The sequence below is a fragment of the Cryptomeria japonica genome, chromosome 4 (genome assembly GCF_030272615.1).
Source record: "Cryptomeria japonica chromosome 4, Sugi_1.0, whole genome shotgun sequence".
Lineage (NCBI taxonomy): Eukaryota > Viridiplantae > Streptophyta > Pinopsida > Cupressales > Cupressaceae > Cryptomeria > Cryptomeria japonica.
The window spans coordinates 628795622-628939800 of record NC_081408.1 but is presented as its reverse complement, the minus strand read 5'-3'; the positions used below and the strand labels follow the sequence as shown (position 1 = coordinate 628939800).

At 35.7% G+C, this 144179-nt stretch overlaps 1 protein-coding gene across 2 annotated transcripts; it reads right to left on the bottom strand.

Annotated features, from left to right (window-relative positions):
* Nucleotides 1–34551: 34551 nt before the first annotated feature.
* LOC131079035 (probable 2-oxoglutarate-dependent dioxygenase SLC1) lies at nt 34552–115198 on the bottom strand. 2 transcript variants are annotated; one of them, XM_058016912.2, is made up of 4 exons: nt 46912–47300; nt 46308–46555; nt 35495–35816; nt 34552–34986 (listed from the first exon to the last, which is right to left on the bottom strand). In XM_058016912.2, the coding sequence occupies exons 1-4, from the start codon at nt 47206–47208 to the stop codon at nt 34735–34737; spliced, it is 1119 nt and encodes a 372-aa protein (XP_057872895.2). In that variant the 5' UTR covers nt 47209–47300; the 3' UTR covers nt 34552–34734. The 2 variants fall into 2 exon arrangements, with proteins under 2 accessions (XP_057872895.2, XP_057872894.2); XM_058016911.2 differs by lacking the exon at nt 46912–47300 and adding an exon at nt 114745–115198 and having other exon boundaries at nt 34557–34986.
* Between the last annotated feature and the right edge of the window lie 28981 nt (nt 115199–144179).

Sequence of the window (144179 nt, the reverse complement as noted above, 5' to 3'; positions counted from 1 at the left end):
AATGCTTTAGCTACAAGGATAAAACTAGTAGTGTAAGAGATAGTTAGAACATAACAAACAAATATCCTTGATGGAAGATTCAATCTTGATAACCTTATGTTGGCTTGAGAAGCTAGTGATTGGGCCCAATAATCAAGTCAAAATGCTTTGCTTATCAAGCTTGATTTTGATAAGACTTATGATAGAATGGGATGAAGGTTCATCCTTAAACTGATGTAGTGGTTGTGTTATGGTCCCAAATTGTGTAAGCATATGCAAATGTTATTCTACGATACCAATTTTAATTTAGTAACTGATAAATCACTATATAATTATTTCCTTCTTTAGCACTTAATCAAACAGGCTTATGGGCTTTAACTCCATTCCTCTATATTCTTGTTGTGGATGTGCTTGGTTATCTACTCCAAACTTATAGACAAATGAACTTGATAAATGGTATTTCCATTCCCAACAATATGGTTGTTCTTCGTTCTCATTTTGCTAATGATATCATGCTCTTTCTTCAAAATTATAAGTAGGAAATCAATAATGTTCTCAAGGTATTTAATAAGTATATTACTTAGTTTTGGGTTCTAAGATTTCTCATCATAAGACTGATTTTTTCTTGATTTAGAATGATCATGTGCTGCATTGGATTGATAAAGAATAGAAATATATTGAGCATGGACAAATCTCTCAGTGCTTGGGTATTCCCTTTGGTTTAGGTGTCCCCCTTTCTGATATATGGAGTTGGTTTAGTTTCTGATATGTGGAGCTAGCTTATTACTAAGTTGAAAAACGGACTTTGGAATTAGGGAAATAGTTTTTTGTCATTAGCTAGAAAAGTTCAAGTTGTGAACCATATATTCCTTTGTTCTCATGTTTTTTTGTAATCTTGTTGGATGCCTTCTAAAAAGGGATATGAGGAGCTAAATAAAATCATCTATCAATTTTTGTGGTCTAATTGAGATGGAAAAGTCAATTTTAAGTCTACATCCTAGCTACATTATGTTCAACCCAAAGACAAATGTGGTTTGGACATATTAGATCCTAGGAAACAAGGTGTTTGTCTTGCTTCTAGATGGATAGCTAGGGTTGTTTCAGGAGAAGAACCTTGGAAATGTTTAGTCCAAGTTGCAATAATTGTGTTTCTATCGAAAAGAAATGGTATGTTGTTAGATGGGTTGATAAAATCCTTTGTGCTCTATACTTCTATTTGAGAGAATATTTTCATCTTCAATCCATTTAGAAAGCATGGCAATAAGTTTGCAATTTTTTAAATTTGAAAGACTCTTCCTTCTAACATGGCTTCAACTTTTCTTCTTCTTCCATTTGGTGGAATAGGCTAATACAATACCATGGTCAACCCCTTGCTATTGTGTTTCCTAGACAAGCTTATTACTTTTTCAAAAATGAGTTAAACACTTTGATGATATATGAGATTTTAATTCTTTAGATTGATTCTATTGGGCAAGGCCTAAGAATACATTTGCATTAAAAATTAGGTTTGAAGGGTTTTTATTCTTGTGATATCTTTAGTGTTAGTGGATCTTGTTACGAAGCTTTGCACTCCTTTAATGCAATATTCACAAAGAATGGTTGTCTTTCCAAGTTCCGTTTCCATTGTTTCCCTCTTCAAGCATGACATTAAATCCAAGATTAAATTAGAAATAGAGATGAAGGATTCATGAAAAGACATGGATGAGGTTAGGTGAACAAATATGGAGTCCCGAAGCTTAATATAATGTACAAATGTTGGATTGGAAAATCTTACATTTCAAACTACCTATTGGAGATAGGTTGAAATGTATGATAGTTCAACCAATCAAATGTTCATTTTGTCAACATAATGAGAGTATAATTTTTTTTTTTGGATTATTCATTTGCTAAAATGTAAAGAAAGGATATCCTTAATTACTTTGTCACTACCCTAAGCATGGTTTAGGCTAGAAAGGTACTATTTTGGATCTTAGAATTCATAATAATGTGATAGAAAATACTATAATACGTTCTACTTAATATTTGGAAATGTGGGTGTTTGGTTGTTTTCTCAAATCAGTTGGCTCATTAGGAGATAAAAATGCTAAATTTCTACTCTAACATCTTCTTTCAAATTGTCTTGCTTTGTTTTCAAATGCAAGGGGTCTCTAAGGAGCAATCTAAGACCAGTATACTATTGGACAACTTCAAGTTCAAAGGCTACACAAAGAAGATATTTTTTGTTCAAACTAGTTGCAAAGATATTTTAAATTTAGGATGTAATCTTTTGTTATGTCAAGTTATTTTTTATGTTAGAAGTCTCTTTTAAGCTACAAACTCGAATTATTTTGCTTCTATTCAGTTTTGTTATAAACTATACCTTAATCTTTGGGATAGTTGTTAAGTTTGCCACTATTTAAGGGCTATTTTGTATGACAACTACAATTGTTATTGTTTGATTGTTGGTTGTCTCTTAACTGCCTCTTTTTTTAATTTAAAAAAAAAACTTTCAATGTTTCAATAAAAAAATCACACTTAACGTGTTATATTTGTAGTAGTACTTATTATTAAATATCTTCATTTATTTAAAAGTTATTTTATTTCAGTTATTATTTATTTTATTTGAAGAATTTTTTAATTCAATTAAAATTTAAGTCTATTTACTTTAAGAGCTATTTATTTTATTTTACAATTATCTAAGAATTTTTTTTATTCATTTACATTGTTTATTATTTAATTGTGTGATTTTTTTATTAAATTGGTCTAGGGTTGGTAATAAACACTCTTCCTTTACATTATGTAGAGATATTATTCTATCTAATATTTTATTAGTAAGAAAGTTATTTGCCTTTTCTACTTGCTCTTATTTGGCTTGAACACTACTCATATCTCACTTGTAAGTCATCCTCCTTATAGCTCCATTTATGCTATTCGTACTCCTCTAACTTTCAAATGTAATGGCCTTCTTATCTCCTCCTACAAGGCATCGTCCTTAGTGATCTATTAGCTCATTCCCCTTCCATCACCTATAATCCTATCACATACTCTATCAATTGGACCAATATTTTATCACTCAGATAGTTATGTTGCATGCAATTATCTAGCTTTAATGGGCCACACTCCCTATCTTTTGTTATAATCCACCCACCTCCATATCAATGCACTAGTTCATTTTCTTATGTTCCCTATGACCCTAGTGCATACTCTATTAATTAAAGTGGGACTACCACTTCAACACATCATATTAGTGCTAATATGTTCTCAAGGAGATTTCAACCTCAAGATCTCCAACATGACATTTCAAATAAATGTAAAAATCGTATCTTAATTTGGTAATGTAAATTATTATATAGATTGTAGATAGTGAGGAGTTGGAGTATATTCTTGATTGAAATGCTCAGCAATAAAAGGTTATTATTGTGTGTAGACAATCTTCCTCCCTTTTCCTAAGGATGATGTATATACATTATCTTGCATACATACACATTACTAATATCTAATGGTTAGGAAGATACAAAGGCCCAACAAGTGTTAGACCTCAAGTGAACATTGAACCTTAATGATCACTCTCTTTGATGCATACTAATGCTCCTTCAAATGTCATTCTTTGGGACTTCTAAATTGTCAAATTCCACACCATTTTGACTAAGAGTTAGCAAAAACTATCATGACTAATTGAAACAATAATTACAAGGTGTGGATCATCAAAATTATAAGGTAGACACATAGAATATTCAAACTAGACTATAATAATGATTAACAAACCAAATGGCATAAGTTATCATATTTTTATCTATAATTTTTCATTACTGCAAAGTTTTTTCCCTCCAAGATTTACTTCGTGTATACATTATGTAAACATCATATCACTCATAAGGTACATCATTTTGTGTTTACATAAATGAATTTAAAGTAAAATGACTAACTCCCATTAGATATTAGCTTGTAATGGTCCCTTTCAATGTTCTACATGTTCCTTCACATATAAATATAATATATTGATACAAAACATATATAAATATGAAATATGTACCATTAACTAGAATTAAAAATATGAATGAGGATCTCCATGTTGTATTATACTATTCCTCCTATCAAGTATTGGTTCTCAATTGAAAATTATTATGAACTTGGAATGGTATAAATAATTTTAAGGGGAGGAAGTCCTTGTATCTAAACAAGAAATTTTAGAAGATTTTCATTGATGGATAAAGTGACCCCAAAATATTCTTTCGATAACAACATGAAAAATGTTGAAGAAGAACTTTTCATAAGGTCTTACTACCCTTGACTATATTTATGGGCAAGATGGTGATATAATGGTATGTAAAAAATAGTTGTTGGTCTTCTATGTAATATAATGTTCCCACATTATCAACCACTTCAATGTAGAACAATGTGTTATTTTTGCTATAAGGTGTGTGTACAAAGATGGGGGACCAAAAAGTGGCCACAACCACTTTTTGGTCCATCTAGAGCATAAAACAAGTGCATTATGATATAATCACATTATAACATGCTTGTGTTAGAGCTTGATAGTGATTGATCCATAATGTGATCACATTATAATGCAAGCATGTTTTAAAATGCTAGTGTTATTAATTTCATTAAAAAATATATAACTATTATTGTATCACACTCTCTAGATACCTCTCTTTATCTCTTGATCCCCCTCTTTCTCTATATCTCTCTATCTTTTCATCCCTATCTTCTTATTATTAGGAATTAGGTTTTGTACACCTTGCATAGTGTTTATAATGTCTATTTTATGATTATGTGTGTGGTGCACCTAGGGGGATCCTAGAAGTACACATGCATCACTAGGCGTTGACATTCTTGGGGCCACTTTGTATGTTGAATGTAAGTTGTAATTGTATTTATTTTATATCAAGGAAAATCATTTAATAAAGTACCCAATCTTAAATTTGGGGTTAGTGTCTTTGTAATCTAATGGTTTTATTCACATGGTTTTATGCAATACCACATGGTGGTTTTGTGGGAGCTTGCTTATATAAAAAAAACACAAGGGTAGTTGTCTAAGGTAGTGTAAAGCGGAAAATCGAACCCTAGATGTTCCCCCACTCCATGGAGAGAGAAAGAAGGTCACTAGGATTGACGGTTTTCACTTAGGAGAGACTTTACGTTCAAAAGAGGGGTTGAAACTCACAAGATCCAATCCCACACAATGCAAGATTGAATTATAGATGAGTTTCAAGGGTTGAGACATCAAGGATACCCTCTTTTGTAAAGAATGTAGATAGAATGATTGAACTAGGAATGCATGTAAAGTAGGAAAGATTCGCTTATAAACAGAGATAGGGATATAGAATGAAGCTGCAGACCTGAAATTAGCAATAAAATGTCGAGACGATGTTGTTCTGCAAATTTGAGCGAAAGTTGACAGGACGATGGTGCCCGGAGTGCACACGGTCCTCCGAAAAATCCGTGAAACGAAGGGGGATATGTTCGTCTTTGCACAAGGATTCCAGATCTTCAATTACAGCCACGTACCTACAACCTACACACAGAAAAGAGAGGATGATTGGGGGGTTAGGGATTAGGGGTTTGCCTTTAGGTCAAACCCCGGTTTTGGAATTAACCAAGAAATGAGAATGTTGTAAATGTAAATGTTTGTAATGTAAACAAGTACTGATACCTTGTTGTAAGAATGTTTGTATTCTTACATGTGAAGGTGTAATGATGTTGTATGTTGTATGTTGTATGTTGTAAGTGATCTCCTCTTCAATGGTTGAATCCTTGTCTTTGAATGCAACACCTAGCCTTGAATGGAGACTTAGAATGCTCAATTGCTTGAAGGAATACTTGAATGCTTGAATGTTTAAATGTTTGAATATCGCTTTCGCCTCTTGCCCTTGCTTATTTTCTTCCTCCCTTTCTAGGAGAGGAAAAGTAGTTTATATACTTGTCAATTAGGGTTAGGAGACTGATTTTTCCGACCTTAGGCCGACCTAGGAACATTATTTTCCGAATTGCAAACTTAAAGACCCGATGCCCACAAGAGACCGGGCCCAAAATAGGGCCAGGGACCAGGGCGCTGGGCGCCATGGTCCCACCTCCGGGGACAGTAGGGTGCAAGGAGGGATCAGGCCAAGGTGCAGAAATATGCAGTTTTTGATGTCGTAAACAGGTTTCGAGGTCTCCATTCAGGTTCAAAGTTGCGCCGCCGTCGTGAAGACCCAAATGCAGTCGAAATTGCAAGTGTCGCAATGTTAGGACGCTACATTTAGCCCCCACTTTAGCGGGAGTATAAGCGTACGCCCATAATTCCGGTAAAGTACAAGGAAACAACATTGAAAAACTTTCACCACGTCAAGGAGGCAAGATACACCAAGCCCCTAGTGGACTAAGGATCTTACGACTTCGATTGACAAAGTAAAAGGGAAGATCACGAGGGAGAACCATGACTGTCAGTAGTACGGTTCCCTCACTATGAGTCATGCAAGAAAAAATACCAAAAATTTTCAAGGCAAAGCTAAGTTCGCCAAGAAATTTTTAAGTATCTTGAAGAGATATGAACGGGGATATGAACGGGGTGTATGCCCCCTACGTTAAAGCAATTGCACACGCCTCATCGGGGGTGATTGCTTTAAGGTAGTGATACATATAGGAAATGAGAAGGGAAAGGAGCACGTTATCACAATGATTTAGCCCCCAAGTGTGAGATAAGCCCAAGGATAATAGACACAAAACACAAAGCACAAGGTGACTTTGCTTTCCTTGGGGTCAGTATGTTGTATGATAATTCATGTATATCATATGTATGTATGCATAATTGTTCTTCATTCCCCAATCAAGGAAGGTCACCTAGAAGAAGGGAACACATGTGTCTTTTGAGTCAACATGAGAGAGACCAAGAGAGATCTCAATGCTTTGCATCGTCCTCAAGTAGACAACACTAAGGACAACAAATAGAAGAATGAGAATAACACATAGAAGAAGTAACAAAAGAGATCAAGAGAGGAGGAGAGAGTCTGCTATGCTAATGAAACTAGTCCAACATGTCATCCACCCCCCGATCTTGCTGATCAATATTTCGGGAAGACAGGAAACACGCTAAAGGAGGAACATCCAACACAGCAGATGGAGCTATCACAAGATCCAAACAAGGGCTATGTTTATGTTCCGAGCCACGTTGTTCTTGTCTAGGAGCTAGGATAAGTGCTTTAGAAAATTCATTAGATAAATGGTTATCAACATCAACATATTCATATTCACTATCAGAAGAAAGAGGAGTAGCATTTTCATCATGAATAACATTTTCATCTATATCATCATCAAGATTTATAAAAATAGGATCTTTAACTCGCACAGGATCAAAACCATCATGCATCTTATGTTTAGGAGATTTTGGATCAATTTTCAGCTGAGGAGAAAATGGAATAATACTAGCTGAAGGTGTTTTTGGGGATTGCAAAGTTTGAGAAGCAACTGCCTGAGCTCTAAGACGACGCTTTCATCGGCGTTCACGTGCAGATCGATTTCGTCTAGTCTTAGCAGGAAGTTGAGAAGATTGAGAAGGAGGAATGTTCTCATCCTTATCACTTGGGTGTTTAGGTTGTGGTCTCTTAGGTTGGATAATAGGAGAAGAGGAAGGTCTCTTCTCTCTATAAGAGGAAGGAGGAGGAATTGCTCCATATAAAGGAGGAATATCTGGTTTAGGAAGGAGACCAAGTCCATCATGACGAGGAGGTATAGGTCTACCTTTAGAAAGTTTATTAGACATAGACATAGTCACATCCATAGGGATGGGTTGGGAATCTTCTTGAGGAAAGACATTAGTTTTATCTTTCAAAGGAAGAACTTCCTTCTCAAGAATGATAGGAATATCAAGTTTGGGTGTTCTAGGTTCACTTAGAGATAGGATCATATCTTTTTTCCACTTTTGATAAGATTTGAAAAGATGACCACTTCGCGGTGGAAGAGATGGAATTGTTTAGGCCAAAAATAATCAATAGGAACGCTAGAAGTTCTTTCAGCTGGTTTAAAGAGACTATGATTGACAGTAACAACTTCACCATTATGGGGAAATTTCAAACACTTGTGAATAGGAGAAGCAATAGCTTTCATGGAAGATAGCCAAGGATAGCCTAACTTTACACGAAATTGTTCAGATGATGGAATAATAGCAAAGTCTACATCAAGGGGTTTGTTATGGACCTCAATAGGTAATGTAATAGAACCAATTGTAGGAGAAGAAAATGCATCAAATAATTTCACAACCACATTTGTTTTGTCATAGATCACTTGATTCAATTGCAAAGTAAAAAGAAATTCTTCAGTAATGATATTAACCATACAAGAAGGATCAATAAGCACTCCACGGCAAGGTGTATTCTTGACTTTTGCAACTATATATAAAGGACCATCAGGTTCCCTGATAGTTTCACTGGAATCAAATGTGATGGAAGGTTCTTTAGGGATTTTTTGCTGCTCTACAAAGTTAATCACATTCGGAGTCATAGACACAAGACTATCAGGTGAGAAAGAGGAATCATTAGTCTCAATCACATTAGAGGTATGAGAAGGTAATGGATCAGTAAAAATCTTAAGATTTTGGTTAGGAGGAGCTACAGATGTGTTGCCTTTATCATTCATACTTGAAACAGAGATAGTATTATTATCAATCAAATCTTGAATTTTACCCTTTAAAGCAAAACATTTTTTAGTATCATGCCCAGGTTGACGATGAAATTGACAAAAAGATTTGTTATCAAAATAGGGTGAATTAATCTTTGCAAGATCTATTTGCCTTATAGGAGGAAGAGTAAGCACATTTTTTTCCAATAACTTATTCATAATACTATGCAATGATTCATTCAAAGGAGTAAACTTTCTTTCTTTCTTGAAAAACTTAGAAATAGGAGGCACACCTGATGCTGCATTCACATTGTTGTTGATGATGTTTTCATTGAATTTAATGACCTCTCTGTTCGGTTTAAACTTCCCAAATGGTTGTTGACTACTATCACCCTTATCACTCGGAGCCATAGGATTTGCTTGTTCCATTTGACTCACAGTCAATTGATAATTGTGAAGAGTTGCGCACAACTGTTGGAAAGAAGTAAACTCAAAAAATAGAAGTTTTTCTCTAATATCTTTTTGTAAATTAGAAATAAAGATTCTTTGAATATCATTGTCAGGTACTGGAAAAGAAATTTGAGCATACAAATGCTTATATCTACCAATGAAATCAGTCACTTTTTCTTTAACACCTTGTTTACAATGCATTAAATCAATCAAAGTAACTTTAGGACTTATATTGTTTTGAAATTGTTGAATAAAAGCATTTGCAAGTTGTTTGAAAGAAGTAATAGAATAAGAAGGCAGCGAGCAATACCATTGTAGGGCTTTATCTCTTAATGTTCTAGTAAACAGTTTTGCAAGCAACCTTTGGTCATAAGCAAAATCGGTACATATTGTTTGAAAGGTCTTAACATGTGTTAGAGGATCACCCTTACCATTATAAAGCTCCAATTGCGGGATTTCAACATGTTTAGGGGGAATAGCTCGAACAATGTCAAGAGAAAGTGGGCTCGCAACATCAAATGTGGGCACGCTAAACTTAGATTGATTCATAGAGGCAATTTGTTGCTGTAAAGAAGAGACAGTTTGTGCAAGATTGTTAATGGTCGCTTCAGTCGAAGAGTTCATATTAGACGTATTAGATTGTGATGGAGGTATTATGTTATTGAAAGAAGGTATTGATTGAGAGTAAGGTGGCGGGACACTATGATAGTTAGTCATAGGAGATGATTGGAAAGAAGGAACACTACAAGGAGGAATGGAAGGGTTAAATGAATTGCCCCCTTGCGTCATGTTCATTTGTGGAGATGTAATAGGAACACTCATTGAAGGAATGAATGAGGAAGTCGGATTGAATGAAGGAAGAGGGTTGATTGAAGAAGAAGGACTGCCCCCATGACTGGTGATCATAGGTAGAATGTCTTGTATTGAAGTAGTCATTATGTTTGATGTAAAAGTAGGTATACTAGCAATAGAAGTTGTCAAAGGAATAGAATGATTGACTTGAGTAGGAGGTTGTGTATAACCCAAAGTTTCGGCACAACTTTTCATAGGCATCACATTTGAATCCACAATGTGTGCAATACTACGCAAAATATCACTTCCATTCTTATCACTTTGAACCATACGTTTTAGACCCTCAATTAATGAAAGAGCTTGACTATCAGGGTATTCTTGAGACATCCATTGTCGAAAATCATCAAATTGGTTATCCAATTTCGAAAGTTGTTCTACAGAAACCTCATGGAGAGCTTCTTCATCAGTAAGAGGATTAGAGGAATTACCCATGTCCTCATTAAAAAGGCCATTCAAATTAGGTTCCATCTCCTCAGTAATTAAACCTTGGAAAGACTTAATTCTAAGGCTTCGTCTAACGGGAATAGTGTAAGTAGGGCTTATTGTTGTAAAACTCATGCACTAAAAGAGAGAGAGAAGATTTTGAATTTTTCTCCTAGATTTAAGCTGTTAAATACAATCAGGACAATCTCCCGAAATTTCGGAAAAAATGTCAGAGACCGTGGTGAACGGAGTGCACACGGTCCTCGCAACTTTTTTCGAAATTTTCAGGGATGAAAGTTATGATGATTTTAAAGCTAATCTGAAAAAATTGAGTGATTTTAAGATCTGTAGGTAGGCCAAATTAAAGTTGCAATCTCAAAATTGAACCCTACCAAGATTGTTGAAAAATGCAAAATTTGAATTTTGAAAAAGAGAGGGAAACTAAAATTTTGAATTTTATGATAGAGGGAATACTAAAAGCAATGTAGGCTTTGAAATTTAAAAGTTGACTCGATTTCATGCAAAATTCAATTTTGAAAGTGGAAATCAAGGTTGTTGCAATTAAAACATTTAATTTTAAAAGTCACAAACTGCAAAAATTTGAATAAAGTACTAAAATTTCGAATGAATGCCAACACACTTTTCAGATTTAAGACAGTAAGAAACACAATTTTAACACAAATTTCAATTTCAACAATTTTTGAATGATTATAAGCCTTTATCCAAGCAATCACTAGACCAACTTTGACTTTAATTTTGAAAGTGTTAGAATTAATGAAATCAGCCAAGATTCTGGATTCTAGCAGAAAAATACAGTAAGATCTAGCTCCCGAAATTTCAGAAAAAATGTCGGGGACAATGGCGCTCGGGGTGCACACGGTCCTCGCAACTTTTTTCAAAATTTTCAAGGATGAGAGATATTGTGATTTTGTTGCGGAATCCAAAGTTACAGTTGATTTGGAGGTGTTTTGAATAGTGAAATCATCAATCAAAGGTTGAATCAAGAGGGTTTTTAAAAATTAGGGTTTTGACACTTAACCACTTAATTTTCAAAATTAAAGCATAGATATGAATTGACAATTTGCAATAGAAGGGTAGATCTGAAACAAGCATTAACAATTAAACATTTCACAAGCTCAATTACTAAAAAGAAAATTTTAGGGTTTTTTTATGCAATTAACCTCTAAAATTTGCAAAAGATCAAACATGGAAATGTAATTAAGGAAGCAAATTTTTCAGATCTAACCATGAATAATCAGAATTAGGATGTTCACGTCGGGTTCACCAAAATGTAAAGCGGAAAATCAAACCCTAGATGTTCCCCCACTCCATGGAGAGAGAAAGGAGGTCACTAGGATTGACGGTTTTCACTTAGGAGAGACTTTACATTCAAAAGAGGGGTTGAAACTCACAAGATCCAATCCCACACAATGCAAGATTGAATTCTAGATGAGTTTCAAGGGTTAAGACATCAAGGATACCCTCTTTTGTAAAGAATGTAGATAGAATGATTGAACTAGGAATGCATGTAAAGTAGGAAAGATTCGTTTATAAACAGAGATAGCGATACGGGATGAAGCTGCAGACCTGAAATTAGCAGTAAAATGTCAAGATGATGCTATTCTGCAAATTTGAGCAAAAGTTGATGGGACGATGGCACCCGGAGTGCACACGGTCCTCCGAAAAATCCGCGAAACAAAGGGGGATTTGTTCATCTTTGCACAAGGATTCTAGATCTTCAATTACAGCCGCGTACCTACAACCTACACACAAAAAAGAGAGGACGATTGGGGGGTTAGGGATTAGGGGTTTGCCTTTAGGTCAAACCCCGGTTTTGGAATTAACCAAGAAATGAGAATGTTGTAAATGTAAATGTTTGTAATGTAAACAAGTACTGATACCTTGTTGTAAGAATGTTTGTATTCTTACATGCGAAGGTGTAATGATGTTGTATGTTTTATGTTGTAAGTGATCTCCTCTTCAATGGTTGAATCCTTGTCTTTGAATGCAACACCTAGCCTTGAATGGAGACTTAGAATGCTCAATTGCTTGAAGGAATACTTGAATGCTTGAATGTTTGAATGTTTGAATATTGCTTTTGCCTCTTGCCCTTGCTTATTTTCTTCCTCCCTTTCTAGGAGAGGAAAAGTAGTTTATATACTTGTCAATTAGGGTTAGGAGACTGATTTTTCCGACCTTAGGCCGACCTAGGAACATTATTTTCCGAATTGCAAACTTAAAGACCCGATGCCCACAAGAGACCGGGCCCAAAATAGGGCCAGGGACCAGGGCGCTGGGCGCCATGGTCCTGAGGGACCAGGGCACTAGGCGCCATGGTCCTGAAGGACCAGGGCACTGGGCGCCATGGTCCCACCTCCCGGGACAGCAGGGTGTAAGGAGGGATCAGGCCAAGGTGCAGAAATATGCAGTTTTTGATGTCGTAAACAAGTTTCGGGGTCTCCATTCAGGTTCAACGTTGCGCCGCCGTCGTGAAGACCCAAATGCAGTCGAAATTGCAAGTGTCGCAATTTTAGGACGCTACAGGTAGGCTAATTGGTCATTTTGGATAAGGGGTTGAGAGAATCTCTTGTTTAGAATTTGTGAGGGTTTGAAGCATGAATGGGATGTGTCATTACATGCTTGTTCACATGGAGTTCTTGCAGAGATCTTGTATTTCAAAAGTGTCATGAAGGACTTTGAAGATGTATTGTAATGGCTTCATTGTTGAATAATATATGGAGTGTGGGTGCTTTTCAAGATTGTGTTTTTCCCTCTTGAAAATTTTCCCTATTGTGTCAAATTTTGGTATGTTGTCTATTCATTTTTATATAGATTTTGAGTACTTGTTTGCATAGGTTTCTCTTTTGGGTTATGTGGAAATTGTCATTAGATGGCTAGAAGATTCCATTTATTTCGTATTAGAGTCACAATTGTGGTTTTATAACCTTTGGTTGAGAAAGGGCTTACATGAAAGAGTAGAGACATGGCAAGATATAAGGATTTTGTGCAGGTTGTTCTTTATAGATTTGGGGTAGTAGATTTGTGGTCAATCTTTAAAGATATAGGATTACGTATATTTGTTTGAAGAAGGGTTTTAATGGGTGTTCATTATGAGGGTTTTGAGGGGGAGGTTTCACAAATGACCCCCTTGGCATAAAAAACCCTCACTATTGGATCCAAGAGGCTCAAGAAATAAATATTGGCATAAAATTCATCCTATTTGGGAAAAGTTTTAAAAAATACCCTTTGCTCTTGTCGTATGGTCATACAAGTTGCAAAATAAGTGATGTTAAAAAAATATTTATTGATTGTTCATTGAACTCTATGGGTTTGATTTTTAAATTCTTTTTTTTTTTAAATTGAAAAATAAAAAATACGGGGGCGGGGGAAGAAGGCACAAGTTTGTGAACCCACTGCACCCACAATACCTGCTAGTACCTATAGTAGCAGGTATTTTAAGCCCTTGGGCTAGTGGTTGTAGGCCCCAATTCCCACACCATCCGTAGACACCCACCCAAACCTTCATGACCCATAATAAGACCATAAATTTAAGATATTTTATATTTCTACAAATTTAAAATTCTACCATATGCAAGATTGAAATTGATTTTATTATTTCATCAAGTCCAACATGGAAGGGAGGTGCACCACTTAGGGCAATGCCGCTACCTGTGAGCCACTTGGGGGCCAGCGACCAACCACCCAATTTTACTTGTATATGACTTAATTAGTAAATAATTTCAACAAAGCATTACTTCACAACATGATGTTAATTTTTCAACTTCTTATAATCAATTTGTTGTTGTTCTAGCATGACAAAAACTTGATATTTATTTTCCATCTCTTCACTTTGATCCCTAATATATGGTCTAACCATGATATATATGGTCTAACCATGATACTTGGATTCATTTGAATTGTAGGTCTCTCCTATTCTGCTACCATCATTTTTTTTGCAATGGCTAACATCTTCTATAATCTGACAATCTTGTTTTCTTCACCTACAAATTAGCCTGGGGACTTAGGGTCATTTTGCATCTTCAACTTCTCACTCCTAACAATCCCAAACCACTTCCTTCTTCTATCATTAACCTCCTCATTTGAGACGTGATTCCTTAGGACATCTTCATCAAAATAGACTTCATGTGGAAATGAATGTCTCTTCACATTAGCCTGAATTGCATTTATGAATCCTTCTAGATAAAAATGTATTACTGGGCATGCAAATGACATCCTATACATTCGCATTATTGAATATATTTGATCTAACCCATCTTTTCTTTCAATTTGAAAGTCAGAAAACTTTAATAAGGTTGGAAAGAATGAGCCTTTCTCTTGACCTCCCTAATATTTTTTATCAAACTCATTCAGTTTCTAGATAATTTTAATGTATGTTATCCTTTTAGGCACACATACTAGTAAGAGATGGGGCTTAATGAGGCACCTATATATCCTAAATGAGGTGGAGTATTGATTGAGATACCAATCACCCCAATTGTGCCTTATTTCCAACTATGGAGTTCTCTCAGTTGGCCTCAGAAAGTCCATGATCTCCCTTGGAATCCTTTCAAAGTACCCAAGTAACTTCTTCACAAATAACTCTTAAAAAATGATGAAACTCAAATTTTTATAGTCCATATCCCATATATATGTCCAACATTGAATAGGAGGGGCATTCCTTTTCTCATCTAATTATGTAACCTACAGAGTATTATCCCACAAACCTCTACTAACATGTAGAAATATATTGCACATTAAAGACTACCATTTGAAATCAAATGTTGCATCATTAGCCTTGATGGCTGCTATCTATTTATGCATCCTATCTATCAGAAAAGTTTCAAAGTTAAATTTTGTATTTACCATGTTATCTTGAATATTGGATGGCATGTACATAAGAAGAACTAGAATCTTCAATTTAGCATTTTCACCCACAATTTAACACAAGAAATGATAAATCTTGATGAAGTAATCTTTAAATGTTTCTAGAAAGAAGACATCCTTCTCCATCTAAACCCTTGATCATTTGATTAGGTATATGAATAGACCTATACATGCCTTGAAGAATCTTGTATGTCTATTTGAAGGAATCATAGTTTATGACTTTATTTGTGGCTCTATTCAACCAAAACACATCAGAAATGGATGCCTTTGTGAATAAAATCACTGGAGATCTAGTAATTTCCAAAACACTCCTTGTCTTAGCATCATAACTTCTCAACATAGCTTTGAAAAATTCAACATTGATAAAGATATTGGGAATAACCAATTTTCTCATGTCTAGGACCTATCCATTCCTCAAAGGAAAGTGTGTCAATGGTGCAGGAGCACCCATGGTGTAAGGCAAATATATGGTCAAAGTCATCATTTGAAATATAACTGATATTTGAAGGTAATTTATAATGTATTTCAATCCATTTGGAATTATTTGTAAGGCTTGGAAGCCTAAAAATGTAAGCAAGTCCTAGTTATATCCAAGTTGTCCACTAGAGGCCTAGATTGGTCAAAAGGTCAAAATCGTATCAAAGGCCATGAGAAGGATAACAAGTATGTAAAAGGAATTAAATAGGTCATTTGGACATGTATTGAATGTTTTTATAAATCCACAAAGTTATTTGTGCAAAAGTGTAAAAGTTGTCAACTTGGCAACAAAATATTGTCAAACAAAGTTGCAAAAATGCAACAAAAGTTGAAAAAGGGGTTAAAAGTTGGTTATGAGAGGTAGTTGTAAGGTCAAAAATAAACAAGAGTCTATAAAAATATATTGTATGGTCATTAAAAAGAAAAAAAAAAAGAAAGGGAAGAAAGGAGAACATTTTGGATACATTTTGGTACATTCTACTATTATTATTTTGATTGGCTTTCCAGTTTTTGTGTTGGTTCCAAGCCTTGTACGACCATGTATGGCCTGGAAACCTTTGTATATGTATAATTTATATTTATATATGTTAATTAAATTTATTTTCCTTTTGGTTTGGAGTGATTATGTTTAGAAATGAAGAAAATATGGAAGTTTTGGTGGAAGTTGTTAATTGCAGATTTGATACTTCCTAAGAACAGTCACATTGCAGCGTATGGTATGAACTCATATGAGATTATTAAGACCTATAAATAGAATTATTGGAAATATATGTGAATCCTCTTTCTTTTCCCTTTGGTATGAGGCGTTTTTGTTTATATTTGTGGAAGTTATGAAGATTTTGGTGAAAACTGGTTTTAAACTGTCTTAAATGGAGTTGCTGGAAAGGGTTTGTACTTATCTTGTGATTTCACCATTGAAAAAAATTAATGAATTGAATATTATGAAATTAGAATCAGAGGGATTTCATTTGAGTATGGTATTTTTTTCTTTTGGTTAAGTATTTGTTGTGAAATATGATGCCCTAGCAGGCAGCAAGCATACATTTTCCAGATTTATGACAGTCAAAATTGGTCTTGGTGCAGAGATGATAAATTTTTATTGCACCGTTGGATCTTTATGAATTTTGGATATGTTGTTTATAATAAAGTTATTTAGAGTCTGACTAAAGGGATTGAGATTTTTACATCTTGTTATAAATTTATAGACCTTTGTGTATAGGTCTATCCAAAGGGGCAGCAAGTTGGCAAGTTTGATACCTAGATTAAGTTTATGTTTTCTTGATTGATTGATTGTTGAAGAATGATGAAATATGGATGGATCAACATGATCCTAGAGTTGTGATTGGTTTTTCATGATGCTCTGCATCAAATTGGTATCAAAGCTAGAAGAGCTTGAGTGTGTGGGTAGAGCGTTGAAGGAGGCAATCCACACCAAGACCTAGCCCATGAGATTGTTTATTTGATTCTTGTGATTAAAGTTTCTTGGTTGTAGGTTTGGCACAGGTTCACTTAGCTGAAAGTGGGTGGATAGGAAGGTCTACCAGAGGGGGCCATAGGAGATGGTCCAAAGGGCCTGAGAAGGAGGTCCAGTCTGTCGCCAAGAGTTTTGGGGAGAGAGGCAAGAGAGGACTCCTAGGCAAGGGACAAAAGTTGTTGGGTGTTTGTAGCAGCTTGGAGGAGTGGACTTCAAATGAGAGATGCACCATTAGAAGCAGTAAGTATAAACTCCATTAATAGGAGTCTTGATTGAAGCAGAATGTAGCAGAGGCATCATGTTACTCATTTCCAAGAGACTTGGAAATCTTTCAAGGCCGATAGTATGGTGCAGGAGCACCCATGGTGTAAGGCAAATATATGGTCAAAGTCATCATTTGAAATATAACTGATATTTGAAGGTCATTTATAATGTATTTGAATCCATTTGGAATTATTTGTAAGGCTTGGAAACCTAAAAATGTAAGCAAGTCCTGGTTATGTCCAAGTTGTCCACTAGAGGCCTAGATTGGTCAAAAGGTCAAAATCGTATTAAAGGTCATGAGAAGGCTAAAAAGTATGTAAAAGGAATTAAATAGTTCATTTGTACATGTATTTAATGTTTTTATAAAGCCACAAAGTCATTTGTGCAAAAGTGTAAAAGTTGTCAACTTGGCAACAAAATATTGTCAAACAAAGTTGCAAAAATGCAACAAAAGTTGAAAAAGGGGTTAAAAGTTGGTTATGAGAGGTAGTTGTAAGGTAAAAACTAACCAAGAGTCTATAAAAAGATATTTTATGGTTGTTCCAAAGAAGAAAAAAAAGAAAGGGAAGAAAGGAGAACATTTTGGATACATTTTGGTACATTCTACTATTATTATTTTGATTGGCTTTCTAGTTTTTGTGTTGGTTCCAAGCCTTTTACAACCATGTATGGCCTGGAAAATTTTGTATATGTATAATGGATAGTTATATATGTTAATTACCTTTCTTTTCCTTTTGGTTTGGAGTGATTATGTTTAGAAATGAAGAAGATATGGAAGTTTTGGTGGAAGTTGTTAATTGCAGATTTGATACTTCTTGAGAACAGTCACATTGCAGTGTATGGTATGAACTCATATGAGATTATTAAGACCTATAAATAGACTTATTGGAAAGATATGTGAATCCTCTTTCTTTTCTTTTTTGGTCTGAGGTGTTTTTATTTATATTTGTGAAAGTTATGAAGATTTTGGTGAAAACTGGTTTTAAACTGTCTTAAATGGAGTTGCTAGAAAGGGTTTGTACTTATCTTGTGATTTCACCATTGAAAAAAATTAATGAATTGAATATTATGAAAGTATAATCAGAGGGATTTCATTTGAGTATGGTATTTTTTTCTTTTGGTTAAGTATTTGTTGTGAAATATGATGCCCTAGCAGGCAGCAAGCATACATTTTCCAGATTTATGACAGTCAAAATTGGTCTCGGTGAAGAGATGATAACTTTTTATTTCACCGTTGGATCTTTATGAGTTTTGGATATGTTGTTTATAATAAAGTTATTCAGAGTCGGACTGAAGGGATTGATATTGTTACATCTTGTTAGAAAGTTATAGACCTCTGTGTATAGGTCTATCCAAAGGGGCAGCAAGTTGGCAAGTTTGATACCTAGATTAAGTTTATGTTTTCTTGATTGATTGATTGTTGAAGAATGATGAAATATGGATGGATCAACATGATCCTAGAGTTGTGATTGGTTTTTCATGATGCTTTGCATCAGTCAACCTCTTTTTGTATTAGTTATCAAAGAGTGACCATACCGAGACTAGTAATTTTGCATCCCTACTCCCTTACAGATCATCAACCAACTTCTCATATAGACCACTGGGACCGTGCAATTTTGCAGACCTTCTAGCAGATTCAAGTTATTGAAATACTAAAGCATCTTCACACCACTTATTTGTTATAGATGTTTGAACTATTATTTTAGACTTACGATTTGCAAAGGATTTAGGGTTTTACAATATCTATAGAAATGCACAAGAACTCGCCTGGAATCCCAACTCAAATTAAATTGTAGTAGTGACTACAAGCTCAAAATTTTGAAATTGAATAAAATTGAGTGGAATTTGGATCATAACTTTCACTCAAGTAGATCATTGTGGGGGAAATCCTAATTTGATAAGTTGCATTGCAAAGAGCACAAATCACCAAGGAAATTGGATTGCAAATAAATGTACTCTTCTAAACGATCTTGATGATGTATTTATTATGAGAAAATGAGCAAAAATATGGCCAAAATTAATCTTTTGGCCATTGTTGTATGTTCGTTCAATCAATGAAGCTAGAACTAGCTATTCTAAAGTTTGAACATGTACTATTGATTTGGAAAGATCATAACAAGATATATGACAATGATTATAAGATTATATTTCAAAATAATCTTACATAGTTGAGATGACTTGAACCAACTAGGGCACAATAAATGAGACCACACCTTACATTTCATGTGCCAAATGTCAAGCTATCATGCACTCGCAAAAGGAACAAGGACCACCTCTCCAATAGAGTACTACCATGCTAAACCTTTTCTAACACCTATAGACCACTGGGCCCACCTCCACATGACACCATATTGTAGTATCACACATCCTACTCAACACTGGCAGTTATGATAGTGCACTACCATAATTGAATGAAAATAAGGTTGACTAGGAAAAAATTCATAGTCCTCTTGAAAAAAAAAATGGACCCACCAGTACACATAGAATAATCATGCACTTGCATAACTCTGAAGAATTTGGCATATCTAGTGCTCATCAATGCATAATGGCCATCAATCTATCTTGAGAAAATTATGCCTCAAACTTAGGAAAAATTAATAGAATAGGACAAGCCAGTGACTAGGACTTAGGGTTCAGTTCCAAGTGACACACATTAAGTCATGACCTAAAAGTACTCGATTGGATATAGCAAGTCAATGCAAAATTATATTGCAAGACAACGAGTTTAGGGTTTAAGATAAGAACTTTGTAGATTTAACCAAATTTTACAAGGTTTATTAGACAAAGAGCTCAAAAGAATTTGTAGAGATAGAAGTAGTGACAAACTTTTGAAAACCCATAAAAATATTAATTCAATAAAAAAATAAAAAATGATATACAACTTCTAATACTTAATCTTAACTATATTTCTTCTAGTGGGATTTTCAAAATACTAAATGCAGCTAACAAAAATAAGGGGTGAGCACCAAACACTATGTTATGCTTTACAAAAAATGTAGGAACCCTTTTTTGTATGAAAAACATTTTATCATCTTAATCTTATCTATTTTGAAAAAAAAAAATAGTAGTTTGGAAACTAGATTTAGAGTACTATGTTTATTGTTCTTTTAACATCTTAAAATTTTGAGTGTATGAGTCTCGAATTACCCCTCTAAATTTAGGTTTAGCTAATTTTAGAAAAAAAAAAAAAAAAAGGTGGCCACATTTGACCCCCTTTTTGTGCACCATCTTGGTGCACATACCAAAATAGTTCATTTATGTTTTCTTGTGTTTTGAGTGTTGCAACAATAGTGTGTCCCACTTTTGGGGATTCTGATTTTTACCCAAAATCACAAATATTTTAGAAAATATTATGATATAAGCCTTAAGAGGTTCCATTTAAATGATTTTAGAAAAGGGTTAGATCATATCCCCTTAGATAAAACTAACTTAAATAGAATGCCTCTAGTCTTGAACCATAACTCAAATGGAGTCTCATGTACAACTACCAAAATGTTGACAAAAATCCACTTTTTCCTTACCTTTTGGTTATTAAATGAATTCATTTAGAAATTATGTTTTGTAATCATGAAGTCCTTATTATAAGCTTTTAGAAAGTATAATTTTGAATACATTTAATTTGATTATTATTTTTTATTTTTTATTTCTTATGAATTTAGGTTTTTCACTGAACATCAAGTTCTTTGTTTCTCACATGTGGAAAAATAAGAAAATAGAAATTCTAAAAAAAATTCTATTCCCTAGGTATTTATGTTTTTATTTCAACAAAAAAGAGAAACAAATAATTCAAATGCATACAAAACAAACTATGCAATATAACATACACCTATGTCAAAATTATAATTACCCTAACATCAAAAATTAATTTAAAAAAATAAGCAAAAAATATTAAAACATATCAATACACTAGATATTGTTATTAGAAATCGATATTTAAAAATTATAATGTATCCTTTCTATAAAACAATTTATTTCTTATGACATAAAAGTCACCTTTTAACAATGTAGCTTACTATAAAAACAAGCTATTGAAATATATGTAAGAAAAATCACAATTATTATTTAATGGATTCACTCTCAAATACCTTTTGCCCCCTCCCATGCAGACAAGATTTAAATGTTAGACCCTCTTTTGGGTGGATCTCCTTTTTGGGTATGCTTCCTCATATGTTACCTATGTCATCCAAGGCACTTTCATTGTCGGGAATTGTTGTTGGCATTCCTACTTGTTCCTTGATGTCTTGCAAAGGGTATAGAGCTAGAAGGTACAAGTCTGTGAACCCCCTACACCCACAATACATGCTAGTACCTATAGTAGCAGGTATTGTAAGCCCTTGGGCTAGTGGTTGTAGGCCCCAATTCCCACACCATCCGTAGAAACCCACCAAAGCCTTAATGACCCATAATAAGACCATAAATTTAAGATATTTTATATTTCTACAAATTTAAAATTCTACCATATGCAAGATTCAAATTGATGTTATTATTTCATCGAGTCCAACATTGTAGGGAAGTGCACCGCTTAGGGCAATGCCACTACCTACGAGCCACTCGGGGGCCAACGACCAACCACCCAATTTTACTTGTATATGACTTAATTAGTAAATAATTTCAACAAAGCGTAGCTTCACAATATGATGTTAATTTTTCAACTTCTTATAATCAATTTGTTGTTGTTTTGGCATGACAACAACTTGATATTTATTTTCCATTGCTTCACATTAATCCCTAATATATGGTCTAACCATGATATATATGGTCTAACCATGATACTTGGATTCTTTTGAATTGTATGTCTCTCTTATTCTGCTACCATCAATGTTTCTGCAATGGCTAACATTTTCTATAATCTTAAAATCTTGTTTTCTTCACCTACAAATTATCCTAGGGACTTAGGGTCCTTTTGCATCTTCAACTTCTCACTCCTAACAATCCCAAACCACTTCCTTCTTCTATCATTAACCTCCTCATTTGAGAGTTGATTCCTTGTGACATATTCATCAAAATAGACTTCATGTGGAAATGGATATCTCTTCACATTAGCCTGAATTGCATTTAGGAATCCTTCTAGATAAAAATGTATTCTTGGGAATGCAAATGACATCCTATACATTTGCATCGTTGAATATATTTGATCTAACCCATCTTTTCTTTCAATTTGAAAGTCAAAAAACTTTAATAAGGTTGGAAAGAATGAGCCTTTTAATTTCAATTTCAATTTAATGTATGCTATCCTTTTAGGCACATATACTGGTAAGAGATGGGGCTTAACGAGGCACCTATAGATCCTAAATGAGGTGGAGTATTGATGGAGATACCAATCACCCCAATTGTGCCTTATTTCCAACTATGGAATTCTCTCAGTTGGCCTTAGAAAGTCAGCGATCTCCCTTAGAATCCTTTCAAAGTACCCAAGTAACATCTTCACAAATAACTCTTAAAAAATGATGAAGCTCAAATTGTTATAGTCCATATCGCATATATATGTCCAACATTGAATAGGAGGGGCATTCATTTTCTCATCTAATTATGTAACCTACAGAGTATTTGTTGGCATTTTGAGTTTGTTGGTATTTTGCATAAAGATTGCATTAATGATATGCTGTCATTGATGTCAATTGAACTGATAATGGTATTCATGTTATTGTTGATATTGTTGTTTTTGATATTGGCTAGTAACCGGTTCGAAGAGCTTTGTGGAAGATGTTGTAAACCAGTATGTAAAGTTTGTGAGTTGAACCGGTGAACCAGTGTAAAGGGTTAAACCTTTCTATGTAATGTAACCGGTAAACCCTATCAGTTGTTAAACCCTAACTGATCAAGTTTGATGGTTTATTATCTGATAAGCAGTAATGATGGAGACACATGTGATCATTGAATGAGGATATGTTCAAATTGTTTTGGCACGTTTTTTTATTGTCTAGGGAAGGAGCAAAGTGGATTGCATCTAATGCACAACGTGTGATGAGTTACAAAGTCCGATGAAGCAGTGATCATGGAGCAGTTAGAATTTTCTTGAAGAATGTGAAGAGATTGTCATGAATTCTAACGGTCAAGATTGTACCGACTTGTTTGTAATCTCGATGATGAGAATTAGGTTTTTGATGTGTTATCGACCTAATTGATTTCTATTTAAGGTCGATGAAATTGTTTACAAAGGTTGTTGGCAAGATTGTTGAAAACCTGTTGAGTGTGTAGTTGCCTAACCAATGAATGGATCTGCACTTTGAGTGAAGGTAGATTGAAGCTTAGAAGGATCTGATCAAGCAAATTTAGTGCTACTCAGACAGATCAAGAAAACCTATTGTTTTCTAACAATTACAACAAAAGTGAAATCCCTTAACCGGGTAAGCTCTAACAAGCTTGGTTACTCATTAAATCCTCTAACAAGGTGGTCCATTAGCTTGGATTCTTAAATCCTCCAGTGAGGTTACTCCTAACAGGGTATTGAGTTTTTCATCAAGGCATATTTGTAAATCCCTTAACCGGGTGATTCCTAACCGGAATTAGTTCTTAACAAGACTTATTGTAAAGATTTAACAAGCTTGGCTCCTAATAGGGTGAACTTCAGAAGAGTTCAGATAGCTATCCTTGTGAGTCTCATCTCACCATGGTTTTTACCTATTTGGGTTTTCCACGTATAAACATTTGTGTCAAGTGGTGAATGGGTAAGTTCACAATAATGGTTCCCACTTTCACCCACAAAGGAAAAATGAGGTGGGAGGAAAAAAAATTTGGAGGGGGTTCGAGCGAAGTGGGGGTGTTCGAACGAACTACCCTTTGGGGTTCGAGCGAAGCCCCCACTTTGCTCAAACCCCCCCTTTCGAGCGAATCACCTTTAATGCTTGTTTATGCCATTTTTCAATTATATTGGGGGGGTTCGATTGAACCCCCCTTCATTCGAACCCCCCTAAAAATGGGGGGTTCGCTCGAACCCCCCTTCGTTCGAATACCTTTTTTAACACTTCTCTAAAGATTTCTACAATTTTTTGCAGATTTTTGGCCTTCAAACCTCTAGTTGAAGGCTCAAATGGAATGATCTTGACAACCCAAAATGTAGTATTGTAGTACTCGAAGCAAGCTTTCCAATGACTATAATTTTATTACATATTGAGTTTATTATGAACTTGTTTTTTTAATTTTACCAAACATAAGTTTTTTACCGAACAAGAATTTCTCTATTCAATGCACTAGGAAAAATAGTAAACTAATTCAAAAAAATTCTGAAAAATATCTATATCCTAGGTATTGATGTCTTCTTTCTAACAAAAAAAAACAAAATTGAATTTCGATATATATATATAGAACAAGTTATGTTTTCAAACGTAAACCTATGTGTAAAATATAATTAGTCAGACTTCAAAACTTAATAAAATGAAAAATATTCAACATATCACTATCAAACCGACTACAAGCCCTGGATATTTATGTTACAAACCAAAATTCAAAGAATTGTGTTTTTATCATATATTAAAAAAAAAATTATGCGTTTCAAGAGGCACATCACTCTTAAAAAATGTAGTTTGTTGTAAAAAACTACTTTTTGAGGGAGATGAAAAAATTTAAAAAAATCCTTCAAAAAAATTTGAAAAAAATATATATATAATCTACAGACAAAATGCTACAAATCACTAATTTACATCATCTTCAAATTCTTAATAGTTTAAAAGTTATAGTTATCGGAAGTTGAAGATTATTTTAAAATTGTTCATCTCAGTGTCAAAAGTGGCAAAAAAGTGGGAACCATTATTGTGAGTTCACCCGAATGCTTGTGTGGTTGTGATCTTATTTGTTGATGTGGTTAATTTTTGATAAGGCATGTTATGTAGAAGCATTGAGAGATGAATATGTTGAGTTATGATTAAGAATTGTTGATGTTTACAAGATTGAAGTTGTTTACTATTAAAGTTGTCATAACAGTCAAACCGGTTGATGTCAAGTATTCTTATGAATATTGATCTTGACTAAGATATGTTTACTTTGTTGACTGAGTTTTAGTTTGGGAACTTTGTATCATTTTTTCAATATACTGATTCACCCCCCCTCTCAGTATTCTACCGGATACTTATTATTTCATCATACCATAAGTATTATCCCACAAACCTCTACTAACATGTAGAAATATATCGCACATTAAAGACTACCATTTGAAATCAAACGTTGCATCATTAGCCTCGATGACTACTATCTATTTATGCATCCTATCCATCAAAAAAGTTTCAAAGTTAAATTTTGTATTCACCATGTTATCTTGAATATTGGATGGCATGTACATAAGAAGAACTAGAATCTTCAATTTAGCATTTTCACCCACAATTTAACACAAGAAATGATAAATCTTGATGAAGTAATCTTTGAATTTTTCTAGAACGAAGACATCCTTATCCATATAAACCCTTGATCATGTGATTAGGTATATGAATAGACCTATACACGCCTTGAAGAATCTTGTATGTCTATTTGAAGGAATCATAGTTTATGACTTTATTTGTGGCTCTATTCAACCAAAACACATCAGAAATGGATGCATTTGTGATAAAAATCACTGCAGATCTAGTACTTTCCAGAACACTCCTTGTCTTAGCATCATAACTTCTAGATGTAGCTTTGAGAAGTTCAACATTGATAAAGATATTGTGAATAACCAATTTTCTCATGTCTAGGACATATCCATTCCTCAAAGGAAAGTGTGTCAACCTCTTTTTGTACCATTTATCAAAGAGTGACCATACTGAGACTAGTAATTTTGCATCCCTACTCCCTTACATATCATCAACCAACTTGTCATATAGACCACTGAGACCATGCAATTTTGCAAACCTTCTAGGAGATTCAAGTTATTGAAAGAATAAAGCATCTTCACGCCCCTTATTTGTTATAGATATTTGAACTATTATTTTAGACTTGCGATTTGCAAAGGATTTAGGGTTTTACAATATCTATAGCAATGCACAAGAACTCGCCTGGAATCCCAACTCAAATTAAATTATAGTAGTGACTACAAGCTCAAAAATTTGAAATTGAATAAAATTGAGTGGAATTTGGATCATAACTTCCGCTCAAGTACATCATTGTGCAGGAAATCCTAATTTGATAAGTTGCATAGCAAAGAGCACAAATCACCAAGTAAATTGGATTGCAAATAAATGTACTCTTCTAAACGATCTTGATGATGTATTTATTATGAGAAAACGAGCAAAAATATGGCCAAAATTAATCTTTTAGCCATTGTTGTATGTTCGTTAAATCAATGAAGCTAGAACTAGCTATTCTAAAGTTTGAACATGTACTATTGATTTGGAAAGATCGTAACAAGATATATGAGAATTATTATAAGATTATATTTGAAAATAATCTTACATAGTTGAGATGACTTGAACCAACTAGGGCGCAATAAATGAGACCACACTTTACATTTCATGTGCCAAATATCAAGCTATCATGCACTCACAAAAGGAAAAAGGACCACCTCTCCAATAGAGTGATACCATGCTAAACCTTTTATAATCCCTATAGACAATTGGGCCCACCTCCACATGACACCATATTGTATTATCACACATCCTACTCAGCACTGTCACTTATGATAGTGCACTACCATGATCGAATGAAAATAAGGTTGACTAGGAAAAAATTCATAGTCCTCTTGAAAAACAAGAAATGGACACACCAGTTGACATAGAGTGATCATGCACTTGCATAACTCTGAAGAATTTGGCATATCTGGTGCTCATCAATGCATAATGGCCATCAATATATCTTTAGAAAATTATGCCTCAAACTTAGGAAAAATTAATAGAATAGGACGAGCCAGTGACTAGGACTTAGGGTTCAGTTCCAAATTACACACATTAAGTCATGACCTAAAAGTACTCGATTGGGTATAGCAAGTCAATGCAAAATTATATTGCAAGACAAAAGGTTTAGGGTTTAAGATAAGGACTTCGTAGATTTAGCCAAATTTTACAAGGTTTATTAGACAAAGAGCTCAAAAGAATTTGTAGAGATAGAAGTAGTGACAAACTTTTGAAAACCCATAAAAATATTTATTCAATAAAAAATTACAAAATGATATAAAACTTCTAATACTTACTCTTAACTATATTTATTCCAGTGGGATTTTCAAGCTAACAAAAATAAGGGGTGAACACCAAACGCTATGTTATGCTTTAGTAAAAAAGTAGGAACCCTTTTTTGTATGAAAAAACATTTTATCCTCTTAATCTTATCTATTTTGGAAAACAAATAGTAGTTTAGAAACTAGATTTAGAGTACTATGATTATTGTTCTTTTGACATCTTCAAATTTTGAGTGTATGAGTCTCAAATTACCCCTCTAAGTTTAGGTTTAGCTAATTTTAGAAAAAAAAAAAAGGTGGCCACATTTGACACCCTTTTTGTGCACCATCTCGGTGCACATACCCAAATAGTTCATTTATGTTTTCCTGTGTTTTGAGTGTTACAACAATAGTGTGTCCCACTTTTGGGGATTCTAATTTTTACCCAAAATCACAAATATTTTAGAAAATATTGTGATATAAACCTTGAGAGGTTCCATTTAAATGATTTTATTTGAAAAGGGTTAGATCATATCCCCTTAGATAAAACTAACTTAAATAGAATGCCTCTAGTCTTGAACCATAACTCAAATGGAGTCTCTTGTACAACTACCAAAATGTTGACAAAAATCCACTTTTTCCTTACCTTTTGGTTATTAAGTGAATTCATTTAGAAATTATGTTTTGTAATCATGAAGTCCTTATTATAAGCTTTTAGAAAGTATAATTTTGAATACATTTAATTTGATTATTATTTTTTATTTTTTATTTCTTATGAATTTAGGTTTTTCACTAAACATCAAGTTCTTTGTTTCTCACATGTGGAAAAATAAGAAAATAGAAATTCTAAAAAAAATTCTATTCCCTAGGTATTTATGTTTTTATTTCAACAAAAAAAGAGAAACAAATAATTCAAATGCATACAAAAAAAACTATGCGATATAACATACACCTATGTCAAAATTATAATTAATCTAACATCAAAAATTAATTTTAAAAATACGCAAAAAATATTAAAACATATCAATACACTAGATATTGTTATTAGAAATTGATATTTAAAAATTATAATGTATCCTTTCTATAAAAAAAAATTATTTGTTATGACATAAAAATCACCTTTTAACAATGTAGTTTACTATAAAAACAAGCTATTGAAAGATATGTAAGAAAAATCACAATTATTATTTAATGGATTCGTTCTCAAATACCTTCTACCCCCTCCCATGCAAACGGGATTTAAATGTTAGAACCTCTTTTGGGTGGATCTCCTTTTTGGGCATGCTTCGTCATATACTACCTATGTCATCCAAGGCCCTTTCATTGTCGGGAATGGTTGTTGGAATTCCTACTTGTTCCTTGATGTCTTGCAAAGGGTATAGAGCTAGAGTGTCAATTTTTGTGGAGGTTGTTGGTTTCCCCCTCATGCCACCTTTGTATGTGCTTGTTTCGCTATTGAGGTATTTCATGGATATTGATGGGACTCTTATGCTTTTAATTGGAGAATTTATTTCTATTTCCCCTTCTTCTTCAAGGGTTGGAGCCTAGGGTTAAGGGATTTTTGCTTCTATGGTTATTTCTAGAGTCACTAGAACTCAAATTTTTGTTTATGTTGTTAGGCCAACCACTATTCCTCCTCCTAGGAGGAAATCTTGTTAAATTATTTATGTGAAACCCTCCCCTATGGTTTTTTGTGCCCAAGATATTGTGGAAAATGGATATTTCTACCATTGTAGTATTTTTAGTTCACTAATTTTCCAATCTCTTGCCTTCTCTTCCTAATCTTCATTACTAGGTTTTGGGTTCTTAGTAACCCCTCATGGTTGGTAATATCAAACTTAACCCCCATGCTAATTTTTTTTGTTCATTTCTTCCTCTGATTATTTGGAGTATATAAACTTGGTTCTAGGTCAATTATAGCCTTGGGGAGAGCACTCTCTCTATTAAACCCTAGACAAATACCTTCAACCCCCTTACCATACCACAAACTATGAATTCGGTGTGGATTAGAATTACTAATATTCCACTCCTTTTTTAGGAGGAGTCTTGTTATGAAGCTATTGAAAACTATATTGGTCGATTCTTGAACATTGATGATTTCACTTCCTACATGTGGCACTTTACCTTCACATGTTTTGTTTTTTTTTCTGGATGTTGGCATCTCCAAGCCTCTTCATGGAGATGTGGTTATAATGGTTGTGAATATTCCTTGGACTTAACTATTGGATTATGAGGAAATCCCTTTTAGATTTCATCATTGCTTCATTACTAGTGACTTGGCTTTAGATTTGTCTCTAAGGCACTGAAAAAGGTCCTACTACCTGGTAGAAGAATGCTAATGGTGATCACTTGATTGTCAAGGATCTTTTCTCTTTATTGGATGGCTCCTCTTATAATTATAATGAGTGTCTAGCTTCTAATGTGGGGCCATGTCTATTCATGAGGTCGCAATGGGGTTCCTCTTACTATGTGATCTCTTCATGTTTCATCGACTACTTCTAAGCACTCAAGTTCAAACTTCTCTTGTGGGCAAATATTGCCTTTTGCATAGTCATCTTGTTGTTCCCCATTCATGTGGTGTTGGCCCTCCCATGAAAAGTTCTCCTATTTTATCCCCTTCTTGTGGGATATTGAATGATAATATCACTTAGAATGTAGATCATAGAAGGAGGAAAGTTCCTTCTACCTCTTCTCAGACTCTTTCTTGTGATGTAAAACTAAAGTTATTATATAGGTTTTGGTTCTTTGTTTTTCACCAATTATAAGATTTGGTAAAAATATTTGCTAGTCTTTGTTTGATTTTTCTAGTCTCATTGCTAGTGATATTCACCCTTCTTTCCTCTATGAGTATTATTGTAATAGATTCATGCCTTTCTCACTTTATCTTATCAAAATAAATTAATAAATATTTTCTATAAAAAAAATCAAATTTTTTTCTATTTTTTCAAAAATATATTTATAACCCACACCCAAAATATCACAAAATACTACCTCACATCATCTTTGAATTCTTAATAGTTTAGTTGTTATAGGTGTCAAAAAGTGAAGATTTGGTTTAAAATTTTGATTTTTATGTCCCACTGGCCAAAAAGTTGGACATAGTATTGTGTGATCGCCCTTTCTTGTGCACACAAAATATGTACTAATCTTGTACACCTAGTCACTACATGTTTTATTATGTGCTCAATCCACCACAATAATCTTCTTGTTTAGGTATTGAATTCACTAAAGACCAAAGGGGTATGTGCACAAAGATGGGGGACCAAAAAGTGGTGAAAACCTTTTCCTATCCTTTATTCCAATAATATGATCATATTATAATCTACTTGTGCTACAATGTGTTCATGTTATGGATCAATATAGGACCAACCAGTACAAAGCCATAACACAAGCACATTATAACACACTTAACCAGTACAAAGCCATAACACAAGCACATTATAACACACTTACATTTTAACATACTTTAGAAACTACCAACTCTTAGGGTTGAATTTTCCTTAGGCATCCAATCCAAATGATTTACATGTTAATGTTAAAAAATGTGCTTTCTAAAAAATATGAAAAAAATAACTAAATGTCAAGAATGCTTATGTTTGCACTTTTTTTTTATGTTGATATATAAAAATGTCACAATAATGTCAATCTCTCTTACCTTCCTAACCATATCTTTTTATTTTACATTTTGAATAACTTCTTTTTCTAATGCCTTTTTTTTTCCAAATACCTATATATATTATTTTTGGTGTCATTTTTTATATGCTCATCGAAATTTGAAACAAATTATATTTTTATATTCTAGATTCTATTATATACACATTTAAAAGGGGAAAATGGCTTTTGATCATTTTCTTTAATTAGAGGGTCGTGCTCAATCTTTTTTTAAGATGTATACACTTTGAACATTAGTAAAAATTCATAAATTTATTAAAAACTAGAAAAAAAAAAAAAAAAAAAAAAGACATAATCTATGTGATGTTAGCTAATTTTCAACTAATTAAGTGATTTGTGACATACTTTTAAAAAGAACATTTTAGAGAGAGCACACTAGATGCTATGTTACAATTTTCTGACATTATTTTGTGTGCTCCCCCCTATTTGAACCTCTTAATAACCACCATTTTTTTTAAAATCAATAATTTAGAAACTAGATTTTGAGCACTATAGGTATTTTTCTTGTCACGCCTTCAAATTTTGAAAATAATTATCATCAATTTCACATTCAAGATCAAATTTGATTGATTTTAGGAAGAAAAAAGTGTCACTTTTAACCCCCCTTGGTTGGTCATTTCCATCTACATACCCAATGATCCACTCAATTAGATTAGGTGAAATTATCATTAGCATAATTCTAGCATCAAGCTAGTGATGCAAAGACATTCGCATAATTATAGGTCGTAAACCATATATAACCTAATCCTTAATTAATCTATAACTAATAGACTAATTTCATGTGGACTTTACATCTATTACCAAGAACACCAAACATTAACCACTAGACCATTTGGCATATTATCATTGATTCTTCACAAAGTGTGCCACATGGATGTAGCTAGAAAATATTGAATGTACCTTCTAACTTTTTTTATTTCCCCAGCATTTAACCTCACACAAATGAATTATTACTTGGAAGAAGTGGTATGTCGTAAAGAAAGGTGAGAATTAACTTCCTACAAATTACAAACTACTTACAATCAATCAAGAACCACCATTTAGCCACCCTGATCTACCTTATTTGAAAAACATTAAATATTTGTCTTTATACATAGATAAGAAAAAAACACACCATTGTAACCATTAGAAATAAAGCTTTATTGAGAATATTCATGGTGTGTCCAATTACCATTTTGTAGGTAGTGATAGCTTAACTAAGTAATTTGAAAATCATAGATATATGATTTTCACAGTTCATATTGTTAACATGTATAGCTTCAGGAATCAACTGTGTGAATTTTTTTGCTCGATGTTTCGGATCAAACTCCATGATCCATCATCAGGAATAAGAAAGCAAAACAAGAGAGACAAGAATATCTTGTCTCTCTTGTTCTGCTTTCTTATTCCTGATGATGGATCATGGAGTTTGATCTGTTATCTTGTCTCTCTTGTTTTGCTTTCTCTCTTGTTTTGCTTTCTCTCTTGTTATGCTTTCTTATTCCTGATGATGGATCATGGAGTTTGATCCGAAACGTCAAGCAAAAAAGTTCACACAATTGATTCCTGAAGCTATACACATTAATTTGAAAATAATCATATATTTGCCAAGAGATGAGAATAAATCTAACCCCCACATATTTTGCAAAGGTCTTGGTGGTATCAAATAGAATGTGTGTGTGTGTGTGTGTGTGTGTGTGTGGGTGTGTGTGGGTGTATTTTTTAAAGATATCACATTGTATGCATAAATGAGTTTGAATTCAAGAATACAAAATCTTCATATTAGAATTCAAAAAAATGAGGCTAGACTCTCTCTCTCTCTCTCTCTCTCTCTCTCTCTCTCTCTCTCTCTCTCTCTCTCTCTCTCTCTCTCTCTCTCTCTCTCTCTCTCTCTCTCTCTCAAAAAAAAAAAAAAAAAAAAAAAAAAAATCTTTGAAAAATTTATGAGTTTATATATTATAATTCTTAAGTGAGTGCTATTATCATGATCATGTATGTGTATCGCCTTAACATTCTTTTAATCTATGACATGAAAAATTTATGAGTTTATATATTATAATTCTTAAGTGAGTGCTATTATCATGATCATGTATGTGTATCGCCTTAACATTCTTTTAATCTATGACATGAAAAATTTATGAGTTTATATATTATAATTCTAAAGTGAGTGCTATTATCATGATTATTTTTAGTTTCTTTCATTTTTATCTTATTTATAGATATTAATTTATTTATATGTATAGATTTTATTTCTTATGTACGCATTGTTAGAGTCTTGAGTTATTTGGTTTTCTATATTGGTAATATGATAGTAAAAATTTTACAAAACCATGGCTAGATTGAAATTTATAATTATAGGAATTTTGTTGTCAATTGTATCATTGATAATTGCTTTATTTTTTGTGTTGTTCTCATGGTGGTGATGATAATGAGTTTAGTATTTTGTAGATGGTTCAAAATAGAAATTTTGTTGATAAATAACAATGTGAAAATGTTCAAATTGGGAAATTGTAGATAATTCATGTAACAAATATTTTGTTGGTAAATATTAATTTAACAATGTTCAACCAAAGAATCACAACTATGCTTGTTTCAATGCCACCCCACACATAACTATAAATCCCCCCTGACTTAATAAACATTTGTATGTATGGTTAAAAAAATGTTGCATACAAGAGAGGTAGAAATAGAAGCGGTACAAAATAGCATGAAGATGGGTAGCTTTGACACTAGGGAAAATAAGGGATATTCAAAATTAGAATGGTGTATTGGGACTTGGGGTGTTAATAATAAAATATAGGAAGGTAGAAATATAAATAGAGGTATTATATAATATCTTATGAAAAAATGAGATTGATCATAAATATGCATAATGAATCCTCAATTATTTTTTGCTAATTGATGCATAGATCAACATGGTTACAATTAATTTAAATTTTAGATAAAACAAAAAATTTGAATTTGATCGATTATATTGTACAACATGGTCTATTATATATAATAAAAAGCTATAAAATGTATAGTTTTGAAGGTTAAGGTGGTTGGAAGTGGAAATTGGTTTATGGATGTTGGGTAGGAGTCAGCTCATGTGTTGAATAAATCAAATCAAGTGTTACAATTGTACATTAAGAAAATTGTGCAAGTAACATAAACCGAAGGTTAAAAGTGTAAGGCATAAGCTTCTATCCCTTCACTTATAAATGTAAATAGTACATATTTAAAAAAAAAAAATAATAATGTTTCTTCTAATAATCTTGAAGGTTAAAAGTGTAAGACATAAGCTTCTATCCCTTCCCTTATAAATGTATTTTTTTAAAACAAATAGAACATATTTAAAAAAAAAAATTAATAATGTTTCTTGTAGTAATCTTAACCTTTTGTCTGGATATTCTTATGGTGAACAACAAACGTGAAGATTATGTTGAAATGATACACATCAATTGAAGACAAATAGATTGAAAATTTTAGATTAAGGTACAGAGAATGTATGTGGGATTCTTTCTACCATCACTGTAAAAACAGTTGAGAAAAAAGATGGCAGAGAGAATTCTATAAACCCACGATGTTTTATGTAATTTGGAAAAGATCATGCAAGAGGTAAAATATGAGAAATAATTAAACATGGAAGATAGCGTTATAATAAGCTTCAAGTAGTGTATAATTTGATAGAGTCCAGAAAGCGTATGCCATTGAATCGACTGCAGGTGAGTGAGTTCAAGAAGTCATTGAAATTTGTATCCCTATACATCTTAGGGTGGTGCTCATCAATGAGCTCAGGACAGGGACTTATCTTCACATGGAAAGGCAAGCTGTGCACTGTTGCTACTGATACACGCGACCTCTCAGAATTCACTACAACACGATGGATTGCACTCTTGAATCTTCCATTGCTCAACACCTGTGACAGAAAAGCATTCAAGCCAAAAATAAGTTAAAAAATATTAAAGTAATATGGAATACAATTCAATTTTAAGTTTTGATTTGTTTAAGTGGTTTATTTGCCATCATATTAATAGGTGGGTTCTATTGGAGAAGCGAGTTTTATTGGAGAAACAAGTGCAAATCACACTAATAGGTGAACTCTTCTGGAGGGGCAGACTCTATTAGATAAGTTGGTGCAAATCACACTAATAAGTGGACTTGAGTGGAGGAGAAGGCCCTATTGGAGAAGTTACTGCAAATCACAATAATAGGTGGGTCCTGTTGGAGAAGCAAACCCTATTACAGAAGCTAGTGCAAATCACACTAATAGGTGAGCCCTACTAGAGAAGCTTGTGAAAATTACATCAATGAATGGGCCCTACTAGAGAAGCTAATGTGAATCGCACTAATAGGTGATTTAGATGAGTTGTTTAAACAAGTCAAAGCTTAGTGTGTGTTGTTTAATAATTCCCATCTCTCTTTACCTCTAAATGGTCTCCAATGTTGATTAAGAAAGAACCAGGTAAAGGGCGCACGGATTTCCAAAGTCCTTCGTCTTGTACTTGTAGGCCTTCTACTTCATCCTGCAAGAGTATTGTGATGCAACCATAGTCTGAATGTGGTAACATGCCCAAAGTGAGATTTGGTTGTGGACAAGGAGGGTAACAATTGAGCACCATCATTTGACTTCCATTCTTGAATGTTTTTTGTATGCTTGTGGACTTTATTTCAAGGTGCTCCATCATAGCTGCCATTAGCTCTGTCGCTAGTAATTTCACTTGTTCAGAATAGCATGCAACTACACACCTGCAAAGCCAATCAAACAATACATGTTATTATGCCTTTTTTAATTATTTTGCATGATAATTCAAAAACTAACCATAACAGTGTAGGAAAATGCTTTCCTCTATTTGAAAACATTAATGAATGAAGGGGGATTTTATAGTCTAAAATTCAATCACCTCAATTTTTAGGGAGAAACACCTATATAAATCCTTCTAATATATAAAATAGATAACAACCCCTCTAGGGAATGATAAGCCTCCTCAATAGGTACTCATTGCAAAGCTAATATTATGGTATATTGCTCATACACATATGAACTTAATATAGAGAAAGTTATGAATAATAGCATATTCATCTGAACCAACTCTTTTTTTTTTAAATTAAAATATTTCATTTCAACATCTCTAAATTAAACTTAGCAATATCGTTGAAAATATCTAATAAAATTTCGATTGAAATTTTTTATTACATCATTTTCCATTTGAGAGATGCTCCTAAAGAACTACTAGCATCATGTTATGCAAAATTCCATCTTTAGATATATTCTATGTATTGTTTGGTAGACCATAGATTGAGCAATGTGAAGTAATCCTCTTAATTTTGCATCAAGGTGTTAAATTTATATATAAAGACAAACAAGTCAAAATTGATAGATCTCATTACAAACTAGTATTGTATTTGAGTCACTTTCATTGAACACATCCTTAAAAACACTTAGGGGAGCACGTCATATGAACACAAATATGTTATACATGATTTGTACAAATCCCACTAAGAAGAACAACAAAGAGACAATTTAAGAAATAGTCAAGTAGCTACTATACACCATATTATTCTACAAATTATAAGGATTACATACTAATAGAACCTCTCGAGCTGCATATCTTCTTATATGTAAGCACAAAGGTCCTCATATATATAGTCTTGCAATATTCCTTCTAAGGGATAAATTACTCATTGACCAAGGAAACAATAAAAGATTAAAGGTAACATGTTTCGAAAACTTACAAATCATGCTCAAGGCACCAATTATTCAAAGATACAAAAAAATATTACTGTCCATGGAACAAATGCAAAGTGTATCTATGAAGCTACCACCAAGAAAACAAGAAAAATGGGAATTAAAGGATATTTCCATGCTTCTACCAAGATCAATATTGTTTTCTTTAACTAAATTAACAATTCTTATCTAGAGAAAATTCATATGATTGAAGATGGGGAACTTAGTGCTACTTGTTAGAATGTAGACAAATTTTTGGAGAAGATCACAATAATTTTTTTGTTTGATATAACTCTAACATCGTTACCATGTTATATCTATTTGTTATATTTATTTTGTACTTTTTATATATTCTTATTCGTCAATCTTTTTTTATCATGTTTGTTGTGTTCAACTCATTGTCATTTCACCTTTCATATCATGCTATACTTAGATTTCCCCTCCTTGAGGTATGTATCATATAGTTGATATGTACTTCTTTTAGCTCCTAAATTATGTTCTCATATAATTTAGTTCTTATGTAACTTATATTAAATGTTTTTTATATTTAAACTCTCTAAGTTGTTCTCATGTTCCATGTTTATCTCCCATGTTTTGCTAGATTACATGTCTAATTGTTATGATTTTTCTATGTTCCTTGTTTGGTTTCTACATATGTATATATGTTTCATAATTACCACTTATGTTTTTGCATGTTTCAAGTTATGTTCCTATGTTATATGACCCTTGATGTTACATTGGTTTCCCATGTCCCATGATTATGATATGTGATTATGATTTATTCCCTCCCAAGTAGATTAAGTTGCAAAATAATTGATAATTTACTGTTTGTTTGAATTTCTTATACAAAATTCTCATTCTACATCAAACCTTTGATTACTTTGAAGAATTTAGTCAATACTTCTATGATTGATCATTTTTGAATTACTCATTTTGATCATTCTTTTTTTTAATTTAAAATTCTTTGGATTGTTGTGGATCTCTCTCGTGTCTGACATAACTTCAACAAGGGTTTTGCTTTGAGGGGTTGACCCCTCGATCGTGGAGGAGGTAGCAATCATCCTCCGCGTTTGTTTGATTCTTTCTATTTCATTCCTTTTCTTGCATTTATTGTTCTTTGTTGTCGTGTTGTTTCTTGTTTGTTTTTCGGATGTCCTTTGTTGTGCATGCTTATGTGGTGGTTAATGCGCCCTAATGGAGACTGACTCCAAAGGAGGGGCTTCGAAACCCGATAATACGGATGTGGTGGGGAGTGCACAAGCAAGGGAAAAGCCAAAGACATTCAAAGATGTCATTTCGCAGTCGCTCCCAGCTATCTCAGAAGGTGCTAGGTTTGTATCTCTAGGCGATTATGGCATTGCTAGTGAACCAGGTAAGGACCCTAGTTTTTCTTTGGGATCTCTATCTATCACTCCTAATGATTCCATGATTAATGAAATTTCTCTTGAGAAAAGTAGGTTAAGAAACGTTGCAATATTATTTGTTGCGGTTGACATTGATAAGTGTCCCGCTCATAAATTCCTTGTGGATGGTTCAAAAATGTTTAGAATGTTTTTGATTAAGGAAAAACAAGTTTTTAAGGGACCAAAAACCCTATACAAGACAGGTTTTAGAAGGACCTGCAACTCGAACCGAAAGATAAACTTGAAAGTCCACTCAAAGAAACAGAACACAAAAGAGACTAGGCACAAACAATCAAAAGAAGGGGAACAGCATTACCCCCACCAAAAACCAACAGGCTCCAAAACCAGCAGCCCTAACCCAACCAGGAAGGATCAAGAATTTGTCCTACCCTTGTGGGATCGAAGGGTCATATCAAAAGAGGACTGGGACAATTTAGATTTTTTACTTTTAACAGTAATCCATCCCTCCTCAACCCTAGCAGCAGACTTTTGCCAAGAGGATGGGTCCAGAATAGGGGACCTCCCATCATCAGGAGGAACAGAGCCAGCATCCAAAGAGGCAAGGACAGCAGAAGATCCAACAGCAATCTGGGATGCAGGAGGGTCATCCATCGAAGAAGAAGATCCAACATTTTTCAAACGATCAGTCGGGATGCCACCGCAAGCATCCAAACATTCCTGAGGCAAGGCAACACCAGAAATAGAGGCAACAACCAAAAGCGCATTACCATCGGCCTGAGGAACCTGTGCCACCACCTGGGAGAAGCTTTTCTTTTTAACAAAATAGTGTTTAGAGGATGCACCCTTCCACCAAGAAGCAGATCTTTTTTTCTTTTTATCTGTTTCACACCGTGCAGCAACATGTCCAGTCTGGAAGCACTTTCGGCATCTAAAGGGGATACCTTCAAAGTCGAGCAGTTGGACCCAAGATCCCAAGGAAGATTCAATCTCTAACTCAGCTGGAAGCCCTTTAGAGACATCAATGTTAACCAAAATCCGAGCATAAGTAGAATGATAAATTTGGAAAGAATCCTTATCAATCATTAGGAATTCACCTAAAGCCTCCCCCACTTCCTCTAGCAGAGAGTCCATCTATAGATGAAGGGGAAGGTTAGGGAGCCTAACCCAAATAGGAATCTCATTAAATGAATCAGTAGATGGGTTAAAACCCGAGAACCAGGGTTTAACCATCAAAACAAATTTGTCCTCCCAGCTGAAAGGATTAATACCTAAGATTTTCGATCTATCCTCTGCATATTCAAATTTAGCAATGAAAAACCCTTGGCTGAAGGAAAAATGTTAACTGAACCTTTTATGATCGGTTCCCAGCTTTGGGAAATCCAAGTGTGCAGCTGAGGAAGGCTTGGCCAAAAACCCCGAAACTTGCAAATCAGACCATGAGCTTCAAACATCGAGGAAGTGTGGATGATCTCCATATCAGTATTAGCAGACACCTTGAAAACCAAAGGTTTGTACACAGTAACAACCACAAGCCCCAAGCCACGGGCATCTCGATCAGCAGCAGAGGGTGCTGAATGCACCCTATCACCATCCTTAGAGGAAACCCCCGCAGAGCCCCCATTCACAACACCAGACAAAGCAGTCTCACAAGTCGCACCAGGGGGAACAGGGGGTTGGACGGCATCACCAACCGACCTTAGGGAAGACGGCTTCACAGCAATAGACGGCCTTAGGGCAGTGGCGGCGGCAAATGCAAACAGCCTTAGGGAAACGACTGCGGCAGACGCAAACGGCATCGCGGATGTTGATCTACATGTAAAAATGTTTAGAATGTTAAATTGGGGTTTCATGTTTCGTTTTGTAGATTGATTCAAAAAGGTTTGTTTGTAATTTTTTTCAATGATCATAAATCTCAATTTGAATTTATTAAAAAACAATATTGCACTATTGGTAGATGTACATTCCATGCCCTAGGTTGCACACTAAGGCCATTAACGAAGAAATATTGGCACTTTTGTGCCCTAGGTCGCTCCTAATGAAGAATATCCCTCTGTTATTTTGGAGATTTGTTCCCCAACTGATTGAACCGATTAGCAAAGTTATACACATGGATAATTCGACCAATCTTATCCCGCACTTAGATGCTAGGGTTTTAGTATCAATTAACCCTGGTATTGATGTACCTAACTCTCTCAACATTAATGTGGGGGATGATTACTTTTCCTGCCCTATTGAGATTTTAGGGGGAGTCAATGCGGCTTCTTTTGTACAAAAGAGGGACACATTCGAAAGAATTGTCCCATCATTAACCAGAAGAAAGGTGTGGAAAAACCCCGTAAGGGAGCACATGAATTGTAAATTGTCACCAAAGATCCTTTGCCCTTAAAGGCTTATGCTCCTCTCATGGAAAAACTTGACTCCCTGAGTAAGTCGGTTAAAAATGCCATGGCTGAAACTAATAAGGCTTTACCCGCCTTTGATAAGAATGCAGATTTTGGTAAATTTAATGAGGGACCCCCACCTCATTCTGTGATTGCAGAAGCCCTTGATCAGATGGATAAAGATCAACAAGAGGGCTTTCAAATGGTGGGTAGAAACACGAGGAAGAGGAGAAGGAAAAATGCCCAACAGTTGGCACTCGAGAAAATTAAGGCAGTTAACCCTAAAAACATTGAGCAAGATAATGGTAGAATTGTTGTAGAGAGAAATGTTATATCACCTATGGAAGATGATGTGCATGAATTATCTCCAGACAAAAGATTCTCAGGTATGAATTCCAATACCTCTCTGGTCAATTCTATGGTTATAAATTTTGAAGGATTGGACCAAAATATTAGTGAATTAGGTAAGGGAGGAGACCTTGTTGGGACTCCCAACAAACATGAACCTCATAGGGATTCGGCTGAAATGAATGTGCCTCATGAGTCTTCTATTTCCAATGACCCTGGAGTGGTGGAGGGAGGTCCCCCTCTTACCCAATTCACTACTAAGTCTACCATGGCCCTTCCCCCTAAGAAGTTTGTTGAGATTGCAAATAACTACATTATTGAGGTCATTATTATTGACTCTAGTAGTGGTGTCCCTAACCCAAGTGAGTCGTCAGCAGATGTTTTTGACGGTCCTGGTTGCAATAGAGATATATTAACCACACACAGACCTGATAGTGGGGGTGAGGTGGCCATCAATCAACCTGATCCCAATAAGGATTCAAACTATGGAGATGACTCCCAATTTGAGCAGGATTTTGTGGAGGGAGAAGAGATTGTTGACAGTGAGAACACTAGCCCTAAGTCTGGGAGGAGAAGAGGTAGGCCACTAGGGTCCAAAAACAAAGGCTCATCTAACAGAAGGAAGGCAGAAGATAAGAAGGAACTCCCTAAATGCTTCAGCAGTTTCAAGATTGCCAAGGAGACATAATCAATCCCCCTTGACATGATGAAGTGTATCTCATGGAATATCAGAGGTCTGGAATCACCAAATAGGAAGCAGATAGTTAGGAGATTTATTAATCAACATAGAGATGCAGACATGGTTATGTTGCAAGAGCTTAAAGAAGTTAAGTTTACTCTCGAGGTCAATCTTGATTTCATATGGAGAGATTCTATCAAAATTTTCACGGATCATGATAAAGGGAGAGGGGGAGTGGGGCTCCTTATCAACCCTAAATGGAAGGAGCACATCATTAGTCAAGGGAACTCGCCATGTAATAGAGCGGTTTGGGCCACAATCAACATTAACAACTCAGTTATTGGTATTTGTTCAGTATATGTTGCTAATGACTATAGGGACAGGTTGAGCTGTGGGATTGGATTGCTTCTCTTCCTAACATCCCTTGGATCATAGGGGGGACTTTAACATGATTGAAAGCCATGAGGATAAATCTGGTGGTGCATCTATGGAGTGGAAGGGGTTTGAAAAGTTACATTGGGATAGGATGAAGAATTGTAAGAATCTCTTTGACCCCTTAGTAGGTAACAAGCAAGCTGCAAAGGGGATCTGGTATACCTAGTGCAATTACTAGAGAGGAAAACACAGAATATACTATAGACTGGATAAATTTTATGCAGACAAGGATCTTTTTTCTTTCACACCGGATGAGCAGGGCAACGCAGTGGTAGTTTGGTCGGTTTCCCTATTTGATCACCATCTGGTCATCTCTCACATAAGGATGGGTGACACACCAACTAAGCAAGGGAGGGGTGGAGACAAATTTATACTCGATACTCAGCTTCTTAAGGATCAGGATGTGCTTGTTGCTATTAATATTAGTAGGATTATTAACAAAGGGAACAAGAACTTGCACTCCCAAATCAGTAGATGGAATTAGAATGTTAAAAGTTGGCAAAACCTACTGCAAACCATTGGACCAAAAAAAAGCTAAAGATAATAGATTTCAGGAGAGATCCCTAACTGATGAGCTCCATCGGGTGGAAGAAGAAATTCAGAGCAACCCAAACAATATTGAGTTGTCCAATAGAGTTGCCCAGGTTAGAGACACTCTTAGGAGACACCAACAACTTAAAATTAAAGGAGCTATGGTTAGGGCCCATAGCAATTGGATGCAATTTGGAGACAAAAGGACTAATTTCTTCTTCAATCTACCTAGACAGAAGAAAAACAGAGAGAAGATTGACAGACTATAGGTTAACAATAAGGAATTTTTGGAGGTAGAAGACATCAAAGAAGCCTTTGCCTTATTCTACAAGAATCTCTTCTCTTATGAAGATTTTGTCGCATCTCAAAGAGGTAGAGAGAAATGCAGAGCTCTTATCCCCAATAGAATTTTAGAGGAAGATTCCCAAGCTCTGAAGCAAGCAATATCTGTGGAGGAAGTGGAGAAAGTCATACGGGCTCTGAACAACGATAAAGCCTCGGGCCTGGATGGATTGCCTATTGAATTTTATAAAGCCAATATGCGTTGGATTAGCAAAGACCTTCATGAACTGTATGTTAAGGCTCTGGAAAAAGGGTCCCTAGGAGACTCCATAAATATTGGGGTTACTAAATTGTTACCTAAGGAAGGAGACAAGACACGTATTAAAAATTGGAGAGCTATTACTCTCCTCAATGTGTCTTATAAGATATTGGCCAGAATTCTAGCCCTCAAATTGGAAAATGTGTTTCCTAAATTCATCTGTCCTATGCAAATAGGTTTCATCAAGGGGAGATTCATGCTTGAGAACTTAATCACCAGCTGAGAAGAAATGGACGGGGCCAAAGTTTCTGGGAAAAATGTTGCAATGTTTCTTTTAGATTTTGAGAAAGCCTACAATAGAGTTGAATGGGATTTTATTATGATGATGTTAGAAGCATTCGGTTTTCCCACTGAGTTATATCACTATGTGAAAGTGTTACTCAAAGATGCATCCGAAGAGGTTGAGGTAAATGGCTCTCTTACTCAGGTTATTAAACTGGAAAGGTCCATCAAGCAAGAATGCCCCCTTTCCCTGGCTTTGTTTGTCATTGCCTTTGATGCATTGTACTACTTATTAAGAGATTGCACTATTTCCCCTAACATCAGAGGTGTTGTGCTTCTTGACGGTTCAAATCTACTAAACATCCAATTTGCAGATGATACCGCTCTATTTGTGGAGCTATCTTTAAACAAAACTTGGAAGCCCTTGACAGTAAAATCAAATTCCTTGGTGAAATCTCAGGGGACAGAATCTCTCAAGCTAAGTCCATCCTTCTTGGGTGGAAGGTGGATCTTCCGGATTGGCTGGGTCAATTTGGTTTTTAGTGGGGAGGACCCAATAAGATAGTAAGGTACTTGGGAATACCCTTCTCCATCTCCCCTTCCCTTAAAGAAATGTGGATATGGATTAGAGGGAAGATAGAAAAGAAGTTGAATAAGTGGAACAATAAATATCTTTCCCTAGCAGGCAGAGAGTATAGGTCTGCCAGAAGGCTCTCTCATCCTACAGTATCTATTACTCCTTTGTCTGGATGTTTTGCAACTATCAAATTTTGGAAATCCAAAAAATCATAAGGAAGTTTTTATGGTCTAATGGAAAAGGGGACAATAAAATACATGTAGTTAAATGGAATTGGTGTCATACTAAGAAGAGGTTAGGAGGGCTCGGATTGAAAAATCTGAGACTTCGAGGGATTGCACTTGCTGCTAAGTGGATATTTCAGGCGTCGGAAGGTAATGAACCATGGAAGGTCCTTGTCAAAAACAACATTCAGAAGGCAGTTCCTAAAGGGGCCAAATCATGGAAGTCTCTACCCTTTTGTGACCTGGTGGGTGGAGGTTTCCCAGTCTTAGTACAGAGGACATGTGTGTTTAAATCTATCTGGAGGGCCTGGGAAATTGTGAGACCTTACATCACCAATAGGGCCAGCAGCAATGACCTCATTCATAGAGAAATATCTATTTTGTGGAATCTATATCACACCTAAAATCCACTTGCCCTTACTCAAGGCTGCTCTGCCAGAGCATGGACTGATAAAGGTATATGTTGCTTTAAAGATATTATTGATAATGATAAGATTATGAGCTGGGAGGTACTTAGTAACAAATATGACCTTCACGCTTAAAAGAACTTATAATATGGTTAGAAGTGATTGTAGTGTTCTTCAATTGCCTAAATTGTGTAATGTGGATAATAATAGATTTATATCTTACAAATGGAAGGACGATATTCTTCTCTCTGATGTTAAGTCTATCATTGTTTATAACACTCTTTCTTATGATGAATCGGTAATCAATCATGCTAACAAGTTGTGGTATGCAGATTTAACAGTAACACGGTGGCAAAAAATATTTGCAGATTTATGCAGCAGCCCCATTGCTCCTAAAAAGAAATATTTTAAATGGCTTATGTTAATTAACGGACTTCCTTTCAGAAAAGATTAGTCAAGTACTGGTGTGTGTAATGTATGTAGAATACCTGAATCTACAAGACATATTTTCTTTGAGTGCAGTATTGATAAAGAGATCTAGTTAATGTTTGGCATTTATATTCCTAATCAGGTTAACATTATGGAAATTCTTACTGGTCGCATTCATGTTTTGAAAAAAGACACTAATTTGTTTTGGCATATTCTTTCTATTGATATTTTATGGTACATCTAGAAGATTAGAAATGAGGATAAGTTCCAAGGTAGGACTAGGGCCCTTACTGAGTCATTTTGTGGACTCACTCTTCATCATATTAGTTTGCAGATCACTGTCACTATGAAGATTGAGAGGAACAAATTTATGAGGTTTCTGAAGGATGGCCATGTGGCAATGTTTATCTATGAGCTGAAGAACGGCTATGAGTGGAGACATATTGCAAGAGACCATAACTCTTTTGTCAAAACTCTTGAGACTCTTAATGCAGAAATCCGGAGAGCCAGGGATCCCTCAGTTGAGAACAATATGGATGGAAGGCCCCATGGGCTGGACGTCGTGGATGGAACTCTGTCATGGTCACCTCCATGATTGACTTCATACTTTGTTGCCTTTTTTTACTAGTCAATTTGGTCATTTGGACAATATCTATATGTATAATTTGTATTTTTTGCGTAAGCAGAACTGATAACATCTCATCTTAGGTATGGACATGAGTATATAGCTATTGGTTGTTGATCTAGAGGCATAGCCTCAATGGACTATTGAAGATGTATTATCTATTTACTCTCTATAATCAATATTAAAAAAAAAATACTTCTATGATTATTTTTCATAAATTATATTTATATCATTATTTTCTCATTGTATTTGTCCATTAATAATGATAAGACATTATTTAAAATAATAATATAAAAATCATATACTCAATAATTAGGTATTTCTTATCTAACACTCTCTATGCACATTTGATAGCCTTTATTGATAATTAAAATACAAAATATAACACATTTCTAAATTCAATTAATAAATAAACACCGTCAAATATGTTTCACATTGTTCAATTATAAGAAGTGAACATGATTTAAGGGTTTGGCTTAAAAACACGCTCTAAGCTTTGACTTGTTTAGGTGATTTGTCTGAAATCAAACTAATAGATCGACTCTATTAAAGAACCTAGTGTAATTTCAGATGAACCGCCTAAACAAATCAGAACGTAAAATACACTATTTAAACCTGACTTAATCTAACAATAACTAAAACTGAATTGCTTCTTCAATTAAAGGATGTGATAAGAAGTCAAGAATCACCTGTATTGAGGGGGATTAGATGGCCACATATGAACCATTTCATCAAGTGGATGACAGTAATGCTTCAAAAAATCACGCCAACAAAAACATGTATCATTGAGTTGATTCCAACTAGTTCCATATCGTATTGGCTTCCTAACATCTGTTGACATGAATTTCTGCCTCTCCTCCAGTGGCACCTCAAAATATTCAGATGACACCTTCAACATCTCCTCCACAACCATCTCAGGGATCCCATGGTTAACAACCTGCAAAATTAGCCAAATGATATCTCAAAAAAAAATACTCTTATGCTTAAGCAATCATTTTTACTTAATAAAATCAATATATATATCTTTCAAAAATCTATATAAAATACGTCGAGAAATATTCTTGAAAGCGCATTTCTCTAAATCAATTTATACAATAGACACCCCTAAAAAGATTGAAGCCCCTACTCAATCATATAAATTGACAGAAATATATAAATAAAGAAACGCATAGAAAGATGTATATTTTTTATATCTGACTATTTATATGACTGCATAGCCTCTTCCAAGATTGAAAAGATATCGATAAGATACCTCTGACCTAAAAATAAGTAAATAAATGTCTTCTGCAATACCTGAAAGAATCCCTTCTGTGCAGCTGCATTTCCTATGGCCTTAACAACCTCTGATCTCCGGTCACCTTGCAGACCTGATAAATCTATCACCGGCAAATCATAAGTTTGCTGAGCAAAAATCTCATTCAACTTTGGACGTTGTGATGGAGGAAGAATATATTTGGTGGGCAGCCTTTCAATCTTCTGCTCTGACAGAGATTTCACACTCTGCCAGAAATTCTTATCAATTTCTTCTTCTCCAACACTAATCTTCTGACAATTTACAGAACCCATATGACTGCGTTGAAGTTTCGTCATTCAAGACTCTTGAAATAAATTGGGTACAGCCCAAATGATTCAGTTTAACCAGGATTAGCCCAAATCAATGTAATATATTTTCAGATAGATCTATCTAAATCCTCAATTATTTTGCTTCAACGGCACTCGAGCTCTAAATAAAACATTTTGCACATGGAATGTATGATATGCTAGTTTTGGATAATAAAATTTAGGGTTTAAAGTCATCTTACACGGCGATCTAATCTGCTTTACTAATAGAAGTTTGAAAACTATTGCTCTGCTTAAAATGGAAGATAAACAAACTAATTTGGTTTACATTTTTCTACAAATACGACTACTGACATTCATGCATAACAAGATTTTGTGCGTTGGCAAACCCCACAGTTTTAATCAGAGTGGTTCAAATTTACACGTAAGTTAGGTAAAGCTTACATTTCCACTAAAATCCCACGATCTATCCCGAATTCCAGAAGGAGGTGTGAGGATCTTTTAGTTCCTGAAGTAATTGTCAAACAAAGAGATTTTTATTCTTTATTAAATGTTTAAAATTTCAATTCAAGATTTGGTTTTAGGAATGTCTATCATTTCATTCACACATAGAAAGTGGTAGAGAGTCTTTTCTTTCTTAATATACCTTTAATTATTGAATCAGTGGACCCTTCAATTATGATATCTTTCAAATATTTTCTTTTATTTAAACATAATCCAAACATCCATTTCTTAATATAATGGTGAAATTTTCGTATCTATGTTATTTCTCTTTTAATTTTGTGTCTATTTGAAAAAAAAGGTGTTGATACATGTAGTTTTAAACATGTGGTGCAATCTTGTGCAAAGTTGGACTCATTTTCTTGGTCTTTAAGTCATGCATATACACAAACATCTCCGTCCACTTGACTTCTATATGTGAGAGACTAGAAATGGGTGTAAAAGGGATTACCATGTTTGATCTCTATGTGATGTATGAATCTATAGTTATATTCACCAGCGAGTTGAAACCCAATCTTTGTGTGGCCTACAAGTACGTGGACTCTTGCCTAATTTATGGAGAATTGTGACATCAGACTTGCATGGCATATATAAAAATTTCAAGCAGATCAATGTGATAGGTGCAACATTGCATCAACATAGTGATAGCCAAATAGGAGTCCTAACATATGTTAAACTTGTGAGAAATCAATATTAGATTAGCATAGTGATTGCCAAATAGGAGTGAAAGTTAAAATAACTAATTAGAGTGGTATTCATCTTTAATTAGATGGGGCTTAGCTCTTATCTTTTTAAATTCCTGTCTAATTTATCCTTTTATTTTTCTTTCAATATTTTGTGAAGTCATTTTTAAAAAATAATTTCTTGTATGCTAAGTTTACAAAGACTTAAAAATTTAAAGCATTGTAATTTTTAATTGGTAGCTCAAAATTAATTGTCATTTTTTACAAAAAGTTCTTTCTTTTTTTACTTTCATCTATTGGGAATGATTTCACGTTATTTTTATAAAGTGTCATTTTTCCTATCAAATTGGTTAAAATCTATGCACTAAAAACATAAAGTGCCACAATTCAAGAGAGATCTAAACTTGAATCAAAGGGGAGTGCTCTCATGTTGTGCCTTATGCACTTCCACATTTCCCCAGGCATTTTCTTTTTGCACATATAATTTTTGCAGCAATGTCTACCTAAGTATGGAGTCATTTAAATCAACCTATTAAGCTCTTGCAAGCTTTAATTATCATGAGTGGAAACTTGTTATTCAACTTATGTTAAAGAATGAATGGTTGTATAGGGTAACTATGGGTACTGAAAAAGAACCTAATGTTGCTAAACGTTAAAAAAAAATAGTTTAACAAAAGTGATAAATCCTTCAATTTTTTGTGTCTCAAACTATCTTTTGATGTAGTATTTTATGTAGAAACCTTGAAAATACCTAATGAAGTTTGGCTAGCCTTATAAAATGTTTTGGGAGGTAGATAAACTAAGAAGTCCTATGTTAGAAAATAGAATCAAAAGATTGACTCCAAGTACTTTTGATACATTGGATAATTACTTCACTGGGATGGGGAAAAAATGTAGGATGGAGAAAAAGGAGGATCAACTCATACTTTCTATACTTTCCAAATAAGCCTTGATTCAAATTATAAGGTTGTAGCTAAAAAAATGTAGGATGGGGAAAAAGGAGGATCAACTCATACTTTTTATACTTTCCAAATAAGCCTTGATTACTCAATGTTTGTCTCCCCCTTCTATTCCATCAAAAGGGTGTGGGAGTAGATAGGTGACTCCTCGAGACCCCTAAGAACCTCAAATGACCAAAATAACTTTCATAAGATAGAATGGAAAGAATAGCTTGCTTCAACAATGCAAGATTGATTAATGGTATTATAACAAAAAAGTGAGAGGTGGGATTAGATGAGATTGTGACATGTGTAATAATCCTATACAATTATACAGTTAAAGTATTAACCTAGGTGAATAAAAATTATTGATAAGATCATTTGATAACTAATCAATCTTTTAGGACACCTACCTAGGACCTAAGTAAACTTAAGTCATGTGAATAAGTCCCCTACTAGGAACTAGCAAAAAATTAGGTATCAGACCTTTACTAGGTTAAAAACATTATTCACACCAACACCAAGTAGATTATTATGCAAGTATGCAAGATTATTGTGATGGCTTCTAGCTACTAGACCATGTTAGGTACCCATGTACAATGTAAATGAAATATCTCACAAATGTAGAAAAGGATAATTTACCAAATGGGAAAAAACTCCTCTCCAAAGAGACAAAAGATACAAACAAATGATGATGCATGGAGGACTCGATACTACCCCCTAAGGACTACATCCATTATGAAAACTTGAAATCAATTTCCCCCACCCCCATAGGAAGGAGAGAGAGAGACTACATAGCCCCCCCACATAATATACATTGTTATATAGAAATTGTGAGTTCTTGAAGACAAAACATAGTCCAATGCCTACAAAGAACATTTCTCCCCATGGGAAGAAGATATAACAAGTGCAAATGTAGGAATGCTTCCTATTCCAAATAGGAATTGGTAGGGAGAAGAATCGAAATGTATGATGATCTCTTTAAAAATTGCTCATGTGTTGCCAAGTCCTTGAATGATGAAGATGCCACAAATCAATTAGGTACATGTCCAATTACAATAGAATATGACAAACAATGAACAAATGGGAATTGATTTTGAACAAACTCCAAAGATAAATATTAAGTAATAAAGTTGTGTCATGATATTCATCAAATGGGAGAGATAAACCCACAAATTGGTCTTTCAAATTTAAAATGTGAGAATCCACAAATAGTGAAGCAATGTTTGAAAGATAGGAGTCCAAATCAAGAAGATAATTAGATGCTTGTTGTAATGAATCATTGGCAATACTCAATGAATAAACAAAAAAAACATGAATGTGTCATCTCAATTGAAGTAGGAGCTATAGGAGGTCTTTCGATCATCAACACGCTCAAGTTTTGCATCATATTCGAGCTCCTCTAAGGTATCATCGTCAAAGAAAAGATTTCCAATATCAAGTAGAATGAGGCAATATAAAGCAGGATCATTTGGGAATTGAGGAATATGTAGATCTCCAAAAATAACCCAAATCTCGGTCCAAACTACATGCATGGGCACTTAATTATCTAAAAATAGGTCGCTTTGAAGATGCTTGCACTAAAACTACACCCAATTAATCCTATAGTATGATATTTTTATTACCCCATACTAATTTCTTCTATTGTGTCTTTGGCTCAAGAATGAGTCCATAAAGATACGGCAAACATTAAGCCACCTACAATGTATTAATGTTTTTTTTCCATGAATCATAATTATCCTTTGATAAAGTCATTACAAAAGGATGAGTTGAATAATAAATAATTAAAATAATGATACACTTCTTAAAATATAAATCATATATCAATTACATTAAATATATATTTAAAATGAAATGATAAGATCAAGACTACACCTCCTCAACTGTCAAAATTTCCAAGTAATCCACTAGGATGCAAAAATAGAAAAACTAAATCAAATAGATACCTAATATAAAATCTAGAAATATTGCACAGATGGCTTTGTAAATCTCCTCAATACCTTTCCAACATCGCAAGAATCATGAAAATAGAAAATTGTGGCAAAAACTTATGAGCCTAAGAGCCAAAAATTGACACATTATTTATTGGTACAAAGAAATGATTATTTTTAAAATAAAAATCACAACTTGAGACTAAATTTAAAATAGGAGATCTTAGTGTCGCTAAACACATTCTTGAGATGGAAATCATAAGAGATAAAGATAATAGAAAGTTGTGGATTGGCCAAAGTAAGTATGTCAATTCAATTTTACAAAGATTTAGCATGAAAGATTTAAAACCAGTTGTTGTGTTTTCTTTGTATAATTTGAATGAAGTTATTTTATAGTGTCCTACATTCATGCTAGAGATGGAAGACATGAGAAAAATGTTTTATCAATATGTAGTCAGAAGTTATTGTTTATACTAGACTAAATATTGCCTAAATAATGGAATTTCTTTCCAAATATATGTTTAATCCTGGTAAAGTTCATTGAGGCATTGTTAAAAGAGTTCAAATATAAGTCTAGGATAACTTAGAGTATTCCTTGTGTTTTGATTAAGTAAAAACAGGTTTTTGAAAGGAACCCGAACCTTTTACATAACAGGAGAAAGAAGAAGCATTAAAGCAGAAAAGATTTGTGCCTGATCACCCCAACAAAAAATTAAATCCCATCCAAGCCAAAAAGGGATCTCAAACCACATAGGACCGCACTAAGACAGCAAAACAGAAAAAGACAGCAAAAAGATAACAAAAGAATAGCACAAAGACAAAGACAAAGACCGAGACATCTAGAGTATTCCTTGTGTTATCATGATAATTTAATATGAAATAGCCATTCTCTTAAAATATTCATGGTTATGTGGATTCAAGCTAGGTAAGTGATGTTGATAGCAAAAGATCCATCGATGCTTATGTGTTTACTTTATTGGTAATACAATTATTGGATGACTAAGGAATAAACTATGATTTCTTTGTCCACTATTGGGACTAAATATGGGGCATCTATTTATGCCTATAAACAAGTCATTTATCTTAAGATATTATATTCTAATATTGGATAAAATTAACATGCTATGACTATCAAAATGTTATTTTTCTAACTAAGAACTTGACATTTTATGTCAAGACCAAGCATATTAATGTGTCATATCATTTTGTGAGAGATATAATCAAAGATGGTATGGTGAAACTTGTTAAGGTAAAGACTTTCATGAATGTTGTAGATTAATTAATTAAGCCTATGATCACAAAGAAGTTTAGATAGTGTTTGGAACTTATAGGTCTCTCGGCCACTAATAGTTTATTTCATGATGGCATTGTTCCCTTGACTCTTGTAAAGTGTATAACAATTGAGAGGAAGTTGAGAACTTAGGTGTTTTGACCTTGTTAACCTTTTTAATTTTATCTATTTATTATTTACCTTTTTTGCAATTATTTGGTATTTTTATAATGTATATTATTAAGCAGTTATGCTCTACCATATTAAGGTATAAGATTTTGAGTTGGGACTTCCCTCACATGTTTGTGCCATGAAAAATAACTTATTAATTATCAAATCATGTCCACTTAGTGGTATATTATGGAAGACCTATTTTTAAGGGTGTTATGGTAGATTCTATTGTAAGAGTCAAGAATAGGGGAGGTTACTTTGGATGTGATTAACAACATCTATGATAAAGTATGATAGATTTCTTACAAGATGGGAGTTACATACTATTCCTAGAGGTTCCACATCTATGAGGGACATGAGATTTAGTACTTCAACTTTTATGAGTTGTTTTTGGGTTTGTATGACCATTTTCAAGACCTAGGTTTGACCCATAGTATCAACACCTGGCTTACAATACCATATGTCGTATCTTGTATTGTATGTGTCTATATATTGAGGATTTAAAATAGTAGTTTGTTTGTTGAGAGCTTGTAGATACACAAGTGTTGTCAAAAAATTTATTATAACTCCTTGTTATATGTTGGTGAAACTCTTAAGGCTTCTTATCCAAATATATTATTATCTTGGAGATTATTAGTAGTATGTTGAACTTCGTTAAAGTTTGAGATTTTTCTCCAAAAAAAAATTCCACGTAAATCACTAGGGAAAGTTTCATCACTTATTGTTTTGATTAGATTACCACAAGAAGGGATCGAACCCATTACAAAACAACCATCAAGGTAAAAAGATCACATCTCATGAGTGGTGAGATTGAGAAGAAGAGGAGAAAGAGAGAAGGAGCTTTTGACTAGAGCTAGGAACCAGCAAGAGACAAGGGTCCTGACCTTGTACAACAAAATTCTCTTTCACCAACCCTGAAATAGTAAGGAGAGAAGGAGGAGAAACTTTCCTCCTTCGACGAACAACCATCCAAGCAATACTATCATCTATCCTCCCATACTAGGGTAAATGAGAGATGGTACCCCAACTGGCGGATCAACCAATGAAGGGGGGGCAACATGAGCACATGGCAAATCAACAACCATTGGAGAAACGATAGCTATGAGGGAGCATCTTGTGCAACAAGAGACAGACAAGGAATACAAAGGGACACCGAGAATCGTTGAAGGAACAACTAGGCTCAACAGGGTCACACCTAGTTCATGGTGCTCAATAGTAACCTAGTCAAATTCCACCAATTGATGGGTTCGAAGAAACATCAATTATTGTTTTTTATTAAAAAAGCAGTGATAACTAGGGCGCCAACCCTTTACATAGTCAGATACTATCAATAATACATTTTCAACAACAAAACCTTACAATTCCACAACAACACAGACCCAGCTCAAGGAGAGGTAGGGACACCCGAACCAGAAGGGGTTTGTGGGGGCGGGAAAAATTTCCCCCTTCACCTGCGACTAACAACAATTCAGGAAATACTATCATTGGGACCATCAAGAGAGTGATCAAACGGTAAGGTCCCTGCTTGGATACCATCAGAAGGTTCGAGGGAGTGCAGCAGCGAGGCAGCACCTGGCTGTTGCAAAACAGTAGAGGATTTTTGCAAAACAATAGTAGGCTGCTGCAAAGGAGTGGCTTCAGGAGAAGAAGCAAAAGATGTGGAGAGGAGCTGCAAGTCGAACGCGATAGGAGTTGAATCCAAGATTGGAGCCATAGTAGTTAGGACGTCACAGACATTAGCAATATTGTCCTCCTGAGAGGATTCGATCGAAATAGAGTCAGAAGCATTGATTGTCAGATGATCTTCAGTAGCGTCCTTCTACCAAGTAGCAGAACCTCTACGGCGAGAGAGAGAACAGTCTGAAGCTAAGTGACCCATTGAGAAGGACCTTTGACAACGAAAGGCAATGAAAGGGGAGGCCCTCATAATCTAGCAGTTGAGTCCAGGGCATATCCCCAACCATAAGAACAACATCCATGGGAAGGGGCAGAGATATGTCGACATCAATTAATAGATGGGCAAAGGTAGAATGACCCATTAAATACGTGGTGTCATCAACCTTCAAGAAGTTTCCAATGGAGTTACTGATGGCCTCGAAACAAGAAGGCTCCTAGAAATGGAGGGGAAGATTGGGCAGGCGGACCCAAACCGGATGAACAGTCAAAGATTCAATAAGGGGGTTGAAGGAAGGAGTCCAGGGCTTAATAGAGAGAGAGACTCATCCCCACAAGACCACAACTTTCTCATAACCAAATCACGATCATGAGTAGAGGTAAAAGAAGCAATTAAAAAGCCTTTAGCACAAGGAAAAAGCTCAATACCATGAGCAACTAAAGGCTTTCAAGAATCACACACATTAACTTCATTTATTGTTGTTCTCAAATGTGTTTCTGAATTATTTGTATAATAGTTAGGTCAAATTAAAATGATTTCACATATTCTCTCTCAAAATTTAATGCAAAAAGATGTTTTCACAACATTAACTTCCTCACAAACCTATGAGAAAAGTTTTGTTGTCCTCTATATCTAATAATTTTCATAAACACCTCTTTGACAGAACGATGACGTGCATGCAAGAGATCGCGAGCGGCAGAGCTAGGGTTTTGAGGCCCTAGCTCGTGGGAGGTGATTGTGCAGGTGCAGCGGGGGGTGGGTAGTGCAGGGTGTTGAGGAAGTGCAGAGGGTAGGGTTCGGTCGAGGGTGAGCGGGTCGTTGCGGTGGTCGTCGGGTGGCGTTTGGGCGATGCGGGAGAAGGGCTCCGGTCTACTATGATTTGTGGGCATCATGTGGGTCTCACGTGGCTTTGGGGGTTTCGGTGGGCCTCCCCCTTTGGAGGTGCTTGGGAGGGGTGGCATCTTGGTGGCTGCGCTCTCGTTAGGGGCCCTTCAGGTTGGGATCCTTGGATCTCCTCTTTTTGCCTTTTCATTATTTATGCGGTCTGATGTCAAGCTCTGGTGGCGAGGCTTCGCGGGTGGCTCCTACCATGGACTTCCGTGTTGTGGTGGGCTCAAAACCCCCACCTCAGAGTATGAAGACATTTACCAATAATATTTTTTCATCAGAACCGGGGGTTGTGAGTGCTGGTATCTCTCGCCTTATGAAGGTTAATGGGTGTCTGGAGTGATGCAGTGAAAGGCCGAAGCTAGTTATTCTTGTTGAGATGATAGCAGAGAACGTTGAGTACTACTCAAAACACTCGCTATATTGCAATTTTTTGGGAATGAGGGTTTCCTCGCAGTTCCTGGAAAACTGGGCACAGAGGACTTGGGCACCGGATGGGGAGATGGAGATAATGTTGTTGGCAAACAACTATTTCATGGTTACTTTCAACTGCATGGAGGATCGCAATAGGGTTTTTGAAGGAGGCTCGTATTTTTATAACCAGGTGGGGTTGTTCGTCAAACCTTGGCATGCGGAGTTTAACCCTTCAGAGGAACTCCCAAATAGAGTTCCTGTGTGGGTTCGGTTACCACGTTTTCTAGTGGAGTTTTGTCCGAAGGATGTGTTACGGATGCTGGCAGCTCTACTTGGGAAGCCAGTGGGATCTTCAACGCAAACCCTAGGGAGAAAGGTAATGACCTTTGTGCGCATCTGTGTTGAAATTGATCTCAGTAAACCTTTGCCAGATGCTATAGATATGTGTGCGGGCTCTTACTCATGGGTGCAGAAGTTAGACTATGAGACCTTACCCTTCCGTTGCCATCTGTGTCATGAGTATGGTCATTTACAGCATAAGTGCCCTAGATATAAACCAGTGGTGCGCCAACCTCAACAACCGGCCCAGAGTCAAGATAAGGCTGATAAAGGAAAAGCTACTATGTCGGCCGAGGTGGTGGGTGTTGATGGGTTTGTTTCAGTTAAGACAAGGAACGAAAATTGGGGCCAGAAGAGGTCCCTTCATGAGAGACAGGAGGAGGACACCTTTAACAGATTTGAAGTATTGGATGACCTCAACCAACAGGAAATGAATTCGGGGTTAACTTCTTTGGACCAAGGTGCTTCAGGGAGGGGTCTGGAAGGAGTTATGGAGGATTTTACCTAGGCCTTGCAAGGGGCTGGAAGTCAACAAATGGAGATGGAGCAGTCAGTAGGGGTCGAGGTGGGACTTACTCCTGTTGCGGAGGTGAATTTGGTTGGGGGGGAGGGATCCCCAATTGCTCTAAAATTGGAACCGACCGGAGCTAAATCTAATAAATCTTCTGTTCACCTGGGTCTTCATCAGAAAGATTAAGAAAAGTGCTTCGGAGAAAAATTCAAAGGTTGGCAGAAAGAAGGACTTGGATAAAATCAAATTGATGGGAGAGAACTTGGTTGAGTCAGGGTCTGTAAAGACTTTGGATTCTCACTTTTCCAACCCTCCTAAATGATTGTGCTTTCATGGAATGTGAGGGGCTTGAACAGCGGCCCTAGACAAAAAGTTGTTCAAGAATTGATTAGGAATCATTCACCTGATGTCTTGTTCTTGCAAGAAACTAAACTCTCAGTGGAGAGTATGATGGGGTTGGTGTCGAAGCTCTGGGGGCGAGGCGAGTGTCAGTGTATTGGGGCAGCTGGCTCCTTCAGAGGGGTGGCTTGTCTTTGGAATCCTTCAAAGATCCACCCTCTCTGGTGGGTGGCTTCCAAATCTTCGTTATACGGGGTTGCCTCTAGTCTTGAGACCGGAGATCTTATCTTGTTTTCTAATATCTATGACCCCACTGATTTTTAGGGTAAGCAAAACTTATGGTCTCATATTTCTTATATGCGAAGGCTGGTCCCCTTTCATCCTTGGATTATTGCGGGAGACTTCAATGCTATCACTGAGTTGAGTGAGAAGAAGGGGGGTGTCATGCGGTTGGAGCCTTCTTCTTTTCTCTTTCGGGATAGTATATCTTTGTTGCATCTGGTTGACATTAAGCCTGGCAATGGTTTGTTCACTTGGAACAATAGGAGAATGGGAGAATATTGGATTGCTAAGAGGCTGGATAGATTCTTGGTTTCTAGTTCTTGGGTCGGTGGGGGGTGGTCCACAAGTTCTGAGATTCTTGACTGGAGAGGGTCTGACCACTGGCCTATCAAGCTAGTCTCCTCTTCTGCCCAGGTTGCCCACTCTCCTTCCTTCAGATTTCAGCTTATGTGGCTTCAGGATCCCGATCTGCATGCTCTTGTTGAGCAGTGGTGGAGGAAGGGGAGGTCGGCCTTTGGCACTGCTATGTATACTTTTGCCAAGCAGCTGCAGTTTGTCAAGTTTCAGCTAAAACAGTGGAACAGGTAGGGTTTTGGGAACATTTTTCATGCTAAGAAAGTTGCCCAAACAGTGTTAAACAGCATCACCAATGAAATCAGAGAGCAGGGTTTGTCTGAAGCCCTGCTTAGGAAGGAGGACAGGGCTCTCAAGGTTTTAGAGGAATGGGAACTCAGAGAAGAAATTTACTGAAAACAGAGAGCTCGCAATGATTGGCTTCAAGCGGGCAATAAGAACACTGCTTTCTTTTTCAATTCTGTGAAAGCGAGACGCCATGGAAATTCCATTTCTGCTCTGGTCAATGATGGAGGTGAGATGTTATTATCCTTGAAGGAGATTTCTAGGGAGGCTCTTTAGTATTTTCGATCCCTCTTCAATGAGGATTCTCAGGGGAAATTGGTGGAGGAGAACCAGGTTCTTCCTTGCATTCCTCCTCTCGTTACTAGGGAAATGAATGAGCAGCTCATGGGCCCCATTTTGTTGGAAGAACTCGAGAGGACTGTTTTTCGCATGAGGAAAGGAAAATCTCCTGGACCTAATGGGTTCCCTGTTGAATTCTTCCAAGAGTTCTGGGAAATCATCAAATTGGACTTACTAGAGGTAGTCCAAGAGTCCCAGAGGAACAAACAGATGTTGCGAGCCTTGAATGCGACCTTCATTGCGCTAATCCCTAAGTGTGATGGGGCCAATAGGTTAGGCCAATTCCGCCCTATATCTCTCTGTAATGTGATTTACAAGACCATCTCTAAGCTGGTTACAGAGAGGATGAAGAAGTGTATGGGGGCAGTTATCTCAGAGGAACAAAGCAGGTTTGTGGAAGGGCGTCAAATTTTGGATGGTGTGGTCATTGCTACGAAGACCATTCATTATATGGCTTCCTCCAAGGAAAAAGCTATGTTTATCAAGTTGGATATGGCTAAGGCTTACGATAGAGTTCGTTGGTCCTTCCTCCAGAGGATCCTTAGGGCTTTTGACTTTGTTGAGGAATGGATCCAATGGGTTATGAGTTGTGTTTCATCCACCTCTTTCTTAGTGCTAATCAATGGGGATCACACTGAGTTGTTTGGTGCATCTAGGGGCCTCCGTCAGGGGGACCCCTCTCCCCTTATTCATTCTCCTGGCTAATGATCTGGGGAGGCTGATCAAGCATAATGTGGGTCTGGGTAGTATTAAGGGGTGGAGTTGGGGTAATGACTTGCAGCCTCAGACTCATATGCAGTTTGTTGATGACACAGCCTTGATGGGGCTTGCTCGGATCAGAGAAGCTACTAATCTTCGGAAGGTTTTGGATGTTTACCTGGTAGCCTCAAGTCAGTTGATCAATGAAGATAAGTCTTCTATTCTTTTCTTCAACACTCCTGGAGCTACTCAAAGGAGGATTGCTCTTATCTTGAGGTTCCAAGTGGGTACTTTGCCATTGACTTACCTTGGTATTCCTATCTCTCCTAGTAAGCCTCCTCGGGAGTCATGGCAAGGTATCTTGGATAAATTTCGCTCAAAGGTGGAACATTGGACTCACAGATGGTTATCCTTCGTTGGGAGGGTGCAACTGATTCAGTTGGCGGTTCAGGCTCTTCCGATTTATCGTTGTATGCTTCAAGTAGCTCCTATGTGGTTCTTGAAGGGTTTGGACTCTTTGGCTAGGCAGTTCTTATGGGCAGGCAATCTATCCTCCTCCAAATGGAGTCTTGTCAATTGGGACCTAGTGTGTAGCCCGAAGCAGTCAAGGGGGCTTGGTTTAAGGCAAGCTATCTTATTTGGGGAGGCATTGGCGGCTAAATTATACTGGAGGTGGTGTGTCGAGCAAGATCGTGGTTGGGCTAAGCTTTTGGCCTACAAATATATGCAGAGGACCCCAATACAAGAGATTCCAAGATATCCACTTGAGGGAAAAGGCTCAACGATTTGGTATACTCTCAAGAAGGGGGCATCTCTCATTAAGGAGGGACTCTTTTGGATCTGCAGGAGGGGGGAAGAGGTCCTTTTCTGGAATGACTCTTGGGATGGGTACCCCCCAAATCCTTGTCCAGTTTCCTAATCTTGGGAACCTTAGCCAGAGATTTTTGGAGGCAGGGTGGTCAAGGGTGAGTGAATTCAAGGCTGTTTACCGATGTGAGCGGTTGGAGCTGGAAAGGTGGAAGACTCCTAGTGAGTGGTCGGTGGTTGGGATGGAGGAAGAGTGTGTTGAGTTGCAAGACATCTTAGCGAGTAGACACTGTAGTGCCCTCAAGGGTAGGGATGGACTTGCCTGGTCTCTGAATCCTAAGGGAATCTTTACTGTGGCTAGTGGGTACAGGGAACTCTTGAACCAAGGATAGGAGGGAAGAGAGGTGCACTGGTGGAAACAAGTTTGGAACATTTTTTCTTGGCTGAAGTGCAACTGCTTTGCATGGACTCTAGCCTTGAACAGATGCCTAACTTGGGATAATATTCGCAAGCGGGGATTCTTGGGGCCTTCTATTTGTGCTTTGTGTGGTAATAGAGAGGAAGACTCCTCACATCTGTTCTTCAGATGCCCCTTCTCTATGCTTATTTGGCACTACTGGTGGGGGGTGTGGAAGAGTCTGTGTGTTCACGCTGACTCTTTGGTGGAATTTTGGAGCAGTCTGGGCAGACCCCCTATCTTGTCCTCCTTTCTCCAGATGGTCTAGTATATTGTGCCCATCTTCATACTCTGGCAGATTTGGCTGGAGAGGAATAGAAGGATCTTTCGTGAGGCCAGACTGTTAGTGCAACAAGTGTGGAATAGAACCATGGTTATGATTCGGGAGACGGTGGAAGCTAAATGTGAGGTGAATTTTCCTTTGCACAGAGATGAGGCGGATATTGTGAGTAGGTTGGGCTGGCATGAGTTGTCTTCGGCCTCCACTTGTGTCAGAAGAGGTAGATGTGCTATGAAGAAGGTTTAAAGGGTGGGAAAGTGGAGACCCCCTCAGGATGAGATTATCAAGATTAACACCAATGGCTCCTCTAGGGGTAACCCAGGCCCTGCAGGGGTTGATGGGGTGGGTAGGAACTATATGGGAGAGGCGGTTTTCTTCTTTTCGATGCATAAAGGGAGGCATTTTAATAATTATATGGAGGGACTTGCTCTTCTATTCGCCCTGGAGCGGGTTTGGGAGTTGGGTAGTAGGAAGGTTATTTGTGAGTCGGATTCACAAATCATTGTTAATCTGTTGACTGAGCAGAAGGTGAGTGGGATTAACTGGTAGCTGGCAGGGATTGTTCATCAAATTCTTCAGATTAGTTCTTTAATGGAGCAGGTGTCCTTCATCCACATTCCTCGGGAATGGAATAGAGCAGCTGATTGTTTGGCTAAGTGGGCTTCAGAACACGGTAGTGATTGGAAGATTGAAGGTTGGGAGCATCTCTCCCCGGATTACTGTCAAGTTTTGCAGAGGATTCTTGTTGAGGACATGGATAGTTATGATGTTGGCTGGTCTTGGTCTAGGCCTAGGGCTCTTTTTTGTGGCCTTGGGGCTCTAGTCCTCCTTGTAATTTTTGTGCTTGATCTTCAATAAAGTTTTTACCTCATTTATTTAAAAAAAATTCATAAACACCTCTCAAAAGAATTTGTTTTTAACTATTTATTCATTCTATTATACTTCTTTCTATAATTTTGGATTCAATTATGTAGAATTATTTTGTATCAATATTTTGAATCACTCTCCATAATTTATTATGGACTATAAAAGAATAACTATAACAAAAAAATGTTCATATTTCTAGAAGGTTATTTGCTTTTTGCTCATAATGATTGGAGAACTCTCTCTTTTTAAGGGCTTAAGATAATTTGGCACGTAAGCATATACGGGAAAGATTGCCTTTCTTTTATGTGGTCTACAAGCACTATAATTGTGATAGTTTTTTAATTCTTTACCAAACACTTCACTTCCAAGAATTTTAATTAGCCAATGTTTGTATTTACGTCATGACACGTACAGTTTGAGCCCAACTAAAATCGAATACGTAATCCTAACTTTCTTCATAAAGTAAGAAGAAAAAATGTGTTTGATTGTCTCCACTTGGGGCATAAACGAAAGCAATTACTGTGTTGGAAATGGGTTTGCAAGGCATTGATTGACTTTAGATTAGCAATGGCTTACGGGTCCTCTAAGTATCATTGTTTTTAGTGTTTTAAACACGCCATGATCGTGGTATAACATCTAGAAGTTCTCATTTATGATTGTTCATCAAGATTTTGGAAAATGTAAATGAGATTAATGACGTGCTTCGTTTTTCTTTTCTTTAATTTTGGGTGGAGTGTTTTTGTTCTTTCAAGAGATAGATAGGTACATCATATTAGATCTTATGTACACCGACGAAAGAATAGCAACGATTAAGACAAACTTTAGATCTACGACAATTCATTCTAAGGACACGCAGGCTTTCAAGCCTGATTTCGCTGGTCCCTGTCTCCATTGAGTCCATATGTTGCTGGAATAAAGAAAAAGGCTAGGAAAAACAGTGTGATTCGAGGACCGTGCAATCTTTATTTGCCCTTCCTCTAAGACTAATGACGGACAGCTCGAGAACGTCACGACAGCCAAATCTCAGGAAATGACGAGCCCTAAAAGATTATCCTGTTTTTGTTGTAGGGAGGTTCATCTCATCCAATGGTTTTCGCCCTACCAATTCTTTTACCATTGTTGATTCATTGAAAGCTCTAGATTCTAATCAATCTCCACAACCTACCCAAAATCTTTCCTCCCCCATCACAAGCCCCTCTCCTCACAATCTATTCTCCTCTCGAGGATATCCATCCTACCTACCCATTGTCCTGGAAAGATGCTATCTTAATGGAGGATGGGAAAAGAGCCCCCAAGAAGTCAGGAATTTGAAGCCCCTCTCCCATATTTAATGATCTTGTCTCAATTATACCTTCTTCACCAATTATCTCTATGAAAACACAACCACAAATACCAAAAGGCCTCGATCCCAATCTACTTCTAGGGAACAATCTCCTCATGATGTAGCATTCTAAAACCTAAGCTCTCACATCAAGTAGCCATGTCAATCCACTACTCATAAATAAGCATATTCTTTCTGATTCTTCCTAATAAAGTGTAGTGCTCTATCATGGAATGTAAGGGGTTTGACCATCCCATTCCAAAACTATCATATTAGATACTCTATTGAGAAGAATCGCACAAATGTAATTATATTGCAATGGATGAAGGTTAGTACTATTTGATAGGATGTCCTTATTGCTTTCGTTTGGAAAGAGGCTCATGTCTTTCATATTAAACACTCTAAGGGTTGTGCGGGGTAGTTATAATTCTAGATTTGGTTTCTATCAAGTGGTCAAAACTCATGTCAAATATCATTATGCTAGCTATTATTACTATCATTTGCATTCTTTATAACACATGAGCTTGGATCATCTCAAATAATTTGCTAGAAAAGGAATCACAAAAAAGTGTGCATGACCCATAATAAGATAAATGCAAACCTCTAAGAAACACATGATGAGATGCACAATTGTATTTCCCCACCTTTGACTTACATCAAGGTGTAAAGTCGTAAATTGCATCTTATGTGATTTCACATTACATATGTCTTCCCTTTAGTTATAATTAAGACATTTATGCTCTTTAATCCTTAATCTCGATCTAATGTATTCCTTAACACCCCACATGTCTGATTTCTCAACCATTAGGTTTGATTTTTTCCCAGATGTATGTATGTCATGCATACGTTTGTGTGACGTGCTAGCGTCCCACAAAAACTTGTGATTGTGCTAGGAGTTGGGATGTTACACTTACCACATTTTGATAGTGTAATGCCTCTACCAACCTGCATTGCTGTTGGGAATCACTTATCTTTGCTAAAACCTATTCTTTTACCTCCATTGAAATCATTTCAAATTCAAACATTCTCGCTTGCTACTATTCTTGAATAGCTTCTTTGCATTCACAACACTCTCATTCTTAGACTAGTTCTCTTGCTTTACACTACACACTATACCATTCCACCATTTTCATTGTTACAGTGATATCTTGAACCTCATTGCCCTTACTTGAAGAACATCATTTTTACTTTGGATACCATTTTTGCTTCATCATTGCACCAACAAGTTGTCCAACTTCTATGATTGGGGATTGGTAACTCTTTACGGTTATTGAGCATATTGTCTTAGCATTTTATTCATTTTGTCATTCTACATTTATTATTACTATATTTTTCTTGTTTGTTCATGGAGGTGGGAACACTGAAATGGGAGTTTGACTAAGGCCAACCACTATAAAGCCACCATAAAATATTTATCTAGTCTTTTGTCTATGGGTGCAAGTACAGTAGTTATTTGAAGGTCTGTGAATTCACTTCGTACATTTGGTGGCCTCTAAATTTGCTCATCTTTTCAGTTGCATAGTCCCATTCAATACCTTTCATTTTAGTCATTTTTATTCATTATTTAGTTATACTTTTTAATTTCCAACATTCAAAATAGAGTACAAACTATTTCACGTTTCTTTGTGCTAATCTCTATTTTTTGTCCATATAGGACACTAGCACATCGCACATCTATTTTGGACAAAGAGCTTGTTGGGCTGTCTAGAAGACCTCTCTGGTTTGCACTTCTGATTTCTAAAGTCTCGAGAACTTGGATAATCTTTGTGCATAGTTAGCACACACACTTGACTAATTAAAAGGCAAACCTGAAGGTCATAGTCATCTCTAAGATTATTTGAGTGGAGGATTGAAATTTGAGACCTTGAAGGATTTGGTTATCCTTCATAGTGGTTCACATTTTATAATCTACACAAGCAACAAAGGCAATAAACCCCCATATGATCCTTTTCAACTTTATAATGGATGAAAGTATTCATAAATTCTCACAAAACCCAAGGCTGCCATCTATTCACTTCCACAATTATTGTTGGTTATCCCTTACAAAAGTATCTACATTAGAAGTTACTTCACAAAATTTATGTTGTACTAGTTTAGTATTCATTTAAAATTAACCTTGATACTTTCTTGTGGTTCTCACAATTTCCTTAATAGGTGGATATGTCCAACACAATTTCTCCTTAACTCTAGATGGTCTCATTTTCTCAATCTCATCACTGGATAGAACCTATGTGGTTAAAACTGATGTAATGTAGTAGCTAGGATTTATGATGATAGCAGCCACAAAGCTAGATATTATGCGGACACTAGTACTTGTCTGATTCTTTGAGCAACATAGTTGCCAAATGTGATCATCATCGCTTCTTCTTCTTATCCCAAATCTGTATTCTTGTAAAAATGACTCTAGATTTGAGTGCCTTCCATTAAAACCATTGACATCATTAAAGTGTCTTTGTACTATTTTAGTAACTTCCTTTATGTGAAAGATGCCTTGGGGCACTAGCTCTTTCCCCTTAGCTTGTGATTGTGGCATGCTCAAAATTTCCTTGTGTTCTAAAGATTCTTATCATGTTACCCCGATTTATATCTTTTGAGAATTGATAAGGGTCATATTTTTTGTGGACTAAAAACTGGATAACAATCATATGTTTCTTGAGATTGTAACATTCATATGTTACTTGCAACTCATTTCCAAACAGCAATGTCTATGTTGGGATATTTGCACAAAGTCTACTTCAATAGGTGTGCCCTCCTACACACAATGTGTATGTTGGGATATTTGCACAAATGAGACTTCAATGGATGTGCCCTCCTACACACAACGTAAAGGAAATGTTCCTTAGACCTATAGAGATATATGGTTGATCATGCAATCTATCCTCAATCCAAAGCATGAATTCATATGAATGATTAATAGGAATTCAAACCAAGAAAAATAATGCTAGAAATTGGAAACGGATCAGCTCTGAAGGATCAGAATCTTACCAACCCAACTAAGGAAAACGTTAGCAGGTATATAGAATTCTACTTGATGAATATATCAATGTTTTACTTAACCTTTATGTTGATTAAGTTGTAAAAATGTTCTATGCATGTTAGAATAATAAATCTGAGACATAAGATGCCACCATCTCCCTATAGTATTGGCAATTGATGAATATCATAGAACACTATAAAAGATTCTTGTAGTATTTGACCTGCAACTCCCAAGTAATGCCCACAAGCTGTAAGTACTAAGCATTATTCCTATGACAGAATTTTACCAAATCCAAGACCTCACCCCTATCTTAACTTATCTTGACTTCTATTATGGCATAGGAAGGGTGAATACGAGAAAACGATGTTTACTAAAATTCACAAACACTAACAATAAATTATCTGTAATGAGTTTCAACGTTTCTTTGGAGATAGGTTATGGGTTTTTGATAAAATCATATGTCTGCATTGTTTCCTTCTCTCAACCTTCACAGATTTTATCATTCTCACGTAAGGATTAGATATTCATGTAGAATGGAACCCTCAAAAAGACATATCATAGTTGCACAAGTTGTAGTGGAACATTTAACAAAGAGCATACCAATGTATATGATTATAGTAACATTTTGACTCTACAGTAAATGATCAATACCTAAGAATTCGTCTCATACAAAATAAATTCCACCTCATTTTTATAGTGTATATTTAACATACACATGAAATTTGGCCTCGATAAGATAGACATATTCATGTACTGTATCATAAGAAGATATTGCCAATGCGTATAAACTATAAATAGAAATATATAGGACATAAATAGTTCTATCTGAAGACTTCACCGTTGGCAAATAACGTAGTATCTCTTCATGGATATCATGTTGACTAATCCATCTAAACTTTTAAGTGCTAGCAATGATTGGTGAATGCATCACAAATAATTGTAATGAAGCTTGAGGATTGGTTGCAAACTAGAAGTTAAAATCTCTTTCACTATTGTGATGGTGCAATAACTCGTCTAAATTGCTAGTGTTGTTGATCTATTTTCAATTTCAAGAGATAGAAGTTTAGATATGGTTCAGAAGTTCTCTTGAAACAATCATAACAAAATAGAAATACAAATCAATATTAGAATTAATATCAATTTTAAATCTTACTGTTAAGATCATAAATGTTACGAAGTCTATAAATACATACATATATGTGTGATTTGGAGTATAAATGATTATTGTAATATGAATGATTGTTAAGAAACATTTTTACCAAAACATACTGTGTCCATCGAATATTTTTGTACTTCAAAACATACAAAACTAAGATTATTCTCATGTTAAATAATGTTTTAGTCTTATATATAGAATTAATTCCATTTAAACATTTAATTAAATATAAATAACTTAAAATGTAATTTAGATATTTTGATAACATCTTTAATTTTAAAAGATTCAAGACTTAAAAGAAAGACATGGTATCTAATAATTTTCAGAATTTCAGACCTCTCCAAAAGGTTGGTTTTTTAATTCTTTGTTCATTAAAACTAGTCAAATTTCTACATTCTATTATACTCATGGCTATAATTTCTAGATTCAATTGTGTAGAAATGTTTTACATCAATATTTCGGATCACACTTCATGATCTATTATCAGACTAAAAGAAAATAGCTATAAGAAAAGAAAAAAAAATTCATCCTTATAAAAGTTTGTTTGTTTTTCGCTCATAGTTTTCAAAATCAAAACGGAACACTTAGTCTCTTCTTTAGGACTAAGATAATTTGGCACGTAAGCATATACTTAAAATATTTATTTTATGTAGTCTACACGCACTATAATTGTGATAGTTTTTGAATTCTTTACCAGTCGCTTCAGTTCCAAGAATTTTAATTTGCTAATATTTGTATATACGTCATAACACGTACATTTTAAGCCCAACCAAAATCGAATACGTATTCTTAACTTTCTCCATAAAGTAGAAGAAACAAAGCGTTTGGTTGTCTCCATTCGGGTGTAAACGGAAGGTATTACTGTGTTGAAAATGGGTTTGAAGGCATCGATTGACTTTAGATTAGCAATGGCTTCCGGGTCATCTAACTATCACTGTTTTTAGTGTTTCAAACACGCCATGATCGCGGCATAACATCTAGAAGTTCTCATTTATCATTCTTCATCAAGATTTTTTTAAATGTAAAACAGACAATGACGTGCTTCTTTTTTCTTTTCTTTAATTTGGGTAGAGTGTTTTTGTCCTTTCAAGAGATAGAGGAGTGCATTATATTTAGATCTTATCATGTACACCGACAAAAGAATAGCAACGATACAGAAAAACTTTAGATCTACGACAGTTCATTCTAAGAACACGCAGGCTTTCAAGCCTGATTTCGCTGGTCCCTGTCTCCATTGAATCCATGTGTTGCTGGAATTAAAAAAAAGGTTAGGGAAAAGGATATGATTGAAAACCCCTCTGTCTACATTCTATACAAGATCTTAGCATTTGTATATTCTCCTTTCGAACTCTTTATTTGCCAACCCTAACCTGTTTTTCTCAGTTGTAACCAGCTCTTTCTCTAGACACCCAAATCTCAAGAAATGGCCACCAACAAACATTCTCATTCAGATGATCTTGTTAACATGATCCAACATTAAAGCTTCTGGATGAAATTTTTGAAGTGTTGTCAGATTGTAAAGCAAGATCCATCAGTTTGTTATTTTCCTCAAAGTTGTTCCTTTTTTAATGAGAATTTTTTATGTGGATATGCATAAAGTGGGAACAAAAAGGCTCTAAAGACTATTGAGATATCTAGGGGGTTTCGCCAAACTACGTTTCATGTACCTTTGTGGTTCTAAACCATTCTTAGGAAGCATTTCAGAGGTATGGGAAGGAAATCTATGATTTGGGTTGAGTTACTTTTCTTCAGTCTTATATTTTAGCCCCTTTTTTTTAACATGATATACTATTTAATGTAGAGCTTATGGATTCGATCGTATTAGCAATTTTTTACCATCAACATTTTGGATCACAATTTATGATCCATTATCAGGATGTAAGAAAGCTCACGGAGATGATGGATCATAAAATGTGATCCGAAACATTGACGGTAAAAACTCACTGATACAATCGAATCCAAAAGCTCTACATTAATTACTATGGATTGTGAAAATATTTGGTTGAAAGAACTTCAATTAGAAACAAATAGAAAAGGAAAAGAGAAAATAACAAGATGGGATTGGATGGTGGAAATATTGAAGAGACAATTTGTTACTATTGACTATGAGTATGAGTTTGATTTGCTAAAGAAGATGCAAGCAAATGGGAAAATATGTCAAAAAAGTATAGAAAAGAGTTTTATTCGAGGCATGATCAGAACAAGCCATTTTGAGGCCAACATGGAAAAAGTTGTTTATTACATAAATGGATTGAAGCTAAGTATTCAAAAAGAGTTTGAGTTTGGTAAGATTGTCTACCATTGAAGATGCATATCAATTTTCTTTGAAGGTGGAAGAGAAGTTGAATAGAAGATTTGAGAGAAAGCAAAATGGAAGAGGTCACGTTGGAAAGATTGGTGGATGGTCTTATACAGCAACAAATTAAGACCACAAGAAGAATGAAGAATCTAGTACTAGTCAGAACCATAAGGGAAATAAAACCTATTGCCCTTGTGATCAAAATAATAGAGATCAAAGAGGAAGACGAAGATTTGGAAAAGGATCTAGAAGAGGAGGCTTCCATGGAGCTTGTTTCTAGTGTGGAGAAGAAGAAAATAGAGCATATGATTGGTTCCAACATCAAGGGAGAACAAATAGGAGACCTGAGGGTAATACGTGAGTTGCACATATAGGTGAGGATGTTGAGTCTTGACATTCTGAAGATGTTGAAAGAGGAGATGTTCTTGTTACAAGAAGAGCCTTGTTGAACAAAGAGAAAGAACCAACTCAGACGAAGAATTTGTTTCGCACAAGATGTAAATGTGAAGGTAAAATTTATAATACAATTATTGATGGAGGTAGTACTTATAATGTATTGTTTCAAAAGAAATTGTTAGTAATTTGCAATTAGAGATAAGAATGCATCTAAAACAATATTGGATTTCTTGGTTGTTGGACCATAAAGCTTTGCTAATTGAACAATGTATAGTAAAGTTCAAAATTGGAAATCATCATGATAGGTATAAGGTGATATTATACCTATGTATGTTTGTGATATATTGTTACAGAGACCATGGCAATTTGATTAGTGCATAGTACATGATGGAAATTCCAACACCTATTTCTTGACAAAGGACAGAGGTCGTCATAAATTTAAACCCTTAAAAGAGGCAAAGAAAAAAGTATGCAATATTTGACAAAATATGCTTAGTTGATGGAAGAAAATTTTTGAAAGGTATCATGCACGATCATATGTCTTATACTTTTACTCCTAGAGTTGATAGAGAAGATGATAAAGGGATACATGTAGAGGTTTCATTTTTATTAAGTGAGTTTTAGGACATTGTGTTCGATAATGTGCCTAAGGGTTTGCCTCCATTAAGAAATATTAGTTACCAAATGCACTTGATTCCTAGAGATAGATTGCCAAATAAGGCAGCTCATGGAATGACTCCAATGGAGAATCAATAGTTGAATAGACAATTACAAGAACTATTGTAAAAATGATTGATCTAAGATAGTTTGACCCCATGTGAGGTATCTATAGTTTTAGCATTGAAGAAGGATGGAGAATGGATGATCTGTACAGACTATCATGTCATCAACATGATTACCATTAAATATAGGTTTCCCTTGTTGAGGATAGATGGCATTATGGATTGTTTGAGTTGACCTGAGTACTTCACGAAGATATATTTGAAGAGTGGATATCACCATAACCATATTAGAGAAGGAGATGAATGGAAGATAGCCTTCTTAACCAAGGAGGGCTTGTACAAGTAATTAGTAATGCCTTTTGGGCTAACCAATGCATTGAACACATTCATGTGGCTCGTGAACAATGTATTAAAAGAGGTTTTGGTAAAATTTGTTATTGTTTACTTGGATGCTATTTTGATTTTTAGTAAGACATTGGAGGAGCATTTAATACATATACAAATACATATATTGTTTGAGAAGTTAATCAAAGTGAAGTTGTTGATTAACTTGAAGAAATATAGTTTTGTCAAAGTTAGTGTACTTGGGATTTTTTATTTCAGTAGACGGTCTTTGAATGGACGCAAAGAAGGTAAGGGCTATCGTTGAATGGCCTACCCCAAGGTGTAATACTAAGGTGAAACCTTTTCATGGTTTGGCTAGTTTTCACAAAAAATTATTAAGAATTTCACCTCTAATTGATGCAATGAGAGGGGATAGAAAATAATTTAAGTGGACTACAAGAGTAGTAAATAGTTTTGACATGTTGAAGAACAAATTCACATAGCAACCTAATCTAGCACTTCCATATTTTAATAAGGTATTTCAGGTAGATTGTGATGCTAGTGGCAATTCCATAAAACAACTATTGAATCAAGAAGGTAAACCTATTTCTTATTTTAGTGAAAATTTAAATGATGGCAAGAGAAAATGTTATGTTTATGATTAGAAGTTTTATGCTAGAGTTTAGGTATTGAAGAAATAGAGACATTATATTTTGCCACATGAATTTGTTTTTACTAATCATCAAACTTTGTAATATTTGAATAGTCAAGGAAAGTCGAATCAAAGGAATTTAAAATGGGTTGATTTTTTGTAGACACACCTTTTTTTTGAAGCATGGGAGTGGATGGTCTAACATGGATACAAATACCTTAAGTATAAGGTAGAATTTGTTGATAGAGATGCAAATTGAATTCGATGGGTTCAATGTACTCAAGATTTTGTATCTTGACGCTCTTGACTTTGGAGAGGCTTGGAAATCTTGCATGGAGCATATTACTTTAACTAAGACAATGTGGTTGGATTTATAATCCAAGATGGTATGTTACTCAAGGGAAGCCAGTTGTACATTCCAAAGAGTTTCAAAAGGGAGAACTTGATTAAGGATACATATAGCGGAGGATTCGTTGGACACTCTACTTGAGATAAGGTCATTCCTCTTGTTAGTGATCATTGTTACTAGCCATAATTTCAGCAAGATATGAATAAGTTTGTGCAAAATTGTAGAGTATGCCATATAGAAAAAAGGAACAAGTCAAAATACGGGGCTATATTAATCATTACATGTGCCAAAGAAGCCATGGGAGGATATTAGTATGGATTTTATTCTTTATTTACCAAGGACTCAGAGAGAACGTGGTTCCACTTTCATGGTATTGGACATGTTACCCCTATTTTAAAACAACGAAATTTCAAACTTTTGCATCAAATCCAAATTTTGGCCTGTCAACGATATGCATTTCTCAATAGTTTTTTAGGATTAGTGATTAAGTGATTTCTATCAATAACCTTCATTATTGAGTATTGTTGTGAGTTGGTTAACATGTGTCCCATATTTTCCAACCATTAAGTTCATTATGAACATCAAATTACAATTGATTAGTCCATGTTGACAAGCTCAAGTTCAATCTCAGGTGCCAAGTTGCCAATCACCCTATGTATCATTCTAGTTATGTTCATATTCGGATATTTTGTATAGAACAAAATGCAAAAACAACTAAATCTTAAAAAATACAAAATATCAAGTGAAACCATTTAAGAAGTGTGTCTCGAATACCATCCCAAGCAATGTGACCAAGTTTTACGTCAACCCATTCATAGATTGAGAGATTTAAGTAATTGTTTTTTTATGTCATGTTTAGAGGTGTCTTGATCATCCAAGCAAATTTTCACGGAAAATTATTTTACTAGTCAAAAGTTGAGTGTTTCTTCTTCTACGCTATTAAGAGCTAATTAGGGAGTATGGCTAATAAGCATGTAGAATTAATGATTTTTTGTAAAAAAAAAATATTGATTTTTCATTAAATGGAAGTTTTTCATGCATTTTACAAATTTGTTTGTTGTGCCAAGTCAAGAGTTGGGCTTTACATGAACATTATGTTCACAAATACTCAAACGCTCTCCTATGCACCACTGTATAATTTTGCTCCAGCCTTCACAAACGCTTGAATGCTCACATGCTCACAAATGCACAACTTCATTACTTTCCTCTAGCCTTCACAAATGCTCACATGCTCACAAATGCACAACCATACAACTCCCAATTTCCTTCACAAATTCTTGCATCCTCAGTTGCTAACAACCACACAACTTGTGTAATGTTCTCCCCTTGGCACAACCACGCAACTCTTTGTATTTTTATAGAAACAAAACTCACAACTACCCATAAGAGGGTTTGTAGCTTCTATGAAGTTTAGTTACCAAACATGGAAGCATTCAGTGGTTTCGAAAGAATAATTCTTCAAACCAATATTGTCAAATGGCATGCCAGGATTGCAAGACATGAACATAAAGTATTTGTTGAAAATGCTTTAGAAACTTTCAAGCAAATGCAAATATAAGCTAACATCATCCATCAAAGCATATGACAAAACAAGAATTTGTATTAGATGATGCAACAAAGTCGTTTCCTATAGAGGATATACAAAGCAGTTGAATTGTTCAATAAAATGCCACATTGAGATCTAATCTCATGTAATATAATGATTACAAGGTATGCACAAAACGTAAGGTAGCAGTGCTACCATGCAGGGTAGTAGAGTTTTATGGATTTTTTTTCATTTCCCTGTGCATACTTTGACGTGGCACTTTCGGATTTCGTGCCTAGGGTTGTGTATTTTGGTTATTATTGTGTGTGTGTGTGTGTGTGTGTGTGTCTATATATATATATATATATATATATATATATATATATATATATATATATATATAGGTTGTTTTTTATTATGGGCATTATATTGTTTTAGCATTGTTTTAATACTGTGAAACTTAATTCATGAGTTGACATATATATTTTGTAATTATTAGTATATTATATATACTATGTATATATAGATATTCATATAATTATATTATATATATATATATATATATATATATATAATTTAATTTAGAGTCTGAGTGTTTTTAGAAAAGCTTGTAATTTTTATATTGTTATGCTTGCAAACACATTAGGAGATTAATTCATATGCTAATTTATTTAACTTTATTGGACAAATGACAAGATTGATTTCTTTGTATTAAAATAGTTGTAAATTCTTATTATCTAGAGATTCTTTATTTGCAAGTTATTTATGCTTTTGGCTATTGTAAGAAAAGATTGCCTGTATTAGGATCTTGTGTAAATGGTGTCTACAGTCAAGCTTAATTTCGTGGCAATTCTGGTTGAGTTGTCATTGTGTCCTATGTTATTATATCTCCTTGGTCAGGTGTTGTTGTATAACCTTATTGATGTGAGCCATTATGTGTTTTGTCCAAATGGTCAATCTTGGGTTAGTGATTGCGTATCCTTCACCTATGGTTTGTCAGGATTAGTTATGGTTGTCTGTTTCACCATAGAGTTCTTGTAGAGAGACCTTTCCTGTTAGTGTCCTATGAGAGAGAGTGGCTTTCTAGCGGGGGTCGTGCCCGAAGTGGATGACAGGATAATGTTGGCATTACAATAGAAAGGAGATTGTTGGTATTTCAATCAGGATATTGAGAAGGTTGTTGAAGATTATTGATATAACTGAAGAAGGATGATTACTATCTTAATAATATTATTTTGTCATTGATGTCAAGAAATTGATTTTCTGATTCAGTATGATGTTGCCATATCTTGAGAAGTATGTGTTGATGAGTATTAAGAGGTCGGTAAGAGACACAGAAAGAATGTGATAATGAAGGGGAATAATAAGTTATTCAATGGGCAACTATTACCGAGTTAAACAATGATGAGATCATGTTGTTTTTTATTGTTTTGATATCCTACATATGTTGTTGATTATAAGTTTAATATTGTACTATGTCACCGAGCAAAGAACCTAGTCGGTAAACCCTAAGGTTATCGATATCGGTTAAAGAAGGCAAAATGTCTACCAAGTGAAGTTCAGCATTAACCGAGTAACAATCGAGTTATAATAGATCGCATTGGATGGATAAAAGAATTATTTAATGAAGGATGTTGATGAGTTGGAGATGAATAAATGATTGGTATGTCATGCAAGAAGATTGTTAACAATCTACGGCAATGGAAAATCAAGAGGAAGATCTACAGCACAGATTGAACCGCAATACCCTAGCACAAGTTCCTAGGAAGAAATGCAAATTCCAAGGCGAGGTAAAACGTTTTTCAGATCAAATGATACATTGAACCTAGACAAAGTTTGATGATTAGATGACTAAGATTGATCATGGGAAATGTCATCAAGGAGATTAAGCAGTTAGAAATTGTTTATAAATAAGGAGTTGTTGATAAACAATGAATGCGGGCAAATATATGCACAGTGATGCTATAGGATTGTTTACCGAGCTCAGAAGCTTGAAGATCTGATTAAAGAACAAATTGAGAAGCCCAACAAGGGACAAGATAAGTCTTATGACAAGATTGTTTTGAGCAAATAGAATCTACTTTAGCATTTCAGATGTGAAGTTGTAGATATAATTTATTACTGTTATTTATTTTGTAAGTGACAGGAAATCTCTTAACCGAGTGACCTAACAGTCTTATTTGTAAACCCTCTAGCAAGGTAACATTCTAAATGAGTGTTTGAAATCCTTTGACAAGGTCACTTCTAACAAAGTGCAAGACTCTAACAAGTCTGAGGGAAATCCCTTAACCGGGTCACATCTAACAATGTGTTTGTAATCTTTAACAGGATTAGCTTTTAACTGAGCATACTCTAGAAGGGTATATTTCTTAGTGGGTCCGAAATCCCACAGTGATTTTTCCCTATTTGGGTTTCCACGTTAAATCTGGTGTTATATGTGTTGTGATGTTATCTGTTCATAAGTTTGAATGTTTTACAGTTTTGGTTACTTATTCTGAAGTATAAGCTACTGAGGTTGAATATGTTGAATATATTGAACAAGTTAAGTTTGTATGATTCACCCCCCCCCCCCCCTCTCTCATCTTATTAACTATTGGCATCAGAACTTTACAGATAACCCATCGAAAGTCAGTTAAAAAGTGATAACCTAATAATATATTGGGGGAGTGGAATAAATATTAATTAAGATAATGTACCTCGTGCATAGGTGAAGTGCTAGTACAGGGCTCATAATGTTACGAGAAGGCCTGGAATGGCAAACTTACCACCTTGTCTTCACGAAAGGATTGGTAGGGTCCGCATGAGACTTAGTTGGAACCGAAGGTTAGGGAGAGGTTACTAGGACAATGAGTCGGGACCTATGGAGGTTGTACCATGGTATCCATCTTAAGCTATGCGATGACACTCTCTCCTTAGAGTCACTAGTGTTGTGAGTTGAGTCACATGGATGTTTGCGGAGTCTTGTAGTTCTTTCGTACTAATCTTACTTTGCTTTTTTGAGGATTTTCTACTATCTCCTAGCACGATGGGGTGGTTCCATTTCGGGATCACATGGTCGGGTGGTAGTGCCACTTCCCATCGGATATTCTGGATTGTATCTTCAGGCAAGGAAAGGCTTTGCTGGTGTTTCTTGGTTCGTGGTTCATGTACGAGCTCATGCTTGATATTGTAAATTTGTAATCTGTGCTATTATTGGAAGCCATGTCTTTATGGATATTGTAATATTATGTCAGTGGAATGTATGTTAATTCAATTGCTTTGATCTTATGTATAAATGATTTATGAAAAATTGAATGCATTGGAATACTTGATTCTTTCATTAGGGAATTTAGATGTATGTGTAGTTTTAAACTTAAGCATTTACTTTATCTAATTAAATGGACCATTGGATTAACCATGGTGTTAATATAATCTACAATTAATCTTCGTTGGTAACCCTTAGGAAATCATATGTTAGTCTTCCGTTGTGTTATTAGACGTGCAATGGTTATAATTAATGCACTTAGATTTTAAGAAAAAAATTATTTTATCCTTTAGTTGCCTAGCTGTGTTGTTTTCCTTTAGGGTTCTTGGCGGGGCACTACCAGGTGCGTGAGATAGAGGTTGTGTGTAAGAGTCATATAGCTATTGAGTTAACTCTAAATCTCTTATTAGTGGTACTCCTACGAAGAGTTTGCTCTACAAGTATATTGTAATTTGTTTTGATTGTGGATTAATATATTGGGCGGCTTTTGGAGTGTGGGTTTTTCTCCTGAAAGGGTTTTCCCCACGTAAATCATTGTGTTATGGTTTGAATGTTATTATATATGTTTCTATTTTCTATAACTATTGTGACGATCTGTAAAAAAATTAGCATTACCCTCCTCTCAAGGTTAGTGTAGTAAGTTGTTCTGCTACTTAACTTCCTTACAAGTGGTATCAGAGATTGATCACCTTTGGTTTCAGTTGTGGGTTATTGGGTTTTTTGAACTAATCTAGATTTTAGTGGGAGCTTTTGCAGAAGACACTTTTTGAGCTTGTTGCAGGAATTTTCAGATGGCAAGGTCGTCAAAGAAAATAGAGGTGGAGAAAGTTGAAGATGGAAGATCTATTGATAGATAGAGATCTATGGGATGTTGTTGATGCAAATGTCCAAAGGCCCTCAAATCCTATTGCGGCAACTCAGTATGATGTTATGGACCAAAAATTTAAGGGTCTAATCAAACTATGCCTAGCAGACTCTATTCTGATCAATGTCCACGAAGAAAATATTGCAAAGAAGCTATGAACTAAGCTTGGTGAAATGTATCAAGCGAAATCTTTATTAAATCAGATTTTCTTGAGAAAGAAATTGTATTCCTTGAAGATGGAAGAGGGTGGACGAGTTGCAAACCACCTGGAAGCATTCAATATGTAGGTGGCTCAATTAGTATCTGTCGGTATTAAGATGAATGCAGAGGAGAAATGTTAGATCTTGCTTTATTCTTTGCCTGATTCGTGGGATTCTCTTATTATGGCTATCGATAGTACTTCTGTGTTTTTAAAATCTGAAGATGTGGGGGGTGCCCTACTTGGTGAAGAGATGTGAAGGAAGGTATCCCACAGTTCGAAGGAAGCCCTAATTGTTCGTGGAATACCTAAGGAGAAAGGCAAGAAGAATGAGAAGCTTGATAAGTCCAAATTGAGAGGGTGATCGAAATCTCCTGGAAAGTCCAAAGTCATTTGTTGGAATTGCGATAAACCAGGTCACATCCGTAAGGACTGCAAAGAAGAAAAGAAGAAGAAGAAGAAGAAGAAGAAGATTGATTATGATTCCGAGTCCGAGAAGGAATATGGCGATGCATTTATTGTAGCTTTGGCGACTCATGCAGGTAATGATGCCTAGTTAATTGACTCAGGTGCATCTTTACATATGACTACCAATAGAGATTGGTTTTCTGAATATGAAGAATTTAATGGAGGTAAGGTGTACTTGGGTGATGATTCAGATTTAGACATTGTTGGTCGAGCTAAAGTTAGAATCAGGTTTTTTTATGGTAGAATAAAAAGGATTAATGGTGTGCTACATATCCTTGGTTTAAAAGGAAATTTGTTATCTGTGAGCAAACTGATAGATGTGTGTGTCCAGGTAGTCTTTTTTGAAGCAAGATGTAAGATGATTAAGGGTGTTATGGTAATCGCTAGAGGTGTCAGGTTTAGCTCTTTGTATAAGCTAGACGCATACACTGTTGAGTGTAATAGCACTTCTGTAAAAAGTAAATCTATGGAAGATTTGAGGGTTTCACCTTTAGCAGATGGAAATGGATTTTTAGTACCTAAGGGTGCTCTTTCTTCTGAAGTAAAGTTACATACAAAGAAGACTATGTTAGGGCACCAGAGGCTTAGCCACATTGGAGAAAAGGGTCTAAGGACCTTGAAAAATAAAAACCTTGTTGAAGGTTTGAATGATTGTTATCTTGACTTTGATTTTTGTGAACATTGCATTTATGGAAAACAAAACCGCGTTCAGTTGTACTCAATTTCTCATAAAACTTGTGGTGTTTTGGATCTTATTCATTCTGATGTGTTTAGTCTTGTAGATGTTCCTTCGATTGGAAAATCTACATATTATGTTTCATTTATTGATGATTTTAGTAGGACATGGGTATATTTTCTAAAGAGTAAATCTGAAGTTTTTAGTCAGTTTAAAGAATTTAAAGCAATGGTTGAGTTGCAGACTGGAAAGCAAATTAAATGTTTGAGGACTGATAATGGCAGAGAATTTTGCTCTAATGATTTTGATAGATTCTATAAACATTATGGCATTAACAAACAGAAGACAAACCTGTATTCTCCATAGCAGAATGGAGTTGCAGAAAGAAAGCACAAGACATTGATAGAGAAGGTTAGGAGTATGCCGAGTGGTGCTGGTCTAGAACAGAAGTTTTGGGTTGATGTTGTTTCCACTACTTGCTACCTAATTAACAATTCTCGTACATCAACCCTTCTTGATAAAACGCCTATGGAAGCATGGTCGGATCACAAGCCTTCACTGAGAGATCTTAGAGTTTTTAGTTGTGAGGCATATGTACATGTGCTAAATGAGAAGCGGACAAAGTTGAAGAACAAGGGTGTGAAATGTATCTTCATCGAGTATAGTTATGGTGTGAAAGGATACAAGCTTAAGAACCCTGTTGCACAAAAGGTAATTTATAATAGAAGTGTTGTTTTTAGAAAAATTGAGTCTCCTTTTACATTGCAGCCAGAACAGACTAAAAGGGAAGATATGATTCAATTTCCCTCTACACCTGAAAGAGTTGAATCAAGACCCCTAGATAGGCAAGTAGTTGAGGAGAGCTCATCTAGCTCTGAATCTTCAGAAGAGGAGGAATAACCTCCAACTCAGCTTGTTCGAAGGTCTACAAGACATAGAAAACCACCTGAAAGGTATTCACCTGATGATTGGAGATGTATTTTTGCTTTGAATACTAATGTGGATGAACCAAAATCTATAGAAGAGGCATTAGGTTTGAATGATGCAGAATCCTGGAAGATTGCTACGAAAAAAGAAATGACAGCTTTGAAAAAGAATGATACATGGGATCTTGTACGATTGCCTGAAGGACGGAAGCTTCTTGGTTTCAAATGGGTGTTCAAAAAAAAGATTGGTTCAGATGAAAGTATTGAGAAGTATAAAGCAAGGTTGGTTGCAAAAGGCTACACTCAGGATGAGGGTGTTGATTATGGTGAGATATTTTCCATTGTTGTCAAAATGGCATCCATTAGATTTTTGTGTTCTATTGTTGTTGCTTATGATTTAGAGGTTGAGCAAATGGATGTGAAAATTGGCTTCCTTCATGGTGCTTTCGAAGAGGATATTTATATGACACAGTAGGAGCAATATGTGGTGAAAGGTAAAACTAATTTGGTCTATAAATTAAATAAATCTTTGTATGGCCTCAAACAGAGTCCTAGAATGTGGTACTAGAAATTTGATACATACGTGTTGAATTTCGGATTTGAGCTTTCTAAATCAGATCACTATGTTTTTTATAAAACTGATGGTGATCATTTCCTATACATTGCATTGTATGTTGATGATATGATATTCATTGGTAAAGGGAAGGGTATGATTTCAAAACTAAAGTCTCATCTCGGTGCTAAATTTGAAATGAAAGATCTTGGTGCAGCGAAACACATTCTTGGGATAGAAATTAGAAGAGATAGAGTGAACAGAAAGCTATGGATAGGCCAGAGTAAGTATGTGAATTCAGTGTTGCAGAGGTTCAACATGCAGGATTGTAGATCATTGTGTGTTCCTTTTACAGTTGAAACAAAATTATCTGATGCAGATTGTCCTACATCCCCATCGGAGATGGAAGACATGAGCAGAGTGTCTTACCAAAGTGCAGTTGGAAGTTTGATGTATACTATGGTCTGTACTAGACCAGACATTGCCCAAGCAGTGGGAGTTCTATCTAGATGTATGTCTAATGCTGGTAGAGTTAATTGGGATGCAGTCAAAAGAGTCTTCAGATATTTGAAGGGTACCTCAAAGTATTCTTTGTTTTATCATGGTAATTCAGTTGGAGACGTTATTTTTCTTGATATTCATGGTTATGTGGATTCGGACTAGGCAGGTGATATTGATAGCAGAAGATCCACCAGTGCTTATGTGTTTACTTTATTTGGTGGTGCAATTAGTTGGATGAGTAAACGACAGGTTGTGGTTGCTTTGTCCACTACTAAAGCAGAGTATATGGCAGCTAATTATGCTTGCAAAGAGGCCATTTGGCTTAACAGACTGTGTTCAGACATTGGAATAAAACAAGGAGCCATGACAATTTATTGTGACAGTCAAAACGCGATCTGCCTAGCTAAGAACCCGACATTTGATGCCCGTACCAGCACATTGATGTTCAGTATCATTTTGTCAGAGATATGGTTGAAGATGGCAAGGTGAAGCTAGTTAAGGTAGAAATTTTGATGAATGTTGCAGATTTTTTAACTAAGGTTGTGAGCACAGAGAAGTTTAGATGGTGCTCAGAGTCTATGGGCCTCATGGCCCCTAGCAATTGATTCATTATGTTCATACTCCCTTTGCTCTTACAAGGTGTTTGACAAGTGGGAGATTTGTTGGGAAAATGGTGTGTCAACCTTGTATTTACATGAGGTTACTATTTATAGTAAGTTTTCATTTGAGCACAAAATGGTGCAAAATTCTCCCCGAAGCTTCTGCTTGGCTAGATAAGCATTTCAGTAAAGTTATGTCGCAAAATCACAACTAATTTTGAAGATATTAAATTTTCCGTTTTGGAAGGATCCAATGAAAGGTTTAAATTTGATTTTGAGAATTTTAAAGGCCTCAAAACACCCTGAAAAGTAGGTGTAAACGGCATAGCGGTTTACAAGGCAATACAGCACTTCACGAGCTTTCTGACGCTTTAAATGGTTCGTCAATAGAACACATTGTTCTCAAGTTATGGCCTTCGGAAGTTTGTACTCTTGAAATAGAAAATATTAAATACATCTAACACATAAATGAGTTGTAAAAACGGAGGGACGTCATAGGGCATCTAGAAGGGAGATAAGGTTGGCTACACCTTATTGGGTGGTTTTAGCCCATGGTTTTGTGATACGGTTTGACAGTTTCGTGTATTGTATCTCCTATATATGAGGTGTGTGAGATAGAGGTTGTGTGTAAGAGTCTTATAGCTATTGAGTTACCTCTGAATCTCTAATTAGTGGTACCCTGCGAAGAGATTGCTCTGCAAGTATATTGTAATCTATTTTTTATTGCGGAATAATATATTGGGCGGATTTTGGAGTGTTGGGTTTTTCTCCCGAAAGGGTTTTGCCCATATAAATCACTGTGTTATGGTTTGAATGTTATTATATATGTTTCTATTTCCTGTAACTATTGTGATGATCTATAAAAAAAAATTGCATTACCCTCCTCTCAAGGTTAATGTACGAAGTTGTTCCGCTACTTAACTTCCTTACAATTTCAAAGGGTGCAAAATCAAAATATGATGATATTCTATTGGCTAACTAAACATCTAGTTCAACTTTAGAACATTGATTATTGTACAAATATATCATTACAATTATGTAAAAGAATGCAAGAAAACCGTACATTATTACATTTAAAAGAGGTGACTACTTGACTCTACCAACAAGAATAATTGGCCTTGAACTAAAATCCTTTTTAATTTCCAATTTAAATGCTTGCTTCAAGTTTTTATTAGCATTCAAAATATTTTTTCCTTATGGAACTTATTTCTCCTATATTAATATAATGGATATCATCATTTTCCTCTTATAATATGTTTTGTGTGTTCCTATATCATGTTGTGAAACTATTTTGATAAGAAACTTTAAATGCACACTATGCATGATGTAATAAATTGCTTATTGTGGATACCCTAATCAACATATCATTGTAAGTCTTCGAGATGCTTTCTAATTTATAGGCATATTTGAATTATATATTGTAAAACCAAATGGTTCAACAAGAATAGAACATGTTTTTTAATTAAGGTAAATTGGTTTTGAAGGGGCCATAATGATGTACATCAAATAGAATAACTCAAAGCACACACAAACCAACCCATATGGGAGGAATAGTTACAACCAAGCTACCAAGCAAGAATTAATACAACTACAACCAAGTTGCTAAACATGAAAGAGTACCCAACGATATAGCCTAAAGAATGTCAGACCCAACACTATTCAATCTCACAACATTCAATTTGGTGTACGATTGGTTGAAAAATTGCAAAGACCTTTATTTAGCCTTGAAACAATTGTCCAAATTATGTTATCAACCAACCTCTCAACCCAAAAACCAAAAAAGATAGGGAATGGCGGGAGACAAGGGGTTGGTGCTCCCCAAAACAGCCCATCCATGGGTGCAAAAAAAGAAAAGCGACATCTAGCTACTATTGTTGATCATCAATCAACTATGTCAAAAACAATTGAATGTTGCACTAAAGTTGAGGATATACTACGAACAAAGGAAATGGGACAATAATCAATTGAATTAAGACGGTGGGACTCATAAATGGGAGCAAGAGAAGGAGAAAGAGTCTCCAACATCACACCAATTACATTAGAATTCATCTCAAGAACATTTTTAAGCAAGAAATAAAGGTCCTAACCCTTTACAAAGGCTACCAAAAGGCAAGGTAAAATAGGCCCAAGCTAGCCAAAAACAGTAAGGAAAAAACCATCCAAAGAAAAAGGTATAGCGATAACAATGTTGCCAAAATTTAAGAGAGAACTAATGTGCTTGGGGTCCCACTTAGACAATGCCAAGCCTGGAACGAATTAGCCACTCATGCAATATGCGAGCAGGAGTTTGGCAAAGTAATTTAGGAATAGCTTCATTCCTTCTTACAATAGTCCAAGGTGTACAAGATATTATATGTTGATATTCCATATCAAAAGTATGTATGGGTACTAAACATTTACCCTTTGTTTTTTATTACGTGAAAATATGAAAATATGTTTTTGGTTTACCCTTTGTTTTTGTTTTATATTTACCCATATAAAAAGTATGTATGGGTACTAAACATTTAACCTTTGTTATCTAGTGCTAGTATAATTTTATTATGTCCATTTCATGAATAAACAAACTTAATTAAGAAACTATCAAGGACCATTATAACATCATACATTGAAGAATCATTTTCCTATCATAAACTTCTCTATATTGCATTTAATGTCATTAGCCATGATTTAGTGAATATTCGAAGCTAAATATTTTGGTTGTGTTCAAAAAACAATGTTTGTTATCTATGAATCTAGATATATTAATATCTTTTCCTTGTCCTTCATGTAGATTTCATTCGTTTATAACTTATAAGAGAACCCCTTTAACTTAGCAACTTCACACATATTATTCCAATTCAATATATGTAGATTAGGTGTTTTGACCCATGTAGTTAAATTCTAATGAACAAAGAATCTTTCAAAATTAATAAATCATTACTCTACACTTTCCAAACCATGTAGATAATCTTTTGAAACATATAATATTGTATTGCATACATTTGCCACATTCTTCACAAGAGAAAAAGAATGAACATAGCTTTAAAGTGAAAGCTTTGGAATAGGTTTTTAATGTACATTGCAACAATACAAGAATTATAAAAACATAGATTCCAATTGGATATCTTGGTATCTATTGTGCAATGGACCTCTTGTTTGAATTACTCCTCGCTCGCGTTGTTTCTGCTCCAACGGCTACCCTATTCCTGCATGCAATTTCTACTTGTGTCGTGGCCTCTATTTTTGCCCCCAAATCTGGGTGCACTAAGGGGTTTCGTGCCCTTGCCCATGCAAGTATTTCTACAAGTATTATTGACGTTGCTTTTGTGGGAGATTCAATTGCCGAACCTCCTGGTGTGGGCATAGATGGTGTTGCTACCCGTGTTGGTGCAAGTTTGGGGACTAATGGTGTTGTCCTTGGTTCTGCTTCATCTGGTCCTCATGATCCTAGTGAGAAACCAAGAGTTTTGCCTAATTTCCCATTCCTTTGGTGCTCCTCCCTAGAGTATCCCCACTCCTCTTCCTTTTCTAAAAACCCTCATGTGGTGGTTTGTAGGCAAGACGTTGAAGAAAACGTTGAGTTATACTAGAAGGGTGCTCTAATATGCTGATATTCTAGGTTTTAGCCTTCTCTTTGGAATTTCCATGCTTAAGTTGTGAAATCTTGGCAGCACCTAGGGCTGGGCAAGATTAAACTTTACCCTTGTGCTCGAGGCTTCTTCATTGTCTCCTTTACTTCCTTGGAGGAGAGGAATCTAGTTTTAAATAGCGTTTGGGCTTGGGATGATTATCCTCTTTTTCTTAAGCCTTGGTCTTCTACCTTCAACACCCTTTTTGAACCTTTGAATGTGCATCCTATTAGGGTGTGGCTTCTAAATCTTCATCTCCCTTTCTTAAAGATGACATGCTATGAAGCCATAGGTAACTCTATTGGACAATTCTTAAGGGTTGACGAGTCTGCTTGTATGGGGCTCTCTACCTATGCTTGGTTTTTGGTGGATGTTTATCTCTCCTTACCCTTTCATGGTGAGGTGGTTTTGATGGTGGAGGACCAACCTTAGTATACACCTGTGGGTTATGAGGGCACCCTTTTCACTGTCATTGTTGCTTTGGTACTAGACATTTGGGCTTGCTCTTTACATCGCCAAAAAAGGAATGCTACTAGAAGAATTTTGTAATGTCCTCAACCAAAAATTAATATTACTCTAAGATCTAGAAATTAGATTCACAAACGCTATACTAAAAACACCAAAACTAGCTAGCAAGCCTTGCACATAAGAAGCTAATTTCAATGAAAGATTAGAGAATGTGTTGAAACTAAATTTTTTTTATATGAGAATCATATAATCAAGTTTGAAACTGATATATTACAGCAGCAACATAAATATCTTCAAACTCCAATTATAAAGCAAAACCCACAATAATTATTACAACCGAATACTACCAAATTCACTATAGACACGACAAACTGATTTTGTTTGTTTTCCACATGAAAAGTAAATAGCATATGATCTTATACGAGAATGATAACAACAAGGAACCCCTTAGAATACACCTAGATCACTGTAGAAACATTAATAACCCTTGAACACAAACAATGGAAAACTACTCGAACTGTTGAAATCTTGAAGCTCCAATGCAACTTCTGGATGAAGTTGCTCTATGTGAACAATGGGGTTTCATCCACTATCCACCTAAAATTCATGGGTTTTTGTCCACGAGCCTCCAATCTCCAATGGGTTTCCATCCAATGAAGAATTTTGTTGAACATGAAGTTCATACAATGAGAAACTTAGTAGGAATAGCATAAAGATCCATTTTCCCAAATATGCTTTGTATTTATCTGTCCTTGGCCAATTTGGTGGGAAAAGCAATAATTAAAAATATTATAGATTTCCACTCCACTCTTACTTTCCAAATTTGCACTTGGGGAGAAAATCATTAATTGAAAATATTTTAATTTCTAACTCCACTCTTCCTTTCCAAATTTGCTCTTTGTGGGAAAATCATTAATTAAAAAAAATTCAATTTCCACTTCCTCTCTTGGCGGGAAAATCATTAATTAAAAAAAATTCAATTTCCCCTTCCTCTCTTGGTGGGAAAGTCATAAATAGAAATATTTCAAACTTTCCATTATGGCACAGTTGGCAATTTGGAGGAATTGATTATGTGTTGCATTGATGTTTTGTCATTGATGTCAACACTAGTTGTTATTGTTGTTTACCAGCTTCCGGTAGAAGGATTGGATAGGGAAGATTATCAGTTGATTGTCACCGATATGATCAAAATGATGGAATAAGTTTGTATGAATGGTTCATATGCTTCTGAATTATGTTTCAATTAGTTGGTATTGACTTGATGATCACATGCTATCTTATGTTCTAGTAAGCCTGCTTTGTAGGTCTGGTAAGGGTTTCACTCGCAGAGCTTTATTGAAGATCTTTGATGTAATGCTAAATGGTATTGGTGCAGCTTCTAGAAGGGATTTGGGATGCTGATGGTGATTGTGTTCGTGCCTCGACTGATTGGTGTCATTGCTTTAGCGTGTGGATCTAATTTAGGTCCGATGTTATCTAGGTTATGGACCGGTTTCATGAAATGTGTCGGTGGATCCTTTTGATGCGCTTCTGGGATGTTTTATTGATTGGATGATATTTGTTTGGCCTTAGGCCGATATGTTTTATGATTTTATTTCAAGATTATGTAATGGATCTATTGAATTATCATTTGGGTGGCCGACCTAATTGTTTAGGTCCAGGACTTGTATAAATATTTGTAAGATCTCATAATAGATCATATAGGAAAGGAGTGAATAATGTAATAATCATTTGTGCAGAGGATTTAGTAAATCATAGGTGATCGAGTTGGGTTTATGTAAGAGGTTTTGGACCTTCGGCATTGAGCTTAACTGGAACTATAATCTGGCATGTTTGATGCTATCACGAGCAGTTCTTCTTTCCGGATTGTTGTCCAAATACTTTGACGTGGTTGACCTCTTTTGTAGTCAGTGAGACTCCATTATGATGAGCAGTGCGCTCTAGGCAGTGTGCCTTCCTGCATGTTGAGGCCCCTATTGTAATCATATACTTTTTGCAGAAGTATCATCTAACTGTGGGTAGGGTTTCACGTTGTGGTTTTTCCCTTTATCATGTTTTCCACGTAAAAATCAAGGTGTTATATGTTATGGTTGCATGGTATTGATTCTCTGGTTTTCAATTATGCTTTAATGTTTTATCAGTTACTGCGGTAAAAGGTTTCAAGTGCTTTAATTCACATAATATGTTAACAATTGATTTACCCCCCCCCCCCCCCCTAAGTTGTTCACCAGTTATCCTAACAATTGGTATCAGAGTCTGGTCCTCTTTTTGCACAAGCTTAATCACTTCAGGAAGATCCTATGGCAACTGATAGTTCAACTACTGTTTACCGGAAGGACAGCCCTAGGCTTGACGAAACAAACTATGGAGTATGGAAAATTTGGATGGAGACTCATTTAATATGCATTGGAAAGGAAATTTGGGAAATAACTCAAAAAGGTTACACTCCTCATGATTAGGCATCTGGCAATCCTGTATCAGCAGACTTGGAAAAGAACATTGGAAATGACTGCAGAGCTAGAGAAGCCCTCTTAAGCTCCTTATCAGATCAACAAATCATGGGATTATTAGATAAATCATTGGCAAAAGCTATATGGGACGAGTTGGAGACTCTGAATGAAGGTGATCCCATTGTTAAAATTGCAAAACTTGAATGTTACCAGGGTAAGATATGAAAACTTAGATGAAAAAAATTTTCCATTCATGGAAAGGGTAAATGAAATTGTATTAGGAAATCAGTGTTGTGGTGGATCTCTGAGCAAGGAAGAGATTGTTTCAAAATTATTAAGGGTTTTGCCACCTACATATAAGATGAAGGTAACTACAATTAATGAGATAAAAAGCATGCCTAATTCTTCTGTCAATAGAGATACTCTTGTTGGGAAGATATCTGATTTTGAGATTGAAGAATTTGGTCCTCCGGGAATTGCAAAGATTGATACTGCATTGAAGGCATCTATATCATCAACCGACAAGCAAGATTGGAAGGTTTTGTATGCAAAGGAATTGGAAGAGAATAGGAAAGAAGATGAAGAGCTTGAGCAACTTGAGCAACTTGAAGCCCTATTTGCTAGAAGGATACCTAAAGGTCCGACAGGAAGTAAGTATGAAGGAAAATCTCCTTTCAAATGTTTTGCATGTAATAAGATAGGTCATTTTGCATCTAGATGTCCTAAAAGGAATTCAAAATTGGAAGAAAGAGCAAAAAGATCTTTTAAGCCTAACCCTAAACAAATCATTCTACTATGTTGATGTGGAAGGAGTATCTGATTACTCAAAGGAAGAACTGGCAGGATATTCAGCTAGTAGATCCAGCAATGGAAGAGACTGGGTATTTTATGTTATGAAGGAAGATGATCTGGAACCAATTATCAAAAATGAGGAAAAGGCCCTTGCAACAAAAGTTGAAGACAAAAATGAATAGGTAATAGACAGTGGATGTTCTCATCATATGATAGAAGACAAAAGAAAGTTTCTAACCCTACAAGAATTTGATGGTGGTCAAGTCAGATTTGGTAATAGCAAAGCATGCATGATCAAAGGAAGACGAACCATTTCATTGGATGGTAAGCATAACACTGACAATGTCTATTATGTTGAAGGTCTGAAGCATAATCTTTTGAGTGTAGGACAGTTGGTAGACAGAGGGTTTCAATTAGAGTTAAGGATGGAAAGTGCAAAATCATTAGCAAATCAGGAATGGAGATTGCAACTGGTACACAGACAAAAGGTAACATCTTTCATTTGAATTATGGTGAAAAAACATGTTTGATTGCACATGTTGATGAAAGTTGGCTATGGCAAAAAATGTTGTGTCATGTTAATTTTGATTGCATTGTAAATATCAGTTCAACTAAGGCAGTTGGAGATTTACCTAAGATTGTGAAGCCTCATAATCTGGTATGTAAGGAATGTCAAATGGGTAAGCAAATCAGAACTTCTTTTAAAAACATACCTGATAAATCTAATGATATTCTTGATTTGATTCATACTGACCTATGTGGTCCTACTAATACAAGAAGCTTTCAAGGACAGAGATATTTCATGTTAATCATTGATGACTATTCTAGAATGATGTGGGTTGCTTTTCTAAGAGAGAAATCTGAAGCCTTTGAGAAATTCAAGATCTTTAAAGCTATGGTTGAGACAGAGACAGGGATGAAAAACAAGTGTCTGAATTCAGATAAAGGTGGTGAATTCACATCCAGTGAATTCAATAGCTATTGTGAGAAAAATGGCATTAGCAAACAGTTATCTGCACCCCGAACACCTCAGTAGAATGGCATTATGAAAAAAAAAGAACAGAACCATTTTGGATGTAGCCAAAACCATGATGATGGAAGCTAATTTGCCTCATATCTACTGGAGAGAAGCAGTAAGTATAGCGGTTTATACATTCAACAGAGTTCATATCAAAGGAGATACCGGTAAGACACCTTATGAATTGTGGTTTGGTCATTCCCCTACACTTAAGTATTTCAAAATTGTTGGTGTAAATAATTATTCATCTTGGATATTGTTACACCTTACTTAAGTTTACTTAGATAATGCATTTCATAGTAGTTTGGATATGAGACACTTGGGTGTTTGTGCCACATTGGGATAGTGTATGTAGGAGAATTTTCACCTTTTATGGTGTTGATCTTATCTTGTTGTTACATTCCACCTCATGTGGAGTATTATATTGTTTCTCCTACCTACCCACACCTATTTCCTACCTACCCTTGTTTCTTATTGAGCCACATGTCATGTTTGTGTGCTCACATATCCATAAGTCTTGCTTATATAAGCAAGCTTATCTACAATGTTTGTACGGGCAATCAATCAACTCTTGTAATGATCCAGTTGATCATATTTTGCATCTTGATAGAATACAGTTTATTCCTATCATCTATTTTGTTCACTCTTATTTGTGCTTTCCATTGCCTCTAGATCTTGGCAAAATCTCACATGGTATCAGAGTCATTAGAGTGTCATTGGTTTACCAATTAAGAGAAATTTGATGCTATTTGGGGTTGTGTATTTTGGAACTTTCTATTGCAGGTTATTATTGAAGCTTGATGGGTCAAAATTGAGGTCACCATTGGATTTAGGAGGTCTAAGAAACTCGATTTTGCCTTCTGTTTCATCCAAATCGGACTTCGGAAGCCAAATCTAGAAGCATTTGAAGTTTGACGCTGCGGTGGAAATTTTCCAAAAATTATAATTTTGCAGGCAATTTTCAAATAGTGATGCCTTACTCATCCGGACTCCTTTTTCGAGCAATTGTTTTTGTTTTGGGGTAGAATGGCATGATCTATATAGTGGTGCAGGAGTTTCTGATTTTCGGATACAGGTTTTTCTGAAATCGTGAAATCCTAATTTTTACAACTTTGGAGGCTTTGTTTGGACTCATATGGACTCCTTTTCAGGTGCCATTTTTTTTTAAGTGCATGATTTTTTGTCTAATTTCATAATCTGCCATTAGTTTGCAGTGATTTTGAGTGGGTATTGTACTTTCAGTATTTGGTCATTTTTCGGCCTATTTGGTACTTGTATTTTGCTTGGATCTCAGTTTAGATCACTAGTAGTATTTGTTGAAGTCTCTTATATCTCATTTTTGAGAAGTTGTAATAATTGAAATCAAAAGTCCACTTTACCATTAGTTGCAAGTGCCAACATGATCTTTTTATGGGGCGCCAGTTGTTCATTTATATCTCTTAGTGAAATTTCATTCGGAGGCATCTTCATCTGCAGTATTCTATAGGGCTTCTTTTTGGTGGCATCATTTTCATATTTCCATATTTGTATATTTTATCATGATGTATGCTCTTGCTTGAGCAATGTTGTACTCGCACTATCATAAAGTGTCACACCTTTTTGTATCTTGTCATTGTTGACTATTTGATGTAATCCTCTTGTACACGTAGATTAGGAATATCTTGTGAGACTTGGTGCATGGCTCCAGTTGAGACTTAGATTGTACACATTTGTGCATGGCTCCTGTGACACTTTGATTGTACCAGTATTTCTGCCATTTACGAGTATCCAGATGATGCTCAAAGCAAATTGTCTCCATGTCTGATCTTCATTTTGTTGCAGCGAGTGATTCATCGTCATCAACATTGGTACCTGGTTTTGTCACACTTTGACATTATTGGTGCAGCATAGGCTCTCATTCTTCCTTATGGGGAGGTATTTTGGTCAACATCTTGGACCATCCTTGCAGGAGATTCGATATTGAGGGAGGGTTTCATAGTCTCTTCTTCTCTCTTATGGGGGGGACATATTTTGTTCTTGTCATTCATCATTGAGAACATTGTGTGCTTTCATCATCTCTCTTTTGGGGGAGGGTTTTTTCCCATTGGGTTTTTCTCTCTTTCTCCGTTTATTGAAGATTGCATTTGCATTTGTATATGGGTACCTAACATGGCCTTGTATCCGGGACCCATCTTGTATTGCTTAGTTGCATTGTAGACTTTAATGCATTCCCCTAAGTTGCACTTAAGGGGGGGTGTTGGTGTAAATAATTATTCATCTTGGATATTATTACACCTTACTTAAATTTACTTAGGTAATGCATTTCATAGTAATTTGGGTATGAGACACTTGAGTGTTTATGCCACATTGGGAAAGTGTGTAGAGGAGAATTTCCACCTTTTATGGTGTTGATCTTATCTTGTTGTTACATTCCACCTCATGTGGAATATTATATTGTTTCTCCTACCTACCCACACCTATTTCCTACCTACCCTCGTTTCTTATTAAGCCACATGTCATGTTTGTGTGCTCACATATTCATAAGCCTTGCCTATATAAGCAGGCTCATCTACATTGTTTGTACGGGCAAACAATCAACATCTTGTAATGATCCAGTTGATCATATTTTGCATCTTGATAGAATACAATTTATTCCTATCATCTATTTCGTTCTCTCTTATTTGTGTTTTCTATTGCCTCTAGATCTTGACAAAATTTCACAAGAATCTTTGGAAGTAAGTGTTATATCAAAAGAGATGATTCCATTGGAAAGTTTGATTCTAGATGTGATGAAGGAATATTTCTTGCTTATTCAACTAAGAAAAACGTATAGATGTTATAACAAAAAATTGCAGAGAATTGTGGAGAGTGCTAATGCGAAAGTGGATGAGCAGCACAAATACCAAGCTAAATCTTAAGACAGAAAACTGGTAGTGGAAATGATCATAATTGATCTGATAATGCTTATACCAGAACGGAATATTGAACTAGTTACCTCGACATCATCAGAAAACTCAGAGAACCTGAAAGTCTGAAAACACCAAGGTAAGGCTAAATCATTCTATAAATCAAATCATTGGAGACAAAAATAAGGGAGTTATGACAAGAAAAAGATTGGCAAATCAAGAGGTATGGTTCATTTCTTAGATTGAACCGGCATTAATAATTGAAGCTTGTAAAGATGAATGTTGGATGAAAGCTATGGAAGATGAATTAGATCAGATAGAAAAGAACAATACTTGGATTTTGGTTCCCTGGCCTAAAAATAAGAATGTCATTGGAACTAAATGGGTTTTTACAAACAAACTGAATGAAGATGGACAAGTTGTAAAAAACAAGGCTAGATTGGTTTGCAAAGGATATTCTCAGAAGGAAGGAATTGATTATGGTGAAACTTTTGCATCAGTAGCCAGAAATGAAGTTGTTACATTATTTCTTGCTTATGCAGCCTATAAGAACTAGAAGGTCTATCAAATGGATGTTGTGTGCATTTCTGAATGGAGAACTTGAAGAGGAAGTCTTTAGTGAGCAACCTGATGGATTTTTACTGACAGATGACAAAAATATGGTTTGCAGATTAAGGAAAGCCCTATATGGATTAAAACAGGCTCCTAGAGCTTGGTATGCAAAGTTGGATAAGTATCTTTTGAAGCTTGATTTTATAAAAAGTAATGCTAACAGTAACCTATATTATAAGATCACTATTGAAGTATTTGTTGATGATATCATTTTTGGAGGTGAAGAAAAATTGTGTTCTCTGATAATATGAAAAGTGAATTTGAAATGTCTATGACTAGAGAAATAATATTTTTTTCTAGGTTTGCAGATTACTCAGACTAAAAAAGGTATCTTTATCTGTCAAACTAAGTATCTAACGGAATTATTGAAAAAATTTGGTATGGAAAATTCCAAACCGGTTAGTACTCCTATGGTTACAAGTGAAAAATTGTCAATTAAAGATGTATCCCGTCTAGTAAATCCTACAAGATATAAATCCATGATTGGTGGTTTGCTATATTTAACTCAAACTAGACCGGCTATAATAGATGCAGTCAGTATTGTTTCAAGATTTCAAAGTAATCCAAGACAAAATCATGAAAGTACAAAAAAAAAGAATATTCCGGTATTTGCAAAGAACAACTGAATATGGTTTATGGTACCTTAAAGATGATGACTTAACTTTATGTGCATATACAGATGCAGATTGGGCAATTAATGTTGATGACCGGAAGACCACATCTGGTGGAGCATTCTTTCTTGGGAAGAAGTTGGTTTCATGGATCAGCAAGAAGCAGTCATGCATTTCTTTATCTACTCCTAAAGCTGAATATGTTGCAGTCGCAACTAATTGCACTCAAGTTCTATGGATGAAGCAGATGTTGAAGGATATACAAGTGAGTTGTTATGATCTGGTTGTTATTCATTGTGATAACTCTGCAGCTATTGACATATCAAAGAATCTGGTATTTCACTCCAAGACTAAGCACGTATCAATCAAGTATAACTTTTTGAAGGAAAAGGTGGAAGCAAAAAAAGTCAGATTGAATTATGTGAACACTAAAGAACAGATGGCAGACATCTTCACTAAACCTTTGTGTTGGGAATCATTTGAATATTTGAGAGACAGATTGGGGGTTTCTGCCCCTCCGATAGAGACTTAAATAATGCAGATGTGCATCAGTCCGATGTGCATTATCAGAGCTATCTTTTGCTCTAGATTGATGAAATAATGCTACTACTCAAAGGGAGTAGGCAGCCTTCAGATTTAGAGTTTTCATATTCTGTTTGATATCTATGTCATATCTTTGGCATTGTTGTCAAAGGGGGAGGAATATATGTGAAAAATAATTGCTATTTCTTTTTCAGATTGATTGCACTCCTTTGGGGGAGTTTGGCAGTATTTGTTCTTTTGATTCAGATTTGGTTCAGAGCTTCATTGCTATATCATTTTATGGGAGATTGTTCGATGTCTTTCATAGGGGGAGACTTGTTTGGCATTTCTTGGCACTTGGATGTTTTTCACATCTAGTGTTGCCATCAATGCCAAAGGAGAAGATTGTTAGCAATTTGGAGAAATTGATTATGTGTTGCATTGATGTTTTGTCATTGATGTCAACACTAGCTGTTATGGTTGTTTACTGGCTTCCAGTAAAAGGATTGGATTGGGAAGATTATCAGTTGATTGTCACCGGTATAATTAGAAAGACGGAATAAGTCTGTATGAATGGTTCATATCCTTCTGAAGTATGTTTCAATCAGTTGGTATTGACTTGATGATCAAATGTTATCATATGTTCTAGTAAGCCTGCTTTGTGTGTCCGGTAAGGGTTTCACCAGCAGAGCCTTATTGAAGATCTTTGATGTAATGTTAAGTGGTGTTGGTGCAGCTTCTAGAAGGGATTCAGGATGCTAATGGTGATTATGCCTATGCCTCAACTGATTTGTGTCATTGCTTTGGCGTGTGTGGATCTAATTTAGGTCCGGTGCTATCTAGGCTATGGATCGATTTCATGGAACGTATTGATGGATCCTTTTGATGCGCTTCCGGGATGTGTTATTGATTGGATGCTATTTGTTTGGCCTTAGGCCGACACGTTTTATGATTTTATTTCATGATTATGTAATGGATCTATTGAATTATCATTTGGGTGGCTGACCTAATTGTTTAGGTCTAGGGCTTGTATAAATATTTGTAAGATCTCATTATAGATCATATAGGCAACGAGTGAATAATGTAAGAATTTGTGCAGAGGATTTGGTTGATCATAGGTGATCGAGTTGGGTTTATGTAAGAGGCTTTAGAGATCTGGTATTGAGTTTTACCGAAACTGTAATCTGGCATGTTTGATGCTATCACAGACGATTCTTCTTTCCAGATTGTTGTCCAAATACTTTGAGGTGGTTGACCTATTTTGTAGTTAGTGAGACTCCATTGTGATGAGCAGTATGCTATAGGCAATGTGTCTTCCTGCATGTGCAGGCCCCTATTGTAATTATATATTTTCTGTAGAAATATCATCTGACTATGGGTTGGGTTTCTCACCATGGTTTTTCCCTTTACCGAGTTTTCAACGTACAAATCATGGTGTTATGTGTTATGGTTGCATGATATTGGTTCTCTAGTTTTCGATTATGTTTTAATGCTTTATCAATTATTCCGGTAAAAGGTTTCAAGTGGATATGCCACTGAAGGTGGAATGTAACAACAAGATAAGACCACCAAAAGTGAAATTTTTCCTACATGCATCATCCATATGTGCACACTTCCCTAAGTGTCTCATATCCAAACTACTATGAAATGCATTACCCTATGTCAACTTAAGTAAACTGTAATTATGAGACATAATTTACACCAACATATATAAACATTTGTTGTACATAATTCTAATGAATATGCATTGCCTCTAAGAAAGTGAGTAGCAAAAGCCATATCCAACAAACCGTCAATATTATACTCATTAATCAGTAATAGACTGATATGTGATCATTCAATCATGTCTATTTATCTATTTTCCTATTTTTCTACAATTATATTGACCCCTTTAATTCTTCTTGTGCAATCCAACACTAACCACATTAAAAGGAATCATATATTGAAGCCCCTAATCCATTTTATCTACAATATATCTAGTGTTTCTGTCTAATAAATGTTGTTCACCTTTATTGGACTTTGAATAGCAAAATTTGAAGAGACATACATATTTCCTCTACATGTGCCATAATTGAATTCTCACTTAGTTATACATCATTATAAAATCAAATTGTAATACATATAATACACATGACCACTAAATATAATAATAAAAACAAATAGCAAGGAAACTAAGTTGACTAGTAAAAAATGACAACATCATGGACTAATTATGCTAGCCACACTAATGGCAATTACATCAACTAGAAATTTGGATGTGTGGTGTATTTACTTTTATTAACTATCTTAGACATGGATGACTTGTATGATTTCATTTACCCATCAAATGAGAATCTCTTTAACTTATGTAGTCTCCTGCAAAACGTAAGGTTGTCCCCTAGGGTCCATGTTATTACATATAGAAGTAGCATGCCTTTAATATCATATACTATGGATAGGCCCTTAATTATGTTGACTTTAATTTTAAGATTTGATTCATTGTAATATAGTACATCTAAATTCCGAACAATTTATCAAATCTTTCACTAAACCTTTTTTTGTTTCAAGAGAAATCTACTAAGTTTAATCCATGTTTGTGCAAGATCATTTAGTTCATTTGAGCTCGAATCATTAGCAAGAGCAACCATATCTATGAAAATTTAATTCAAAGTATCCATGTATGCATCAAAAAAGCATTTAACATCTTCATTTATAGTGTCTGCATCAATCACTTCTCTACATTGCATTTAACAATACATGTTTTTTATTAAGAAAGTAGCAAAAAACAAGGGTGTTGGCCCATAATACAACAGCCCATAGGCAGTAAGAGAGACAACAAAATAGCAAGCAAGCCCCACAAAAACAAGGTCAGACAAGCCAAAAGAAAAAACTTGTCATACCAACAACAACCCAGAACCCAACTCAAGGAAGGCGAGAAACACTCAAGCCTTGACAAGGAATAATACTTTTTACCATCAATAATTTATGTGACTTTCCAATTGGAATAATCAATATCATATGGATAAAGGAAGGATCATATATTTAGATATTGGCGATCCTTATTTCTTGTTCTCCAACTGTTTATCTATATTATTTATTTGTTTATACTCCACTTTTGTCAAGAATAAATATGAACCATCAATAAATTCCACATAACATAATCATTTGGATAGCCATTTGCAAGTTTTTTATGGCTCATATGTTGATAATAAATAATACCAAGTGCTTAAAGACTAGATGATTGGTCTATGTATAATTGAAGTTCCATCACTAATATCCTTAGTTGGAAGGGATCTAATTTCAATTATATTATGTAATAAACTTTGTTCAATCAATTAACCTGTAGCTTGACGTTGATGGCCATAAACATCAATATAAGTAACTCTATCCATAATCTAACTATATAGAGTGAATGAGACTATGCTAAAATTCTAGATGAAAATGTAGTGCATCCAAAAATATGGAATATTGATATCAAGAGGACATAAAGACCTTAGAGTAACACCAATGCACTAGTTCATATTATTTTGAATAATCAAATTGTTATGTCCAAATTACCATACAAAAGGGCTTATATTAAAGTAACTTAAATATTCCTCTTTTACTTTTGTCATCTCATCTCTTAATATATATTTTTCTTATATTTCTATTTATCACATTGGACCTACATACATACCAAGCACATATTCGGTTCCATGTCGGCAAACAATGATTTCTCAAATATCAAGTGATATGACCATGATATTGTTTCCTATAAAATTTTAATCCAAAGAAAGAGGTTGCATGAGCAAGGGATTAGTTCTTTGTCACATAATTAATCGTGTATGGAATTATAGCTTAGCACTTGACCAATACACATATCATTGGATAAAGGAGATGCATCAATCCAAGATACATCATTTTGTACTGGCTTGATACCTTGGTCTAAAATGCATAAGAATGACAATCATGATAACTCATCCCTTGTATTCTATTTTTGAATTGTGGTTCAATCTCGACATCAATAATTTATGTTTAGATTTATGGTTTGATCGGAACATCCATAATTATGCAACACAATACAAACTACATTTTCTAATAGAAAATTTTCATCCTATATAATTAATAGTTTGCATTTCAATGAATATTTACTGTGTATATCAGGCACTCTAATAATCAATGAAAAAAACATGTACTTATTTGTAATGTGCACATTACACAAGTATGATAGTCAACAATGGATTTTAATACATATTAATATGCAATAATTGTGGAGATCAAAGATACATATAAGTACATGTTAACATGCAATAATGGCAGGGTCAACATTAACAGAGTTCATGAGGGGAGAGTAGTTGGTTTATTAAAAAAATCTTCAACGAAGGAAACATGAAGATGACAAATATAAATGACAAGGACCTAAATAACATAGAATAAAGTATCAAATCTGAATGGCTAGATAGGTGTACTAAGAGAACAATATAAATTGAAAGAGTAAACGGAGTTCATAAGGAGTAGAGTAGTTGGGGTTTTGTGAAGAACTTGTTTCTATAAATGTTTGTCCCTAATATATGGAATGAAATACATCTTCTCTATTGTACGAAGCTCGCCAACTAAATTAGTATTCATCTAGCAAATGATGGAGTGAAATACATCTTATCTATTGCATGAAGCTCATCAACTAAATTAGTATTCATCCAACAAATGCTTATTCATCAAATTCTTAAGAAAATTATACCACCACAGCAATTATATGGCATGAAAATTTCATTTTAAATTAGTTATTTTTGGAAAGATTGTATGTTTTTTGATAGGGATTTAAAACCACTAAGTTAAAAATTAAATAAACAAATGCAAATGTATACAATAGCTTCAAAAGAAACCTAGACCTGTAAACTAAAGCAACTACACCTAAGACATGCAATACTTAAAAGATAAGTACCCTACAAGCCTACATACTTAGAGTATGAAAAAAGTTTGAGATGATGCCAAAATCTAATTCATCCCCCCTTTACTCATGTCATCTTTTTAAAAAGACCACATTTTTGTTAAGAATTATATATTTTATAATACCAAAGGTTGAGAAATTCAATCTATATCCAAATAATTAATCAAAGGATGAGATACAAGGCTTGGATTGCTAGAACATGAAAATTTGAAACTTACATGGAAATCTGAAATAATATGGAAATGACATGCTTGATCCTCCTTTATGATGCTAGATATCAACCAACATATCATGCTTATCAACACTACTTTGTGTGAACTTAGTATTTACATGGAGAAACCCTTGCAGAAACAAACTCCACCAAGAAGAGAGGCCAAGTATGCACTATCTATAAATAAATGTGATTAAAATACATTGACTTCCAATCTCCTCTTTGCCTCCAACATGGCAGCACCTGTATACTTGTGAAGAGCCTAATTAAGCCTCCAACTACCCTTGTTCCTACAAAATAACTCTACACTCAACTATTTCTTGTTTATACTACATTAAAGGAGTTGTTTATAGAAACATGCCAATAGCTTTGAAACGCCAAACAGGCGTTAAAAGAAGACTCTTCATTCCAAATGTCCCAACCTCTTGGAATGCCTCCACAAAATGTGAAAAGACACTAATTCAAGCTCCAATACTTTACCTCCAACTTGGGCACCTAAACATGGAAGATAAACATTAAATTAAACGTAATAAATGAAGAAATACCTAGAGACAATTATTTCCTCTTCCAAGCACCCCACTTAGAAAAGCCCAAAGGCTTCTTGTTTGTCTTCTTCTCATCATTAATAACCTCATTCTAGGTGTCCACATGTAAGGAAAACAATATTAAATAATTGTGTTCACAACTCATATTTATCGTTGCTCGTGGAACCCATCACCCCTAATGAATGTATTACACAAATTCAATAAAACAATTGTAGTTGTAGTTCTTGTGATTGTAGTAGAGTGGAGACAAGGGAGTCTATAAAAACATTGTAAAGCTCCAAAAGGCCATTTAAATGCCATTTTAATCATGTACTAACACCAAATAGCGATGAGATAATAGGAGTATACCCTTCCTAAACTTTTTCACCTATTTTTGTTATCTCCAAATGAAACTGTGCGATAATAGAAGTATACCCTTCTTAAACATTTTCAACTATTTGAGTTATCTCCAAATGAAACTATGTGACATGTTTTGTTACTTGTGTGTTTGTGCTTCACTACTTATTATTTCCCTTGCTATTTAAACTATATGCTATTGTAACCGATTAAATCCTTTCGAAGTAGACTTTTGGGAGTTTGGGTTAAAGAGTTAAATTAAAAATCCATAACTAATGCACTAATAAGGTTGTCAATCCAAGGGTTTAAAAATCACCATTGTTCCTTAACCACACGTGTAAACCAATAAATAGTTCCAACAACTTCTTCACCCCATGTGATAAAAATGAACATGATCATTGTGATCAATTACATTATGTCTTGTATTGGCAAACATTGTATCGATCCAAAGGCTTGTAACGTTTCATGTCTATATATGGATCCTTCTATTTATGACAAACCACATCAAGCATATAATGAGGAGATGAGCATGTGTGACACTAATCCTGTGAGTATCACTTCTACAAATAAACTATCATCCCCCTATCCGTCAATAAAACAAATATGCATTCATGAATATCAACACAGGCACAAACTTGCATATAAAGACAAACGAATTGGAAAAAATAAACAAAGTCATCATAGATTCATAAAGCCACAAGAAACTGCATGACATCATGGAATTAGGTGTCAACCTAAAGAAAAATGATGGCCAAATGAACAAATAAGAAAAGGAAAGATCATTGAATTGAACCTAAATCAAATCTTAACGAGGCATCATGTTATTTCATTACTATGGGATTCCTTTTAATCTATTGATTGATTCATTATTTATCAATTTCACCAATGAATTTATTGTCCATTGATTATAAGCGATAAATGTGTCCATTCATTAGTCATTATACATTTAACAAATTCACACACATATACAACTAATCCTAATACATCTTGTAAATGCTTACATACACATACAAACATATATATATATATTGAAAACAAAGAAAGTGTAAATAGCATCTAAGTCTAAACTATAACATCACAATATCAAAATGCATCATGTCACTTGAGAAATAAAATGTATAATGTCATGAAAATAATAGTTACACTAAAACAAAGTGTTAAAACACATAATGAGTTTCAAACAAAAAATGAATAATCTCATAACCACATATGACCTTGAGGGAAACTACCGAAATGATCCCTCCCCACCACATCACTATGTCTACTATCATAAGGCCTCATTTGAGATCTAGTCCTCAATCTTGACCTTGACCTTGACCTCTCTGCTAGTGCCATGGCCATCCCTCGCATCCAACCTAGCTCCTCATGAAGATTTGCTACCTTCGATCGTGAATAAGCTAGTTGTTGAAGCACAATTGTAATTATTGCATCACTACTTCATGTAGGCATGTTTGACCTCTCATTTGTCAAAACCAACTCCATGTCTAACCTAACTCTTTCCTCTCGAAGGAAATCCAAGGCTACATGTAACCTTTTTTGCTCTCTAATTGCATCATCTCTCTATTTGTAATTTGGTACACTATAATAATACACCCTTGTAGTTGTCTCTAACAATTCCCAATCTTCCTCTATACGAGTGGGTGATATCATGCTGTCCACATGTCAATTCCGCAAACGCGTGTTAATCTCTACCTTGTCCTACACCTATAGACACGATAAAAACAACAAACTATAAGTTCATAATCAATCAACAAAATCATTGAAAAATGGCAAGCTAATAAAAAAGAAAATATAATTAGCAAGGATTAATCAAAAAGAAAAAAATAAATACTACAATATTTTCAAAATAAATGAAACTCTGCTCGAAAAACTTGAAATATTCACAAAAAATCAAAAAATCTAGGATAACAAGCAACTTACCACCTCCAAATGCTCACTCTAATCAATGCTAGCACCTACCTTCTAGCCATGTGTTAAGATGTGGCTACATCTTCACACCATTGATTTAATCACAAAGAATGATCTAAGCTTTAGGAGATTGAGTTTGTCGAGGTGGATATAACCAATGAAAATTACTTTTTAAATCTCCAACCCCCTATATATGACCATGCACCTTTTTGTATGTTGTATGTTATTACTCCTACAAGTTTGTTCTTCCATGCCACCAATCCCATTAATTATGACATTTTGATTGACATACTAGGGATGTCGATTCTCAATTAGTTTTGGGCCCACTTTTATAAAATGACTTAATACGATTACGTATCAACAAGTGGTGCACTCTTGTGCTAAGTTTGGTTCATTCTCCAACCCTTAATTCATTTCCATTTATGCATACTTGCACACATTCCCTATTCACATCTATTGACACATATTTGTCCTCATTAGCCCTTTATTGCACCATATTTACGCATGCCCATACACTTGATCCTCATCTAGAGGTCTATAATTGTCTATCCTAAGCCAATCCCAAGGTGCTTAGGTTTGATCCCTAGTCATTGAGCATTGAATTTCAAATGTTCAAATTCAATTTTTGACAAGTAAATGGTGTTTTTCACAATGTCAAATTATGATGTTATCAAGATTTAAATGTGTCTTTTCAACCCAAACTCACTAACCCATATTTCATGATTAGTAGATCGTACAAACTCATCTTTGAAGAGCATGAATGGTCTCCTTGGCACCCATTGCATCTAGGTGATGCTCAAAAGGATGAAGCACACTTAACCATGTAGTTTCCCCTAAGATCAAGACCACTTAGCTTTGTATCCCATTTGCAAGCTCATGGGAGATGGTTTCATGTGAACCACTCCTCATAAAATATAGATCAAATTTGACTTGAAAACTATACAATTGAATCTTGATAAACCATTATAAATTCAAATTCTGCCAACTTGTGCTTTTCACCAACCATTATGATCTAATTTGGCACCCATTTATATGACTTATTGCTATGTCTTGACATTTAAAGACATTCATTTCTATTTTTATGCATAATTCAAGAATAAGAAAAAACATTGCATTAAATAGTGCATTCTTGCTAGAATTCTTCAATTTAGAGGACTAAATTGAGTGCATTTGCATCAATTATCTTTGAATGGGTCACTACAAGCTTGAGTTTGTTGTCTTCAATCATTAACCCAAGGTTGTAAAGTGAATCTATCAAAAGGTTTACTAAAGTAAACCGGACCGTCACAATCCAACAACTTCCCTTAGCATATTTTTAAATGCCATTGATCCTTGTGCACTATCAAATATCGAAGATTAAGACAAAATAGGTTGCAAAAGTGCTCAATTAGCCATATAGACTATGAAAGTTACAAATCAATTCCTCAAATTAAATCATTTTCAAGGAACTTGAGTTCAATCCCAAGAGGCATGAATTCAATCCATAAGGAATTCCACAACCATTGACAATAAGTCAATAATCAAACAACGAGTATTGACTTTTAGGACAAGGCAATTGAATTTGTACAACATCAACATTCATTGCCACATATTTCTTAATTATAGCTCCCAAAGCTAAATGCCTTATTCCTCCTCATTCAATATACAAATAATCATTTATTGCAATTACCAAGTTCTCAATTGATGTCTATACAAATCTAGGTTAATTTAAGCTTCATGCGCATGCATTTATTTAATTCCTCTAGATTTATTTAAAAGGATTTGTTTCCCTTGCAATTATATACAATTTCATTAAAATTTAGATTTTTATGCATAAAAAAAGAACCGTATTATATGCTAAGTCTGACCTTAGACCCTCAATGAAACAAAACTAGAGGTCATTACAAATTTAAAACAAAACTAGAGGCCATTACAACATTTAAATGAAAACTATAATGTAAACAAGTAATTATGATATTGCTCTCAAGATTCAACTGTGTAGTTTTCGAGTCAAACTCATTGACCCATGTTTCATGAGTAGTGGTTCACGAACCTATTTCTCATGAGAATGAATGGTACACTTAGCACTCATTGCGTCTAGGTGATGCTCAAAGAGGTAAAATGTTGGTCCTTCCCAGGGGGTCACCCATCCTAATACTACTCCAACTCAAGCACGCTTAACCATGGAGTTTCCCCAAGGTTAAAACCCACTTAACTTGCTACCCCATTTGCAAAACCTTCAGCAAGTGTTGAGCCTTATGAATTGAATGAGAAATAAGGCAAGGAAACCATCATTTACCCTCATCATCAAGTTCTTGTAAGAGCCTGATATGGTACTATGTGGTAAACAAGAAATATTGAATTGAATGAGAAATAGAGCTAGGAAACCATCCTCCACCTTTGTCATCAAGTTCTTGTCAGAGCCTGATATGGTACTATGTTGCCACAAAAGAAGCCATTCCAAGATAAAATGAAAATCCGAAATTGAATGATCATACCATAACTCAAGGATTAGTATAATATTAAGGATCTTGCAGACTTTGGTGCCTCACACATAACTGTCCATGCCAGCTCATTTACTGCACTGATTCGCCTATGTTTTTCACAACTTTTGCTATGAAACTCTATCAGTTTCTTTCCCTACGAGATTTTGAAGTTTATTGGTACGTGTAGTATGAACACATTAGGAAAGATTTACATCTCCTGTAGATTCTTCTCATTTTCAATTAAGGGTGTGTACATACCTATTGGTAAGCCTCTACGCTTCCGTTGCTATAAATGAGATCTACCGTTTGTATATTTCTGAGTTGCTTCTCTCAATAAATATATTCATTTTAAAGCAGCAGAAGAAAAATATTAAGTAGATGATTTCTTACACAATTTTGACTCTCAATAAATATATTCATTTTAAAGCAGCAGAAGAAAAATATTAAGTAGATGATTTCTTACACAATTTTGACCAGTTACAACAGAATTGTCAAGGCGCAGAGGCATGCACATGTTTAAAAGTTGAATATAATGTTTTGTTAAACTAAAAAAGAAATATAAGATATTTCGAAATAAACTCTGTATGTTGGGCCTGTAAGAAATGCACGATGATTTCCTCTATTTTGCTCTGCTATGATATAACTATAAGGCTTTCCTTGTAGTCAACAAGGAAATCCTGTTTAAATTTAGCTAATTACAGTGCCAGCAGGTCACATAACAAGCATTTAAAATTTGTGGCATCTTTCACCGTAGATGAACATTCTATTTAAGGCTACTTTTTTTTCTGAGTAATCAAATATATTTTCAACCAAAACTGAACCATTTGTTATAATTTGATGGTAACAAATGTTAATATTTAGTTGACATTCCATTTTCGCATAAACAATTTGCATGTGTATGCATTCTTACAAAAAATTAAGAGAAACGGGAAGGGATTGCTTTTCAAAACCACAGAGAAACTTAAGCCCACAAGTTACAATCACATTTTTAGCAGGAAAAGAACTCTTTGAGAGTCATTCTGGGGAAAGCTGTAGAGCTTCACCAATAGAAATTATTGTTTATTACTATCAGAGGCTAGTAGTTAGCATATATCGCCTGCTAAGATCAGATTGTGATTTTGCTTCAGTATTTATTTCATGATCGCTTCCAATGTTTCCGTAGCTTGCCTGTCCACTATCTCTCCAAACATATTAGTGGAGGGCCAATCCTGTAGACATGATTGAGTAAATTTACTTTTTGAGGGCCAAACAAAGGAAATCTGGGGCCTTTGAGACGTTGAAGTGTTTTAGAGATGGGTGAGATACTCCTAAGGGTACTAAGAACTTAGGGAAGGGATGAAAGAATCTAGCAAATGATAAATCTCTACATTAGGAGTTCAAATAGCCATAGGGTATGGATGGAGAAAGCCTCGAAGTATAACAGAACGTCAAGATCGTTATCAATAGAGTCTTTAAAGAGACAGTATAAGTTGGAAGCTAAACACAATCATCGAAGATGTGATTGTTGTCATAGGATTCTTTGATACAAAATTTTTAGGTATAGCCAATTAGGTGTTTGTCTAAAAAATAGAGAGGGTCAATACTAAAAAAAGGGGTTGATCCCCTTTCCAATTCTTCCTAAACAAATGAATTCTAATTAATATTGATGGTATTTTAAATTGAAAAGAAGATTTTGGACTCGTTGTAGGTTATTAAATCCATGCATCAACCCCACAACCCAACTGATGCTTGGGATGGCTTGGAAAGTACCAATTCATGGTAGTCATGAATTTCTACAGTCCATATGAATGATTTTGAGAGTTTTTGGGATTTAAGAGTGTAATTTTTTTGCAACAATGTTTTGGAACAAACTCAGTGATCCATCATCAAGATGGGGAGAAGAAAATTGCAGTGATTAGAGGAACCATTATTGTAAGGCCCAATCATGTTGCTGCCATAGTCACACTTTGTTTGCTTGTGACCCTCGTGTTATTAATTAGTTTTGACCATCTTGGTTGATAACTTTTATGATTCATGGAATCATGCCTTGATAGTCCTTCGCCAGTATTTAGTTATGACTAACCCTAGTGAATGAGTTGGATGATTCTGATCCTATTCCTGATTGTATTGGTGATTGTTGTTATGACTGCAATGTCATTAATTTGCCTGATAATGGAATGTTAAGAGTGCATTAGCATGCATCAAGGAATTCTAGTATGTTTCACGTTAGGAGACCTGAATGTTAAAATGGAGGTTTGTCATTACTTATGTCCTCTTTATTACTATTGTTCATTCTCTCTTTTCAGTGCTGATGCTTCATAATTATCATCCTTGGATTCACAATGTAACTCTTAAGTAGTGACGATGAATTTAGATGCTGGTTTAAGCTTCTTAGTGAAAAAAATTTGATTTTATTATGCATTTGCTTGATTAAGTAAACCTAATATTTGGTGACACCTGTCGCACTTATTGTAGTTGTAACTTGTAAGTACAAATATCTCAATGTTAGTTAAGTGACTAGATGTTATGTGGAAGAAAATGTTAATTGATTCATTGCCACACGCTACTATAGGTACTTTGTCACAATGTTATTTCATGTTGCCTTTAAGAAGTCATTTAAAATGACTCAACATGATTGTGATTAGGTATTGTCTCCGACTCTAAACTTTGTGTATGGTTAAACTCTCTCTCCCCTCCTATCTCTTCTAAACTATGATCATTGATTAGAATGGGCCAGGTTTATCTTGTTTCTAAGTTGATTCATAGGTTGTATGGAAGAATATTTTCATTTGTTAAAATGGAGTTGCTATGTTGTGCACAAGGTGAATCAATTGGTCAACTATGGTGACATATCTAATTTTTATAAATTTGAAATTTTATAAGCTAAGCTATAGACTTGGCATGAGCTTACAACTTACCTTGTATATCCACTAATGTTTAAGATGACAAGGGGACTGATATTGTTTCCCATTTAAAAAGAAACTGGATAAAAAGTTAGATTAAGGTAAAATTTGAGTTTTGGAGAAAGTTTCAATAGTCAAATAGAAAATACACTAGTTTTTGAAGTCTTGAAAGCTTGGGAAGGATGTTAAACAACTCTCAAACTTCAAGTTTGATTTGAGATGGTGAGCCACTATATCTTTGTATTTCATTTTTATGTGATTGATTAATACTCTAGGTTTAAAGAAAAGGATTTGATTGCCTTGCAATTGTGCTTTCAAGAGTTTCGAAACAATTTCACTTTATGTTTATGTTTTAAGGGTGTCATTCCTAGTTTTGTAGAGTATTTATTGGGCCAATCTTATTTGTGGATTTATGATTGGTGAGATCTTGGAGATGACTCATTCTTGTGTTTGGATGTTGTGTTGGCATCATTGCTTGTGCCTTCTATGGTTGGGTGTGACGGTGATTTTGAAATACTTTACAATGTGCATCCACACTACTCTCCCTTTTAAGAACCATTAGTACGTGGTTCTTAATGTGAATCTCCTCCTTTTGTTTGTTCTCAGATGATCTTGTGTGGGCCTTGAAATGAAACGTGCCAGATGTAAGTATGTAAAACCTGATCCTTTGACAATGATCCCAAGCTAGGAGTTTGACTTCAATGTCTCAACTTTTCCATGCATTTGATGATATCATATGGTCATGAGGTAGCAACTTTTGTTGAACTCTAGTTGCCTTGGAGTTGTTCATGACTAAATATTTGGTAATTTGTAGATGGCTTCTCTTGTGTGTGTTTATAATCATTAGAAATGAAAATATGTAATTTTTGAGAAAAACATGTCATTTTAGAAATGCAATTTATAAAGGAGAATTTGTGGGGAAAAACACAAAATGGTGTGGACAAAGGTTGTATTAAGTTGATTTTTTGCAAAATAAATGTAACTTAGTTTAGTCTCTAGCACATTTCAAGTTGTTAAATTTATAGGAAACTTATAAAAATAGTTATTTTAGTCAAAATTTAAAGTGAAAGGGTTTGTGGTAAAAACTTGTAGTTAGACCATACACTTTCTGATAATTCCCAATCCAATAATAGGTGGGACCACAAGATTTCTTGAAAACCCACAGTCAAACCACCAAATGGGCAGAAATCCATGATCCAACCTTGATTTGCATAAAATTGATCTTTTGAATTCCTGGGTGCGCTTTCAAGTGTGTGTCTAAATGACCTTGACATATTAATGCATAAATAAAGTGTAGATGTTGGTTTAATTGATGCCTTTATTGAAATGCTTGCTCCTTGGTGGATTCATTACATAGTAATCTCAAGCCACAATCCAACCCTGATTGGAATAAAACTGATCTTTGCATTCTGCTTGTCCTTCTTAATGTACATCTAGTTGGCCTTGATGCATGATGCATAGGTAAAGTAGATGTCACTTTGGTTGATACATTTGTTTTCTCCTTAGGGGGTTCGTTATATGTTTAAGTAATCTCAATCCACAGTCCACTAATTTGCATAAAATTAAACTTTTGTGATCAAACTCGTCCTTTTGGTTATGGATCTGATTGACCTTGATGCATTAATACATAATCGAGTGTTAATGTTGGTTTAACTAATGCATTTATTGAAAGGCTTGTTCCTTGGTGGATTCATTATATATTGGAGTAATCTCCCTCTTGAAATGCTTGCTCTTTGGTGTATTAACTATATGTTGGAGTTGGAGTAATCTCTCTCTTGAATGCTTGATCCTTGTATCAGTGCATCTAATTGAACTTGATGAATTAATGCATAGACAAAGTGTAGATGTTGGTTTAATCAATGCATTTATTGAAATGCTTGGTCCTTGGTGGATTCATTATATGTTGGAGTAATCTCAATCCATAATCCAGCACTAATATGCATAGAATTGAACTTTCACGATACCACTCATCTTTTGGTTGTCCATATAACAATGTTAGTAACAATGCTTGCTCCTTGTTGATTTCATTATATATTAGAGTTCTCTCTCTCTTGAAATGGTTGCTCCTTGGTGGATGTTGGAGCATACTCTCTGCCCCCTCTCCCTCTCTCTCTACTACCCTCACCTCTCTCTCTCCTTTGGAAGGTTAAATAAATACCTTTGCTTGATTAAAATAGAAGATAAGATAATTATATTGATGTATACATTGAGAAAAGAAATAATTGTTCCTCCTTGTTGAATCCATGTTAACATGATAAAAGAATGAACCTTGTTAGGAAATGAAACTACCTCGATTCATTTAAAATTTCTCCCCCTTTCTTTGTGCATTTTACTTAAAAGGGTAACCTAGGAAATATGTTGGGGGTGGTGTCCTCCTCCTTCCATCTGGTGGAGTTGGATTACTCTTGAGGTGCCTCCTCATCTTTTAAATCTTGCCTTTTACAAAGGTGGGTGAACTACATGGAGATTCATGCTACCCATCCTTTATCATTTTGAACTTGTGGAGCCGCATCAACTGCATAACGTGACAGCATTATAACAGCGACAATAAATATACCATGGCAGCAGCATAAGAGCAATAAAATCTCTCTCTGCCCCACAAAAAATGGCCCTCATAGACTGCCATCCCTGTCCATGAAACACCATGGAACATAACAATTACATTCCATTGCCAGCCAAACTGTCTCTTGTTCCATTTATTCAAAAGGTTTTTTACATTCTGTTTCAGTAAGTATTTATGAGCGCTCTCTCTCTCCTCCCCAAAAAAATGACCCTCAGACTCCCATCACCATCCCCAAAGTATCATGTAACATAGCAATCATAAATTTGCATTCCATTACCACCTGAACTATCTCTTGTTTCATCTATTTAAAGGGTTTGACAACCTGTTTCAGTAGTATTTATGAGCCCAAATCCAGAATTTGGCAAGTCCTGTTCAGAGTTTTACTTCTACTGAGTTTGTCAAATCTACATTGGAAGTCTGTAGAGTCATTGGGCTTTTTATTTATTCCACAATATTGTATATTTTGTTGGACAGGTTAAGGTTGAAGAGGGTTTACTTGGTTTGAGAAGCAAGTTGTGTGCTGGTATCGTTTACCCCACACAAGAATATTCTATTACGTGTCAGTAAGAATTGGAAGTAATTTTTCAAACCTTGCTTCTAGGGCTGTAACAGCCATTTGTTAGAGTTTTTCTGGATTTCTTTGCTGAAGAGTACTTTATTTCCCCCGTTAAAGATCATTTATTTTCACATATGCTCTTTCTGCTCAATAATAATGAAACCTGAGTACTTGTCCCCTAATTCTAAGGATGAGGATCAGCTCACGTCATATCCCTACCCTAGCTGGGCTGACCCAGCAAGGCTAAACGGTTTTATTAAACATCACTACTAATATTTATTTAAATAAAATATAGATTATAATAATAAAATATAAAATTTAGCAAAAATTATATTTGAATTTTGGGCACCCAAATTTGGGACCTTGGCACCTGCATAGTTAGTAAATAAGTGTGTTTTACTGGCAGTGGAAGATATCTGGAAAATCAGTATGGATCTAGGAAATTTTCCTGAGGGTGTTAGCTGGAATGAAAACCCTAGCCACCTGTTAAGGTGAGGACAACAACCTTAACCTGGTTCTACGCTTCTGCAATCTTAATCTGATCTGAATCCCTTGTTTAACCTTGCAAAATACTTCCTACCAGGTCTGATCACAATTGATTGGATTGGAGGACTTGTCAGTCACTTCCTGCAGTCACTTGACATATTTTTAGTGGCAGATACATGTGCATCAGCATAGAGCAGAATTAGAGTCTAGAGGAGAGGCGAACTACATCATTCATCAGACCCAGTTCAGCAAGTCCAGCAATTACCAGGTACAAAAATCATCATGCCTAGAGTAACCACACTACAATCTGCAGTAAATCCACCGAGCATAAGTCAGTTCCAGATCTGATGTAAAAGATCCACATAATAAACTAGCATCCCGTGGTCCACTTTCAATGTCTGGCTGTGGTTGCATTAGAAGAGTCTTCACTACAGAATCAAAGCACCCATCCAGGCCCCTGGGAGTTTAAAGACAAAAATTTGAAGGTGTTGCTCTATCCAGTTGAATCTCTGATATCAGATCTCACAAGATGGCGTTAAACAGCTCCTAATCATCCATAGGCGACTGTAAGGGTCAGTTTGGATGATAGATCCCCAGGGCAACTGGATAACCAGCTAGTTCCAATCAGATTACTGTAACAAGCACCTCCTTGCTTTGATATGAATACAGTCATGTAAACAATTGATATTTCTATTTGAATAAAAAAGTCAGAATTATTTCAAACAGTAATGCAGATTCCCTGTGTTAACTGTTATTTCTGAGCAAAGAGCAAACCTCTTCGGTAGAAAGTGCATCATTTGAACTGAGATAGTAATTTACATTTTGTGGAGTGATCAACCTTACGACATTTCAGCACATAACCAAGGAACAAGGAAGGAGCATTAAAAGTAACTTTTGACCATTCAACTTGTAACTACATGGGTCAGAGGCAAGCCACTTGCTAATCCCATGATTGGAGGAGCTTTTATTGGGAAAAAATAAAATGAGGGACCTTAAAAAACCCATGTTTGAGTTGATAACAGCAATGCTCAAACACCTGCAAATGAGATTGAAAATCAAACTCCAGTTAAGAAGTGATGCAATGTGGCCATTTTTACTCACCACAGGACAGGCCATCTTGATAAGTTTTCAGGAAATCCTCAAGAAAAGCGTAAGAGGCTTAGAGACATCATTGAACAGAGCTGCAACAAAGATGATGTTGGAGAAACAAGTACTTCTGCAAGAGTGAAGAAAATGATGACAGACTAAGGAACCACCCAAACTTCTTGTACCATTCAAAAGTTGGCAGAAACGTTGGTCTCCTCAATGACTGTCACAACTAACACCTCTAGCCTTCTTCCAGAGAGAATCTTTGAAGGGAAATATAAAATGCAGATCCAATATTAAAATCATGACAAGATCACCTAAGAAACTTAAAAAATAGGCTAATCTTTGTTTTATCCTGACTTGCAGGTACCCAACTTTTTTGCTAATGATAAACGAATGCAGAAGAATACTAAGATGAGTACCAATTGCCTCCACTATTTCATTTTGACATTGCTTGTTAGTATCACACTGTTATGTTTCAACTTTCAAGCGAGTAATTCCCTGTTGATAAGTGTGTGATGGCGTTAGGTTGTTCATTTGGATTCCCGGTTGCCCTCCTATCGCCTAAAACCATGAACAGCTTCTAATGCAGAATGTAATTTATATTTGTAACATCCTGTTAGCATCTTCCCTCTCTACAGATATTTGCCACAATTTTAGTATCATGCCTTGTGAATTTATATTGTAATTGTTACCTATTTGATATCCATAGTTTACAATATGTTCACCACAGTGACACGTCCTTGTAATGGGATTTCCCTCATTATTGATTTTCTAATTTGTGCGTATGTGTTGTCAATAATCCCACTTGCATAACAATTGCGAGAGGCAGTGCTTTGTCAATCTAGAAGCAGACTTTGGGCTATGAGTTCCAGGGATCACATGTTAGAATCCTCCATCTTGTCAATAATCCCACTTGCATAACAATTGTGAGAGGCAGTGTTTTGTCAATCTGGAAGCAGACTTTGGGCTATAAGTTCCAGGGATTGCATGTTAGAATCCTCCATCTCTGTAGTGCTAACATTGCCAGTGGTTCCCATATTGTGGTCATGGGTGCTCTATGTTATTCATGATTTACAAGATAGTGATGATAGCAGCATATTCCAATGATGGGATATTGACACATTCCATATTAATACTCTCCTATTTATGGGCTCAGATGGTTATTTTATGTAGTTCAGAATGGTGTGCTATTAGAAGGATACACTGTCTTGATATATATTTGCATTCTCTCCTTTCAAAGGTACACAGTATGAGTTTGATACCCTCCAGTCATGGAATTTCATGTAAAATATGGTTTCCCATAGGCTACAAAAATATATGGATATTCAGCATTTTCAATTTAATACAATATCAGATATGTTTGGCTACTTTAAAGTTTCATATGTTATTTCTTGTATATTTTCTATAATTACTCTTTTGAGGACTATACATATTTGTACCATCCAAACCAAAACCTTGGCCCCCATCCCGAAAACAAATCCCCCCGTATCAAGACTCCATGCAGCATAGAAAAATGGTCTATAGAATAGAACTGTCTTGAACGCAAATTAATTGCATTCTAAAGCCCTGGAGAACAAAACAAAACAATTGTGGCAAGAATGAGGACCTCGGACTAACGATATCCTCACAATTTGAAAATAAAAAGATAATTCCTTTTTACAATCACACCTCAGAAGAAGATTGACTGCTTTGAAGATCGAAAAGTGGTAATCTTACATTGAATAAATGAAAAATTCATTGGGATATAGAGACACCTCAAACCCCAGAACATGTTTAGCTGTCTGAATATGCTTATGACAGTCCAAACAAAATAATCATTCAAATTGCTCTATAAGACAACAGACTGTCGCATACGTCAAGAGCCTGAAAATACTGAGGAATCTGTAAAGTAAAATACAAACCCCCATTCCGCACGCATTACAACCATCCATAACTCCTTAATAAACCCTGTAACTTCTTCCGAGAACGAGAGAACACGAAGACGACAATGGCCACGGTCCAAGTAAAGGAACTACCTCCCAAAAACTTGAACTTATGAGTCCACTCAGGAAGTTCCGCCCGCATTGCTATAGCTACCAGCAATGACACAAGTGCAAACACCAAAAACATTTTTGTAATGGGTTTTATCAACGAATCCTGCAAAGTAAGAAAAAAAATCCAGAAATCCAGTTCATATCATAGAGTGCCCTAACCTTTAACTCCAAATAATTGCCACTTCTTAAGTCGAATACATGGAAATTCCAAATACCCAATTAATCTATAATCATACGCTCTCCGTATGATACCAATTTAATTTTCCGAAAAAATAAGTCATCTAATCCCCGTATTGATTGGAAACTTGGAAAAATCCAAAAACCTAATTATTTTGCAATCATTTACCCAATATGTTTTAATCAATACTTTAAACAAGTTCAAAAACCCAAATCCTCTTTAGTCATCGGCACCCACATGACCCATTTATATTTAATTAAACACTTCAAATAACTAAGAAACCAAATTCATCGGTAATCAGAAAACCCCATATAGCCTAAATTTTGGCTGCAAACTAGAAAAAACCACGAATCCAAAGACATCTCAAAGATTAAACAGGGCCGATGCAAGAACCCAATTTAGCTCTGATCATGCGAATAGAAAGCTGGAATGTGTACATACCTTAGGTTCGCCATCAATGCAGACTTGTTTTCCTCTGTATGACAGCATGGAGAGGCCGTTTTTAGGATTGTACCTGATAGGTAGGCCTCGACCTGATGAGGGATTGAAGGCATAGAGAGCCTTGAGGCCATAGTCATCCATTATCTGTAACAGATCAAGCTTGTCTTCATCCCACCCACCAAGGGGGCATTTCAATACATGAAGGGGTCCTTGTCCTCTCACATAAAGGTGCACTTCGGCCTGTGGAACTGGTTTCCTTGTTTCCGATTTGCTTTCAGTTATAACCTCCTCCGTAATGATGTCGTCTTCCATACCTCAATAACTCAAATAATCCAGAACTCAATTGGCTGCCCAGCAGCTAAAAAAGAGCAGCGAATATTGGCTCGGTACATAAGCATAAAACTCACGCAAATCAAATAAAATAACTCAATAATGGCGCTTTACATGGGAGAGGCGACGGAGAGCCCAAAGTGCTTTCAAAAACGAAATATTAAATTAAATTATTATTATATTATTATGTTATAATTAATATTAGCAATTGCACCTTGGTGTGCAATGGGTATGTCTAAAGAGGTATGTAAGGTGAATTAGTACTAGCATTTACACCCCAATGAGGTGCAATGATTACGCCGATAGTCAGATATAGTTTGGGTAATTTATTTGGAGGTCTGAAAATTATAGATAAAGAACGAGTGGAACTTAATTTGTACTAGCAAATTGTGTGAAATGTATTTGAAGGTCAAATACTTTATACTGTAGGAAAACGATTTACTTAAGAAATCAATCAAATACATTACATTTGTTGTTGATTGTTGAGACATCTTCTAAACACAAAACCGACTATTTCCAAATGACCATCTGTACTTTAGGCATGTCATCTTAGAATCCTTATTCCATGGCTTAATCAATTGCTAACCATTGGTTAGATTAGTTATTTCATCTACTACTATACTCAACTTTCAAACTAATGACCAACCCCCAAATTAACATTAAGTCAAAATGTAACTGATATATTTGAATTTTATATAAAAATATGATGTAAAGCCAAAAGCTTAGGCCAAAGGCAACATACAAAAAAATATTTTTTGCTACAAACATGAGATTTCCAATTCTAACTATAGTATCATTTGAAGAAGCATAACTTGCCAAATTCGCAAATTGTCATTGAGATCTAAATGTGAGAACTAAAAATTGGTCCCATAAGTAGCAAGTGGGAATCATAGAGTGGCACTAGAAAAGGGTAATTGAAATATATTATGAAGTGCAGGTGATTTCATAGGTGTGAGAAAGGATATAATGAACTGGTATGCCTTGGAGAGGGGTAGGATGGAAGCATTTAAGGAAATTACAAGGGCTCATGTGACAAGCGGTGAGGTTGAGGACGTGAACTTCGAACTAAATTTAGATGAAGTTGTCATCATGTATGGCAATACAATTGTTAAAAGAAAGGTGTGAATGATCCCAATAATAGATAATGAAGGTTAAGTGGCAGATTGCGGAAGATTTACCCAAACAACAAAAAATCATCAATGCAAAAGGCAATACACCTTCATGATGTCAACACAAGGCAAATGTTTATAAAAGGGTAGAAGTCGTGGTAGATGAGTCAACTTGTGTTGTTTGTCTCTACGAGATGAAAAGGAAATTTGGACATGTTAATTATGTTATCCTTGTTTTCATTTTGAGAGAAAACAAGATAACCCCTACGAATTTTTGAATTCGGTATCATTTCTCTAAGGTTATTTTTTGACGCATATTTCTCATCTCATTTGTCATCTTGGAATTTCATCCTATTAGTTTAAAATTTCAAATTTTAACTTAGAAAGATAAATTTCATGTTTTGGTGTCATATCGGGTTTTAAATCCAATTTTACACCTTTAAAGTCTTTTTGGTGTTAATAGAACCTATAAGCCCAATTTACACCATTTAGGGCATTTTGGTGTAAATCGAACTTATAAGCCCAATTTACACCATTTAGGGCATTTTGGTGCAAATCGGATCTATAAGTTCGATTTACACCATTATGAAGTATGTATTGGTAATTAATGATTTGAGAGCCTGATTTAAATTGGGTTTCTTTTTTCCTTTATTATCAATTTGTTTCTTTCTCATCTTCTTTGTTGTGTGGTGATTATTTTTGCACCAGAGCTATTATTTCTTATGATCGATTTCATCTTATCGGGGTATGTATTTATGCTTGCCACTTTGTGATTTATCATAGTTGGATTTTAATATTATCAATACACATCAAAAAAATTAAGTTCGGTATGCATATTGTTAATATTAAAACTTGTATTGTACAACCTGAGTTGGCCTAGTGGTGGATAACTTATACTCTTGAAATAGAGGTCACAAGTTCTAATTCCACAAAGGGGGTAGGGTATGTACACCTTATCGGCTTCGGCCCATTACCTATCAAAAAATTAAAAATAAAAAAAATATTAAAACTTGTATTATCAATCGTATTCAAACCCTATTTTTAGTGTGAGGTCAAGTTTTAGACCAGACACACACCAAAGCCTCGGCTTTGATGTGTTTCGGGCCTCAAATTGACCCACATCATTATTTTATTTTGTGTATTTGAGATGCCCTTGGCTCGGTGGATGGCGGTATTGTGACCCCACTATGCACCAGAGTCTTTTTCTCCAACGTGTATGTCGGGGCCATGACCTTGTCATACATAGTGTTTTTATTGTTGTAACCTTCCCTTGGTGCAAGGCGGGATGGTAACCCCACCATGCACCGAAGCTTTGCTCCATGGTGCATGTCGGGGTTATAGCTCTAACCCGCACCCAAAGTGAACTTTCCAGGTGTGAGTTGGGGTTATAAATCTAACTAGCACCGTTTTATATTCGACTTGCATTTTTGTGGTATGAAGTGCATATCGGGTTTATAACCCCAATATGCACCTTCATATTTTGGTTTTCCCAAGTGCATATATGGGTTATAAACCCAATATGCACCTCTTTGATTTAAGATTTTTAAAAAGTGCATATCGGACTTATAAGTCTGATATACACCTCTTTTATGATTGTTGTTTTTTCTTAAGTGCAAATCAGACTTATAAGTCTGATATGCACTTTTTTCTGCTTTCACTTATTTTAGGTGTTAATCAGACCTATAAGTCTGATTTGCACCTAATCCACACACTTACAAATTAGTGATTTTTAGCCAATTTGGGATCAATCAGAGATTTTTGTTCTACCAAAATGGGAATCTTGTATCCATGAAAGGAGGCTAATTGACTCAATATGGTGATGAACTTTTTAGTGCTGCAATGCAATTATTTTCAAATGACGGAGCCATCACTGAGTAAAAGAATAATGAAGTTTAAAAAGCAAGAGATTCATCCAGTCTTTCCTCCCTCTTCTGTATCATCAAATATTGACAATATCAGAGATACGGAGATTGGGCATGTAAACCTTGAAGAATTCTTGAAAACAGTTAGAGAGCCACCACTGTCCTACAAAATGGAGCCCACCATCAACAATGGAATTTCATTTGGTGGTAGCCTTTCCCATGTCAGCACATAATCCTGAATTTGTGTTAGCCCTAGCTAACAGATATGATCCTGCAACTAGATTAGTGAAAGACGCAGATGGGAAAAAGACTCTCATCAAACTTGATGAAGACTTCTTTAACACAATTTTAAGTGTTTTTCCATAGATCAATATGTTCATATTTATATGCAATCAGTTGTGACCTACTATGACCATAATTCAAATAAGTGTAGGAATAACATTAATGGCAATTGGTTGAAGACTCCTAGGTCTACAATTGCAAGGTGGCCTGAGACTCTTCCTTGCAGTGATTTCATTCAGGAGGTCAATGATCTCATTACTCTTCTTAGCAGGATAAAAGACCTCCCAACTTCTAACACTTACTACAAATGGATATATCAATACATTCACATTATTAGACAAAGAGGCAGATATACTGGGGCAAGAAAATTGCAGATGCTTTGTGTGAATAATTGACACCCTAATCTATGTTAGCATTCTCTAGAATAAACAATGGTGTGAAGATGTAGCATAAAACTATGTGATTACACATTCACACCATTGGTTTAATCTATGCTAGCATTCTTTGGAATAAGAGCTTGACATGGTTGGGGTTGGGGGGATAGTGTGATGGAGAAGGAGGTGGATTCTTCAAATTGGGTAGATGGAGGGATGGTAGTTTCATGAAGCTTAAAGGATTGAGGTTTGTCTCGATTTGGAGGGGATAGAAGTTCAACTTGGGTATATGGAGGGATGGTAGTATCATGAAACTTAGGGTATTGAGGGTTGTCTTAATTTGGAGGGGATGGAGGTGGATGGAGGAATTGGGGAGATTGGGGAATTTTGTTTTGAGGTGGGGATTTTGTCTTCTTTGCTAGTATTTTTTGGATAAAATTATGGAGAAGGGACTTGGAGCATGGAGATGATGTGGATTTTGGAGGATGAGGATTATGTGGATGTTTGGGATTAGATGGAAGATTGGGATTATGGATCGAGGGATTAGGATCAAGGTTGGTAACTATGGTGTAAAGGATTTGGATGGTGAATGGATATGATGGAGGTATTATAAAAAGATGGGAATTGGGATTTGGATGGGGGAAAAGACGAGGACATACATATAGGATCAGAGGGGTATGTTGATGAGGGATAATACAAACACATGGAAGTGGAAGAAGATAGATTTTCCTTGTCAAAGCTAGGGGAAAGATAAGGGATGTGAGACGAATTGCGACTGACTTGGTAAGTGGGTTAGGGAGGGAGACATGAGCAGGTGGAAGTTGGATAGCATTGAGGCATGCATGAGTTGGATGGGCATGGTTGAAAGGGTGATCCTTGAACTTCCACAACCATTTCCTCAAACCAACCCATGATGTTTGAATGTGGGTTTTGAATAGCCAACTTTTGCTTTCGTGAGTGCATATAGACCATGCAAGGGTAACCTTAAAATGATGAGAAATGGGTGACAAGTTGGAATTGAATGGATAAACTTAATCAAGAAAAGAAATGAGATGATGTTAGATGAAGATGTGGACTAGGACTTAGCAACTTTGAATTTGATTTAGGATTCGATTTGATTTGCTTGGATTGGACTGGGTTTGATTTGATTGGATTGGATTGGTACTTGGATTAGGACAAGATTTATTTGGATTAAGATGACACCTTAGCCCTTGGATTAGGACTTAGATGAGGTAAGAAATTGATGATGTGAACCACAAAGGAAGGTGACAACCAAGCTAGGTGAAATTCAAACCCTTGGATTAAGGTACAATTGATCAAGCCTTCTTCTACTCAAGATAGACTTACATTCTTAAAAAAAATAGGGCAAAAGTATTAGGGTTTTGATCAACCCAAATGATTAAGCAAGGGTACTTGGGGTAGATTCTTTCCCAAGCACAAAAGCCAATTGCAGATTGATTGAAGATAAAGGTCTAAATCAAACTTTTGCAAAGTGTTGACCTTGGATTAGGATTGATGATTGATGATTGATGATTGGATTAAAGGATTGATTAGGTTGATGTGCTAAGTCCTCAATGATTATGGAAGAATGAATTGATGATAGGCAAAAGAAGGTGAATGTTACCCGAGACTGGATTAATAATTGGCTCGGGATATCAGTTGAGAATTGACAATTATTTGGATGGATTAAAATTGATTGGGGATTTGACTCAAGCGGATACGCTTAAATAAAAGCGAAGATGCTAAAATATTGTGACATAGACGCTGAAATATTGGGACGGGGACACTAAAAATTGGGACAGAGATGGTGAAACAGTGAGGTAGAGACGCTAAAGGACAATTTTGACTGGGCAGAGACGTCAAAGGATAGTTTCGACAGTTTTAAGTAAAAATTTTGAATGGGGTTTGGTCAAACTTGGTCAAATTTGGAGAATTTTTAGTCTTGTCTACTCTTGGCAAGAAAATATCAGACAATGAAGACACATTGGCCCAGGATAAATGCTTTATAATAAGGGTAAAAGTGATTGGGGGCCTTGATTATCCCAGTGACAAAATGCAAATGAAGACACATCAAGCATACATCCTAGGCTAAAAAATGGAAACCATTAGATGGGCCTCTCGCATAAGTGATACCTCAAACAAGCAAACAGATAGAGATTCTAGTAGTAGCTCCCCTCCACGATACTCACTTTTTGGGCATTACCAAATTTTCTTACTCCAAAGATCTGAAGATCTTTTAACCGAGGGATTTTTGTCTCATCTTGAGTGGGTACATGAGAGGTAACTTCAAGGTATGATCCACACTCCCTGCACCACAAATGTAGGTTTTGGATTACTACAATGAGGCTCTTAGTACAAGACTATATTTTCGAGCATCCATATACACTCTCTCCCTCGATAGAACACAGGTACTGGGGAAGTCGGCATAGGTAGGCAATTAGCACCCGTCGTGAGGACTTTTGTCCCACGTGTTTTATATAACGACTGAGAGGTGACTCGGCTAAGAGCCCATTACCGCTTGGGTCATTCTCCCCTCATTGGCCTTATGGGCTTCTTGGGGGGACAAACACTCAATCTATAAAAAGAAAAATCGAGCATTGCTAACACTTTTCTTATGCACCCAAGATTATGAAAATCAGGGGGAGAGGATGGTGTGTTGGCGATTGGGACCGCTCTATACAAGTGCAAGCACACAAGACACGAAATACAAATATTTTTTTTAATCCCACAAAAATATGTTTCCTAAGATAAAAGATGAAAAATAAATCTAAGCTAGCGAGAAATTAATATTTCCTTTGTCAAACGTCTTGCAAAAGTGATTAATAGTTTCAGTTCTTGGTCTTGGACAGACGAAAAAGTTGCAAGGATAGAGAAAAGTTAGCAAAAATTAAAAATTAAAAACTTACAGTGGAGACGCTAAAGTGCAGGCACAGATGATGAATCATCTATGCAAACACCAATTGAGGTTTTGTACAAAAAATGATTAGTCTGAAAATTCAAAACTAAAAAATAGATAATAAGCGAGAAAAAAAGTACCCGTTGTCACAAAAAAGTGTGCACCCTTGATGAACTCTCAAGCTCATCAACCTTGTGACACATTGAAAAAACCTCCAAGTGTTGGACCTTGCATAATACGAGGTTGAGTCTTTGGAGAAGGCCGACTTCCTTTCCAATCTGATAAATCCTAATCTATTGATCTGAGGGAGGGAAAGAGGAAGAAGGAATGCTTGAAAGGGAAAAGCTTTTCTCCTAGATTGAATTATGATCTCCCTGCCTATAACTACATAAAACACAAATAAAACGACTCAAGGATGCACAAAAATCATATCCAATTTAGTTTCCTAAGTGAAGAGTGAAGGTTGGAATTCTTAAAAATGGCAAGAGGAACTAAAATAGTTCACAGGTGACATCCAAAGAGAGATCAACACAATCACTTACACTATAGAAAATCAAAATAATGCATTCAAACAAAGAGGTAAAAGCATTACACAAGTTGTAAGAACTGGAAGAAGGCAAAAAAAGTAAATTTTATTCATATGAAGGCAAGACAACTTTAGAGACACAAAAAAACATAAGTTTTTTCAGAAGAAAGAAAGAAGATCCCTATAACGGGGTTAAAAAATTGCCTTTATAGTTCAGGCATAACTTAGATGAATTACAGTTAAGAAACCCTAACTCTACCAGGGTTAGGTTACAAAATATTAAAAAAGGAAGATCAAATCAAAAGATTGATCTGATAGCATGTATATCATCTCTGCAAATGTCTATCCCACTGGGGAAAAGCAAAATATCCCTGCAAAAGAAGAAATACCTGCGCAAGATATGTCTGAGTACACTTTGCATAACCAAAAGTCTCCATTCCACATTGAAGAGTCGCAAGTGGCATCTAGAATCAATATGCAGGGTCAATTCTGAAGTAACGACAAAAATCCTCGATGGTTCGATCAAAATCCGATCAAATATCGGCCACTTACTAGGTCTACAATCAGTCGTTTGAACAAATCATAAAATTTACCCTACACATGAAAATTTGAATTATGGCCCTTCGATCTCCCATGGCGAGCGTAGATGGACGTGCGAGATCACGCCACATAGCCCCCAAAAGGGATCAAAAAGAGTTTAAAACATGGTCATTGATCGACCCCTTAAGTGAAAATCCACGGTTGCCAATGTCCAATGTGGCGGGTTGGGTCCACCTTTCCGATCACTACTTCACGAGGGTTGAAAAGTCAATGCCTTATGTCTTCGTGAAATGATGAAAGCTATCGCCATTTTGTGGCCTTTAAATCTCCTTTGTATTATATCGTTGCAAAGAAGCAAAAACCCCTTGTGACTAGCCCCACTTGAGCTCCTTTATCGTTAATTCATCGAGGGGGGCCCACCACGGGCTTGTATCGATGTGAAGTAGAAAAATCTTTTTGTTGCCTTCATTAGTTTGGTCGAAAAGGATCTCCGCCATGTCGCAGGTTGGGTCCCACCTAAGATTAAGAGCGTCGCGAAATGGCGACAACCGCTAATACTATCATTGCATTTCGCATTCTCGCAGGGAGGGGCCCACCACTTTGTTATGCCTTTGCAAAACCGCAAAGACTCTTGTCTTTCCGCTAGCCAATAGGAGAAAAGGGAGAAATCGGCCCTGCCACGCGTGAAAACTCTTTAGTCAGTATGTTTTAAGCAATTTGACCGGTGAACCTAGTCAACTCAAAATTATAAATTTAGAGCCTGAATTGATGTAAAGGCATAAAAGCCTTAGGGTTTAGGGTATAGGGTTTAGGGTTTAGGGTTTAGGGTTCACTTATAGGGTTTTTATTAGGTTTTAAACAAGGTTTTCTTAGCCAACTGGGTTTTCTCAAATCGATAACTTTTAGGGCTAAGGTTGAGGGGAATTTAGTCAACAATACCCAAGTGGAGACGCTGAAGTATGCACAGACATTGATCCATGAATTGAGGTTTGCGCAGACATTGATATGTGGATTGAGGTCTGCATGAACGTTGATCTATGGATTTAAGTATGCGCAGACATTGATCTATGTATTGAGATTTGCCTAGATGTTGATTTGTGGATTGAGGTTTACGCAGACATTGATCTATGGATTGAGGTTTGCGTAGACATTGATCTATGGATTGAGGTTTGCGTAGATGTTGATCTATGGATTAAGGTTTGCGTATATGCTAATCCATGGATTTGATAGCTTAATGATGAACGAATAGTACCAAACCGGTACTGAGAGGGGGGGTGAATCAGTACAGGCAAAAACTCAACCTTAAACCAGTTTGTCAATTAACACTTATGCACTGACAGACAAACAGCAGCACCGGTCCTTCAACAGAGTTCAACCAACAGAACCCAGTGTAACTAAGACGAGCAAAGACCGGTTGACACTTATCTTCTCATATAATCTAGCTCTTCATTCCCATTTCACTCTAATGCATGAACAAACAATCTACCATCAAAGATGTACATATTACAACAAGATCAACATGCATCACCACTTAATTAGAAAACAATCATAACATCACACATGACACACATATTTTTCACGTGGAAACCCAACTGGGAAAAACCACGATGGGGATGAATACCCACAAGCTTGTTTTTTAACTCTTTGGAAATCCGCTCTGTTAGGAGCCTTGTCTGGTTAAAGACACATACAATAGGTTCTGTTAGGAACCGATCCTATTAGGGATCACCCGATTAAGGGATGGCTACAATACCCGGTTAAGGATTAAACCCTGTTAAGGGTACCTTGTTAGAGGATTTCAAGAACTCAATAGCTAAAGGATATCAATGACTCAGTAGCTTCGAGTTACCTTGTTAGAGGATTTTCAACAAGCCGGTTAAGGCTACCCTGTTAGGGGATTTCACAATTGTTGAAGTAGTTATAGATCAACAGGTATATCAATGACCTGATAATAGCACTCAATGCCAATGCAGATCCGCTTAAGCTCCTCTTCACCTTTTGTACTTACACTCTGCAGATGTGACTTCTCTCCTCTGGTTTGGCAAGAATCACGTATCTCTTCTCTTAGATACACACCCACAACTTTTTCCAACAAAACTCTGAAAGAATCACAACATTGACCTTATAGAAAACAGTTAGGTCGGAAGCATAAACCCTAAACCCTAAACCTAACAGGTTAAGAAATTCAAACGGTTCAATCCTGACCGTTGATCATACTGTATTGAATGCAACAGTCTTGATCCAATCTCAAGACATTCTCCATCATTCGTTTTCCACCGATTTCATGGCGGCTGATAACCCATCACACGTTATCATCGTTTACAGACTTTGCACATTCCCGAGCTAGATAGGAACACTCTTCTTTATGCAAGATCCTTCACGCACACAAGGCTTACGTGGCAACACTATCTGTTCTTCGTTATCATGCTAACTTCATCACATAAAGATCACCAATTGAGTCACACAGGCTTAAGATACTCCAACCGGAAATCCTGAAGTGGAAACTACCTACCAACCGGTAGTCATCCAATGCTTCCATGTGTCGGTTCCCATGACTACATACCGGTTCACCTTGGCATGTCGGTTCACCTTGAACAAATATACCGCTTTACTTTGGCATATATACCGGTTCTCACATATGCCGGTTCTCTCTTCATATCACATATTGACATCAATGACAACATACAATATCATTATGTCCTCATACCGGTTCACATAATGCCAACAATCTCCCCCTTTGGCATTGATGACAATATACAAAGATGTTTTTCTGCAAACTCATCTTCTCCCCAATTTCTGCAGATATCTTCTCCATCTTCTCCACACACTTCTTCTCCCCCTTTGACAACAATGCCAAAATGGAGGCACAAACATCCCTGTTCCATTATGTTGCTCCCCCTGAGGAGTAGCATCCTTCAACACATCAATAAAAAAAAAATGACTGTGCAATACGTGACTGGTGTGGAGCATATGCTTTTAGTTCACCTCTTGAAGGGGCAATACCCCTAATTCACCTCTTAAGTATGTAAATGTAGTCTTTGGAAGAGACTTGGTGAATATGTCTGCTAACTGCTCCTTACTGGAAACATGCTCCAGTGCAATCTCTTTGTTCTGAACCTTTTCCCTCAAAAAATGATACTTAAGCTCAAAGTGCTTGGTTCTAGAATGTAAAACCGGATTCTTAGAGATATTAATTGCACTAGTATTGTCACAAAATATGCTTAGAGTTCAGATATAGGAATTTTGAAGCCATTCAATACATGCTTCATCCAAATTGTCTGAGTGCAGTTCATGAAAGCTGCAACATACTCCGCTTCTGCTGTAGACTGAGAGATACAACTCCGCTTATTACTCATCCAGGAAACCAGTCTACCACCAAGGAAGAATGCACCACCGATTGTGCTCTTCCGGTCATCTACATTACCAGCCCAATCAGCATCTGCGAACACTTTCAAGTTGAAATCCTTGCTATATGCATACCACAATCCATAGTCAACAGTTCCCTTCAGATACCTAAAAATCCGCTTGACTGCAAGCAAGTGGGATTCCCTTGGACTTTTTTGGAACCTTGCAGTAATGCCAACTGCATGTGCAATATCCGGTCTGCTATGCACTACATAATGCAATTTACCAATCATTGATCGATATTCCTTCTCATCAACCAATGCTGAGTCATCCTATTTGGATAGTTTACAATCGGTCACCATCAGTGTACCAACCAGTTTGCTATCTTCCATGCCAAAGGTCTTCAACACCTCTTTGACATACTTGGATTGAGTGATAAAGATTCCATCTCTTATCTGTTGGATCTATAGTCCAATGAAGTACTTAATCTCCCCTATGAGTGACATCTCAAACTCTTTCTTCATCTCATCTGCAAACTCATGACTCATCTTGTCATCTCCACCAAAGATAATGTCATCAACAAATACCTCACAGATCAGGATCTGATCTCCTTCAGACTTCAAGTAGATATTGCTATCTTCACTTGTTCTCTCAAATCCAATTTTCACAAGATGGGAATGCAGGCGTTCATACCATGCTCTAGGTGCCTACTTTAGACCATATAAGGCTTTATGTAACCTACACACCATGTCATTGTCTTCAGATAGGGCAAACCCATCTGGTTGCTCTATATACACCTCCTCTTCAAGTACGCCATTTAGAAATGCAGATTTTACATCCATTTGATATACTTTGAAGCCTTTAAAGGCTGCATATGCTAGAAGCATACGAACTCCTTCCAATCTGGCTACAGGAGCAAAGGTTTCACCATAGTCTTCTCCTTCTTCTTGGGCATATCCTTTGCACACTAGTCTAGCTTTGTTTCTAATCACCGTGCCATCCTCGTTCAGCTTGTTTTTGAACACCCATTTGGTGCCAATGACATTTTTATGTTCCGGTCTGGGTACCAAGGACCATGTGCCATTTTTCTCTATCTGATCAAGTTCCTCTTCCATTGCCTTGATCCAGTCTTCATCTTTATGAGCCTCTTGGAATGACTTAGGCTCAAATTCAAAGATCAAACATGAGTTTTCTCTAATCTTTCTTCTTGTAAGGATTCCTGCATCCTTATCTCCTATGATCTGCTTAGGATCATGATTCAGCTTGACATATCAAGGAATAGTCTTGACTGGTTCTTCTTGCTTTTCCTCTTCATCCTCATCTTCATCAATATCAACATTCACCGGTTGAGGAACACTGTTACTGGTACTTGGTTGACTGACAACCGGTTCCCAAAAGGTTGCAACTGGTTCATTTACAGCTTGCTCACTGCCTGTTTCTTCCGGTTTCTCAGAGATTTCATCAATTCTCACATTGATACTTTCCATAATTCTCTGAGTCCTATTGTTGAAACACTTGAGAGCTTTACTCTTGGTGGAATATCCTAGGAATATTCCCTCGTCACATTTAGCTTCAAACTTGCCCTGATGTTCACTCCTCTTGATGTAATATTTGCTACCAAATACCCTAAAGTAGCTAACCACAGGTGTCTTACCGGTCCAATACTCATAAGGAGTTTTATCCTTACCTTTCTTGATGAGTACTCGGTTCATTGTGTAGACTACAGTGCTCACCGCTTCTCTCCAAAAGGTGTGAGCTACCTTTCCTTGAATCAACATGGTTCTAGCTGCTTCAACCATAGTTCGGTTATTCCTCTCTGCTAGGCCATTCTGCTGTGGAGCCCAGGGTGCAAATAAATGCCTCTTGATGCCATATTCTTCACAGTACTTGTTGAATTCATCGGAAGTGAATTCCCCTCCTTGATCAGTTCTCAGGTACTTGATCCTTTTACCGCTTTCCTTCTCCACTAATGCTCTGAAAGATTTAAACTTTACAAAGGCTTCAGACTTGTCTTTCAAGAATGTGACCCACATCATTCTTGAGCAGTCATCGGTGAGAATCATGAAGTACCTATCACCCTGCACACTCCTAGTTTTCATAGGACCACACAAATCAGTATGCACAAGATCAAGCAAGTTGTCAGCAGTGAAAGAATTACCTTTAAAGGTTGAGGAAGACATTTTCCCCAATTGACACTCTCTACACAAGGTATTATCTGGCTTGCTTAGCACCAACAACCCTCTAATTGCCTTGATCTTACTAGCCTTTACAATGTTATCAAATTTTACATGGCAGAGTCTCTTATGCCATATCCAACTATCATCAAACTTAGCCATAAGACATGTACTTATATTTGCATTCAGATGAAATAGGTTACCTTTGGTCTGCATGTTGGTGGCCACCAATTCACCATCTTTTCCTTTGATTCTACAAACTCCATTCTTGAATTCCAGAGTGAGGCCACTGTCATTCAGCTGGGCAACACTCAGAAGGTTGTGTCTGAGACCATCAACCTAGTACACATTGTTAGCACTACTCTTTCCATTCAGAGAGATGGACCCTCTGCCTTTGACCATCCATGGTGCATCATTGCCAAAACGAACCACACCACCATCATACTCCTCCAAGGATAGGAACTTGCTCCGGTCACCAATCATATAGTGAGAACAGCCACTGTTAATGATCCACCCATTGGAATTATCAAACCGGGAGACAAGAGCCTTCTTGTCTGACACTTCTTCCTTGACAGCCACAAACACAATATCTTCATTTTCTTCATCCTCCGATTCTTCATCTATGACACCTTCATCAACTACCACAAAACAATATCTCTGGTTTCCTCCTTTGAATTTCCTGAACCTTTCCGGTTTGTCCTTGTTATCGCCATTAGGACAGTTTATAGCAATATGTCCTATCTAGTTACAAGAAAAGCATTTCAAAGGTAGCTTACCTTTGTATTTACCAGTTCCTTTAGGAAGCTTCCTGACAAGGAGAGCTTCAAATGCCATCAGAATCTCCTCATCATCCATTTCTCTGCTCTATCTTGGTTCACCACTGGTGCTAGCTTCTTTTCCTTTTCTGGATGGAATAACAAAAGCTTTTAAAGTCGATTCAGTCTTTTGAACACTGCCATCAAAACTATTTAGCTCATAGGCTATCAACTTTGCTATGATGGAGTCCAAGGATACCTTAGTCTTGTCTATTGATCTTAGCTCCTGAATAGTGGCAACCCTTATTGCATAGACCGGCAATAGGGATCTCAGGACTTTGCTTACCACTGTGGAGTCTTCTATTTTACCACCTGCACTCTTGATATCTCCAACAACGGTTTGCGTAGATATTGATCTATGGATTGAGGTTTGCGTAGACGTTGATCTATGGATTAAGGTTTGTGCAGATGCTAATCCATGGATTTGATAACTTAACGATGAATGAACAGTACCAAACCGGTACTGAGAGGGGGAAGTGAATCAGTACAGGCAAAAACTCAACCTTAAACCGGTTTGTCAACTAACACTTATGCATTGACAGACAAACAACAGCACCGGTCCTTCAACAGAGTTCAATCGGCAGAACCCAGTGTAACTAAGACGAGCAAAGACTGGTTGACACTTATCTTCTCATATAATCTAGCTCTTCATTCCCATTTCACTCTAATGCATGAACAAGCAATCTACCATCAAAGATGTACATATTACAACAAGATCAACATGCATCACCACTTAATCAGAAAACAATCATAACATCACACATGACACACATATTTTTCACGTGGAAACCCAATGGGAAAAACCACGATGGGGATGAATACCCACAAGCTTGTTTTTGAACTCTTTGGAAGTCCGCTCTGTTAGGAGCCTTGTCCAGTTAAAAACAAATACAATAGGTTCTGTTAGGAACCGATCCTGTTAGGGATCACCCGGTTAAGGGGTGGCTACAATACCCGGTTAAGGGTTAAACCTTGTTAAGGGTTAAACCCTGTTAAGGGTACCTTGTTAGAGGATTTCAAGAACTCAATAGCTAAAGGATATCAATGACTCAGTAGCTTCGAGTTACCTTGTTAGAGGATTTTCAACAAGTCGGTTAAGGCTACCCTGTTAGGTGATTTCACAACTGTTGAAGTAGTTATAGATCAACAGGTATATCAATGACCTGATAATAGCACTCAATGCCAATGCAGATCCACTTAAGCTCCTCTTCACCTTCTGCACTTACACTCTGCAGATATGACTTCTCTCCTCTGGTCTGGCAAGAATCACGTATCTCTTCTCTTAGATACACACACACAAATTTTGCCAACAAAACTTTGAAAGAATCACAACATCGACCTTATAGAAAACAGTTAGGTCGGAAGCATAAACCCTAAACCCTAAACCTAATAGGTTAAGGAATTCAAATGGTTCAATCCTGACCGTTCATCATATTGTATTGAATGCAACAGTCTTGATCCAATCTCAAGACATTCTCCATCATTCGTTTTCCACCGATTTCATGGCGGCTGATAACCCATCACACGTTATCACCGTTTATAGACTTCGCACATTCTCGAGCTAGATAGGAACACTCTTCTTTATGCAAGATCATTCACGCGCACAAGGTTTACGTGGCAACACTATCTGTTCTTCGTTATCATGCTAACTTCATCACATAAAGATCACTGATTGAGTCACACAGGCTTAAGATACTCCAATCAGAAATCCTGAAGTGGAAACTACCTACCAACCAGTAGTCATCCAATGCTTCCATGTGTTGGTTCCCATGACTACATGTCGGTTCACCTTGACATGTCGGGTCACCTTGAACAGATATACTGCTTTACTTTGGCATATATACCGGTTCTCACATATGCCGGTTCTCTCTTCATATCACATATTGACATCAATGACAACATACAATATCATTATGTCCTCATACCGGTTCACATAATGCCAACAAGATTGAAGTAGTTCTGCGTAGACATTGGTCTATGGGTCCTACAAAAATTGTTAGCGAGAAATTTCAAATTTAAACAAAGACGTCGAAGTAGCACTGCGAAGACATTGAAACAGCACTGCGAAGGCGTCGAAGTGCAGTCTCAGACATTGTTCCAAGAACTTGCGATTAAAAATATTAAAACAAGCAAAAAACAATTAGATTCTAGGGACATGGGTCCCACTGGGCGTGCTAGAATGAAGAGGGGAAAATCTAAAGCCTAATGGTTAGTGTATAACAAAATAACACCAAAAAAAACAATGCATTCAAATGCACAAATCAACCATTATACCTTACTTGTATTCTCTTCCTTTGATTGAGCTTGATGAATTAGAGGCATCCTTGTTGCTCCACTTGATTTTCTCCTTGCATGAGAGATTGTGGATTGCTCTCCACTACACAACAAGATTGTATTGGATTGGATGATTGAGTGATGGATAGATATTGCTTAGATGGGAGATGAATTTGGCATTATGATGGTGTGATTGATGGATTGCAAGACCCAAATGAGTATCATGAGATTGCATGAGTGGTGGATATAGGCTCAAATGGACAATATAAGAATATGATGGAAGTGCATGATTTGTGAGGAGAGGAGACTCCAATTTATAGATTGGAGGAGGCCAAAATGGAGGGACACAATTGATTTGGGAATGAAGGGTCAGGATTGAAAGAAAGAATGGGAGAGGATTGAGAGGACAAGGTGTGGATACCAAGAGATATGTCATAAAGGCATTTCTTGTCTCCGCCCCTCAAGGTACATGGGGAAGATCTCCCAAGTCCATTGGGAAGAGAAAAAGGAATTAAAAATTCCTTGGAGAAAGGGGAGAGGAATTAAAGGTTTCAAAATAAGAGGATGTGTGGGAAGACTAAATGAGAAAAGGAATTAAAAATTCCTTGGGAAGAGGATGCATTGGGAGATTCAAAGAATTTGAATGTCTTTGAAAGGATCAAAGTGGATAGCATTTCAGATTGGAGGATGAGATGAGAAATCCATTTATGGCAAAGAGTTGACTTATCCCTAATCAAGGCGATTAGGGATGTGCAAATGATTAAGGGGATTGATTAGGTGGCTCGACGAATGATTAAAGCGAAAGTGGGAAGGCAGGAGGATGTGACATGAGGAGAGAGAATGAGTGGAGGAAAATAAAATTGAGGTATAATGATAATCATGATCAAAGAGGAATTAATTAGGATAGATGAGCGTTAGAGAAAGTGATTTTTAGGAATCACATAGTTAGGTTAATTAATTAACTACAAGAGGTTTAGAAGAAATAATGATTGGAATTACTTTAGAAGAATAGGGAAATAATTAATTTTGATAAATTAATTATGAAAGGCTATAGTGATAAAATTAATTAAAATTAATTTAATGAATTTTAAGAAGAAAGGGACTCACACAATTAAATTAATTAATTGTGTGGAGAGACTTAAATTAATTAAATATTAATTTAATTAATTTTAGATGTCTACATTGTCCTCTTAAATCACATTCCCTCCCTTATTAAAAGAGAACATAACAAGATGTTGATTGCCCCTTTTTCTTTTGAGGAGATCAAGCAGACAACCTTATCTTTGGGAGCCAAGAAAGCTCCTAGCCTAGATGGCTTTCGAGCTAAGTTTTTTTCAGTGATTTTGAGAGATTGTGGGAATGGATGTGTGGGAAGTTGCGAAAGAATGTAGAGGGAGAAGGTCAATGATGAAGGCTTGGAACTTTACATATATTGCTCTTGTCCCCAAGAAGATGGATATGAAATATTTTGATGATTTTAGACCTATCTTGCTCTACAACACCATTTATAAGATTGACAAAAAGGCTATCACCAATTGGTTGAAGGGTTGTTTGGAGCTAATTATTTTTTATGATCAAAGTAGCTTTCATAAGAGAAGAAATATAATGGATGGGATTATTACAGCTCACAAAATAATTCACTTTTGAAGTCTAAGAAAAAGGAAGGCATTCTACTTAAGCTTGGTATTAACAAAGCTTATTGCAAAGTTCCCAACCCGACTTTTTGATTCAGGCTATGATAAAGATTGGGTTTCATAAAGATAGTTGTGATTGGTTGTTTAGTTGTATTTCTTCAACTTCCTTTGTAGTTCTTGTTAATGGTGTTGTTTCTAAGTATTTCAAAGCCAATAGAGGTGTTAGGGTTTAGGTGGATCTAGAGCAAATATAGATTAACAATTATATGTAGATACAAACACAAAAGATGAAGAAAAATGCATAACATGGTTAACATGGATATTTAACATGGTTCACCCGAGATGGGCTACATCCACCAAACACAGTAATCAAATCTTTTCTTATTATCCAATAAATCAATACATCATCATTATAATGTCTTTACATTCCAGCCGCTTATAATAAGAGATTTTTAGGGCAACACTCAAAGTCGGTTATTTTTAGGGTTTTCTTACAACGTCAATTTTTTCAACAAAAAAATGCTAGTTTTTTTTTCCTCGGGGGTGTTACTTTTAGGGTTTTCTTACAATGTCAGTTTTTTCAACCCAAAAAAAAATCCTCGGGCGTTGCGCCCTCGAACCCATGCTCCCAAACCCCAACAAGGATACATGATGAGTATACAGTACTTTCTTGATCAGTCGCCACATATCAACAAGAGGTTTGAGGTAGAGCGACCCTTTGTGCCCTTTTTTGTTCCTCATCCTTGTTGATTCCTCGTGCAAAGCTTTTAAGAAAGGAGAATACGTGTAGTTGTTTATGCGAGCTTTAGATTTACAAGAGGATGAATAATAATACTCACCTCCAATTTTTTGATGATACTCTCCTCTTTGGAGAGACCACGACTAGGGAGGCTAGGTGCATCAAAAAAAAATTATAGTTATTTGTGAGAAGACCATTAGGTAGCTTGTGAATTGTGACAAGTCAAAAAAATTATTTCTAAAAGATAATTGCCCAAATAGATTAGATGTTCAGTGTATTTTGGGTTTTGACTTTGACAAGTTGTCAAGTAAGTACCTTGGGATGCCTCTTGTTGCTCAACAATTGTTTACTATTGTTTTTAGTGTTGTTGTGGATGGGGTTCAGGGGAGGTTGGCCTCTTGGACGGGGTGGTGGTTATGCTTATTAAGTCTTCTTTGGTGGATATCTCAATTTATAAAATGGTGGCGATTCAAATTCCCAGTAAAATTGCTAAGATCCTTCAGGCTACTTAGCATTCTTTCTTGTGGGATAGAAGTGATAATTCCTTCAAATACAACCTACTTAAGTGGTTTGTTGTTTGCAAACCTGTTCACCTCGGTGGGTTGGGTATTACACAATGCATCGACATGAATCGAGCTTTAGGGGCTAGACTCACTCAGTGCATATATGAGGATAGTCACCATCTTTGGAGCAAAATTTTGCATCCTAAGCATCTGGACAGCAATAGAGACAAGTTGTTTGATGATAGACTTCAGATGGATTCCAGTGTTTGGAATTTTATAAGGTCACGTGTTTCCATTATTAAAACTAATATAAAACGGAAGTTGGGGAATAGTCAAAAAATAATATACAAGTGAAATTTGTGGCTAGAAGTTAGGGCTCTAAAAGATAAGACTGCCTTTAGGCCTTTGGTTAGCCACTTTAAAGATTTGGTGGGGAAGTAAGTGAATAATTACATAATTAGTTATAATGGTTCTCTAAGGTAGAGGAATCTGGAGGCTTCGATGAATGAACTTAGGAATGCTTGCATTTCCTTACATTGCGAGCTAGAGTGTAGGACTATTTTAGTGGATAGAGAGAAGAATAGAAATGTTTGGGGTTTCGATGGCAATGGTTGCATTACTGTTAAAGACACCTATAACACATGCTTCATAATGGGGTTTGATGCTAGTTTTGTCGTACTTGTTTGGTATAAATATGGACTTCCCAAAGCAATGCTTTCATGTAGATTTTTTGAAGACATGGGGTTCTTACATGGGATCGATTGCAACAATTGGGGAAAGCCAGTCCTTCTTAGTGCATCATGTGCAAGGTTGAGGAAGAAAATAATGATCTAGTTTGCTAGTCAGTTATGGACTTATTTTTTCAACATTGGTATTTGGCTTGGGTTTCTCCTTGTTGTTTTTAATATTGGTATCTGGCTTGGATTTCTCCTTGTAATTCCCTTACATTCACTAATTGATAGCATTTGAAGATAAAGAGTCGTGGCTTGAAGTTTGTTTAGAGAGCTATCCTAGCACCGATTCTTTGGAATATTTGGTTAGAACATAATAGATAGGTCTTTAATGATCAAGAGCAAGTTGTTGAAAGTGCCTAGGAAAATTGAAAGTTCCCTAGCTAAGATAGGTGAGGTATGGAAGGATGAAATTGGAGGATTTGACCAAGATGAGATCCATTGGGAGGATGCTTGGCCTCGGTTCAAATGGATGGGATATGTTAGTCAAATTAAGATGAAGATGAAGCCAACGGTGAGTTGGGTCTCACTAGGTGCAGGGTGAATCAAATTAAAATTTAACAGGGTTGCTAAAGGGAACCCTAGAGTGGTTGGTAGTGGAGAGGTGTTCCAAAATGAGTAGGGTCAACCTATGGGTCTTTATGCTATGGATTTTGGAGTTGAATCAAACAATATGGTAGATGATGGGGGTTTTCTTAAAGGATTAGAGTTGGCTAAGAGTCAGGCTTGGGAGAGATTATGGGCAGAAGGAGACTTGAAGGTGATCATTAATGATAGGAAGATAATGAGTTGGTGACTTGATTTTGTTTTGGGGAAATCTTTATTGTCCTTGCATTCATCTAAGTGTTATAGATGCTCCCATATTTTGTGTTCAAGTAATAAAATTGTTGATTGGGATACCAATGGTGTCTGTAGACACCTAAAATTGTCATGTCTAATTAAATAAATATTATTTATTTAATTATCTAAGCCTAATTCTTCTATTAATTAAATAAATCTTTATTTATTTAATTAATTCATTTATCCTCTTCTAGCCTTATTTCTCATTTAAATAAATACATTTATTTATTTAAATTATCCTTTTCTTGAATTAAATATTTTATTTATTTAATTATCCTACTTCTTCTATTAATTAAATAAATCTTTATTTATTTAATTAAGTCATTATCTTTTTCTACACATGACACATGTTATTCGTCTCTTAATTCATACACTACCTACCTCTTTCATTATTTTACTATTTCTTCTACCTACCCTCTAATCCTAGCCGACCTCCTTTTTACACCTCTCAATCTTATCCCTCCATTTCATATTGTGTCTTCTATATAAGGAGATGCTTCCTTCATTATCAAACCCTAATCATGGATTCTAATCAAGCATTCTAATGATCATCTTGACTACACTACGATCCTACTTGCAACCACATTCCGTTCTTTGTTGAGCTCTTGTGCATATAAAATCTGAGAGCAAATATATCAAGCAAGATCAATGGAGATAGGAAGAATGGAGATCAAAACCCTATTGGACATGTGATGGTATAATCTTTGTGATTTCATGTGATTTGCATTGTCTTAGGTAATCTTCATATGTTATGGTGGATCTTTGTTGATTGTTAGGCTAGGGTTTTGTGGTTGAATTCATTTAGCCTTTCAATATTGTTATTATTGTTATCCATTTTCACCATATACAATGTCAATATGTTTGTTCAAGCAAGAAAAAGTGTTAAAGAGTGTGGTGGTCTAATTTCCCATTTGACATTCATCAGTTGGTGTTGGACAACATCAAGGCGTATCCCTCTCAGTTGGTGGTTTCTTTGGATTGTTGTTCCTTGGTGTTTCGTGGTTTTGGTTCTTGATTGTGCCTTTCCCTAGTCTCGTAATATTTCCTTTATTTTGTGGTAGCCTCTGCCTATGGTTTTTGTTTTGGTTTCTCGAGCCTATAATCAGGTATTTATAGAACAAAACATATTATAAGATAAAATGAAATGCAATTTATTAATAATAATATTTAAAATATTAAATATTATAATATGTTGAGAGTTATATTTATCAATGAAGTTAAAGATAATCGATGCTTTTAATAAACACAATAAATTCTTATTTTTCATCATTCAACTTAAATTAAATGTACAGAAATTACATGACAATGTTTTAAAAAAATTTAAGACAACGTTCTAGACAAAACTTCTTTCTATACAATAATGTGATTAAGGACAAAAATTCTTGGGCTCTTTTGATATCTTTGAGGTAGCTTTTACCATTTTTTTTTCTAATTTAGGTATGCTAGTTATAATATACAAGTGTGATATTGATTCATTATGGTAATTAAATTTCTATTTGTAATAAAATCAAATATTTATCAAAAAAAGGGGGTTCATCCCATAGTATGACGATTAAGTCGTGGCATTGTTGTTGTGATCATGGGTTTTGTACCTATTAGAACGTACAAATAAATGAGTTTTTTACAAAATCATGATATCTTATCACTGTCAAGATTACTTTCCCACTGTTGTCTATACAAGTTCGGTCAGATGAATTAAGTAAGTCAATTCCCTATCAAACATTATTCAATGAGTTTTCTAGCCTAAAATTCCAAGGCATAGCACAAAATCCCTTGAAATTAAAACAAACTCTATACTCAAAGTCATGTTCTCGGTAAAATTTCTTACCCATCGGCTAATATACTAATACCCCGTCACATCTCTCTAGAAATGCCCATCCATCACCCTAAAGAGACACCGTGCATCGCAATTCTTAATTATCTTTATTTCACGAAGCCCTATCCTTGTTGTTGCAGGTCTCTTGTGAAACAACGAAAAGAGAATTGAAGTAGATTAATATTGCTATTTCGCAAGACTAATGAAATGATATACTACACACTTAGCTAAACAACAAAAAGGGGGCATAAGACACATTAAGTATTGCTATTTTGTCAAAACCAAATCTCACTAGATAAAGTATATCGCGAAATAAAGAAGAAGGAAGTAAGGTGTATGCAAATTTCACTATTTTGTGGCCCTCGTGACATATCATATTAAGAAATCTATAAAACAACGATTTAAGGTGAACGATATATTATGACATCATCATTTCACAGGTTCCACAACCTCTTATATTTGGCAAGTAGCAAAATGACGATAAAAAAAGGCAAGCTCATGCGATGTTATTGCTATTTCGCCAACGAAGAACATTGAGGATTTTAGAAGGTTGTGATTTAGTGATAGATGAATAAAATATCGCTATATCGCGGGGAGGACATGAATGACAAAAAAGTATATTGCATTGTAGCGATAATGATACAAAGTGATTTGTCATATTGTGGGAAGCCTAAATAAGGGGAAAGGAAGTATAGGGACATAGCGATAGGTGTTGTCGTTGTTTTTCAAAAATAAAATAGGGATGGTGACACTTGTTTGTAAAATGGCAAAAACAATTAGCCGAAGCAAGTTGGCAATGACATCATTGTTATTTTAAAAATGGTGGCAAAGTGCTAAATCCAACGAAGGAATTAAATACAGAAAGGGAATTAAAGTAGATTAATATCGCTATTTTGCAAGACTAATGCCATGATATACTACACACTTGGCGAAACAACGAAAAGGGGCATAAGACTCATCGAGTATTGCTATTTCGCCAAAATCAAATCTCACTAAATAAATTATATCGCGAAACAGTGAAGAAGGAAGTAAGGTGTATGCAAATTTTTCTATTCTGTGGGCCTCGTGACATATCATATTAAGAAATCTACGAAGCAAAGATTTAAGGTGAATGATGTATTATGACATCATCATTTTGTGGGTTCCACAACCTCTTATATTTGGCAAGTAGCAAAATGACAATAAAAAAGGCAAGCTCATACGGTGTTATTGTTACTTCGCCAATGAAGAACATTGAGGATTTTAGAAGGTTGTGATTTAGCGATAGCTTAATAAAATATCGCTATATCGTGGGGAGGACATGAATGACAAAAAATTATATTGCGTTGTAGCGATAATGATACAAAGTGATTTCGCCATATTGCGGCGAGCCCAGATAAGGGGAAAGAAAGTATAGGGATATAACGATAAGTGATGTCATTGTTTTGCAAACATAAAATAGGGATGGTGACACTTGTTTGTGAAATGGCAAAAACAATCAACCGAAGCAAGTTGGTGATGACATCATTGTTATTTTTAAAAAGGTGGTGAAGTGTTAAATCGCACGAAGGAATCAAATACAGAAAAGGGAATTGAAGTAGATTAGTATCGCTATTTTGCAAGACTAATGTCGTGATATACTACATGCTTAACGAAACAACGAAAAGGGGACATAAGACAGTATTGCTATTTCGCCAAAATCAAAACTCACTAGATAAAGTATATTGCAAAATAGCGAAGAAGGAAGTAAGGTGTATGCAAATTCGCTATTTCATGGGCCTCGTGACATATCATATTAAGAAATCCGCAAAACAATGATTTAAGGTGAACGATGTATTATGACATCGTCATTTTGTGGGTTCCACAACCTCTTATATTTGGCAAGGAGCAAAATAACGATAAAAGGGCAAGCTCATGCGGTGTTATTGCTATTTTGCCAACGAAGCACATTGAGGATTTTAGAAGGTTGCGATTTAGCAATAGCTTAATAAAATATTGCTATTTCACGGGGAGGACATGAATGACAAAAAAGTATATTGTGTTGTAGCGATAATGATACAAAGCGATTTTGCCATATTGCGGGGAGCCAAAATAAGGGGAAAGGAAGTATAGGGATATAGCGATAGGTGTTGTCGTTGTTTTACAAAAACAGAATAGGGATGGTGACACTTGTTTGTGAAATGGCAAAAACAATAAGCCAAAGCAAGTTGGTGATGACATCATTGTTATTTTAAAAAAGGTGGCGAAGTGTTAAATCACACAAAGGAATTAAATACAGAAAAGGGAAATTGAAGTATATTAATATCTCTATTTCGCAAGACTAATGTCATGATATACTACACACTTAGCGAAATAATGAAAAGGGGGCATAAGACACATCAAGTATTGCTATTTCACCAAAATCAATTCTCACTAGATAAAGTATATTGTGACATAACGAAGAAGGAAGTGAGGTGTATGTAGATTTCACTATTTCATGGGCCTCGTGACATATCATATTAAGAAATCCGCAAAACAACAGTTTAAGGTGGACGATGTATTATGGCATTGTCATTTCGCAGGTTCCACAACCTCTTATATTTGGCAAGTATAAAAATGACGATAAAAAAGGCAAGCTCATGTGGTGTTATTGTTATTTCGCCAACAAAGCACATCGAGGATTTTAGAAGGTTGCGATTTAGAAATAGCTTAATAAAATATTTCTATTTCGCGGGGAGGACATGAATGACAAAAAAGTATATTGCATTGTAGCGATAATAATACAAAGTGATTTCGCCATATTGTGGGGAGCCGAAATAAGGGGAAAGGAAGTATAGGGATATAGTGATAGGTGTTGTCATTGTTTTACAAAAATAGAGCACGGATGATGACACTTGTTTGTGAAATGACAAAAGCAATAAGCCGAAGCAAGTTGGCAGTAACATCATTGTTATTTTAAAAAAGGTAGTGAAGTGTTAAATCGCACGAAGGAATTAAATACAAAAAAGGGAAATTGAAGTAGATTAATATCACTATTTCGCAAGACTAATGCCATGATATACTACACACTTAGCGAAACAACAAAAAGGGGGCATAAGACACATCAAGTATTGCTATTTCACAAAAATCAAATCTCACTAGATAAAGTATATCATGAAATAGCGAAGAAGGAAGTAAGGTGTATGCAGATTTCACTATTTCATGGGTCTCGTGACATATCATATTAAGAAATCCATGAAACAATGATTTAAGGTGAACGATGTATTGTGAAATCGTCATTTCGCGGGTTCCACAACCTCTAATATTTGGCAAGTAGCAAAATGAGGATAAAAAAGGCAAGCTCATGTGGTGTTATTTCTATTTCGTCAATGAAGCACATTGAGGATTTTAGAAGGTTGTTATTTAGCAATAGCTTAATAAAATATCACTATTTCGTAGGGAGGACGTGAATGACAAAAATGTATATTGCGTTGTAGCGATAATGATACAAAGTGATTTTGCCATATTACGGGGAACCGAAATAAGTGGAAAGGAAGTATAGGAATATAGTGATAGGTGTTCTCATTGTTTTGCAAAAATAGAACAGGGATGGTGACACTTGTTTGTGAAATGGCAAAAACAATAAGTCGAAGCAAGTTGGCGGTGACAACATTGTTATTTTAAAAAAGGTGACAAAGTGCTAAATCGCACAAAGGAATTAAATACAAAAAAGGGAATTGAATTAGATTAATATTGCTATTTCGCAAGACTGATGCCATGCTATACTACACACTTAGCGAAACAACGAAAAGGGGGTATAAGACACATCAAGTATTGTTATTTCACCAAAATCAAATCTCGCTAGATAAAGTATATCGCGAAATAGCGAAGAAGGAAGTAAGGTGTGTGCACATTTCGCTATTTCATGGGCCTCGTGACATATCATATTAAGAAATTCGTGAAACAACCATTTAAGGTGAACGATGTATTATGACATCATCATTTCGCGGGTTCCCCAAACTCTTATATTTGGCAAGTAACAAAATGACGATAAAAAATCCAATCTCATGCGGTGTTATTGCTATTTCACCAATGAAGCACATTGAGGATTTTAGAAGGTTGTGATTTAGCAATAGCTTAATAAAAATTCGCTATATTGCGGAGAGGACATGAATGCCAAAAAAGTATATTGCGTTGTAGCAATAATGATACAAAGCGATTTTGCCATATTGCAGGGAGCCGAAATAAGGGGAAAGGAAGTATAGGGATATAGCGATAGGTGTTGTCATTGTTTTGTAAAAATAAAATAGGGATGGTGACACTTTTTTGTGAAATGACAAAAACAATAAGCCGAAGCAAGTTGGCGATGACATCATTGTTATTTTTAAAAAGGTGGGGAAGTGCTAAATTGCATGAAGGAATTAAATACATAATAGACCCAAAAGGTCACCATTAAGAATCAAGTTTTTGCTCATAATTTTCATTCCAAGCTTGAGAATTGTGCTTGTTGAGCCCTACAATGAGGAGGAACAAGTCGAGATGCAAGCGATAAGCACAAGTACCTAGTTGTGTCTCCAAGCTACTGCATTTCCAGAAGTGTTTGAATTTTGAGTAAGGACTACAGATAAAATGCTTAAGAGAAAAAGCAAAACTGGGGAGGGAAAACACTCTAAAAATTATGAGGGTCTTGATAGAAAACCTAGGGTCACAAACCTAGCCAAAAGGCCTATGTAAAAAACATTGCTAGATGCATTGCCTGACTCGACAGATATAAGGGGCCAAAAATATGTTTAAAGATAGCATGGAAGGTTACAGAGACACCGTAATCCTAGTTTCGAGGAAGGGTTTTGATGCAGAGAGTCTTGGAGCTTGGTTTAATACACCTTCTTGAGTGACTTGTCCTACTCAACCCTTCAACTACTCAAGTCCTTCCAAGGGTGCTTAGTAGGGGTTATGATAATGAGACCTCCAAGGTTTGAACCTCTTTGTATTTCCTCCTAGGTATAGCCACTAGATTTGGACAATCAACTCCACCACTTGAGGTTGCCACCTCAATCCCACACACACTCCTCTCCTGGGCTCCAACCACTCCTGCAGGGATCTTAACACACAACCACTTCCTATGGGTCCCCAATGCATCTAACAGGTGTCTTTGAAGCATTTTGAGTTTTTAGACTCATAAAACCCATCTCTTTAGCTTCCTAACCCTTCTAGGTCTATACTGGCTCAAAATAGGCCTAATTACGTTAGCCCTCCCTTGCTGGTTTTAGGGTCTTGGTTTGTAAAAGAATCAAACAAGGATAAAAATAAATCATGGATTCGAGTACCCTTTTGGAAGTTACAAACAATTTTAGAAAAGTGCATTCGGGTTATCCGTACAAGTGGGGTTTCCAATGCTTCACTATTTTGAAGGGTTTAGGCCTCACCGGGTGACTTGGCAAGATGGATCTAAAACTCTTCACTAGTAAAATATACTGCTCCAAAAAATGTAGGAATAATCAAGGTCACTCAGAGGGATTTCCATTCATATGACACTTGGTCCTGCACCAATCCCCATGTGCTCATAAATCACACTTTTCTTATTGTCCTAACTCACCTTCTCCCAACTGTGAGCCTAGGGCTTCATTGTATCTCCTCCTCCAAGACCTACAAAATCACACACCCTATCCTAAAGCTATGTAAAGACCCTAACCTAGCATTCTTAGTGATTTCAATAGGTGTCATCAAATAATGCCTAGGTTAGAGCCATTTTCTTGCCCTTAAACCCTACTTGCAAGGGTTTTGTACCTAGTTGCAAAGAATGGAAGAAATATTTGTAACCTAGGACAATCAAACCTGAAAATCAACCTTAATTAAAACAAATACAATGACACTCAATAATGGCAATGATTTTACACCATCTAGTCCGTACTGGACTGTACAAGCAATGAAAAACAAGTCAAAATCTGTCAAAAACAGGTGGAAACAAGGTTGTTTCACAAACCAAAAACTTGCTCTTGCATTTCCAATCCTCCAACCCATACAATGAAGTTAATTTTGGCTTTTATACTCCTTTTTTCATTCGGTTCAACCAAATTTTAACGCCTATAACCAAAAATGCAACTTTTGCAAGAAATTGCAAAATGTTGCTCAACAACTTTTATAACTTTTGGCTCCAATATGCAATTTTGCATTCTAAAGAATTCTAAGACTCCTGAAGGTCCTCAAACACCCTATAAGACCTAAACACAACACAATTGACCCCTAATACATGAGTACATTCATCTGGAGTACTTTACCTATGAACTACCTAAGCATCTCACTTCTCAGGTTGTCAGCGTCTCACTTCTCAGGTTGTCAGCATCCTGAACACAATTGACTCAAACCAAAACTTGGACAACTTAACCATGGCTCTACTGAGTCCTAAATGGTTGGTCCATTATTACATCACAAATATAACATGCAAACTTGAAAGAAAATAAAAACTTTCAACTTGGAGTGCTAGGTGCCCTACACCATACTCCCCTAGGTCAAAGAACTCAAGTCCCTTGAGTTATAAGGTCTACAATCTCCACTCCATGTTGAAGTATATCTTCCTCTGACATCCACATGGCATCTGAATTAGGTAACCCTTTCCACTTGATAAGATAGTGCTTGTAGACTCCTTTCCTTGTCTTTTTTACTATCTTGGTATCCAAGATACTCTCTAACTCAACTAGATGACTAGGT

Coding starts and splice junctions, on each gene's coding strand:
- LOC131079035 (XM_058016911.2), bottom strand. CDS start 115,056: ATGGAAGACGACATCATTACGGAGGAGGTTATAACTGAAAGCAAATCG. Junction 35,817..46,307: donor TCTAATCCCCCTCAATACAG/GTGATTCTTGAC, acceptor TTGGCTTTGCAG/GTGTGTAGTTGCATGCTATT. Junction 34,987..35,494: donor ACATTGGAGACCATTTAGAG/GTAAAGAGAGAT, acceptor TTTCTGTCACAG/GTGTTGAGCAATGGAAGATT.